The sequence below is a fragment of the Suncus etruscus genome, chromosome 7 (assembly GCF_024139225.1).
Source record: "Suncus etruscus isolate mSunEtr1 chromosome 7, mSunEtr1.pri.cur, whole genome shotgun sequence".
In the NCBI taxonomy this organism is placed as follows: Eukaryota; Metazoa; Chordata; class Mammalia; order Eulipotyphla; family Soricidae; genus Suncus; species Suncus etruscus.
Genome location: NC_064854.1, coordinates 47,062,733 through 47,184,628, shown reverse-complemented (window position 1 = coordinate 47,184,628; position 121,896 = coordinate 47,062,733). Strand labels below are relative to the sequence as shown.

Sequence of the window (121,896 nt, the reverse complement as noted above, 5' to 3'; positions counted from 1 at the left end):
TGTTGTTGGTGTCCAGTTTCTATAGTTAAAGATTCTGGTTTCTATGCATTTCTTTCATTGAAGTCAGGATGATGTGGCGCGTCCTCTAGTTTCACCTCACCATTAGATGTGGAGCGTCCTGCCCTGCAAGCAAGTTGTTGCTGTTGCTGAGTCATCTGGGTGTTAAGGGAACACTCCTTGGAGTAAGTCAATGACAAGGTAGCAGTAGGGTCTTCCCTAGTAGATGGTTGCTTCCTTATGATGGTGTAGACAATTGTGGTTGTTTCCATAGATGGTCAATGGTTCAGGGGTGTATGGGCAATGCCCATTCTTCTGAGGCCTGAGCCAAGTCATTATGCCAGTGTTCAGAAAGGTATAAGGCCTAAATACATCACAAAATTTGTATTCCTATCTCTATTAGATAAGAACTTGTTTTCCCATTTTAATGTGCCTATGCAAAAGAGAAACAATGCCACAAAATATTATTGGTACCTCTGGGGAGCTGAAGGAACAAATCCAACATCCCCTTAACTTGGTTCTAATGTGAATTCTAAAGTGAAAGACTTTTCTACCAGAATTCCTTATTGAACAGATCACAAAGAAAGAAAAAAGAATAAACAAACAAAAAACAGTGAGCGCAATTGTCACTGTATAAGGGAATATTCAATAAGAGTTATAGTGGTTAGAGAATACATCTAAGATATTCAAATGAGATGTGCATGCCCCTTTTATGTCTTTAGAAATAGTCGGGAGGAGGGTGCTAAATCGTGGATGCCACTTTGTGATTTGGCCTCTGGAGTTTGCAAAATGACTCCCAACAGTTCCATATCAGGAAATGCCTTTGAGTGGGAACTAATCAGAAACCTATTATAGTAACAACCACAGTTACACAGTGAAGAAAGGTGGAGGAGAGGATGCTGCTGAGTGTAGATAAGTAGGAACAGAGTACTGGTTTCTTCTCAGCCTGAGAGTCTATTAATTTCACTTTGGTACGATAATCTATATTTTTTCTGGAGGGTGTAGGAGCCATATTTGGCAGTGCTCAAAGTTTAGGGTGATTATTGTGCTAGGGTGTCACATCCTGATGAGAAATTTTAAATTTCTCAAGGAATATTTCACCAGAAGACCCGCCAGAATTTCTCCCCCACTGCGTGGATCACTGTCTTGAATATTCCCAAGGAATATTTTACCAGCAGTTCTGCTGGGGTGTTTTCTCCCCGCATGGATTACTGGAAATATTTTTGAAATTTGTTGTAATGGTACTGGCACTATATCTTCTTCATATCTAATTGGCCTATAATTAATTCTCCCTTCCGCTGTGTGTATTACAAGCAAATATAGCCTTGATTAAGTTCCCTTTACCTGGATAATTTCAGCACCAAATTAAAGACAATTAGAAACAATATTTTTTTCTCTCTCTCTCTGTCTTCAAATTACCCTTGCAGTTTCAGCCTCTGGGAGTCAAAAGGGTTTGGACAGGATGCAGATTTGGGCTGTTAAACTTTTCCCAGAAATAAGAATTGCATCTTTTTAGCCATAGCTCTCTCCTTCACTTTGACCTTTATACAATAGAACCTCTCTCCTTAAAATTTGACACAGAATTCCCGCTTCTCACTAATCCCTTATTTTACATCTGAGGCTAGCTTGCCAGAAACTACTTTGAGATATTGAAATTAAACTTCTCTTTAAGACCTTTATTTAATATTAGGTCTATGTACCAACCTAGCCAGATGTATTGTTTTATTGTTAATCTTTGTTTTGTAATAGTAAGCACCCTTTTTCATATCAGTGACTGGCAAAAACACCTTTAGGCCCCTGGTCCCTCATATTAAATTTTAGAACACTGTTTCTCCACACACACATTGTGTGCTCTCATTTTTCTTCACATTTTGCCACCCATGCATCTACACTCCTCGAGTGAACTCAAAAAGTTCTCTAACTCGATTGGACCCCAAGAACTAGTTCGGTAAGGAATCACTCTTGAGGGGAATCAGAGAAGCATAAAGGGTACATACCTAGGATTGAACCAGAGTTGGCCATATGCAACACATGTGCCCTACCCACAGTACTATCTCTCTAGGCTTGCTTGTTATCTTTATTTATTCTTTTAACAAAAGCAACCAGAAATTAACACATCCTGTAGAGAAGTTCAAGAGGCTGAATACTGACACAGTGTTCAAAAAAAGGGCTTAAAGATGAAGGCATAAGACTACTCAGCATTAGGTGATCATTATACAAAATACATTGGTTCAGAAAGGACAAAGGATTATGTGAATGGAACCAGCAATTGAATTAAATCAGGTATTAATTACTAGTGCTCTTCCCTCACCCCTGTAGTTTGTGCATTTTGGTTAAGTGAATAAAAATGCTACAGTGGGAAGTGAAAGAGAGCAGGTGCACATGCCAAAAATGAACTTTGGAACTTTGCCCACAATCTGTGTGAGGAAAGTCAAGTAACAATTCACAGATTCCTACTTTATTCAGCACTTTGGCAATTCAACCTTTTATCCACTGTATTTCTTTTCCATTACATATACTTTATTCCAAAATGTCTAAGCCCCTCTACTTGCCCCTTCATACTTGCCAGTGATCATTATTATACCTCATAATTCAATGAAAAAAGGCAAATCAGAAAAGAATTCTTTCATTTATTCCCCCTCAAAATTCATAATCTGCTTTGATGTGTCTTCAAAATCCATTGTCCTTATGTGTTGTTACCTGCATTTACCTTACATTCTATTACTGTAGATAAAGAATCCTTTCCACTAAAGGCCAATCTCTCCTCTTGTGCTCTGGACCGCTTCCCTTTCTTGTTTCGGCCTTACAAATCTTCCCCTCTTCTACATCAACCACTTCTCTTTAAAGAAGTATTTCTTAATACTTCTCATCTTTAAAATATCTTCCATTTGCCACTCAGTCGTATTCCAGTGTTGCCACCAGCTGCCTAGTGCTGTCTCCATTTCCTTACTTTTACCACAGGAATTCCAGGTGTTCTTTCCAACTCCATTTTTTTTGAGACTACCATGCCAATCTTTTCATTAATCTCTATATTAATAAATCTATAAACCTTTGGCTGGGCCAGAGAGATAACACAGCAGTAGGGCATATGCCTTGCACGCAGCTGATTTAGGACGAATGGTGGTTTGAATCCCAGCATCCCATATGGTCCCCGTGCCTGCCAGGAGTGATTTCTGAGTGCAGAGCCAGGAGTAACCCCTAAGAGCCACCGGGTGTGACCCCCTCCCCCCAAAATAATCGGTGGTTATGTTCTCCCATATATCAGTGGTTTTCTTTCTTCCTCTATTTGACCTCTACAATGATGAACAATCTCATTGTTTTTGTCTTTATGCCTTTCTCTTTAACTACATATTTTAAGTGATCCTTTCTCTTTCAAAGCTTTAGAGCTTATACAAGTGTCAACATATGATGGACCTTTAAAACTCAAATCCAACTTAACCCAATTATTACCTCTCGGCCTGAATCCCATTTTTTTTTTAATAAATAGAACCATCAAGCACATTTTCTCAAGTTAAAAAAAAAAACTAAAAATATCATCCTTTAATGTCCTCTCCCAAAAAAATTAAATATCTAAACCACTAGCAAGTCCTATAGGTCTTACCTCCAATTACCCAACATTCATTAAATTTTCCATTTTCCTCTAATCCATATCTCCAAGCTACATTTTGTCATGCATTTGTGGATCAGTTGTCTAAATTTAAGCTGAATCAATTAGCTCTGCCTTTCTTTATCATAGGATACTTGACCCTTGTTATTTGCTAGGCTGGATTTCTCTGCCTTTCAGAGATTAGCTTCAAATTGCATGTTGTGGGAGTGGGGAGTACAGCAGGTAAGGCACTTGCCTTACATGTGGCCAATCCATTTTGGTTCCTAGCACCTGTAAGGCGCCCCAAGCCCTGCCAGAATCCATGAGCACAGAGCCAAGAATAATTCTAGAGCACCGAAGGGTGTGGCCTCCAAACAAAACAAAAACTGGCAGCAACAACAACGAGTTTCATGTTATCAGAGACAGTGTGTCAGTGGCATTATTCTCAAAGCATTTCATTCAATTTTATTTTGTGTAGGTATCGAGGCCAGCAGTGAAAACCAAGTGTGGTAGTGGTGGTGGTGGGGTTTACCCGGGCTCTGGCGTATAGTATGACATCTTGTGGCTCTAGGGATTATTCAATTAAGTGTCTTGCACATATATGTCATGTGCCCTACCTCACGAGCTGTCTCCTGGTCCTTTACATCTTAATTATCTGTAAAGCACACATCATGAATACTCCCTTATTTATCATCGTACTTCCCAAGGTAAACTATGGAAAAATGCAGTAAAACAATAAATATTTTTTAAATAAGTTAAAAAAAAAAAAACCTAACCTACTGTGTCCTGTGGTTGAGTACTAAAACCACTTCCAATTTCAGCAGGGTAGTTTCACTAAAAAGCAAAATCATACCAGATGCATGTAACAGAACCCACTCCCCTTACCAATAAGAAGCCTTCCTCGAATTTCCCACCTCTCCTCTGGGGTTTCAGGTCACACCCCGGCGTTTCTCAGGGGTAACTCAAGGGGCCATATAGGATGACGGGAATCGAACACGTGTCAGGCACGTGCAAAGCAAATATCTTACCCGCTGCTGTGTTATTACTCCTGCCTCTTCTATCCCTCTTGCCTAAAAGAAAAAAAAATGAAGATGGTTTAAGAAAATGCTCACCAGATGGTCTTCCACTACATTTATTTGACTTAATTGAGGTCAAGGCCACAAAAACTAACAGCTGCAATCCCTAGAAGCAGCCTAAAGAGGCGGGTTTGAGAGCTAAAGACACAGCTGTGAAGCAAAGCACTGCGAATGGGCGCTTAAGGCCTTGTCAGGTGGGCCCGGGACCCCCCCTCCCGTAGGATGCTGGGAGTTGTAGTCAACCACCGGCTTTAAAGACCACGGTCTCTGCGCGGGAAAGCGCGAATGAGAGGCGCTAGCTGCGTGGCATGCTGGGAAATGTAGTCTGTCGGGCCCGAGAGTGCGCCATTTCAGTTCCCGAGGTGCCGCAGGCTCCGCCCCCGGGGCTCGGGCGCCCGCCCCCACCCACCGAAGCCCCGCCTTCCCCCACGTGTCCGCCGCCTAGGGGAGGCGCCTGAGCCGGAGCGGGCAGCTACCGGGCCGGCCCGGTCGGTCGGTCGGCTGTGAGGGTCGTGTGGCCGGCGGCTCCCCGATGCACCCGCCTCGGCCGCCGCGGGCCGGGGTGTGCGCGTAGGGCCCCGCTCTGGCCCTTTAAAGCGCGGCGGGGCAGGGAGGGAGCGGCCTGGAGGACGAGGCGGCCGCCGCGGGCAGGAGGATGGGGGCGAATCAGTTGGTGGTGCTCAACGTGTACGACATGGTGAGTGAGGGCCCGGCCCGGCCTCCCGGGGCGCCTCCGGGCTCGCAGCTTTGCATCCTTCCCTCCTTGCTTCCTTCCTTCCTTCCTTCCCTCCCCACGGCGGGTCTTCGCCCGCACCCGATTCTCGGGCGTTGCAGGCGGAGACCGGCTCTCCTTGGGAATCTGCTTAGCCCTTGCTCTCACCGAGCTGCTGCCTGTTCTGGCTGCTCCGTCGGGCTGAGAGCTTTGGCTCAGGCTCGGGATCACGGCAGAAGCGCCCTCTGGGTCCCCCCAGCTCGGCCCGAAGCCTGGCTGTGGGCCCGACCCCGTGGCCCAGAGCTGCTACTGTAGAGGCTCTGCCCGGGCTGCCCTACTTTGCCCGGCCCCATCTCTTGCACCTCCTCCTCCTCCTCCTCCTCCCGGTTGCCGTCGCCCCTCAGGCTTCGTTCCTAAGTCTCAAAAAAAAAAAAAAAAAAAACCCAAAAACCAACTCCCAAGCCCCTTGTGAAGTCCAGGAAAGTCACACAGCTGTCATGCCTACTACGCCAGAATGTCTCAAAGAAGGCGAGCGGAGCCGGAGCCGGAGCGAGCGCGCCCTTGGCCTCCGAAGCTGCATTATTAAAATGTATGAGCTTCGCATTTGTCCAGAAAAAAAGAGCACCGCTGAATTATTTAAATAAATAGCTCACGGGCGGGCCCCTTTCCTCCATTCTGAAGCCCGCTTTCCGGGCCATGCAACAGGTCTGTGACATGCCCAGAGGAGACGGGGACAGAATTTGTTTGTTGTGTCATAACTTTGGAGTAGTGCAAGTTGACAGCAGAGATGGCTTTGGGCCTTTGATATTGCTACTGAATTGCCCCGGCAGAGAATTGTTGCTGTTAGAAGTATGCTTGAGGTTGTGTTGTTTTTTTTTTCCTGTCCATGTTGTTTATTTAACATTTCTTGTAAGTGGAATTGATAAGTGGGCTGGTATTCCATCTTTGTCTGGTTTTTTTTGGGGGGGGGGTTAGGGATGCAGAAGAGTAGAGCTAGTGGAGATCTGGAGTCTTGGTTCTCACTTGTCTAAACTTTTAATTCCCTTGTTTTTAAGTGTCTGAATGTACAGTGGAACATCTTGGAGGGAAGGACTGCTTGGAGTTGCGTGGAATGGGAGTTTGTAAGCTGGGAAAATAGGTTCAAATATTGAAAAAGAAAGTGAAATGGAAAAGAAAAAGGGTTTTGGAAAAGCAGCTGGACTAGAGTAGAGATTCTCAAGCGTTCTCCCTATTCGAAACTCCTGGCGACCTTTTACTATATGTAATATCTTATATTCCAAACAGTAAGGTGGGAAGACTGGTCCACAATCATGACAGGAAGCCATCATCATCTTTGGGGATGGATCCCAGGCTCCATTATTATCTAAAGTGTATTCAGGTGTAGTGTCATTTGAAAGCCACTGACATGGAAGTCCAAGGGGCAAAAATGACACTTTGTAAGGTCTTTGGTCTTAAGAAATATTTTTTTAGATTTAATTTTTGTGTCTCCAACTGGGTACCATAATTTTGAGAGTTTATTGCATTCTTTTTTTTGGGGGGGGGGCCACACCTAGTGACCCTCAGGGGTTACTCCTGGCTATGCACTCAGAAATTGTTCCTGGCTCAGGGGACCATATGGGATGCCCAGGGATGGAACCATGGTTTGTCCTAGGTTAGCGCATTCAAGACAGTCGCCCTGCCGCTTGCACCAACACTCCAGCCCCTTTATTGCACATTCTTTTTTGTTTGTTTTTTTATTTTGTTTTTTTGTTTTTGCGTCACACCGGCAGTGCTCAGGGGTTACTCCTGCTTTTTTTTTTTTTTTATGCTCAAAAATCACCCCCGCAGGTTCAGTGGACCATATGGGATGCCGGGATTTGAACCACCATCCTTCTGCATATAAGGCAAACGCCTTACAGCTGTGCTATCTCTCCAGCCCTTATTGCACATTCTTATGGGGTTCAAGACCCCATAAGAATTTGACTTCTTGTTCATGAGAACTCTTGCCAGCTATTCTACTTTTTCTTTAAATCCCTTTCCAAATTAAGATTATGCGATGGCAGAAGAGCTAGCTGTAGCTTCATAGCCTGAAAGTTATCTGTGAGTTATATTTTAAAAATAAAACAAAACACCTTTTGCATATGAGTTCAACACATTAAGTATTCTGTGACTCATAAAAAACATTCTAGTGTGCCAATTGTGAGGAAAACTAGCAATGAAATTCATACCAGTGCATTTTAAAGCACAGGCTATTTTGAAGGATATTATAGATGCTAGATAATTGACAAAGACCTTAAATTATTAGGCTTCTAATAAACTTATGCTGGTCCTTTGGGAATTCCTGTCTGACTTTAAAACACTTATTCAACACCCTACAATTACTTTATTTTGACTCTGTAGGTGCCACAAAAATGAATGTAAAAAAAACTGAAGAGCTTGGTTTTTTTCTAAAAACAGGAAAAGGTGTAGAGGAAACTGTGGCTATAGAATACGGATTTTGAATTGAATGAAGGACTGAGAAGTGTGAACTTGGAAGAATTATTTTCAAGTTTTCTTGTTGGCTAGGAACAATAGTGTCTGCTGAGATAAGCCCCACATTTATGTCTTGTACTCTTTTTGTATTTTGGGGGGGTGGCCATACCTGGCAGTTCTCAGGGGTTTACTGGCTCCGCGCTCAAAAATTAATCCTGGCAGGCTCGGAGGACCATATGGGATGCGGTGGATCCATCCTGGGTTGGCTGCACACATGGCAAACACCCTACCCTCTGTGTTATCGATCCGGCCCCTACTCATTTTTCTCAAGATCATTTTGGGTTTTGAAATATTTTTTGTTTAATGTCATGAGTAAATTCCTTGCGGGGGAGGGAAAAACATTGATGTTACTTCCTATTCATCATAGATTCCTTTGATAAGGACTGCTGGTCTGTAAAGACCTAATACTTCAGCTCTTGTCCAAATTTTGTAAACATGAAAATTAATCTCTGATTTATGATTAATCTCTTTATGACTTCTTGATTGTTTAATCTGTGTCACCTGGTCTAGTAAAGATAGTAGTTTTCATTTTTATAGATCATTTCTTTGGTCATAACTACCATCTATAGGAAATTAATTGTATCAGTGTCATTTACATTAACTTCCTTAGCATGGAAGAATAGTATAATCCTCAAAAGCAAAAAATAAAAATGTGCTCATCATGTGTTTTGTAAGTTTTAAATATTATCTATACATCTTGATTCTAAAAGTAGGGGGAAAATCTTGAAATAAGGACACTTTCAGTGCTTGGAGAACCATATGTAGACCTGGGATAAACCAGGGCTGGCTATGTCATATATATATATATATATATATATATATATATATATATATATATATATATAGCCCCTTGATTCCTCCTAGAGAGAAGTCACACAGGTGAGATTTAATCTGAGTTGACGTACATTTTTAGATGTAATACATACTTTTTGAACAAGTTTATACTCAAAATCTAAATGATTCTATAGCAACTCTAAATCAAAATGTCTAGAAACTGACTTCCCCAAACCTCTTCTCACATCAGATCCTAATCTGCTTGATATCTTCCCCCTCTCAACAATAAATCTTGAGTTATATTTTTGTCTTCATGATTAGCAGTTTTTTTTAATTCAACTTTACATGCCAGAATCTAGGGCAGAAAACTAAATTCCTCTCTTTAATGAGGGTTGGGGATTTTGGACCACACCAGCCAATGCCCAGAGGTTAGACCTGGCTCTGCACTGAAGAATTATTTCTGAAGGTGCTCAGGGAGGTTTGGGTTTGAAGTCGGTGGACTGAACCCAGGTTAGCCAAATCAAAGCAAACACCTACCCCACTTTATTATTCATCTGATTCTTAAGTTGCTCCTTTTAGTGGTCCTTTCATAATCAAATCACCAGGCCTTGCCTCCTTGTTTTACTTTGGTTGATTCTAACTGAAAGTAATAGAGCTTTTTTTTTTTTTTTTTTTTTTTTTATCAGTGGCTTGAATTTGAAGAATGCTTAAATCTAGAGATAATGTCCCTGGATTAATTCACAGCTCAGCCAAGTCATTTAAATCAAGATTTACCAGCTAGTCCCTTAAAACAGATTGTCTTTCATTCTTGCTTATTGCCTCAGAGTTGTAAAAATAACTGTCATGGCACAGAACGGGAAGTATCCTCATACAGTAGGAAGTGAAGGTAGATAAAGACGATCGGGACTTTCTCTGCAAACTCCCGTTTCACAGAAAGGAAATGTTTTGCCAAAGTTTCCTTCCTTTCCCAGAATTGGCTCCATGTGACTGTTGAAGCTGAGGTAAGGTTTATCTGGTTTTGTCCTAGTGTTCAGGGTGAGAGGGAGGCAAGACATTTTAAATTACAGCTAGGAACCTATGATGTACATCATATATTCTGCTTTCTGGATATTCTTTAAATTGTCTTATCCCCATTCTCACCGTTGTTCCCTTCTTCAGTCTCCAGATACTCAATTTAATCCATCTTGTTTTCACACAAATTGTTCTGAAATATGTATGATTGTGGGTGTGTCATTCCTGATTAAAATTCCTTAAGGTAAAGTGTTATGCCTTTTATGATGTCTAAGGCCCATTTTCTGTCAGTTCTCCACTACTTCCCACCTTACTCCAAAATATACTTTATGCTGACACATTGAAATTGCTTAAGTTCTTTGAATAGAATATTCTAGTTCACACTTCAGTAACTTCTGTGTATGCTCTCCTCTGCCTGAAATTGCCTATTTCACCATTGATCAGCTGTTCCTACTGGCTGTAGTTTAGTCTTTAATTCATCAGGCTTGAATGACCACCTGTGCCCTAGTGGTACAACTGACCTTGCACAATACAGACTAGAATAATGAGCTGATAATCCCCCCCCATGTTGAAAATTTGAATATCTTTTGGATAACAGTTGAATAACCATTGTATACCTCACATGTTTACAATGTATAACTATGTACTATATAGTTAAAATAGTGTAGAGGAAAGCATGTCAAGACAATCAGAAAGGGCCAGATAAATGATTGAGCATTTAGTCCAATTACTTCGTTGCTGATCTGGGTTCTATCTCCAGCATCATATGGTCTCCCAAGTACTGCTAGGAATTATTTGAGTGCAGTCAGGAGTAACCCTGAACACATCCTGCAAGGTGTGGCTCAAAACACAATCAAAAAAAGAAGGAAATATATTGTAGTATTTTTTCTATGCTGCACTATATATGTAGGAAAAAATAAGTAAAAAAGTGGACCCTTTTAGTTCAAGCCCGAACTAATTCTATATGTCTCAGTCACTGCAGGTATTTACTATGGTTCTTTGTGGCCCACTAGACTGTGAAGTTCTTGATAACATCATGTGATATTTAGAATTGGATCTCTAGTTGAAAGGTATTCTATAGATAAATGTTTGCCTAATGATTGGTGTTTTAACTAGACATTTTATTAGGAGTGAGGCTAATACAATAAGTGGTATCTAATCTCCTTTTTATAAATTTTTTTCACATCTTTTTTTTTTTGTCTTTTACCTAATACGTTGCTGGATTTTGAATGTAGAAAGAGGATGACCAGGTAAAGCTGGGTGGAGAATTATAGAAATGAAATAGAAAAGTATTATTCTCTTTGACCTTCCAAGAATGCGCCTGGAGATCACTCTTTACAATGCTCGGCCACCACAATGTGGGTATGACAGAGCTTTAGGTAAGAACCACCACAGCTGCACTCCTCCTCTATCCCCTCCCTCCTTCCACTATCACCATTGCCTCCTTTTTGCCTCCTCTTTCCCTCCTCTTATTTTTTATTTCATGTTTATGAAAGAAGAATTCAGTCTGTGTTCATTTTCTATTGCAGTTAGAAGAAAGAAAAATAAAAGTTTAGAAACAATGAAGATTAGGCCAGAGGATTTAAGATTATGCCAGAAGGTTTACGGTGCTTGCCTTGCTCTGTTCAAATCATGAGCATATAAGGTCCCTGAACCTTATAAGCAAGCCCTGTATACCACTGTGTTCCAAAAGTCTGAAGAAAAATATAAAACAAAACAATGAAGGTGAAGTAGCTCACTTCCCTGTCCATCAGTAGTCCAGGTGAACTAAGTTGGTTCCTCTGATTTAGGTTTCACATGGCTGAAATTGAGGTGTCTGCTAATTTAGCCTGTGGGTGAATTACCTATTGTTTGTTTTGGGGGCCACTTTAGAGTTTGCTCAGAGCTTTCTTGTTCTGTGCTCAGGGATCACATCTGGCAGTGCTTTGGAAACCATATGTAGTGTTTGGTATCCAACTGCTCAACGATTTATGAAGCAAACACTATTCTGCTGTACTATCTCTCTGGCCTCGAGTTAATTACATTTTTGTCAGAATTTATTTGCTAGCCATAATAGGACTGAGATCCCATTCCTTACTGTGTATCATCTTGGAGCCTTTCTCACCTGTTTTAAAGCTTTGTAGTGTATTCCTCATTTACATTCTTCATCTTCAAATAAGCTAAAAAAGCAGTGAATCTTTTCCACTTCAAATATCTCTGACTTCTGTACCACAGAGACTGACATGCATCACACAAAAAAACAAAAAACAACAAGAACAATCAGTGCTGGCAGGGATGTGGGGAGAAAGGAACTCTGGTTCACTGCTTATTGGAATGCCCTCTAGTCCAGCCTTTCTGGAAAACTATATGGAGATTCCTCAAAAAACTGGAATTAAGAAAAATAAGACACTATTGTACTAATAATACCCAGAGACAATAGAGATGAGAGATGGATGGACCATTCCACAAAGCTTACCACAAAGAGTAGTAAGTACAGTTAGAGAAATAACTATACTAACAATTACCATGACCATGGTAGTGAGTGAGAGAAATAGAATGCCTGTCTAAAATACAGGCAAGGGATGGGGGCATTGGTGGTGGGATGGTTCCACTGGTAAAAGGTGGGGAGGTGTTTTTTTATACCTGAAACCCAACTACAAACATGTTTGTAATCATGGTGCATGGTGCTTAAATAAAGGTATTATAAAAAATATAATAAAAATGGGAGCCAGGGTGATAGCACAGTGGGTAGGACACTTGCCTTGCATGCAGGTGACCCACCTTCAATCCCTGCCATCCTGTATATCCCCTAAGAACACACACACACACATACACCACAAAGATCTCTGACTTCATCTTCTCCCATTTTATTCTATCTCTAGAGAAAGTTCTCATCTTTTCAAAACTCATTTGATAGTCTGATCATTTCATCATAATCTTAGAGACTCATGTGATAATGATTTGATAGAACCCCCAAGAATTTCAAATATATAACATAAGATGGGGGTCAGAACTATAGGATGGCAGGTAGGGCACTTGTCTTATACAAGGTAGAGGTTCATTATGAGGTTCATATGAGGTTCAATCTTGGAACCTCATATAGTCACTTGATCCTGCTACAGTGATCTGAGTGCAGAGCCAGGAGTAAGCCCTAAGCATAGGCCTCCCCCGCCACCTCCACCACAAGCTCATATATATACTTTAACTGGATCTATAAAGCTCCTTTGCTGCATAATAACATGTTTACAGGTTCTGAAGACTATGGTGTAGACATCTGAGGGAATCATTCTACCTCTCTGACCATCTAAAGAAGTAATTTGGAAACTCGAGAATGTTCATTGTCCCCTTTTCAGCAGTTCTACATCTTAGCATTGAGTAATATTAACCTAATATGATGTTTTTAAGATGAAAAATTTAGATACTAAGAGCTGGCTAAATGAAAGGAGGCCCAAGTTTATTGTCTAGCACTACATGGTCCCCCTGAGATGGCAGGTAGGACACTTGCCTTGCACGTGGCAGAGGCAGAGTTGGGTTCAATCTGTGGGACCTTATGTGGTCCTCTGATCCCACCAGAGTGATCTCTGAATGTAGAGACAGGAATAAGCCTGAGCATCACTATGGGAGACTAAACACTAGTCTTCAGAACTAAATTGGAACACTCCCAGGTATGACACACCCATATACACACCAATTTCTTAGGTGGTTATTAATTTTTTTTGTTTTTGTTTTTGGATCACGCCTGGTGATGCTCAGGGGTTACTCCTGCCTATGCGCTCAGAAATCACTCCTGGCTTTGGGGACCATATGGGACACCGGGGGGATTGAACTGCGGTCCGTCCTAGGCTAGTGTGGTAAGGCAGATAGATGCCTTACCACTTGCGCCACTGCTCCGGCCCCAGGTTATTAAAATCTTCATAAAATAAGATATAGATACTTTTTATGATTGGCATTATTCAGGCATGACACGGTGTTAACTATAGAACCTTGAAATTGTGGAATTACAAGAAATCCTTGTAAACATCATCAATGGATTCTTGGGAGAAGTGACATTAGTGAAATGTCATAAAGAAAATGATCATAGGTTAATTGATAGAAACTAGAGTTAACTTTCTGTAGTGTGTTTCTGGTTACAAAAACATTAAGCTTCTAAATAATGACCTCAAACATTTCTGTTAGTAATCAGTTGCATTTGTTCATTCGCTTTCCAACCCACTTACTCCACTTCAGAGTCTTGGTGACTATATCATATCCCAGGAGCTCAAGGAGAAGGACTGGACTCCCTTTCATCACAGGATCCATGTGCTTCCCCATTTTCACTCACTCAATCTGGGACAGGGTAGTAGACACTTCAGGGACTCCAATAGGTGTTTCATTGGGATACAGGAGAAGAAAATTGCACAGACATGGTGAAAACAGGCACACTACACAAATAGTGGCCCTGGCTGGAAATTTTTTGTTTTTCCTCATCAACATTGTAATGAAACCTTGACAAAAGAGACTGTAATTTGAGGACCTGCTCTCTTGTGTGTCTCATCTCAGTATTTTTATTATCTCTAAAATTAAAAAAGTTAATGAATGTTACAAATGAAATAAGATAGATTGTACTTCCCATTTATTGACAGTCATATTTTTCACAAGAGTATTTAAAGTCCAAAACTGTTATTGTTCAAGTGCCACTACTTGAATAGAATAATAGAATGTAAGAGAAAGACTGCTAAAATAATCTTAAAATAATTTTGAGGGGCCAGAGTGATAGCATAATGATAGGGTGCTTACCTTGCACACAGCTTATCCAGGATGGACCCAGGATCAATTCCAGGCATCCCATTTGTCCCCTGGGCTTGCCAGGAGTAATATCTGAGCGAGAGCCAAGAGTAGCCCCTGAGTACTGCCAGATGTGGCCCCAAAACCAAAAAATAAAATTAAAATAAAGATTTTAAAATAATAAAGGAAACTGAAATACAGAGAAATTATTTTAAGTTTAATTTTTTTGATATAGATTTTGATATATGGCTGTATTGACCCTTAACCACAAGACAATAATTAAAAAATCAGCTAATTGCCCCCACATTATTTTTTGGGGAAAAAGAGACTTTCTTAATCATATATTAAATTATTATTTGTACAAAACTGTTGATTGTAGTTTCATTACTACACTGAGTGTGGTCTTTTAACTAGCTTAATTCTATAGTATATCTGAGTGTGATTGAGCTAAGCCAGTTGTTTTTTTGTTTTGTTTTGTTTTGTTTTGTTTTTGAGGTGGAGGAGGGTTTAGGAGGCTCATACCTAGTGGTACTTATGACTGATTCCTGACTCTGCTCAGAGAAACTCCTGGCAGGACTCAGATGATCATATGGAATGTAGGAGATTAAACCAGGCCAACTGTACAAGACACTACACACTCTTCTATTGCTCCAGGCCCAGTTTTTTATTTTTCCAAAAATGTTTGGCCATTTAAAATTTTCTTTTTGCCTTAGGCTCTCTGAAGAAAAAAATTATTTTTTAATTGTGTTAAGATAAGGGCAAGAAAGATGGCTAAAGGACTAAAGCATATGCTTTGTATTCAGTAATCTTTACTCCAATCCCTGAGAACTCTAGCGCTGTCTCAAGTAATGGATGACCAAGCACCATCAGTGGCCTCAAAACAGGTGTGTAAAAATACACATAAGGTTTATTGTCTTAACTTTAGCTGTAGAATGCATTAATAGAAATTCTTATTCTGTTGAAACTAATTTTTTAGCAGTAACTTTTTCATCTTGTAAAACTGGAACTGCTAATTTAATAAAAAGTAAACCACTTTTTATTTCCTTCTCCTAGTTATCATTCTTTCAGTGCCTATGAATTTGACTGAATAGCCCATATATGTGAAATTATGGAATTATGTTAATCCATGCTATCTTAGAAATTTCTTTCTTTTTAAAAGTCAGTAACATTCCATTGTATATCACATTTTGTTCATTTATCTGCCAATGGACACTAAGTTCTCTCAACTTTTGATTTATGAACAATGCCACTGTGAACGTGAGTATTCAAATATCTGTATGTGTAAAGAGAAATATTGGTGCATTTTTTTTACAGAGGGATATATTTTCCTTTTATTTTTAATATTTTTTTAATTTATTAAAGCACCATGATTTACAAAGTTATTCATAGTTGACTCTTAGACATACTATGTTCCAGCACAATCCCACCATCTGTGTCTTCTCCCCTCCACCAGGGTTTTCAGGTTCCTTCCAACCCACCCCACTCCTCCATCCCCCCATCCCAGTCTTCCATCTTATCTTAATAGGTGCATTTTTAAGTTTAGTTGTTAAAGTTTGGATCTCTAATTTTTCAGTGTTGTTGACTCTGCAGTTTGGAAAGTTAGCTGTAATCCATCATTTACACCACTGATGTACTTGGATTCCCCTGGACTCTTGCTCCCTGTTGCTTCCCATCACTTCTTTGCCCCTCGATTTCTTTTCTTTCTCTGCCTCTCCTCTCTACTCTGGGGCCAAGGATGATCAAGTCATCCCTCCTTTCAAACATTTCATTCTCTTGTTCAGTCATTCTATATACCACATACGAATGAGACCACCATTTGGTTTATTTCATTAAATAATATCTTTTCATCCCATCCATGTTGCATAAATTTGCATGATTTCAACATTCCTTACTGTATATTATTCCTTGTTGACTACATACCACATCTTCATGAAACATTGTAAAGGCTCCACTTGCTGTAATAGAAATCAGGGTGAACGGGTCTGAAGCAGGGGTGCTGTGCTGATTAAAAAAAAACAAAACAGGGACCAGAGTGGTGGCTTTAGTGGTAAAGCATCTGCCTTGCAAGCACTAACCTAGGACAGACTGCGATTCGATCCCCCAGTGTCCCATGTGGTCCCCCAAGCCAGGAGCAATTTCTGATTGCATTGCTAGGAGTAACCCCTGAGCATCACCGGGTGGCCCAAAAAACCACAAAAAGAAAAGAACAGGAAAGAAAAGGAAAGAAAAAAAAACAGCCATGAAGGAGAAAAGCATGGGACTGAGGGCTTCCAGCCTCCTTAATGAGAGCCATAATCTCCCTGATATCTTTTTTTAATATACATTTTTATTTTGACCATATTGGCTTACATACCTTTTACAATAGTATTTTAGGTACATATTAACATTGAATCAGGGGAATTCCCATCACCAAGTTTGTCCTCCCTCCACCCACCCACCCCCCATTCCCATCCTGCATCCCATATCCCCCACCCTCACCCCCTGGGCTGCCAGGATAAGTGGTCCTTTCTCTGTCTAGCTTAGTACTAGTGATCATATATCTGTTTGGTCCTGGTACCCTCCCTTATTTCCCCCTCTATTTCAGAGGCGGGACTAGATAGTTCAAGTTATGTGGTTTTGTTTGAAGAAAAGAAAAGCATAAAAGTGGGGTAAAAATCAAATAAGCTGAAAATGGGCGTAGTCCATCTAGAGGCTCTCAACCTCAGTTTGAAAGAGGACAGGGAAAAAGGAATTCAAATACCACAGCAATACGAAAAATATCAAATAAAATATCCAATGAGTACTACAGCACTAAAGGCATTAAACTGTTTCAGTCCTCGTAGGGGTGGGGGAAGGCGGAGTAGTAAACAGAAAAAATATCTATCTCATACTAATCAAGCCTCTGTGTGTGTTTTACATCTGAAAGGGGATTAATGAAGGGAAAAGGAAACTAGTGGAAGTCTCTGTTTTGAGTAAAGCTGGGTGTGAGCTCTGTGTATGGCTACAACCCAAATATCTATCATTGGACACCTAGGATAATGCTATATCTGTTAATTGTATTAAGTGTTGCAATTAATAATTGTGTACTTTTGAATGAATGTTTTTGTGACTTGGTGATAGATACCCAAAGTGGGTTTTTTTTGTTTTCTTTTAATTGGAATTAGAATAGGATTAAATTGATGTTTTAATTATTCAATGAAAATGAATTATCATGTAAGTTGGGATCAGAAATATCATGTAGAAAAATGTAAGCAAAAAAATCCAAAAGGTTTGGAATTTTTTATGAATAGCCATTGTGACTGTTGAATTGTAAGTAAATGGGGAGAAGGAGCATGATGCAATATGGGAGATGAGTAGAAGTCAGATTCTATTAGTCTTTATGCATTGTTTAAGGAATCTGCTCTTTAATTGAGTATGCCATGTCTATAGTGAACACCTTATGATTTTACTAATTATACATATATCAGCAGATATAAAAATACTATATTCCATGCCATTGGAATATGCAGAAGTATAGACAAATTTTGGAAGAATGTCAAGATTTGAAAGAAAAAATGGGCTTAGAACCTTTGACAGGATAGGCTTTCCATGGCATAGTTTCTGATCTCAGGGCAAGCAAGACCCAGTTATAATGATAAAAAATAATATTTGGAGGTCTTTTTAATTTATCTTCTGGAGGGTCTTGTGTGTATATGTGTATAAATACATGCATTATATATGTACAATGCATACAAATAACACATGTTGCTCCCTTCTTGGATAATCTAATAGTTTTAAAGAAGTTATCTTAGTCTTTGCCTTTCTTCTGTTACTTTTAGGATTCTCTCACTGTTTTTTTCTTTTTTGCCATTTTATTTTATTCATTTCAGTGTCGGAGATCCAACCAGAACCTCACACAATGCAAGTCATGCACTTTACTACTAGCTTGTACTATTTTAATTATATCATATCTTATCCTATTGAGTTGGAGAAAATGCTTACATATTAGTTATCTAACAAAGGGCTAATATATATAGATAAACAACTTACAGAATTTAACAAAATAACAACCTCATCAAAAAAATGGAGAGAAGAGCTGAATATAGTTCTTCAAAGAAGGCATACAGATATCATCAGGAACATGAAAAGTGCCTAGCATCACTGATTCAACAAGGAAATGTAAAACAAACAATGAAATCTTCCCTCATATTAGTGAGAATGTTCTAAATCAAAAAAAACCAGAAACAAGTGCTCTCAAGGATATGGAGAACAACCCTTATTTCTCTGCTGGTAGGAATGTAAACTAGTTTTATCTCTGAAGTCTCCAATGTGGAGATTTTACCAAAAAATGAAAATAGGTTTATATGATACAACAGTTTCACTGAAAAGTGTCTCTCCCAAGAACTGCAAAACACTTCTTCAGACAACTACATGCACACCAATACTATTTATAGTAACCAAGATCTAGAAACATCTACCCAAAAGCAGATGAGTAGATAAAGAAGATATACACATTAGATTACTTATTAATCAACTGTAAGAAAAAGTAAAGTCATCTTTTTGTTCTCATATGGATGGAACTAGAGGTTGTGTTGTTAGGGTCCTAAGTCAAAGGACAAGACCACACAATTGGGGTAAAGCTGAACATATTTTAATCCGTCTACCAACAGCTCCAAACTGACCAGATCATGGTTATCTCTTCCAGGAAACAAACCCGCCCAAGGTTATGAATCGTGGATTATATGGGGAAGGATATAGGGAGGTTCTAGCTTTTTGATGATATTTAAAATGATTGGCGTTGGTGCCGGAGCGATCGCACAGTGGTAGAGTACTTGCCTTGTACATGGTCGATCCAGGACAGACTTTTGTTCGATCCCCAGTGTCCCATATGGTCCCCCAAGCCAGGAGCAACCCCTAAGTGTCACAGAGTGTGACCCAAAGAGCAAAAAAAAAAAAATTGGCATTTACCTTTCTACTGCTCCTTTGTGTCCTTTCCAGGTAAGGCTACCTAGTATGGCCAGGTAGTTTGGGGCAGTGTTAATGAAAATAGACTTGAGAAAGCCATTGGCTTACAACATATGGTCCTTACAAAATGGCATCCCTTCTTGTTCAGAACCCAGGGCCCCACATTCCTTCCTCTTACGGACCTGAGTCAAATCCTTGACTCTATTTGAAGTTCCTCATCCCCATCCCTGCTTATGGGCACATACTGGGACCTTAGCACAAGCATCTTAATTGCACCTATGCATGTCTGAATAAAGTAGGTGAGGAAATTACACAGAGACTGAACTAGAGTGGTAGCACAGTGGTAGGGCGTTTGCCTTGCATGTGATTGATTCATAACAGATGCGGGTTCAATCCCCTGCGTCCCATATGGTTCCTCAAGCCAGGAGCTATTTCTGAGCACAGAGCCAGGAGTAACCCCTGAGCACCACTGGGTGTGACCCAGAAAGCCAAAAAAAAATAAAAAAAATTATGGAGGGACCTATTAAAAGAATAGGTCCTGCTATTGCAAATATTGCTAATATTCCTGCTCCTGCAAACAAGCCTTTACCTGCTGTAGTGTCTCACAGATGACCCCTGACTTGTTAGCATAGAAACATTGTTCCCCCAGTGTCATATACCAGCCTTTCTTCTTCAGGAAGAGTAGGTCCAGTCCCCACCTGTTCTGGAGAACAACTTCAGCTACAGGTGCAACTTATTCTTCTAACATCCCGATAGGAAAATGGAATCATCTCGAATCAGTGTCCACTTGTTGGGAGAATTCCCACTTCCACTTCCACCCTAGTGGAGCCAACAATACCAGCTGTTATAAGGGCTGAAATAAGAAGAGGTACAGCTCTCTTTCATTGGGGATGATAACTTTGCTTAACTTGTTCCCACTAACCTTCTGCCAGCTATAACACCTGAGGTACGAGAATGACTATGATGCAAAACTCATCTGGGTTTGCAAAATCAGTGGCAAACACACAGGAGTCAGTCCCTTGGTACATGCAAGCCATGTCCCATTTGATTCCCAATGGGGATTACTTCTCCATGCATCTTTTTGACCTCTATGGTCTCATTACAATAGTTCAGATTAGGGGAGGGGATCTTGGTGGCCCTTCTAGGGGTGGGTAAGAGGCAGGTGCCTGTCCTTTGTATTCCTTGCAAGGTGATCCTCCCCTCAGTCCAGGGGCTGCCAGAGTCTGTTGTCTTGGCCACTGCCCCCATTACTCCCACTTCCATGAAATATGAGGGTCTAGAGTCCAAACATAACCTGCAGTCTTTAGCCAGCCCCAGCCAGGTGTCATTGAGAAAACAGTAGGTTGCTTCTATGGTCCTGAGTGCCATCAGTATTGGGTCAGGAAGAAGTACAGGGTTGTGGGGCTCATTTGTCATTCCTGGGGAAGATAATACTCCTGAGTTTGGTGGGGGTGTGAGTGGAAGCCATTGGGGTGACCAGGGTATTTGGTAAGTGAAGACACTTTTTCCAGGCCCTAATGCTGGCTCCATTCTAGGTCTGACCACCTTTTAGATGGAAAATTCCATTCCAAAGTCATATCTCCCTTGATAGTCCTGGAGATCCCAGGTGTTTTCCCCTTTCCCAGCCAGTATTCTTCCTCATTTCCCACTGCTGGGGGCTCAAAGTAATGCTGTTACACCTCCTCACATGCAACTTTGGCCTCTTCCCCAGAACCCTGTCACTTCAATTTCCTTCCCCATCACGTTTCTATAACCACCATTAGGATCCACCCACTTGAAAATAAAAAGGGGATGGGAGCACTTCGCCAGTGGGATGTAGAAAAATGCATCCTTTAAGTTAGGGCCATAGACTGTCCTTCTCATCCCCAACAGGGATATCCCCAACAGGGATAGCAAGGGATAGGGGTTAGGGACCACTAGAAGGATGTCCTTGGTCCTCTTATTGACCTTCCATCATACCAGTACCTGTATTGGTAGTACCTGTACGTAGTTCCAGTTCTGGTACTTCCTGTACCACTCTATACTGTCCCATTTTCACCTTCTTGACAGGTAGTAGGGGGGTGTTCCAGAGTGATTGGCACGGGACCAAGACCCAGTACTGGAAGCAATTGACATGTTCTCTTATCCCTTTCTTTGCCTTCAGTGGGATGGAGTACTGGCATTCCCGGATGGGGGGTGTAGAAGGCTTGAGACACACCACTGAGGGCCAGTTCACTAGTCCCAGAGGTTGTCCTTCAGCCCAGACCTCAGGACACTCCCTCTGTAGAATGGCAAGGAGGAGGCAAAGATCTCTTTGGATGGTAGATCAAACATTAAGTGTTCATCTGCTGTTGCCATGAGCATTTTGGCTGCTGGCATTTCTCCAAAGATTACTTTTACATCAGTTTCTGAGAACTGGATCCTGGCCTGCAGTTTGTGTAGGAGGGCTCTCCCTAGTAAATTGTAAGGGGCCATTGGGAGCTGGTGAGTTACCTGATTAATTTCAGATCCAGGGTCTTGTGGATGGTCCACTCATGTAACTCAGTTTCATTAGTTCCTTGGACCAATATGTTTTCTCCCGACTTATTGTCTCCATCTTTCTGTAGGGATGAAAACTGGGCACCTATGTCAACCAGAAATTCTACTGGCTGCCCTTCCACAGGGATGAGTACCTTATATTAGGGGAGGGGTTCCAAACCCTGACTCCATCATTTATGGGTAGTGAGGGTTGCGTCCCTTCTTCCTATAGTAGGTGCACTGATCCATAGCTAGTGTCTCAGCCCAGCCTCCTGTCTCGCATTCACTGTGGTCCCTGACCTCTGCAGCCTCCCATCCTGCTCTCAAGTAATACTTGAATCTTGGTCATCTTTTTAGCTTGCCTATCATGTTCCTTTTGATCCCTATTACTAAAAACTCTTTTCTGCTATCCCTACCAACTCACTTAAATTTTTTCCTTCAAACCCCTTTATCTTCTGAAGTTTCCTCCGAATGTTAGAGGCAGCTTGACCTGCAAATGTTTGCCACCCACTGATTTCTCTGAGGCAGTGGGATCTATGGGGCTATACATCCTATAGGCCTCTAGGAGTCTCCAGAAATGCCACCAGAGAGTCTTCCTTTGCCTGTATAGCCACTGTAATTTTAGACAGATTAATGGGCCTTTGAGTGCAGCTTGGAGGCCTCCCAAGAAACACTGGTGGTAGAGGCATAGACACACCTACTTTCATCAGTTTTTGGTCCCCAGTCTGGTGGTTTCAAGAGGAAAATGTCACCCAGGTCTTGCTTGGTCACTTTACGACCAACTCTTTGCACACCTTCCTCTGGACTTCCCACTGGATGAGATTTCTCTCCTTAGTGAAGAGGGCCATGAATAACTGCAGAATGTCAATCCAGGTGGGTTGATGAATCATGAAAACTAACTCAAGAAGCCTAATCAGGTCAGATAGATTTTCTGAAAAAGCTTATGCTACTGCTTTCAGTTATAGATGTCTGAGGAGGAAGAGGGAGTATACTCTGCCCGTGGGAACTTCCCACCGTGGCAGCAAGATAGTAGATTTACCTTTCTCAGACTTGTTTTTCTTTTCACGTTTGCACTTCTTGATATGCTTCTCCTCCCTCTCCCATTCACTCTTTTCTATGCTCTCCTCCCTCTACTGTTGGCACTTTCCCCTCTAGGGCCCTTCTTGATGGCCTATATGTGCAGCCTGCCCTGGTGCTAGCTAGAGGTACTCTCCAGCGATCAAGTGTCAGGAGGAGAGGGAACAATTGGGGAAGGAGGTGGGAGCAGGAGAGGATCTAGGTAGGGAGGCAGTGGGAACCTGGGTTCTTCCAGAGGTGGGAGGAAGGGATGGGGATGGGTCCATTTTGGGAGGAGTCCTCAGCACCTGTGGGGAGATAGACCTTGTCTCTCCTGTCTTGTATTCCAGGTCTTTCTGGTCTGCTGTATAGTGAGATATATATATATATGTATATACACACACATATATGTATATACACACATATATATGTATATATATGTATACATATATATATGTATATATATATAGTTCAGATAGCAGGAGGAAGGTGGAGTTTGAGCCATCGTGACAGCTCTTCTACTAAGTATCTCCAGGCCACAATGTAAGGTCAAGATAGACACTGAACACTGCCTCCTGTGTGGGATAAATCTGGGCATTAGAGAACATTTCCTTAGGGGGCCACTCAGTCTGGAACATTGGCCACTATAGTTGGCAGAAGGTCCGCAACTTTCCCCAATAGACTGTTTCCCTGAACATAGCAGCTTTGGTCTTAAAAATCCTTGAAATAGTGCTCCAGTAGCCCCAGTGGGATAGCATTTTTCTTGGAAATTTTCTGACCCATGTTATTACCAAACAGGACACTAGCACAGTGAAGAAGATGCAATGTGACAGACACAAAGACAGGGGAAAGAACTCAGAAAACCAGCTGAAGTTGATTAAGAAAGACAGGACTCCCGGTGTTCCATATGGTTCCCCCAAGCCAGGGGTGATTTCTGAGCGCATAGCCAGGAGTAACCCCTGAGCATCAAACGGGTGTGGCCCAAAAACCAAAAAAGAAAAAAGAAAGACAGGACACCTCTAGGAGGACAAAGTAAGTCCTTGTCAGCCAAGTGAGACTATTCAATGTTTCCCGACCTTCCCTTGCTGTTATAGATAAAGACAGACGTAAGACTCAACCACAACCACATAACGCAGCACACAAATCTTTGCTTGGTCTATATTCTGACCAGACAAGACATTGACACAGAGAAGAGAACACAGCATAATAGAGTGAGTGGAATTCCTAGAGGGACTCAAACCCATGTAACACCCCCGATGGTGATGCTAGCATACTCCTGAATGAGATTTGAACCCTTGTCAGTGTCATCACCAGTAGTGATGGCAGTCAAACCCACATTTCCTGATGGAAGGAGTGAGGCATCCCCGCACAGCCTCTGGTGCTAGGGAGCAATACCATATCCAGTCTCTCCCCCTTAGCTCTCCCCCTCAGCTCTGTTCCCGTTAGGCTTTCACCTACCTTAATGGAGTCCCATGGGACCTAGGCAGCTTTGTTGGCAACTGAGCCACCATCATTTGATCCCAGATGAGCCCCCAAAATGTTAGTGTCCAGAGACAAAGGACAAGATCACACAATTGGAGTAAAGTTGAACAAAACTTTAATCCGTATACCAATAGCTCCAAACTGACCTGTCAGGGTTGTCTCTCCCTGGGAGACAAACTCTACCTGAGGTCATGAATAGGAAGGTTTAGCATTTTGATGATCTTTAAAATGATTAGCTATTGTCTAGGGTACCTTCATTGCTCCCTGGTTCCTTTCCAGATAGGCTACCTAGTATGGCTAGGTAGCTTAGGGCGAAGAAGTTTAGGCTTGGGGAAGAGAAGCCTAAGAGGTTTACAATATGTGGTCCTTACAAAATGGTGTCCCTCCTTGATCAGAACCTAGGGCACTACAGTGTCGTTCTAAGTGAAATAAGGAAAAAGAAATGACATAGATTTTACTTATAGGTAGTGAAAACCAGTCTTTAGTTACCTGACAACAGAATAGAGGTTACCAGAACAGTGAGGTGTGGTGGGAGTGTGAGGGTAGGTGAATGGAAAGGGAAAGGCCCTCAGGACTAGAATGGAAGGATATTGGCACTTCGGTGGTAGACTTAGTGTGATAACATTGTGACCCCTAAAATATATAAATATTCACATTCTTAGAAACTAAGGATTTGTCTCAATACATTTATATATATATTAGTTATATGTATAGTTTATATATTAGTTTATATGTATATAAACTAATCATTCTAATTCTAGGTCTGTATCTGACTTTATTTTGTTTAAGACTCTGAATCTGGGTATCTAACTCCTTTCTCAGTTTGGGGAAGGTCTTAACTATTCTCTCTTTAAAATTTTCTGCTTCTCAGGGCTGGAGAGGTAATACAGCGGATAAAGCACTTACACAACCAACCCTAGTTCAACTTGATCCCTGGCATTCTAATCTAAATGGTGCCCTGTGTACCATCAGAGTGATTCCTGAGCACAGTTCTGTATGACTTCAAAACAAAAACACAAACAAGCAAAACTTTTCCCCTCACCAGGATTTTGCTCATCTGAAACAAATCTGAAAAGAAATTAGACCCTCAAATTCTTCCCCTTCTCCTCTTCTAGTGGTAGTACCTATGGTGTGAATGTTATTCCTCTTGATGCTCCCCCACATAGTTCATGTGTTCTATTGTTTTAGGTTGTTTTTACTGATCTCTTTTAATGGTTTCCAGTACTTTATGTTAAAGTATATTGCTTTGATTTTTTTCACTTCCGTTCTGCTGATTCAATCTGTTGATTCCCTTTATTACACTTTTCAGTTCAGCAACTGTTCTTTAGACTCATGGTTATGCTTGGACTTTTCCCAAACTTTGTCTCATACTTTCTATGCTAGTTACTTCTTTGATCTTTTTATTTCAAGTCAGGACTAGTGCTAAAGTTATCTTCAGGTATTATGTTTAGTTAGCATTATTGCATTTGGAGCCCTTTCCAGGCTGTTGTCTTGATCCATTAATGCCTGTTCCTCCATCTTCCTATTAACATCTGATGATGGTTCACCAGCTTGTCTTTGAGCAGGCACTATGGCCAGGAATTTGAAATCTTATGCCTGTTCCTGCCTGTGGCTCTGAATTCAAGTAGACCTGCAGGGCCACTGGGAGTTTGCTAGCATTAGTGCTTGACCTCAGCTGTGGCATTGAGTACACAGGGACACCTGTGTATTGCAGACTTAAATGGGCCTGGGCAATAGTGAATGGTGGTTGTCATGAGTGCCCAGGAACACTGTGGGCCAAGTTTGAGAGGACTTGACAGCAATCATTGGGTCATTGTCATGATGACCTTGTAGTTTCCATGGTCACAGAGACCTAGTCATTGAATGACCTGTGCTGAGGCAAGTTAAAGAGGAGGCTGGAACCTCAATCTCAGCTGCTCTTTAAAGGAGTAAGCACTTTGGGGTTGGCAGGAAACAGAGTTTAGCTGGCTCTGGACAAGCAAAGGAGCTTACCAAGCCACAGAGTTCCCTTGCTCACTGGCTAGGCTTTGTGGAAGTTCACAAGGTGATTCTTTTCTGTTGTGGGGACAGCTTGCTAGCAATCAGATGTGGACTGGCAGGGATCTGGTCTGTTTGTCAGGAATAAACACTTGTTAATCGCTTCTGAGCCTCCAGCTGCTCTCCCATTTGCTAGGGGCCTGGTAAAGCTCTGCAGAGTGATTACCCTCTTTATGGAGTGTGAGATCCCTGTGGCTTCACTGGAGCTGCTGTGCAATTCACCAAGGTGCCACCTTGACCCCCTCATCCCCTCCAGAAAGGTAAAAAGTTTTATAGTTTCTTCCTTTTCCAGAGTTATATTATAGGATTGGTAGGATCAGAGTTTCAGGCATTTACTGCATCCTCGAACCCCCCCCCCACACACACACTTCTCCTCATTCTGTACCTCATGAATTTCTAACTTTAATTACTGTCCCACAAAGGTTCCACCACCACCCCCCCTTAGAGGGTGTATCTAGCTCCAACCCATCTGTTTTTTTCTGTCTCTTACTGTGGAAGTTTTGTTCCTCGGAGCTTCAGGCCAGTTTTTGTGAATATTAATCCAAGTGTCTGATTATAGGAGAAATTTATGTAGATAAAACTCTTCTTTTATGGTTTTTCAGTTCATATCATCCCAGTTTTTCAGATGACCGCCACAGCTGTGTTTTAGTCTAGCTATATGCTCTGGGATCTCTCCTGGCAGTATTCAAGGCATCAGTTGCAATGTCAGGGATCAAACCAGGGTTGTCTTTTCCACCTTCTCTGTTGTACTGTCTCTCCAGCCTCCATGGAAGACTTCCCTCATTGTTCTTCCCAAATGCAAAACCACTTATGCCAGTACTATCTATTGAATGATCTATAATTATATGTATTAGTTGGAGGTATATGCTACATTTATGCTATTTATTAATTTAGTTGCCTTTTCCTGCATCATTATCAGATGATTAATCACAATATTCTAGCATGTTTTGATATCCAATGATGCAAGATTTTCTTATCTTGATAATCTTTTTCTTATACGTTCTTCTTTCAGATAAAATTCAAATTTTATCAGAACTGAACATTTCAATATGATGACGTTAAATTTAAGATTTATTTGGGAGGAGACTTTTACAGTACATTTTCCCCAGTGAGTCTCTTGTAAGAAGAGCTAGAAACATGTTAAAGTTTCTTTGCCAGCCATTGAGTTAAGCCATTCCATTTTTAATTGGTGAAACTGAATGTGGAACTTGTTTGGAGTCATCCCATAAGTGTGCCTGAACCAAATCCGTTTTTCTTCCTCTATTCCTATAAAGTACCACTTAATTCTTGTTCATTTTTATCTCCCAGTCTTCACCTCTTCCTGAACTCTGCTCTGGAACTCATGAATAGATAATCCCACAATTTGCAATATTAGTTCCTCCCTACTCTCTCTGCCTGGCTGATACCACATTTCACAATTGATATCTTGCTCAAATACATGACCCAGTTCTTTAAAATACTCTTACTCCCTGCCCTTCTTAATCCTTTATCAACTCATCTGTTTGATTCTGTGGCCTACCATTATATTTACTCCCTCTATCATACTTATCTATCAATTTATTGATCTCTATATCTACCTTGCACCTTAGAAACTGGATATAGCTAAAAGCAAAACAAAATTGTAAGATTGTTACCAAAACTTTAAAATTGTTACCATGGGGGTCAGGAAGATGGTTCAAAGGTCTGGAGTGCATCCTTTTCATGGAGGAGACATGAGTGGACCCTGAACACCTCCAGGTATGACCCCCACCCCAAATTAAAAAGTTACACAAAGCCTTATGATCTGACTTTCCCTCTCTTCAAGACAAATACATTGTTTTATACTTTCTACCATTTTTTATTCTCGGGTAATGACCTATCTCACTTTACCTAAAAAAAATACTTTGTATTGTTATTTTTGTTATTGTTCATAATACAGTTTTTATTTTCCACAGATAAAGTTCATGATTGAGTTTCAGTCTTACAATGTACAACAACCTTGTCCCCAGTTTCTCTCTCTCCCCAAGGGCTTCGCCCCTTCCTGTCTCTAGGGAATTCTCTCTCTCTCTCTCTCTCTCTCTCTCTCTCTCTCTCTCTCTCTCTCTCTCTCTCTCTCTCTCTCTCACTTTTCTATTTTTCTCTTTTAGACACTTTGATTTGCAATACAATGCACTTTTCCCATCCCAATGTCCCCAGTTTCCCTCCCACCAACCCTCCCCAGAATTTTCCGTCTCTGTCTCTCTATTTCTGTCAGTCTCTGCCTGCCTCTCTCTATCTCGCTCTCTCTTCTCTTTTTTTTTTTTGATCCTGTGGTTTGCGCTATTGTTAATGAAGGGGTACCAAGCATGTCACTTTATCCCCTTTCTTGTTCTTGTCCAGAGTGATCATTGTCCAACTATCATTGTCATATTGGACCCTTCTCTGCTGCATTTACCCCTCTTTTTAGCAAATTTCCTTTCCTAAACTGGACCTGCTCTGGATATTATTACCATATTATTTATTTCTGGGGGGGGAATTTTTTTCTTTTTCAATATATTTATTTAAGCACCATAATATAAACATGTTTGTGGTTGGGTTTTAGTTATAAAAAAGAACACCCACTTCATCAGTGCAACATTTCCACCACCAATGTCCCCCAACTACCTCCTCCCCCACCACTTGCCCATACTATTTCTTGCTTTTCTTCTATCCCACAAATTTATGATTCATTTCACTCAGCATAATAATCTCCATGTCTATCAGTGAACACAAAGTATGAAATAGGTTCATTATATATATTATATCAAATAATAAATGATTGCTATTTCTTTTTTTCTTGTGGCATGAGGAGTCATCGTAATTAAGGAAAAATGATAAATGACCAGTAATGATGTCATTTTTACCTGATGTTGTTCAAAATAAGAACTTAAAAGGAAATTTAGGGGCCAGAGAGATAGCATGGAGGTAAGGCATTTGCCTTGCATGCAGAACAGAGGTTCAAATCTCGGCATCCCATATGGTCTCCTGAGCCTGCCAGGTGCGATTTCTGAGCGTAGAACCAGGAGTAACCCCTGAGCGCTGCCAGGTGTGACCAAAACAAAAACAAAAACAAAAACAAAAAAAAAAGGAAATTTAAACATGCAACTTAAGAAAATGTAAAGATCAGGGGTTACTCCTGGCTCTGGTCAAAAATTGCCCCGGCTTAGGGGACCATTTGGGATGCTGGGACTCGAACCACCATCTGTCCTGGTTAGGCTGTGTGCAAGGTAAATGTCCTACTGCTGTGCTATCTCTCCAGCTCTAAACGTAACAGTTTTATAAGAGAACACTTTTTTTCTTTACACAAATTGTTTACAGTTATATTTAATGACATAGTGACAGTGAATTAGGGCTAAAAAAATGTAAAGAAAACCAAGGGAAACATGAGGGAGCTATTAGAAAGTAGAATCAATCATGATAGGTAAAGTAGTGGAAACAAGAAGCCTAAGCTTTCTAACTATAGTCCTCATCATCTGTGACCTTGGGCAGATTATTTGCTTGAACATCCCCAGGACAATTTATGTGTATTTCTTAGACTTGGATTATGAAAGATAGTTAGTGAAAGCAAATTTTAGAGTGACATCTAAAAATGAGTCACTAATATATGCTATATGAACATATTTCTGATTTAACACTTACAAATTGTGATTGTTTACACTCTTAATGAGTTCCTGATGGACTAGAATGTGAATTAATTATCCTGTAACACCACTGTCTAGCAAAGTCTGGCACATAAGCTATGTGCATATATTTTATTGAATAGGAGTTGTCTTTAGTGTTTTATATATAACTTTGCTGGTAAGTAAACAGTCAAACTACAATTTAAACTGAGAAGCAGTTTAAAAGAGGCCCTTTTAAGTATTATGTTTAAGTAATAAAGATATTTTGTATCTTTTTTTTTTTTTTTGTGGTTTTTGGGTCACACCCGGCAGTGCTCAGGGGTTATTCCTGGCTCCAGGCTCAGAAATTGCTCCTGGCAGGCACGGGGGACCATATGGGATGCCGGGATTCGAACCGATGGCCTCCTGCATGAAAGGCAAACGCCTTACCTCCATGCTATCTCTCCGGCCCGATATTTTGTATCTTACTTGGGGCCGGCGAGGTGGTGCTAGAGGTAAGGTGTCTGCCTTGCAAGCGCTAGCCAAGAAAAGATGGCGACCACGGTTCAATTCCCTCCCCCTCCCCCCGTGTCCCATATGGTCCCCCCCCAAGCCAGGGGCAATTTCTGAGCGCTTAGCCAGGAGTAACCCCTGAGCATCAAATGGGTGTGGTCCGAAAAAACAAACAAACAAAAAAAAAGATATTTTGTATCTTACTCACTATTATATACACAAACCTTAAACCAGTATATAGAAAATATGCCTTATTATGTTTGATACCTATTTTTGTTTGATATCTTCTAAGTCGTACTTTATTATATTTCTTTCATTTAAGATAATGCAGGGCTGGAGAGATAGCACAAAGGTTGAGATCATGACTTGCATGTGGGAGGCCCAGGTTTGAGCCTAGTCCTTTGTCTCCTGAGCCCTGCTGGCAGTTAGCAACCCATAACACATTGATTATAGCCAAAAAAGAAGAAGAATTAAGAACAAGAGGAGAGGGCCCGGAGAGATAGCACAGTGGCATTTGCCTTGCAAGCAGCCGATCCAGGACCTAAGGTGGTTGGTTCAAATCCTGGTGTCCCATACGGTCCCCGTGCCTGCCAGGAACTATTTCTGAGCAGACAGCCAGGAGTACCCCTGAGCACTGCCGGGTGTGGCCCAAAAATCCAAAAAAAAAAAAAAAAGAACAAGAGGAGAATAATGCTGGTGTACCCACCTAATTTAAGAACTGTCTTACGAGTTGCAGCAAGTTTTCAGCCACCAGTGGACTAATGACAATTTATAGGTCTAAACACATTGAAACTTTAGTGAGAATATTGACTGTCACAGTCTTTTGGGAAGACAATATGGACTTTTCTAAAAGCTAGGAATTGTCCTCCCATATGACCCAACAGTCCCACTCCAGGTAATATACTACCAATGGTCCAAACACAATGCAGAAAAGATCTCTGCACTCCTGTGCTTATTGCAGCACTCTTCACAATAGTAAAACTAACCCACTTGTCAGAGAACAGGGAACAGGATAAAGAAGCTATGGTTCATGTTCACAGAGGAATTTTACTCAACTGTAAGTGAAGATGAAGTCATGAAGTCTTTGTTGAGATATAGATGGATCTGAAGAGTATCATGCTGAGTGAAATGAGTCAGAGGATTGAACAGATAATATCATTCATATGCAGGACATAAAGAAACAGTAAAGAAATAACTGATTCCCAAAGGTTATAGATATGAAGAGTAGGAGAATTGGTCCTTAGTGGAAGTTTGCCATTGGGTGTGAAGGGACGACCTCTGTGATGGTGATAGAGGGAAGTATTGGGTCCCATTTACTCCTTTATTGGTTATTTATGTATCCTCAAGGACTCCCAGAATGAGAAAATGATTCCCATTCCCTTATCCCCTTGTCGGGGAGAGATCTTGGTAATATTTATCCACAGCAAATAATCCACACAGACAGGATGGTAAAGGGGTAAAAAGGTTGGGTGCAGAGAGTCCTTTATCAGCCTATTACCAGCTCCAAAAAACACCTGCAGCCAGCCAGTAAACTCTGCCAAAAGACCCTGAACACTCTCCTAAACTAGTATTTATTCGGCTCTCAACAGCGCCCCCACTGGAAGGTCAAGGTGGGACAACAGGCAAAGAATAATCTTATGGAAATCTTTTCATATACAACAGGAAGTGGTTACTGGACGAGGACTGTGTGCTGAAAGGAGGTAAAGTGATATGCATGATATCCTATTAGTAACAGTAATACAAACCACAGTGTCTAAAAGGGCAAAAAAAGAGAGAGAGAGAGAGAGAGAAAGAGAGAGAGAGAGAGAGAGAGAGAGAGAGAGAGAGAGAGAGAGAGAGAGAGAGAGAGAGAGAGAGAGAAGTGCCTGACATAGAGGAAAGCTGGGGGAGTGGCAGGGAAACAGGACATTGGTAGAAGGAAGTGGCTACTAATGAAGGGATTGGTGTTGGGACATTGTATGCCTGAAACTCATCATGAATAACTTTGTAATTTTGAATTTACTGTGAATCAAAAAAATTATGTTTAAGTTGAAAACTACTGGTTTAAGGGTTAAGGAGATAGCTCAGAGTAGGAACACATGCCTTCACTCATAAGACCCCAGTTCAATCCCTGACACCATATAGTTCCCTAGCCAAAGCTGAACATAGCCCCCAAACACTGCTGCAAATGATCTAACACCATCACCACCCACAAATAGAATAAAGCTCAATAAAGTTTCCTAAGAATAACGCCTATCTTCAGTGAGATGGCTTAATAGCCTGTCCACTTATATACACCAAGTACTTGACATAGGATTTGTTCTAGAAATATGTTTTGAATATGTGTGAAAGAACAGAGATGTTCTTTACCATGCATTGCATTTAAGAATAGGGCAAAAAGAGAATGCATCACACCTTTCTTGCTATGTTAGAACTCATCAAGTACTTGAATAGTCTTCTAGGAATAATATATACTTAAGGTACAAAGAAAAAGCAATATCAAGGTACCATCTCTAAACTCATGCAGTATATAGCATTAGGGGATAGTCTCTACTAAGAGACCACCAGAGAATTTTCAAGAATTTGCCGCTAGTTAGCCACCAGCCACTCAAGGTTTGCCAGGAATGTGATTGTCTGGTAGAGATAATGGTGTCAGGACTAAGAATTGTCAATAACCTTTATTGCTCACTTTCTTATCACCAGTAATGTGTAATAAAAAATAAGCTTAAAAGTATTCCAGGGGCATGCTGGAGGCCTTCTCCCTAGCCTGGGGAGTGCTGGGATGCTTGGCAGGCCCCCATTCGTCCCTCTCTTTTTCCCCTGGACTCCAGGCCTTTCCTGGGCGCTGGTCCAGGTGGGCTCTATCGGGGTCATCAGGCTTTCCCCCTACCTCTCCCTACAGTAATGGGAATGCGCTTTGGGAGGAGGGCAGGTCGTTCTAGCACTGGTTTATGTTGGGACAGTCACTGGAAATTTTTTCTCCTTGGTCTCCTATTGATAGTACTGTATGCCTATAGTTTATATATGCATAATATCCATCTTGTATTGTGACCTTGATACTGCCCTACAAAGCTCATTTCTAATCTTTTACTGCCTCAGTCCCAACCCTTATTTCCCCCCATCTTCCCATGTAGGTACAGCTCATGACATGAAGCTCACCACATAGAGTGATGAGTGCAGTTAGAGAAATAACTACACTGAAAACTATCATAACAATGTGAATGAATGAGGGAACTAGAAAGCTGTCTTGAGTACAGGTGTGGGTGGGGTGGGGAGGAGGGAGGTCTGGGAAATTGATGGTGGGAATCTTGCACTGGTGAAGGGGGGTGTTCTTTACATGACTGTTATCATACAACTACAATCATATTTGTAATCACAGTGTTTAAATAAAGATAATTAAAAAAAAAAAGTATTCAAGGGGCATTTGGTCCACTTTTGATTTTACCTTGAAATCTTTTCTTCTTTAAACAGTTAACGTCCCACATTGATCCTTTGTCTCATTTGTGGGTCATCGAAATAAGTCCTTTTACAAGCATATGACTTGATTTCAAATTAGTTTGGCCTATGCATAGAGAAGGGAGCTTTAACTTTATACATATTGCATAGTCCCACAATTTCTTTAACATAGGCTGTCAAGTCTCAATGCACACAGTATACCTAAGTTCAGACTGTACCTAGGGTTAGCCCTAAGTTCTGTTGTCAAAACTGGAACTTGAAGGAGAGTGTAGTTGAATACTTCTGAAAATACTCTGAAATATATAAATTAGGCCCGTTCCACAAAACCTCCTTTAGTGTAGTGTTTCTATGTTGTTTCAAAAAAAAAAAAAATTACTTCTTGTTTTTGCTTTTAAGTCACTCCTAGTAGTACCTAGGGGCTTTTTCCATTCTGTACTCAGAAATCACAGAAAATTTACAGAACTTGAACATTTTTCATTTAATAAATAATAAATTCTTTGTATTTAGGAGACAGTACCTTCAAAAATTGAGGCTTTTTAATATTTAGTATTACCAAAAATTTAAAAAAATGTTATGATGAGAATGCTTTTATTATTCAAATATTTCCTTTCTAGAACCTAGAAAATAATGTACTTTGTTTTTCACTAGAGGTGGAGATTAAATGACAGAGGGACTATTCTTGGCTCTATGTTTAGAGGTCACTCTTGGCAGCGCCCAGAGGATCAAACTAGATATTGGTACCAGGGATCAAAGTAGGATTGGCTGAATATATTGGCACCAGGATTGACACCTTAACCTCTGTACTGTATATCTGGCTATATATAATAAATTATGCTTACTTAAATAAGCATATTTTCAATAGTCTCCTCTGGTAATTAAAAGATTGAACATTAAAAAAATAAAAATAATAGAATAGAATTTGTGTGTTAGCATAACTTTTTACAGTATAAAGGAGATTTATAGACATAGCCCTACATGAACATGATTTCTGCTAAATACGTTAGAATGTCATAGTTCATGTGTGTTGTGTTAAAACGATGGAGCTGGATGGAGAAGGATGGAGGCCTTTATTATTAGGCTATGGCCACGTGGCTTCATCCCCCATCAACCGGTCTGGGGTCCAGGAAAGCGACGGGTATTGACTCACTCACAGGCAGGCTTCAGGAAACATCAACTTTATTCATGCCCTATCCACCACATGTGTGGCCTATATCATAACCTTTTAAGCATTCAATCATTCTTAGCTAGCCCTGCATCTTAACTCCTGTCAGCCATCTTCCCTTTGACCTCCATGCTGGCAAAAGACCAAAAAGAGCCTAATCCCCTCTGGTCCATACCTTATCTACTTTTTCCAAGACCCCTCCCAGGAAATGGGCTGGGTTTTGCAGGTAAGGTCAAGTTACCTAGGAAGAATGGAGGGATGAGGCTTCACATGTGGGTTTTTATTGATTCTAAGAAGTTCTGTGGTAAAATATCACAGACACCATATGACTATGATTGCTGTGATGATCAATCCAGTGTACCAGAAAAGACCCTTTTTTTGGGGGGGGGGGGTTTACAACCCTGCTCTGCTTAAGAGTTATTCCTGGAGGTTCTTAGGGATACAGTGGGATGTTATGAATTAAACTTCGGTTTGGCCACTTGCAAGGCAAACACCCATCTCCTGTACTGTCTCTCCAAGTCTCCATCCTCCCAAAAAAAACTTTTTATTTACCCTACCTTGCTGCAAAAAAAAGACTTCTTAATGGCACTTTAACACTGAACATAAGGACAATTTTCTTGGAGACAGCACAATCTTCTATTCTCTACTCTCTTATTCTCTATTCTCTTCTATCTTCTATTTCTCTGGACTTTTTAACTTAGTAGTTGAAGTACCTTCTCTAGTCACTAAGTATCTTTTTATGAGAAGTAAAGAAAACACTTAAACCTTGTGAACACTGGTTCTATGTCATTAGGAGGAATGGATAGTCATATTTTGTACTTAGATCATTGGTTATTATCTATTAAGGAAGCCAGGCTCATGTACTGAGTTGTTACATTAAGTGTTTTTTTACAATCCATCTAGGACAGCATTTAAATCCTAGCATTTATTTTGTTGGTACAGTATTTTCAAAGAAGAAATATAAAATTAGGGGCCGGGCGGTGGCGCTAAAGGTAAGGTGCCTGCCTTGCCTGCGCTAGCCTCGGACGGACCACGGTTCGATCCCCCGGCGTCCCATATGGTCCCCCAAGCCAGGAGCGACTTCTGAGCGCATAGCCAGGAGTAACCCCTGAGCGTCACCGGGTGTGGCCCAAAAACAAAAACAAAAAAAAACAAAAAAAAGAAATATAAAATTAATTACATTGACAAGGCTAATCACTGACTAAAATTTAATGAAAGTTCTCTATCAAGAATAATTTCACATTTTAATATGTAACTCTAATACAGCATAGTCAGTTCATTTCTGTAATTTGAAATATTTAGGCTCCAATTTGGCACCAAGGCAAGAGTGAGCTAAAAATATATTCATATATTTTTATTTATTTTATTTAAATATATTGTATATATATTTATATATATTTACTGTATATTTAAGATATTGAATTGTTTCCTCTTTATGGATTTGATACTTAGAAATGCTGTGACAAGCATTCTAAGCTTCATTGTACTTGTTGATATTAGAAGAGATAAAGCATAACAAAGGTCATTCCTTGCTCCTTTCTGTAAGCATGGATTTGGGAAGAATAAGACTTTTAAGGTCCTAGCACCAAAATAAGATGTGATTCTAGAGCCCTTTGCCTACACCCTCCACAAGTAATCAGTTTTTAAAACTGTCTTTTAAATATATAATGTTTTACTCAAATCTTACCTCTCAACTATATAAATAATTACTTGTGCAGTCTAAAGTTGAATCAGATTAACTCTGCCATTGTTTGCTACTCCATTTATTAAGTCACTGCTTAAGTCTCGAAATTCTGAGAATCAACTGATCTGCTTTATTTACACATTGCATACTCTATTTTCCAGTACGTAAAAACAAAAGAAAATTGAGGAAGGAGCACACTACCCATAAATGTGTTTGCTACATTATGTTTACTATGGGTCAAGTGAGTACTTTTCTAAGAATCATGAAATTCTCACAGCAATCCTCTGCGGTAAACTAAGGCCAGAATTTGAACCAAGGTGTTCTGACTCCATTATCTCTCTCTAAGATATCTTTGATAGATGAATTACCAAATTGGGTTTTAGGGCGTTAGGCTCCAGGCTCTGCTCAGTGCTTTTTCTAAAAATGTTCAAATGTTTCATCTTGTGTTCTTTGTAATATTTGAATCTTTTTTTTAAATTCAAACAATCTCTGACATTCAAATACAATAGAAGAGATGGCCTTGTGATCTGAACTAGAATGAAGGAAACTCTTTTTTTAATATCTTTATTTATGCAATTTGATTACAAACATGATTGTAGTTGGGTTTCAGTCATATAAAGAATACCCCCCTTCACCAGTACGACATTCCCATCACCAATGCCCCAAATCTCCCACCTACCTACCCCACCCCCCACCTGTATTCGAGACAGGCTTTCTACTTCCCTCATTCATTCACATTGTTATGTTAGTTGTCAATGTAGCTATTTCTCTAACTGCACTCACCACTCTGTGGTGAGCTTCCTATTGTGAGCTGGATCTTCCAGCCCTCATCTCTATTGTCTCTGAGAATTATTACAAAAATGTCTTATTTTTTTTAAAACCCATAGATGAGTAAGACTATTCTGTGTCTATCTCTCTCCCTCTGACTTAATTCACTCAGCATAATAGTTTCCATTTACATTCATGTATAGGAAAATTTCATGACTTCATCTCTCCTGACAACTGTATAATATTCCATTGTGTATATATAATACAGTTTCTTTAGCCATTCATCTGTTGAAGGGCATCTTGGTTGTTTCCAAAGTCGGGCTATTGTAAATAGCACTGCAATGAATATAGGTGCGAGGAAGGAATTTTTGAATTGTATTTTTGTGTTCTTAGGGTATGTCCCTAGGAGTGGTATAGCTGTATCATATGGGAGTTCAATTTCCAATTATTTTAAGGAATCTCCATATTGTTTTCCATAAGGCTGGACTAGACGGTATTCCCACCAGCAGTGAATGAGAGTTCCTTTCTCTCCACATCCCCTCCAACACCAATTGTTCTTGTTCTTTGTGATGTGTGCCAATCTCTGTGGTGTGAGATGATACCTCATTGTTGTTTTGATTTGCATCTCCCTGATGATTAGTGATGTGGAGCGTTTTTTTCGTGTGCCTTTTGGCCATTTGTATTTCTTCTTTGAGTTGTTCATTTCTTCTCTCCTATTTTTGATGGGGTTAGATATTTTTTCTTGTTCAGTTTGTCAGTATCTTGTATATCTTAGATATTAGCCCCTTATCTGATGGGTATTGGGTAAATAATTTCTCCCATTCAGTGGGTGGCTCTTGTATCCTAGGCATTATTTCCTTTGAAATGCTGAAGCTTCTCAGCTTAATATATTCCCATCTGCTTCCACTTGTTTGGAGAGTGCTGTTGAGGAAACTCTTGACCCTCAGGAAAATACAGCTGACCAAATCATATCTCCAGTATATGTTTAGATAGTATAAATTTAGATAGGTGGTTGTTGGCAAGGAGATGCTTAGGACTCTCCTGTTGTTTTATGGTCTGAGAAAAAAAATCCTTTGTGGTAGCATCTGACTGATTTAAAAGTTTTCCTTTGAGGTGTTAGCGCTTGAGCTAAGTCCAACTATAAACTAAAATCCAAATAAAAATATTTTCATTCTTCTGGATCAGAAGGAGCAAAGGACTGGAACACATGCTTGCAGTGGGAGCCCTGAGTACCATCAGGTATGCCTCCATTTTCCCAATAAAAAAAAAGATTTCTCATATAGCTCCTGAGTTCTTACAAAATTGTCAGCACTAGGTAAACTTGAATAGCCTCTTTTAATAGATTTGCCCCTTGTGTTCTTTGTTATTTCTCTCTCCTCACACAGTATGGCTTGCTTTGTGCAGTTAAACTTTTTCTTCGAGGTGTTTGGCTCCGGTATATATTACACGTCGCCTTATGTCTGCAATTGTCTTGAGGCAGTTACTCTTAAATCAGTCTCTTGAATATTTCTGCCTTTTTTTTTTTTTTTTTTTTTTTTTTGGTTTTTGGGTCACACCGGCAGTGCTCAGGGGTTAGTCCTGGCTCTGCGCTCAGAAATCGCTCCTGGCAGCTCAGTTACCATATGTGATGCCAGGATTCAAACCACGTCTTCTGCATGCAAGGCAAATGCCCTACCTCCATGCTATCTCTCCGGCCCCCAGTATTTCTGCTTTTTAAACTTGTACCAAACTCCAGGAATAAAGGTAACTTTATCCCAATTTTAATACAGAGTAAAACTTTTGAATGAAATTATACAGGATCATCCTTTTTACCCAAATATATAACTTGTTTTGTTTTTTGAACCATATCCAGAGGTACTAAAGGACTACTTAGTACAGCCTCATGCTCAGGATTCATGTGGTTCTCCCAGATGCAAAGCATAGCCTCCAGCTCTTTCTCCCATCTTCCAGCTCCTCAAGAAAATAATTGAAAATTTTGGCATCCACTATTTTTTTTTTATTTAGACACCTTGATTACATACATGATTGTGTTTGGGTTTCAGTCATGTAAAGATCACCACCCATCACCATGCATCCACTATTTAGATAGCAAAATTGGTGAAGACATACCAGCAAAAATTAACAGACATCTTTTTAACATCTCGTCAAACTTTATTTAGCAGCCTGTTTTATTTATTTTTCCTGAGTGCATATTCTTGGCTGTAATTTCATATTTGCATGTTTATGTTAGATTTTCTGTTAGACAATATCAGTGTTTTGTCATGTTTTATAAAAAGATTTATTCCACAGAATAAATTTGAGATGAAATTCAACTGAGTTTTTTTGGGATATTTTTACTCCACATAAAATAACATTACACATGAAGTTTTGCTTTGTTTAGGGTGTTTTGGTTTGGGGGGGCATGTCCTCACATGCTCATGGCTTCTGGCTCTGTACTCAGAGATCACTCTTAACATGCTCAGGGGACCATATGGGGATCCCTGGATCAAATCCGAAGGCTGCGTGCAAGACAAACACTCTACCTACTATATTTTTATAGTTCCTCACCTAGAATAATTTCAACTTCATGTTGCCGTTTGGATCAATACCTCATTCCTTTTTTATTAAAAAATAATATTGAGGTGGAGCTATATATACAGTCACCCAAGCTCTGCCAGGATAGATCCCTGAGAGCAGGAGTACAGGAGTACCACTGGTTATGATCCCAAAACCAACAATAGTAATAATAATGATGTCAGAATAGCATTATATATAGTGAAATGTAATATTATATAATAATACATCAGTTGACTATGAAAGTTGTTCTCTCTTTGCAACTATTATACCATTTGGACAGTAATCATATAACTTCCTGTGACTATATGGCTATTTAAAAATGTTTTTATTTTGACAACATGGTTTGCAGAGTTGTTGATAGGAGATTCCAGGTATACAGTGTAATTGTCTGTAATCATATCACCCTGTAACCCCATCCCTCAACCAGTGGCCCCATGTTCACTCTCTCCACCCACTCTGATCATTAAAGATGGGCAAAAACACTGGCTCTAAATTATAGAAACGAGTGCCAAAGAAGATAAATATAGAAGGACACAAGCAGAGGAGGCCAGGATATAACCTTTAAGGATAAAGTTGGGTTGTGTTTTTTTTTTTAGTTTTTGGTTTTTGGGTCACACCAGTAGTGCTGAGGGGTTACTACTGACTCTATGCTCAGAAATTGCTCCTGGCAGGCTCAGGGGACCATATGGGATGCCAGGATTCGACCACCAACATTTTGCATGCAAGGCAAATGCCTTACCTCCATGCTATCTCTCCGGAACCTGTTTCGTTTTGTTTTGTTTAATTTAAATTTTTATGGGAGCTACTGGCAGTGGTGCACAAGGTGAGATATGGTGGTCATGTGGTGGAAGGGATTGAACTTACGGCTTCACTCAAACATGTGCACCACAATTTGAACTATTTCCCTGGTCCTGTAGTTTTGATTCTCTTGAAAATGTACTTACAAGTAAAAATTGTTGAGTTTTGTAGTAACTCTGGATTTCATATTTGGAAAATGACCAACTTTTCTAAAACTGCCATTGTTTCCCCCTCCCCCCTCGATTTCATTCCAGTTCCTGTCAGCAATGTTAATAGGATATTGATTTATCTGATCCTTATCTGTCTGTCATTTATCATCTGTCATTTTTAGTATAATCATCATTTTTAGTATAATCATCTATATAATCATCATAGAATAGGTTTGGAATGGTATCAGGCAGCCATTTTAATTTAGAATCTAAGTGCCTATGTAGACAGACCCTTTGCCCCTTTTTTTAGTTAGAATTTTTGTTCTAAGAATTCTCTGTATACTCTCTATTATCTCTTCTCTCTCATTTTCTCTCTCTCCTCTCACTGTGTGTTTTTATTTGCATTATCTTTAAATTTCTTTCGATAATGTTTTGTAGTTTTCAGGTAAAATATGTCATAGTACTTTTGTCAAATTTAATCCTAAATATTTTGGGTGCAGTAGAATTACTTTTACTGTACTAGAATTTTCTTTAATAGAATTTATTATAGTTACTGTAAGTATAATTACTTTTTAATTTTTATTTATATTGTTGACTTACAGAAATACAATTATTTTTATATATTAAATATCTTGTACCTTGAAACCTTTCTGCTTTTATTTCTTTTTGGAGTGTTTTAGTCACTTCTTATGGCTTTCTAGAAAAAAGATCTTGACATTTTGCAGATACAGTTATTTTTTCATCTTTTCTGATCTGACTGCATTTTTTTCCCCTGTGCTATTTAGAATCTTTAAAATTTCTAGTATAAAGCTTCATAGAGCACCTTTCTTGTTTCTGATCTCTGAGGAAAAGCATTAAATCTCCCACTTTTAAATATACTAGTAACTGGGCCGGAGTGATAGCACAGTGGTAGGGCATTTTTTGCCTTGCACGCAGCCAACCCAGGACAGACCCAGGTTTGATTCCCATATCCCATTTGATCCCCGAGCCTGCCAGGATCGATTTCTAAGCACAGAGCCAGGAGTAACCCCAGAGTGCCACTGGGTGTGACCCGAAAATTAAAAATAAATGAATGAATAAATAAATATAATAGTAACTGTATATTTCATAGATGGCAATTAAGGAGAAAGTTTTCTTCTATTCTTATCTTGTTCAGAACTTTTATTATGAAAGAGTATTGAATTTTCTGGGGAGGAGGATTTAATTTAGGGACTATACCTGGTAGTATTCAGGGTTTATTCCTTGCTCTGTCTCAGAAGTCACTTCTAGCTATATTTGGGAACCATATATAATGCCAGGGATCAAATCAGGGGCAGTAACATGAAAGTCAAGTTCTTACCATCTCTACTCTTTTTTTTTTTTCTAATCTCAGAGTATTGGATTTTGTTAAGGTTTTCTGTGTCTAAAGATGGACAGAGTTGTGGGGTGGGGTGGGGTGGGGTGGGATTGATGGTTTCAGTGCTCAGGCCCATTGACATTAGGGAGTTGAGAAACAGACCTCTGAAACCTGGAATCAAATGTAGGGTCTTATTTGGCAAAGATAAAGCTCCATTCCTTTGTGCTATGTCTTTGGACTAATGTGTTTCTTTTATTCTTCTTATAAATGGTCTACTAATTGACTTTTTCATATATTAAATCTATCTTTCATTCCTGGAATAAATCTCACTTGGTCTTTTCAGGTTTGCTTGTTTGTTTGTTTGGTCAGGGGCTATACCCAGCAGTGTTCAGGGATTAGTCCTGGCTCTGCACTTAGGGAGCATTCATGTCTGTGCTTGTGGAACCATATGGGATTTTAAGGATTCAACTGGGGTCATTCATGCGCAAGGTAAGAATCTTAACTACTGTACTATAGGTTCAGCTGCAGACTTGGTACTTTTTACTTTTTTTTGGTCATTCATGTGCAAGGTAAGAATCTTAACTACTGTACTATAGGTTCAGCTGCAGACTTGGTACTTTTTATATGTTGCTGGATTTAGTTTTCTTGTATTTAGTTAAGACATGTTGACTGTATTCAAGAGATTGTGACATCTTTGTCTCCCAAATCAAGTTAATTATGGTCTTAAATTGAAAAGTATTCTTCTTTAATATTTTGGAGTGTTTGTGAAATAGCAATATAAATTCTGCAACAAATATTTGGTAGAATTCAACAAAATTACTTTGTAAGCTTTTCTTTATGCTTCATGTTTAAACTGCTGATTGCATTCTCATTCATTAGTTCCATTCAGATTTCTTACTACTTCTTGAGTCAGTTCTGGTAGTTTGTGTCTTTCTAGTAGCCTCTCTTTCCAGGAATTTTTCCATTTCCTATTAGTTAATTAATTGGTTGATCACTACTTTTTGTTTAATTAGATTGTTATTTCAAGTGTATTGGGCACAAGTTTCTTCTGTGATAGCTTACTAATCTGGAAGTTCTAAGGAAGGGGTTTATTTTGTTTTGTTTCATTTTTTTCAAGTTTTCTCTATAAGCAGGACCCCAAGTCATAGGAATGGATGATCAGAATTACCTCCATTCATAGCACCAAGAATTGAAGCTCATTACTTTGTGCTAAGCCACTAAACCATTTTGGTCTGTTCTTGCTTAGAATTCTTGAGAGCTGGGCTATCAGGATCACCTAAGTGCTTGCAGGCAGCACCAGCGTTTGAACTTGTGGCCTTTATTTAGCCAAGTACACTAAGCTAGTGAGTCATCTACCAGAACCTGTTCTAATGAAACTTTTATATATAATATGCAGGGTCCCCAAACTTACTTGACCTATCACTCTTTTTTCAGAAAAATATCATTTAGTTTTAGAAATCTTTTTAAGCAAACAGAAAGTACCCCAAAGTTGCACTACTGCCATTTTCCTGGATTGCCTTAGTAGTCCCAGGTATCCCCTACATTGGCTAACACTGACCGAAACTTTTGCTCCAGAAGCTCTGAAATTAAATAGATTTGAGTAAATGTTTTGAGGAATGCCTTGCTGAATGCGCCATCAATCCTTCCAGTATCTGATGGCCTCAAATAAAAAGCAGCCTTCCCCTTTCCTTTACTTACGTCCACATTCTGGCTGTCCAAAGTTGGATCCAAATAGAGTATGATAGAAAGGATATGTTTTCATGCTAAATTTTGTTATGTGCTTTACTAATTTTTACTCACTGTGCTTAATTATTTTTATCTCGTTTACATACTTTTCCACAATAAAAACTTACTGCTTTTATGTTGAGTACCTGTTTGTTTCCCTCTGTAAATTTGAGCTTTCACTTTTCTTAAGTTGGCTTTATTAAATGTAGTTTGTTTTTTGTTTGTTTGTTTGGGGCTCACTCCTGGCTCTGCTCAGAAATTGCCCCTGGCAGGCTCGGGGGACCATATGTGGGATGACAGGATTCAAACCACTGTCCTTCTGCGTTTTTTTTTTTTGTTTTTTTTTTTTTTTGGTTTTTGGGCCACACCCGGCGGTGCTCACGGGATACTCCTGGCTGTCTGCTCAGAAATAGCTCCTGGCAGGCACGGGGGACCATATGGGACACCGGGATTCGAACCAACCACCTTTGGTCCTGAATCGGCTTATTGCAAAGCAAACACCGCTGTGCTATCTCTCCGGGCCCCCTTCTGCGTCTTAAGGCAAACGCCCTACCACTGTGCTATCTCTCCAACCCCTATTAAATGTATTTTTATGCATAAACAATTAAATTTTTTGTAATTCTTTATCTTTTATTTATTTAAAACCAATGTTTGGTACAGGACCATACCTGGCAGTTATCAAGGGCTCCATGCTTAGGGGTTCTGGGCAGTGACCAAAGGACCATATAATACTTGGGCACATACCTAGGTGTGGGGGTCTCTACCTCCAGTGCTCATGGGATTGAACCAGAATTAGCTATGTCTTAATCCCTATACTATATCTCCAACCCTATAATTAATTTTAAATACCACCTTATATGAGATTTTTTTAAAACTATATAAAGACCTTGCTACAGCACCATATTCTTCTAATATCTATTTTGATATCTAGATGAGAAAGTCTCATCCTTTTCCATAAATTTTATGTGCTACTTAATTTTTCTTCCAGATGCATTTTTAGGAGGAAAAAACTCAAGTTACCCCTATGCTTCCTCTAGCAATTTATGAGGGTGTGCATTTTCTCAGATATGGAAGAAACTGGCTAGGGGTCTGGAACAAGGTTAAGAATTGAATAAACCTAAAAAATTAAAGACAATACAAGAGGTAAGGTGCTTACCTTGCATGTGACTGGCCTGGGTTCAAATCTCCAGCACCGCATACAGTCCTCCAAGCAATGCCAGTAGTCATTCCCCAGCACAGAACAGAAAAAGTTGAGTACCACTGGGTGTGACCAAACCCTGTTCCCATCACTACCACCACAACAAAAAAGTTTTAAGACAAATTATGTTTTAATCCAGGAGAAATCTGGTAGTTTGTAACACTGTTAAAGGTTTACCGGTACCATGGAATTACTCTCCCCATCTATACTTTTTCTGTTTTTGATTTAAGGGCACACCCAGCCACAGTTGAAAACCATTCTTCCCTGTGTGCGCAGGACTGACCCCTGGTGGTACTTGGGGCACCCTGTGTGGTGCCTGAGTTTCCAACCAGGGTTGACAAAATGCAAGTCAAGTGCCCTAATCCCTATACTATCTCTGGTCCTATTCTACACTTGTCACTGCTTTTCTTGTCATTTGTTCAAAAATTTTATACCATACTATCTAGATACATCACCTCTGATATTTTTTTCCCATTTCTCTCTATTCCAACCCACCTCCAAATTTTCTATCTGTACAAATCTCATTTGTTTCTAAAAACCAGTTTAGATAATACCTTTTTTCTTTGTGCAGGTAATAAAATAGTTTTAACTTGATTATTTTCTATCATTATCAAAATTTGAGCTAAGTCAAGATATATACCATAGGGGCCAGGGCAATTGCGTCACGGTAGGACATTTGCCTTGCATGCAGCTGACCCAGGATGGATCGTGGTTCAATTTTCTGGCATCCCATATGGTCCCCAAAACCAGAAGTGATTTCTGAGACCATAGCCAGCAGTAACCCTTGAGCGTCACTGGGTGTGGCCAAAAATAAAAAAAAAATGGACATATACCATAAATGTCTTATCTTGAAAAATAGTAAAATATTTTTATTCACAGAGCTTGCAGAATACTCATTAGAAAATTAAATGAAATATATAAGTTAAGGAAAAATAAATCTAAAAGGGATATTGCTTTGAAGTTACTAACAGGAGACCTCTTTTTTTAATTTATTTAAAGAAAATACATCACATAGTTGACACAATTGATCATAATACATTTGTTCAGGAAGAACAAAGGCAAATTTATTTAGAAAATAGAAAAAAAGAAAAACTATAGAGATGAAAGAGAATGGAAAGAAGAAAAAGTTCAGTAGCAAGTATATTTTTGAAAATTATTGAATCACTGATGAACTCATTAAAGCCCTAGCTTCTTTTTTTTGTTTTGTTTTAAGGATAAGAGTTCGAAAATTACAGTAAAAATGGTGTTAGAGTGGCAATTGTTGTTTGCATAGGCCCAGCAAAATATGGGGGAAGTGGAAAGGAAATGCCTTGGCCTAAATACGAGACCTTACCCCCGAAGTTTTCTGGCATACAACCAGCTCTGGGCTCCAGGCATACTAGGTTGTCCAGCCCCTGAGTCATTTCTCTGTGGTCCCAGTAAAAAAATTTTTCGCACATTAGCTATTGTTGGTGTCAGATTTCTGTAGTTAAAGATCGTGGACTCTGTGCATATCCTACATTGAGGTCAGGATGATGTGTGCGTCCTCTAGTTTCACCTCACGATTAGAAGGCAATGCAGAGAGTCCTGCCCTGAAAGCAGGCTGTTAACAGATCATCTCTTAATTAAATTATTTTCTAACTAGACCAGGTTAATATTTGTAGCTTATGCTCTAAACTTTAAATAATATTCTGGCACAGAAGCTTAAGGCATTCATTTTGATCCTTGAAGCCTTTTTCATGTTGGTTGATACAAGAAAAGATAGGACCAAATGAGTCATTGTCGTTGGAGTTTTAAAATTATGGGGAAAATACCAGGAAATGGATTAGAGAGACCTAAATTTTCCATGAAAGATTTGGAGAGTTATATCTTCTTACCAGATTGTAAATCAATATATATTTTGAATTCTTTTCTATTTTCTTAGTACTGGATGAACGAATACACCTCATCCATCGGAATTGGAGTTTTCCATTCAGGAATTGAAGTTTATGGCAGAGGTGAGTGTTTACACTAGGTAAACTTTCCGAAGAATTTTCTCTAAATGAGTTTTAAGTTTATGACAGTAATTCTTTTTAAACCATTTTTATACATATTATAGATTCCACACTGGCCAGTATTAGAAACCATGTACTTTCTTAAATCGTTTGATTAAAAACAGTCATTGAGGTTGGAAAAAGAATGTGCTAGAGAACATGGAACTTGAAAAAACTTATTCCCTGAAGCAATTTTAATATTTTTTTCTTTGTAAGCTTGCAGGTACATAATTATCAGTTCTGAAAGTATTAGTGTACAAATAATGTTTTTGTTTACTCAGACCTTTTTATTACTGATTACCTTCCATTAAAATGAGAATGACAGGAAGCACTGAAACCGAACCATCTCTGTTTTTGATATGTATTTTATTTGTTGTAATTTCCATTCTTGTTGCAAGGTAATCAATCAGTATCTGACCAGACTCTAAGCTATGATGGGCTGGCTGCTTTAGGCTGATCACATTATCACAGTTGAAGTGATCTATGCTTTTAAATCATAAACTCACCCTATAGTAAATATGCCTTCATTCCTAAGCTGTTCAAGAACCTTTAACTAATACAAAAGAAAAAAGTTTTAATATTTGATATTAGTGTGATGTTTCTACTTTTCCATTTTGTATATCATGTTAGTTGCTTCTAAGTATAGTATGGCATAGTAAATGTGTGCTGTATAGCTGTGCCACTTAAACTTTATTTTAATTTAAAGGCAACAGCTACCCAATAATTCCAAAACTGAGTAAGAGGCTCTAGCTAAAAGTTTCAGTGGTTAGAAAATTGCTTTAACTTTGCTGCTTGGTTGATTTACTCTGTCCAGTGATTGTATGTATGTTCCTTTTTAACTCAAGTTTGTATGGTGTGTTTAAAAACTTTTCAAACACATAGGCATGAAATTGTCCCAAAAGAAATTAAGAGCTAATTCAACATAAAACTAGCAAGTTCATCTGAGTAGGTAAAATTGTTCTTATCTTGTCCTTCCCCCAAAAGCCTATGCTTAAGGACAAGTTAGCCCTTCACTTAGAAACCTTTGATTTAGGTTGTGGATCAGGTAATGTCTGCCTCAGGGGACCAGCCCACTGTAGGGCCTTATTGATCACTTAGTGCCCACAATTCTGCAACCCACCTTTTCTTTAAAAAAAAAAATGCTCTATGCTTCCCTGTTCTCTTTTTTGCTAAGAACCACTTCTTTTTTTTTTTTTAATATTTTTTATTGTGACTGGATTTACAAGTCTTTTACAGTGATATTTAAGGTACATAGTGACAGTGAATTAGGGCCACTCCCACCACCACTGTTGGCCTGCCTCCACCCCTGTTTCCAGCATGCATCACATACCACTTCTCCTGCCCCCTGGACTGCCAGTGTAACAGGTCCCCTCTGTAATAACTTGTTTTAAATTGGGTTATTGATTCTATTGTTGTTGACCTTGGGTTTGGTGTTTAGGTCTGCTCAATTTTTATTTCCACTCAATGTTTATGCAATTGTTTGCTCCTGATACCATATACCAGGGGTCTCAAACTCGCAGCCCACGGGCCGTTTCTGGCCCTCCATACAACATTTTGTGGCCCGCAGCCGGCCTTCAAATATCGCAGTATTCTCGCAATTATTTGCTTACCAAATAATCGCAATAAAAATCGCATTAGTAAGAAAAAATCGCATTAAACATTTGCATACCCCGAGCAGTTCGATATGCAAATGTTTAATGCAATTTTTTGCGATTTTTTTTCTTACTAATACAATTTTTTTATTGCAAATGTTCCGTAAGTAAATAATCGTGAATACTTTGCGCCTAGCACAGACGTCATTTCCACTGCTCCTGCCCGCTGTCCCTTGCATTATTGGAGGCCTAAGGGAGAGAAGGGAGAGAGGGAGAGAAGTTTATTACAGAATTAGATTTTGTCATACCTTCATCATGACTTCATCAAAGCCTGCAGTGAAAAGAAAGATTGATGACGAGCACAGAAAATTTCAGGAAAAGTGGGAGATGCAGTATTTCTTTGTTGAGCACAGGGACATCCCCACATGTCTTATTTGCTCAGAGAAAGTTGCAGTGCACAAGGAATACAACTTGAAACGCCATTATCAACTAAACATGCTGAGGAATGTGCAAAATATCAAGGAAATGAGAGAGCCAAGCGGGTTGCCAGTCTTAAAGCATGTCTAATGAGGCTACAAGATTTCTTCAAGAAAGCAACCAAAGAGAATGTTGCATCAGTCGAAGCTAGTTACATGATCAATGAGATGATTGCTAAGGCAGGGAAACCATTCACAGAAGGAGAGTTTGCTTAAAAAAAAATGCATGTTACAGGCTGCAAGTATTATCTGTCCGGAAAAGAAAGGTCAGTTTAGCAAAATCAGCCTTTCTGCCAACACTGTGGCAGAGCGCATTTCTGACATGTCAAGTGACATTTATCATCAACTGTGTGAGAAAGCCAAATGTTTTGATGCATACTCAGTTGCTCTTGACGAGGGCACAGATATAACAGACACTGCGCAGTTCACAATTTATGTCCGTGGTGTTGGTTGCAATTTTGAATTGACAGAAGAGCTGCTCACAATAATTCCAATGCATGGCCAGACCACCGCTAATGAGATATTTTGGCATCTGTGTGATGCCATTGAGAATGCAGGTTTGCCATGGAAGAGGTTTGTTGGAATAATAACCGATGGAGTGCCATCGATGACAGGGAGGAAAAATGGACTGGTGGCACTTGTTCAAAAAAAACTTGAAGAGGAGGGTGTAGAAAAGGCTATTGCTCTTCACTGCATTATCCATCAGCAGGCCCTTTGCAGTAAATGCCTGCCGTGTGACAATGTGATGTCTGTTGTTGTGAAATGCATCAACCAAATCAGATCCAGGGACTTAAAGCACAGGAGTTTCCGTGCTTTTTTAAAGGAAATGGAGTCAGAACATGGAGATGTGCTCTATTTCACCAAGGTACGTTGGCTCAGCAGGGGAAATGTCCTGAAAAGATTTTTTGAGTTGAGAGAAGTGAAGCCTTCATGGAGAAGGATAGGAATGCTGTTTCTGAGTTGAGTGATCACAAATGGCTCATGGACTTAGTTTTTCTTGTTGACATCACACATAAGCTGAATGTACTAAACAAGATGTTGCAAGGCCCGGGGCAGCTTATCAGTGCTGCCTATAACAACATGAGAGAGAGCATTCTCCACAAAACTTGTGTCATGGAAATCCCAGCTCTCTCAGACAAACCTTTGCCATTTCCCAGCATGTGAATGCAGGCATACCATTCAGTAGTGAGAAATATGTTGATGCTATTTTTAAGCTAGAGAAGGAATTTGATCACAGATTTGCAGACTTCAAAAAGCACACAGCCACTTTCCAAATTTTTGTGGACCCCTTTTCCTTTGATGTGCAAGGTGCCCCTCTTGTGCTTCAAATGGAGCTCATTGACCTGCAATGCAACTCTGATCTCAAAGCCAAGTTCAGGGAGATTAGTGGAAAAGCAGACATGCATGGGCAATTTTTGAGAGAATTTCCCCCAGCTTCCCTGAGATTTCCCAAATGTTCAAGCGCACCATGTGCCTTTTTTGGGAGCACATATTTGTGTGAAAAGTTATTATTCTCCACATTGAACTTCAATAAGTCGAAGTACAGGTCTAGACTTAATGATGATCATCTTCAAGCCACACTGAGGGTCTCAATTGCTTCCTCTCTAAAGCCAAATGTGGTTCAGATTTGTGAGAAGTAGCACTGTCAAGTCTCTGGCAGCAAGGAATAGGCAAAAGATGCCATGTTCAGAAGAACTGTTCATGATCTTCACTCAGTGTTCTATTCATGTTCAGAAGAAATAATTAAAACTGTTAATAATGACGTTTGAGGACTTTTTTTTTTTGTGAAATCCCTTATGCGGCCCTACCTCACCCCGACTTTGCCTCCTACAGCCCCTAGGTAAATTGAGTTTGAGACCCCTGCTATATACTTTTTTCCCTCAATTTTTGAGGCAGTACAAGTTAATTCAACTTCTGTGGTTCTGTTGGAGAAAAAAAAAAGCTGAAAGGAGCCCGTCTGGAAGCTATAAATATAAATTTAAAAGAAGAAAAAAAAAAAGCAATGACAAAAACACAACTAAAAAAAAACCGAACATCAATAAAGCAACAACATCAAGAGGAAGAAAAGAAAAGGAAGGGGGTGGGGGCTGGTATGGCAAGGTTTCTTTTTTGCATAGGCACAATAAATGTTGGGGAAATTAGAAAGGGAATTCCCTTGGCTTAAGAGATACAGGATTTATTCACCCTTGAAGCATACTGTCATGGAAACAACTATAGGCTCCGGTCATGCTCATTGTCAAACCCCAAGGTCTTTTTATGGTGCCAAGAAACGTTCTGCTCAGTGTAGTTGTCAAAATCAGTCCCTGTAATTAGAAATTCTGGTATTTGCACAGGTCATAGGACGAAGTCTAGGATGACTCTTTCTTTATGGTTCCAGAAGTTCTGCTTAGTCACAGTTTGCAGTCATTCTTCTGTAATTAGTGATCATGGTTTTTGCGCAGATCCTAGGATGGAGAGTAGGATAAAGTCTTTCCTTATGGAAGAACCACTTCTTTTAACTATGTAATCAAGATGGTTACTAAGGAGACAGTCGGCCATCTCTCAACCTGTCGTCTTGCTGCCAATAAAGCTTTTTCTTAACCTGTCTCAGTTGATTGGCCTTTAAACATTAATGGATCTGCTTTTTTTTTTTTTTTTTTTTTTTTTTTTCCCCAGTTAAAACCATGCTGCTGAGAGTTAGAATATGGTGTTTTCTCCAGTTTAGGACTAACACCTAACAGTACTTGGGATTCCTTACTTTGCTCAGTAGTGACACCTGACAATGTATAGAAAACAATGGAGAGTTCTGGGATTTAAACCTGATTTGGATGCATGAAAGGCAAATGTCTTACCTCTTACATTATGACTCTGCCCCATTTTCTTCATTTTTAGATAAAACGAAAGCTAAAAGCAGATTTAAATCATACCTCTAATAATTAATATAACTAGGACTTGAGTCTGCTTCATCATTGCTCTTATTCTTAAAATGGTTTTGTAATTATCTGGAGATATATAAATGTATGTGTAAAAAATTTGGATGATTGCTTCTTTGAGAAAATAAATGAGCTTATGACTTTCCTTGTGCTGTAGTGAAGGTTAAAAATCCAAATTATTTGCATATATAGCCTGATCTGGTATTATATAAATCCTATCATAATGTACATCTCAAAATTAGAGTCAGGAGCCAGAGACATATACAGGGTTTAACAAACATGACTTATACATGGCTGGCCCCATCCAGGCATCACTGGGTAGAGTTCTAAAGGCTCCAAACATTGTCAGTTGTAGCCCTCCTGGGTAACACCTGACACTGCTGGGCCCTTACAGCACCAAACACCCCAGTCTCCAGGAGCATTGCACACCCAATTGGACCAATGCCAATACTTGCTTCCAAACATTCCAAACACCCCCCAAAAAATGTGAATGCTGAATGATGTTTCTTAGCATTGGTTTTTTTTCTGGAAAGACCTGAATCAAAATAAACTTTTCTTGTTCTTTCCTATGCTTTGTCCTAAGGCCTTTGAAGTTTTTATTAACGAATGTAATAATGATTTTAATGTAAACATTTGTTAAGAATTCTTTTAAGGGCCGGAACAGTGGCTGACCCAGGATGAACCTGAATTCGATCCCTGGTGTCCCACATGGTTCCCGAGCCAGGAGAGATTTCTGAGTGCATAGCCAGGAGTAATCCCTGAGCGTCATCATGTGTGATCCAAAAACAAAAACATCAAAAAGGAAATAATTCTCTTTAAGATTTGTCATTTAAAGTATCATATCAGATTTATAGTCAGAGTCACTGCTCATATTGATATAAAATCTCCATTTTTGGGGCCGGGCGGTGGCGCTGGAGGTAAGGTGCCTGCCTTACCTGCGCTAGCCTAGGAGACGGACCGCGGTTTGATCCCCCGGCGTCCCATATGGTCCCCCAAGCCAGGAGCGACTTCTGAGCGCATAGCTAGGAGTAACCCCTGAGCGTCACCGGGTGTGGCCCAAAAACCAAAAAAAAAAAAAAAAAAATCTCCATTTTTGATCTCAATGAGAGTTTAAACATACATTTGCCGTAATACAAGTGGTTCTTCCTTGCTGAAAGTTTTACTGTGGAGAACATATATATGTATAAATATATGTGATTATATATATGTACATATATATGTTTACGGTGAGTGGTATCCTATATTGAGGGAAATTGAATTCAATTTTTTAGCTTGCTAACCTAATGTTCTACCAAACACTTATTGTTATTAGACAGGGTTTTTTTTTTGTTTTGGTTTGGTTTGTTTTGGTTTTTGGGTCACACCTGGCAATGCTCAGGGGTTCTTATTTGCTCTATGCTTAGAAATCACCCCCGACAGGCTCAGGGAACCATATGCGATGCCGGGATTTGAACCACTGACCTTCTGCATGAAAGGCAAACGCCTTACCTCCATGCTATCTCTCCGACCCCCAGACAGCTTTTTTTTTTTTAAGTAAAGCACAAGTTTGAAATTTGATCCCCTTAATTAAGAAAGTAATAAGACATTTACTAAATTGATCATCTATTTCATCTGGCAAGGTAAGATAGGCAGAGTTCATATCCATTGTTTGTCATATCCTTCATAAGCTAGTGATTTTTATTATAAAATTTCAGATCTTTTAAATCAACAGTTGATGTAAAAGGATAGGTTTGACAGTATGAATAAACAAAAAATTTGATATTACTATTTTTATCTTTTATTGAAGCTGACAGTCTGGTTAATTAAATATTATTTGACAACTACTAAAAAGTTTTCTCTTTTCAGAATTTGCATATGGTGGACATCCTTACCCCTTTTCTGGAATATTCGAAATTTCCCCAGGAAATGCTTCTGAGCTTGGAGAAACATTTAAATTTAAGTAAGTAGGAAGGATAATTTTTATTGCTCTATCTTAGATTCTAAGCTTGCTTTCAAGCTTAAATAATTCCAACGGTAAAATTTATATAGCAAGTTAAATTTTATTTTAAAATAGTAAACAACTAAAATAATGTTAAACATTTTAAATCTTGTATAAAGATGGGAATCAGCCGCTTTAGGTGCCTAAACAGCCTACTCTATTATTTTTATTCAGGATCCATATAGGAGAACTTTCTCGCTCTCTACTTTTAAATGTTGTTACCATGGGGCCAGGGATGTGAGCCAGCATTGAACCTAACTTAGATTCCTGACTTTGTGCTTAGCCCACACTGTCATATGTGGCCCCAAAACAATAACAAACCAATAAATAAAAAAAATATATTTTATGATGGCTTTCCCTCACTTTTTGCTTAGAAAAGATGAAAGTTTGTGATCTATCTAACACAATCTATTTTCCCAGAGAAAGATACTTCATAAATATGAAATAAATATTCAGCAGAAGATTAACCATAAACTATTACTATGATACATGTAATATTTATATTGGTGTGCTTAAAGGTATGGATAGAAGTATACTTGTACCCTTGATGCCTTATAAATAGTTAATAGCATTATAAATCTGAATGCGGGGCCGGCGAGTTGGCGCTAGAGGTAAGGTGTCTGCCTTGCAAGCACTAGCCAAGGAAGGACCGCGGTTCGATTCCCCGGCGTCCCATATGGTCCCCCCCAAGCCAGGCGCAATTTCTGAGCGTTTAGCCAGGAGTAACCCCTGAGCATCAAATGGGTGTGGCCCAAAAAACAAACAAAAAAAAAATATGAATGCTGGGGCCAGAGCCATAGTATAGAAGATGCTGTATTTGGTTGTGTGCAGCCAACCCAGGTTTGATCCCGGCATTCCATGTGGTTCCCTGAGCTCTCCAGGACTGATTCCTAAGTGCAATGCAAGGAGTAACCCCTGAGCACTGCCAAGTATAGTCCCAAACCTAAAAATATATAATAAATTCTGAATGCTATATAGTCAAATTTATTGCATAATTAAGGTTTGTTCATGATACTTAGATTCTTAGTTTTAGAGAGTTTTTTAAAAAAATTTAGGAAACTATAAAATGTATTATCTTTCTTGTATAACTAATATCTGACTATAGTTCTACTTTATATTTAGTAATATCCATTCTATTTCAGGGTAATAGTTTAAGGAATGCTTTTTGTTTGGGGGAATTGGTTTTGTCATAGGTTCTTAAATATTTGGTTGTTTGACAATTCATCTCACTAAAATATAGTGGGCAGATAACTTAAAGGATTGTCAATGAGGTTATGGCTATTCCTTTGTTTGCAAGTTAATTATACAAGAGAATTTGTATACTAGATTTCTTTCTAATTAATAGTGTAACTACTAAAAACAGTAATTTTAATAAAATTTTAGCATTATTTTAAAGTAAAATACCTATTTTGCAATTTTATTCAGAGGTAGTGTACTTGTTTATTATAGATTAGTCAAAGCTCAAATAGTTTGAATATTTTAAGTATTTCATTGTCCTTTTGGCCCATTTAACACTGTTAAATCATAATATTTAATGTTTTGTTAAATCATAATATTTTATCATAATATATTAAATAATATTCTTGGAACTAAATCATTAAATATGCTTTTATAGATACTTAGAACACATCGCTATATTTGATTTTTACTTTCTTTTCTTCTTATTCTTTAAGAGAAGCTGTTGTTTTAGGGAGTACTGATTTCCTTGAAGATGATGTAGAAAAAATTATAGAAGAATTGGGAAAAGAATACAAAGGCAATGCCTATCATTTGATGCATAAAAACTGCAATCACTTTTCTTCAGCTTTCTCAGAGGTAAGCATTTATCTTTTCAGTTATTTTCATTGAAGTAATGTGGTTTACATAAGTTTGTATCAGCAGTAAATTAAGCTTTATCCTAGATTTTTCCTGATTTTGCAGAGTGTGAGCTTGTATGAATGACCTTCCCAAAGGTGGTAGCTTTAAAGTCTGGATAATTTTTTAATATATTTTTTATTTAAGTAACATGATCATAGTTGGGTTATAGTCATAACAAGAACACCCCCTTCACCAGTGTAAAATTACCCCCTCCCCCCTTCCCATCCTCTGCCTGTATTCGAGACAGGCATTCTACTACAGTTATTTGTTTTTAAGTTCAGTAAGTTGTATTTTTTCCTTAAAGGATAAGAGTAAAAAATTATAGTAAAGCTGTGATAGTGGCAATCACCGTTGTTTGCATAGGTCCAGAAAAATGGGGAAAATGGAAAACAATCCTTGACCTGATTACAAAAAGGCTTCACCCCAGAAGTTTATTGACATAAGACCGACTCTGGGTTCCAGGCATACCAGTCCATCCAACCCGAGTCATTCTCCGTGGTCCCGGTGAAACTTTTTCACACTTTAGCTATTGTTGGTATCAGATTCTTATATTTAAAGACTCTGGATTCTGTGCATTTCTTTCATCGATGTCAGGCTGATGTGGAGCATCCTCTAGTTTCAGCATACCATTAAATGCGGAGTGATCTGCCCTACATGCAGACTGTTGCTGAGTCGTCTGGGTGTTTTTTTTTTTTTAATATTTATTTATTTTAGGTTTGGGGCCACACCCGCCAGTGATCAGGGGTTATTCCTGGCTCTGTGCTCAGAAATTGCTCCTGGCAGGCTTGAGGGACCATATGGGATGCCAGGAATGGAACCAGGGTCTGTCCTGGGTCGGCCATGTGCAAGGCAAATGCCCTACCACTGTACTGTCATGTCAGCCCCAAAGTCTGGACAATTTTAAATTGTAATTTTATTTGTAACTTTGCATTGGGTAGAGAGTGAATAATAATGATTTCTTCTTACTCTAATTCCGTTTATTACAATCTGAAATTTTTACCTAATGAAAAGTATGCCCAAGCAACTTCTGCTTATTAACCAGTAAAATTTCTCCTTTCTTGAATACCAAGAAGAAACCCAAAACTTGATTCAAACTGAAGAGATTTTTAAAAAGAAGATGAAAAAAAGAAATCAAAGATATAAAATGAGGTCTAGAGCAGCGTTTCTCAATGAGGAAAATTAAATAACATTAGAAATAGTTTCCAGCTTGATGGCTGAGCACACAGTTGCACGGCAACTGTGATAGACGTGAAGGAGACATGATTACCTCTGCAGCATGCTTAGCTTCCTTCCTGGCACTTTTTATTTCCCTCATTGTTGCCATAACAGCTTTCAAAGAGGACTGTAACAGACTATAAATGTGCTTCTCAAAAATCTGTTTTGAGGGGCCGGGTAGGTGGCGCTGGAGGTAAGGTGTCTGCCTTGCAAGCGCTAGCCAAGGAAGGACCGCGGTTCGATCCCCCGGCGTCCCATATGGTCCCCCCAAGCCAGGGGCGATTTCTGAGCACATAGCCAGGAGTAACCCCTGAGCGTCAAACGGGTGTGGCCCAAAATTAAGTTTTAAAGAAAGAAAAAAAAAATCTGTTTTGAGAATTGGAATCATAAGTTTTCTATGGAACTTACGAGCCATATATTATTCTCCCTTCCCATTTACTGAATCCAAATATTCATTCTCACCTGATTCTCAGATGATTCAAATGAACTTTTAAGAGTTAGAGAATCACCCTCAGTCTGTGAATGCATGGATACCTTAGACATGACCTCATCAAGTCTTTGTTGACTATAGTTATTTGTGAGTTGCATTCAAAGAGCCATAGATTGTTAACATTGGCCAGAGGTATTAGACAGCTTCCTTATTTTACTGACAATGAAACAAGCCTATTAAAGATAATTGTGGAGAACTCAAAACCTGACTTGCTTTTTTTCTTTCTTTGGGGAACAGATTATAACGTCATAACATTCAGATGCTTCCTCTAAAAATTTTCTATTTGGCCTTTTGATAAGAGTATGCCAGCCTATTTTATAAGTTAGATCCATTTGCATCTGATTCAGATTGACAATCACATGCTGTACAGGTTACGGCCCACAGGTATAAAATGGTTTAAGAAAACTGGCTTAAACAATAAGGAAATGTATCTCACAAAGCAGTAAGTTCATTGTAAGACAGGTTTCATGTGAATATGACCAGTGACTCAATAATATGTCATGAAGTATATATGGTCTTCTAGTGTAATTGAGCTGCTGTTATTAGTATGTTCTGCCCTCGGTCTAGCTTCTTTTATGATTTTCAAGTAATACAACCACATTGAGTGCCATATTTAAAGGAAGAAGAAAACTTTCTTCTGGAGTGAGAGATGAGGAAGTGGGGAGGACACACTAAAAAGGCAAAGAATTAGGTCCGATGCCCATTTCTAAATTAGTCACTAGCAAGACAAACGGTATTACTCTTACCTTTTAAAATACCAGAGAGATAGCACAGTGGTGTTTGCCTTGCAAGCAGCCAATCCAGGACCTAATGTGATTGGTTTGAATCCCGGTGTCCCATATGGTCCCCCGTGCCTGCCAGGAGCTATTTCTGAGCAGATAGCCAGGAGTAACCCCTGAGCACCACCGGATGTGGCCCCAAAACAAAAATAAATAAATAAATAAATAAAATACATTTTAACTTAATTTTTAATTCATTTTAATCAATATTTTAAAATATAAAACAGTATAAAAGTAGTGAAATAGTGTAAAGATTCTTTACCTATCACTTAGCCTCAGAAATAATGAAATCCTTGCTAATCATATATCCTCTATAATAAAACCATTTCAAGATTTCACTCTTAGATTGCTCTGAAGCAAATTCCAAATATCATTTCATATCAGTTGCAAATATTTTATTTTGTTACTCTAAAAATTAGGATTCATTTTTAATATAGCCACAAAATATCATCACACATAAAAAAGTTAACATTTGTGTCTTACTATTATCCAAATATTTAATATTTAACCTTACTAATAGTCAAATCGTAATAGTCAGATAGTAAATCAGGATATAGTAGAGGTTTTATACATGACCATAGATATCTCATAGTTTAATCCACATAGGAAAGTATTGAGCTTAACAATCTTCAAAAACTGAATTGGCTCTTGTCTATAAAAGAAAAAATTTAACAAAATTCTATCCTTAGAAAGCATGCTTGCAAGTCTATTCTTGTCCAGTATCTAAGAACCTGGATTTTACATTTGCCACAAGTGACTCACCATGGCTGATATTTGTTAAAATGATTAGATTTATACTAAACAGCTGGTTTCCTTCTGGGACTCTAAAAATTTGGCACACTCTAGACTAAGTCTGCTTCAGGACCAGTCCTCAACAAAATCTTTAGGCACTTAATACAATTAACTTTTTCTTATAGACATTTCACACTGTTAAAAATTTAGCTGAGATTATTTCTAAGCAGTGTTGAAAATATAGCCTGGTTTCCTATAATACAGAGTGAAAAATAAGAAGCAAGATAAATTGAGGAAATGGCTAATAAATAGAAAGGGAATCAATACTTATTTTGGATAATTTTGGAATTTCTCAACTGGTCTAGATGCAGAAGATCCCCAAATTTGGGGATTTACTATCAAGAAGTCATACTGTAGAAAAAAAGCCAATTGTTTTGACTTGGGCAATTTGGCTAATGCTGAAGAGATTAAACATGTAACTAATGGATCCTCACAACCAAAAGCCAGGAATAGAGATGGGATCACTCAGGAAAAATCTGTGAAGAAATACTTGTTTTAGTGAATTCTATGAATATATACAAGGGAGGAAAACAATATTTTTGAAAATGTTAGGCTAACAGAAGAATTGACTACTTTAATAAAAGGCACAGAGGACAGAATGAAAGATGGTTCCTAGATTCTCAAGACTCAGGCAAGAAGAGGCTTCAGAAAAAGAACAATTTCAAGGGCCAGAGAGTGGACCTGAGATTTATTTTCAGATCTTAAAAAATAGACCCACTCAGACTTCAAAACTGCTTTATACTAGCAATTTCTCCCTTCCTTTCATGTTTTTTCCTTTTAGTATGAGAATGTCTATAACTTATTCTCTACCTACCTACCATTATATTTGGTGAGTGTGCTCTACACACTTTTATTCTTATTGTTTCTTTTTTACTGTAGCTCTGTATTAGAGAAGTCCCATACATATTTTCACTCTTTTTCATGTGTACCACATTTTGGGTATATCAAAACTCATCCAGTTTTCAATGAAACATTTGGGTTATATTTGAGTCTCTGGATGTTATTAAAAGTGCTCTAATAACCTAATAAAATCTCTTTTCACAAGTTTGCCAATATGTCTTTGGGATAGTGTCTCAGAAGAAGGATGGCTAATGATTTGCAGTTTAAATGTATAGTACTTTGCTATGTAAACCAAATTTGTTTTGTTTGGGGGCCATACCCAGCTGTGTTCAGGAATTACTCTCAGTTCAATGCTCAGGGATCACTCTGGCAGTGCTCAGTGTGTGTGGTGCCAGCGATCAAACCTAGACTGTCCATTTGGCTAAATGTTTTACACATTATATTATCCCTTTGTCCCCTAAGCCAAATATTTTTGGTTAGGTTGGGGTGAGGGGAGTGGCGAATGGGGAAAGAGAAGCAGAACCTCCCCAACAGTACTTAGGGGGCCGCTTCTGAAGATATTTGGTCTAGATATACAGACCTGATTGCTTCTCAGTTTAAAGAAGCAGTGTTACTAAGGGATCAAGCAGGGTTAGGGATGAAGCTGGAGGCCTCTACATGCAAGGCATAATTTGTAGCCCTTCAAGCCAACCCATTGTCCCAAATATATTTTTAAGATCACCTCTGATCTGAAGTACATTTGAGTCAGACTTAGCTATATACACATGACATATAAACAAGTGTTACAATTATGCTGCTTTCTGAAAATGCCTTGACAGAGGCACATTTTCTGATAGGACCTTATAGTAAATATTTCAGGTTTTTGGATTATTCATTATTCTCAACTCTGGCTCTGTCATTGTAGAACAAGAACTGTAGCTAGTAAATAAAAAATGAGTATGATACAATTTCATGTACAAAAATAGGAAGCTATTGTTTGCATCTCTCAGTTTTAAGTTAATCAGGCCACAGTCCCATGGGTTGGGACAAAGTCAACTTCTATGAAATATATGAGTGTATATTAAGTTACTAAATAATCAGAACTCAGGAAAGAAGATGGATACTAGCTATTGAATAGTCCATTGTGGCAATTAAACTGAATAGTCAAAGTCATCATTTCTGGTTCACTGTCAGGCAAGTATCCATTCATATGTTTGTTAAGAAGATACTGTATTTTCCGGCATATAAGATGACTTTTGAAACAGAAAAAAAGTCAACCGAAAATTGGGGGTCATCTTATATGCCGAGTATATCCCGAAAAATGTTTCAATATTCCACTAAATGATGGATCACTCTAAACAATGTTCATGAGTCATTCATGCGTCTGCTGGGGTAGGAGATACTATATACAAAGCCAGGAATCAAACTAGATTTGCCCCATGAACTATTTCTTGATCTAAGTTTTAGCTAATTTTTTGGGCTATAGATTTCTTTTGTTTGTTTGTTTTAGAGCCACACCAGGATTGGTTTTTTATTTATTTATTTATATTTTGGTTTTTGAGCCACACCCGTGATGCTCAGGGGTTATTCCTGGCTATGCGCTCAGAAATCGCTCCTGGCTTGGAGGACCATATGGGATGCCGGGGATCAGTCGAGGTTCGTCCTGAATCAGCTGTGTGAAAGACAAACGCCCTACCACTGTGTTATTGCTCTGGCCCCAGGGTCATAAATTTCTAAAGCTCTCTCCAAAATCATCACCTAAAATAGATGGCATTTCCAGATCATGCGCTAATAGTTTTAGCATGATTGGAAGCAAAAACAATGGTGGAGCATTGTAACATACACTCATGTCATCTGGCAAAAGGGATAAAGCTAGTATTAGAAATGATCCAGTTCTGGGGCTAGAGCAATAGCACTGAGGTAGAGCATTTGCCTTGCATGAAGTCAACCTGGGACGGACCCAGGCTCAATCCCGGGTATCCCATGTGGTCCCACGAGCCTGCCAATAGCGATTTCTGAGTGCAGAGCCAGAAGTAACTTCGGAACACTGCCAGATTTGGCCCAAAAATCCAAGAAATAAAGAAATGACCCAGTTCTCAGGAGGGCCAGTCCAGAGTAAGAAGCTTGCCACAAAGCAGTGAATGTAGAGTAGTGGGGGGGGGGGAGGGGGGGCGCGGGTATGGAAGAGAGGGAAAGAGTGGGAAAATGACTGCCCCAGCAGGGGTATGAGGGGGGAACGACTGGGGAATTGGTGGAGGGAAATGTGCACTGGTGAAAGCTAGTATACATGCTATGACTGAAATTCAGCCATAAACAATAAAAAGTATATGTGTGTACATATACATATATAAGAAATTGTCCAGTTCTTATCATTTGCCATAGGAAACAGTGAGTAGGTACAGAGATCTAAAAGTTAAATAGGAAGAGGTCAAATAGCTGCATTAAATCATCAGCTTGGAGAGGTTCTTCTGATGCCTTTATCTACTTCTGCTGCTTGTCCAATGCTCACCCGAACATCTCTGCCTTGTTCTGGCTGCAACCCCGCTTCTCCACAGAGCTGTGAAGCTAGGTCTTTATCTGGGGAGTTATATCTTCTAGACCAATATGAGCATCTTGGGAAAAAAATGGATTCAGGACAGGAATAATAGGGTTAAATGCAAGCCAAGAAAAATGGGGAAGTAGAAAATTATCCTTGGAAAAAGAATTCACAAAGAGGAAAACAGCCAAGATAGTTCCATCTACCTGAAGCTTCTTATTAAATCTTTTATTAATAAGTCTTTATGGTTCAAAGTATTTGTACAAGGATTAGAGAAAGAAAGGAGCTATGTGGCATTGAGAAATAAACAAGTTGATGTAGTTCTACAGAACAGAAGAAATGAAGCTGCTTGTTACCAAAGGTCTGAAGAATCCACACCCAAGGCCAGTGTGGATTTGCAGGGCATCCACTGCCTCCACCTGCCCAGCACCTCTTGGCTGTGAATCATATAACCTTAACCCCACTTACCTAATGCACAACTCTTTCTCCCTGTAGATTCTTTGTGGAAAGGAGATTCCTCGCTGGATCAATCGACTTGCCTACTTCAGCTCCTGTATACCCTTTCTACAGAGTTGCCTCCCAAAGGAGTGGCTCACTCCTGCAGCCCTGCAGTCTAGTGTCAGCCAAGAGCTCCAGGATGAACTGGAGGAAGCAGAGGATGCTGCTGCATCCGCTTCCATGGCAAGCTCTGCAGCAGGCTCCAGACCCGGACGCCACACTAAACTATAAATGTCTCCAAAGTCTCACATTCCGAACTGTCTCTTGACAGTTGACTATCACTAGAGAAAAGTAAGAGTGAAAATGTCCTTTAGATATTTTGTATGCAAAGATGGCTCTCCCCCAAATCCCAGTTTATCAGCTCAGGATTATATTTGTAATCAAAAAAAAAAAAAATCACTTGGCGCAGGAGGGAGAACTTTGTATGAAGCTGCCCTCTGTTTTTTTTATCCACTTGTAAATTTGGATTTACTTCTCTGATTTATACAAACTCCATTTAAGTTATGTTTACAGTATTTTGTATCGCTGTTTACAAATCTTGCATGGACTCCTGCCTCAGTGAATGAAGAAAATCTTCATGTCTTCAGAAAATAGGCAGGTTATATCTTTATACACTTCTGACAATTGCCAGAGCTATGGCATAAATAATAGGCACACAAAAAAGGTACTTAACACCATTATAGTCACCACCACCTGCTAAAGAGTTGTCTTTTAGGTCTGTTTATTTTCGTAAATATTTTGGCACCAGGATGTAGAGAGGAAGGCATGTACATCTCACCCTGAGGGCTTAGAACCTGGGTTAGCGTGAGAGGTGATCAATGCCTGAGCCTAGTTCCTCTTTTAGCACTTCCATTCTGAGTAGCACATCCCCCAAGGTTCTGAGGAAATGATTGCTTTCCTACATCTGCCCAGTTAAACGGGGTAGTGTATTCCTCTGTCCGTCTGGCTTTGATGCCTCTTGAGTCCGTAATTAACATTTTTTGTTGTTGTTTAAGAGATTCTTGCTAGTAACTGACAAGAGTTTTGCACATTATTGGGGACTTTGTTTTTAGTTTAATACCTGTTGATATCCTCTCTGCACTGCATTTTGTTTGTGTGAAAGGAATATTCTATGTAGTAACCACATCGCAGTCTGGGTTGACATTCAACTGCTTTTGACTATGCTACCTTTTTACTAGATCAGGAAAACCAGTCTCCAATATAACATACTCCAAAAAGGTAATTCTTTGATATTTGAAACATTTTATGTACCATGTCAGAAAGAGTATGTTGAAATTTGGTGATTTGTTATGGAAGGCTAAAAGATTTGCCTCATAAAAAAAATAATAATAAGCCTGATTTTAATGATCTCTTGTTAGAAAATTGTATTTCTATGTCCAAAATACATCTTTTTTCTGTTAAGTGTCACTTACATAATAAACTCAAAGAACAAAATTGTCACCACAGGTTACCACACCTCATTAGAAAGGAATCTGTCAGCTCAAGTCTACTCCCATTTTGACCCTTGGATGGAAAAGCCAAGTCATTACATGTCAATTCAATTTTTCTGCCTTAAGAATGAATGTCCTACGTAAAATATTGGATGCAGTGTATAAATTATAAAAGGCAGTGACTTCAGCTTTATATATATATATATATATATATATTGTTAGTTTTAAAGTCATCTACTTTATTTAAACTAGATTGGATTGTTTGCTATTGCTCTTTGTAAAGATACATATCTTTCAGTAAACTACATTTTTAACTTTTTCATAAGCTGATTTTTGTTATTTATATCAACTTAAGCACACCCTGTTCAATGGGAAAATAAACGTTGGGCTATAAGCATTGACCTGAGATAAATGAAGCCACTTAACCTAATTTATGCTTTTGACTATTTTGTTTATGGAGAGGAAAGCCTTTATAAAATTATTCTGTTTCCAGGGTTAGAAGGTTGCAGAACTTGTTTTAAGATATATAACAGAAATGAATTTATGACCATGAAAAGTAAACCTTGGCTTGGGCCAAAAAAATGAGATTTAGACTAAAACACTAATATTATAGCCATGAATTTATTCACTAAGAGTCTTATCCCCAAAACCCAGGTTAGTGAAAAGTGAAGGATTTTTTGGTATTTTATTTTAATGTGAAGTACTATTTTTTCTAATCCATGCAGATAATCTATGATTAAATCTGAGTGGCTGACATGTTAACTAATAATCAGCCAATCATTAGAAACTTAATAGCGAATATTTAGAAATATCCCCTCTGTGCTTATTCAGTGCCCACTTCAACACATTTGATTTTCTTCTTGTTGTTATTTTATTGTATTTACTGTCATATTTGACATTTGGAGCTTAAAAATAGTGTCAAGGGCATTAGTAGAAATAGCATCCTGAGGGTTATATCTAACTGACAGCAAGTAAAATTCTAAACATGAGATAGCTTATAATCTTTGTATCTGAGGTTGAGAATATCTTTATCTCATTTAAGATAGTTTCTTCTCTAAGTTTAAAATTGAATTAGCATTTAGCCAGCATTCCCTTGCCTTGGAGGAAATGAATTTTGTTCTCAACCTGTTCTCTATTTAAAGAAAATCCTATGTCAAAACTCCAATTATTTAGATGTGATGTGATAGAATCAGATATTTTCCTTTTGTCATGGTAACCAACTGAAATCTATTTCTCGTGGTGGGTTAGGCAGTAATGAATATAGTGTTAGAGGTTCAGAAATCGAGGCCGGGAAGGTGGCGCTAGAGGTAAGGTGTCTGCCTTGCAAGCTCTAGCGTAGGACAAACCGCGGTTCGATCTCCCGGCGTCCCATATGGTCCCCCCAAGCCAGGAGCGATTTCTGAGTGCATAGCCAGGAGTAACCCCTGAGCGTCAAACGGGTGTGGCCCAAAAACCAAAAAAAAAAAAAAAAGATAGAAATCGCTAGTATCTACTATTTTAATGTTCTAAGGGTTTTCATCTTTGGAAAGTATCTGCCTGTGAAATGACACCACTTTTGCTTGATGCCCAAAATCCAGCCAACTATTGCTCTGACCCATAGCAATAGCGCAAGTTACCTTCACCAGCATTTGTACAAAGCAGGGAATTTTGGTTTTAACCAGTTGATAGTGTTGTGTGTGTGAGGAAATTTAAAAGTAGAGACAGCTGCAGAACTCTATATCCATGACTTCTTTCCATCACAAAACAGGTAGAAACACATTCACTACATCAGGATTCTAATCTGTATCTTCTTATAGCTCCATTACTCTAAGATACTCTGTAATTTTTAAACATACTGTATGTTATTTTCTAAACTTAATTTAACAGACTTGGGTTTTATTCGGCAAGCCAGTCATACTGCCATTGAACCCCCTTCTTTGGGGCTGGAGAGATAGCATGGAGGTAAGGCGTTTGCCTTTCATGCAGGAGGTCATCGGTTTGAATCCCAGCGTCCCATATGGTCCCCCGTGCCTGCCAGGAGCAATTTCTGAGCCTGGAGCCAGGAATAACCCCTGAGCACTGCCGGGTGTGACCCAAAAACCACAAAAAAAAAAAAAAATAATGAACCCCCTTCTTTAGTAACGTTTTAGAGAACAGATTAGTTATTAAACTTTCATTGTCTACCTAATCACCTCACATTTTCACTGTTTGAAAGGTGTTATAGCTGTTAAAGAATCTTCATGAACCTGAAGATTATTTCTTGTGAATTTGAATATAAATGTACTATCATTCATAGTGTTTATATAAAAATACCAGGATCTTCACTTTTGCTACCTTGATATAGCTTTGGGTTATGTTAACAACATTGAAATCAATTTATTAAAAAGTACTTTTATAAGATACGTTTTATAGTGCTTTCTGGCTTCCAGGAAACTATAGCTGTTCCTTGTGTTGGGTGTGGGAGGCTATTTTTAAAACTCAAGAATCCCATTGCTCTGCAGAGACATAGCCAGCCCCTCTCCATCATACACATTTTCACAAGATCATTTATTCACATGTATTTCTCCTTGGAGATCAAATCTGTAGACCTATCCTTGAGCTGCCACAGAAAGCACAATCACTCCCTCAATGAATAATAAATGTCCGTGCCCTCCCTTCATCAGGAGTCAAGGAAAAGGCACTCAGAGCAAAGCTCTCTGCTGCATAGAAACATCCCATGCATACCTCCCCTGGAAGTTTCAGGTGCCTGGTTCCTCATTCCTTTTGAGCCTGCCATCCAGCTGAGTAGTAATTCCTTTTTACTAATTCAAATATTTCTTAAGTATGTACTTTCTGCTGTTTAAATGCTCTAACCTTAAGGAACCAAAGGTCCCCCTCCCCCATCCATCTAAATAGATTCCAATTTGACTTTAACAAACATCCAGGAAGGCAACAGATCTTTCTGTAGGAAAGAGGCTAACTATACTAGGAATACTGCACCCTCACCTTCATTGTTACTACTGCTGAAGTCCTTTCATCCAGATGTTGACCTTGTTCTAAGTTTACAGAAGTCTACACTAGATGAATAACTCCATGCAATACTTTTGAATGGTCTCTTAGAGGCAAGAAGCTAATTTATTGTGGATTCTGAAGCCAGATACCTGTTCAGACTTCTCAAATCCTCCTAAAGGTTCAAGGGTCCTCTGTTAGAGTATGAATAGTTTTCCTTCTTGATCAGAAAGAAAGAAAAGAGTTTCCATCACAAAATAAACTTGTTTGTTTGCTTGTTTAAAAAAAAAAAAAGACTTGTTCTCAACTTAACCAGAGTATATTCACATCTAAAGGCTAGACTGGGCAACAACTCTGTTGACCAACTACCCTCAATGCTCAATCCATAGTCCCAATCAAGAATACATCAACACCTGCCTACTCTTCAAGAGGCCATCTATCTTGAACTTCTCCCTGACCAAGACTCCTTCACTCAACAGTTGTTGCCCAGTTCTAACAAATAGTCCCAACAACTTAGCTAAATTAAGGAAGATTTGTAGCTGCAAGACATTTGGCTTCACTTATAGTGACTTATAGCAGCATTCTTTAGCTTTTCACACCTCCAGTTTCAACTTTTTTATACCTGCAGATTGACATCAACCCATGGACTGGTGATTGAAGACACTTGATCTGTGGAGCTTAATGTCTAGGCCAGTCGTCGGCAAGCCGTGGCTCACGAGCCACGTGCAGCTCTTTACACTTTTTAATGCAGCTCTTCTGTGTGCCAGGCAGCCTCTCCAGGAGTCAGGACTCTGCTCCTAGCCTCTGTTGGTGCACGCCCTGTGTGGCTCTCAAAATAAATTTCAATCGTGGTTTTGATGAAATTTGGCTCAGTTGAAAAAATGGTTGCCCACCACTGGTCTAGGCAACCTTCAAGTGGTTCAGAAATTGGCCAAACAGAAAGGGTGACATGCCTCAATAGATGTCCTTATAACCTTGTAGATTTTGGACTCAGGAATAAAGTCACCAAGGTCACTAAGCCAGAGGAAGGGTAGAACATCTACTCAACACTAGAGAAGGAACATGTTTTTTGGATGGGATGGTCAAAAACAAAAAGGAAGAACAATTATATTCATTTGGAACACAGACTTAAATGGCCAATATTATCCAACAAGGGACCTGCACTTTCAGATCACAAAACTGGGAGATTATGTAAATGGGAATGCTTTTAATCTTCCTCTTCCTATAATCAAAGAAAATTCTGCCTGCCTTTTTCTCCCACAGGGATCAGTGAGTGGACACCACTCAGGTTCTCATGATGGCCTTTGGCAGGCAGTAAATAATCCATAGATGAGTGTCCTCAAAAAAAAAAAAAGGTCACTCTAAGTCTGGAAGGTCAGAGGGTTTTGTGAAAAAAGGGCAGAAAGGAAAATTTTCTGTGCTCCTGATAATGAAGCTGTCCTGAGTATTTTTCTTGAGTCACTCCTCCCTGTAGCCTTGATATTTTTACTTCTTTGCACAGGCAATTGAGTGGTATTAACTCAAGACTAACACACATGGAATAAGAAACATGTACATCTAGTCAGTTGTAGAGCTTTTCTTGCCATTCAGGCATTCTCTTTTTGAAATAAGAGAATCCCTGACCCAATCCAAAGCCTCCTAAGGGAGGCACTTGTAATTGAACTGTGAAAAGCACAGTTGTATTCTACAGGACTCTTGTGTCATTCAAGTCTACTTGGCCCATTGAAGTAAAAATGTCCCTGGAAGAGATCACTTTGAGGAAGCTTGGAAACATGATTATCTAAAGGATCTGATAGCTGAATCTCTTCACTTCACACACTTCAGCAGAGGTGTGGTCTGAATTGCTAAAACTTTCCTGGATTTGGATCTATATAAATTGCTCAAAATTCTAATAGAAAAGAACATGATGAACTTGAGACCTCAGGAGCTGCTCTGGGGGAGTAACTACCCTAAAACTCTAAAATGTTAACGTATTGATAATAAGGCCTCATTTGAGAAATTCCTATGGGCTGCCTCCATCAAGCGACCTGTTTATTTTTCAAGTTTCCCTAGAGTCCATCTCAAATCCTCATCCCACGACTCTGAGATTGCTTTGACTCGAAGCTTATTGGCCTTGCTAATCATCCTTACTTCCCTTCTGGTGTGCCCTCTAGATCTCCCAGTCTTGGTAGGCAAAAGCCCCAGAGTGCTCCTTTACCTCTTATCTGAAATTCTGCTTTCCCCTGGTTATGCAGGTATGTGCATCGAGAGGGGTATGTGCCCTCTCTCTTTCCCAATAATGCTTCCAAATTCTTTTTCCTCTCTCCTTCCAAATCTCCAGCTCCACAGAGCCTGGACTCCAGTTCTAGCAGCTGCTCCCTAGTTGCTGTCAGCTCTCTTTATTCCCACTCTGTCTTCTTTATCCTTTACTGTCATTCTCTGTGAAGAGTCCACACTGATGACCTATTTAATTTCCTAGCCTAGCACTTTTCTCTGGAGCTTTACAGCCTTGTGACAAGGGATGATGCCTTGTGGTAGACAGCCCTGCCATCACAAGACATGTGGCATCGCTACACTTAATTACTAGTCTTTTGCCCCTGTATGGTCATTGCCACATCAGTTGTCTCCACACATTTTATTGCCAGGGAGCAGGCAGTTCTGCCCTTGGTTTTGAACTACTGTCAGTGTGTCTTTATCTCAATCCACCGAGTCCTCAGAGTTTAGGCTTTTCAGCTCTAGTAACTGAACCACTGCTAAAATCTTCAAATATCTCTGCTGACTTCTCAGGTCACAAATGAAATATCTTGGCCTTGTTCAAGTTTAGTAAATTCAAAACTTTTTCATTAATATTACCTCCCTATTTCCATTTTTCTTATCACCCAGTTCAAGTTCTGTGTTATATAACTATATCATCTCCATATGCCACGTTTCTTCCATCCTCATCTGGCAAAATCAACCCCTGTTCAGACTCAGACATTATTTGGGCCTGAGCACCTGAATGTTGCTAGAACAATCTGACTGATTTAACACTTTTTTAATTGAAAAAAAAAAAAGGTTTATTATTCTTACAGCACTATGGTTTACAAAGTTCTTTGTAATCAAGTTCAGTCTTCCACCCGTGTCAAGTTCCTTCCAGCAAAGCTTTTGGATTCCCTCTCACCACTACCCCAGTCTGTCTCCTAAGCTGGAGTTGTTGACTAGTTGTATCTTAGCTTTTTTTCTTCCCTCTATAAACATCAAATGGATGTTTATATAAACAACACATTTTACCACAATTACGTTATAAGTTTGCACTCTCCTAAATGACACTTAACTACCATCTATCTCTTCAGGTCTCCCATACAATTCATTTGAGTTTTACTGTACGCTTCTGGAAAATAAACAATTTAGGCAGTGAGCCTCTTTATTAGCAGAAATCCCCGATTTTCCCAGTTCTATTTTGTTTTCCCCCTTTACCTCCTCATAGAACATTATACTTCTAAAATTTCTGATCACTAAATGAAGATTTATGTTTCCCACACCAAGCACTTCTCTCTAACAGTGGCTCAGTGACCTTCAGTAGAACTCAATTCTGAGGTGATACCCTCAGATGCCATGCTTAAAAGCTGCCTACTTCAGATGCCATCCACAAGTAGCAGATCTTCAAATTAAGTTACCATTTCAGTCTGATATGACAAATCAGAGGACTACATGACCCTTTCCTTCAGGTTCAACTAATTAGAGCAGCTCACTGAACTGAAGGAAATATTTTCATTTATCAGTTTATTAAGAAATATGGCAAAGGAACATCCAGGTTAAGAAATACATAAAGTCAAGTCTGAGAGAGTCTCAAGTGCAGAAACTTCTGTCCCGAGTTCACCCTGGTCTCCCTTCAAGTGTGTGGACGTGTCTGCCAACGTAGAATGTCTCCAACCCCCCCCCCCATTATTGAGGGGTTTTGGAGGTTCCCTCACATAGGCATGACCAGTAGTGAACTTCTCTTTATGTCCTCCCCACTTTGAAATGGGGCTGAAAATGTCAAACTTCTTGTCTAAGCATAGTCTTTCTTATGTCCAGCACCTATCTAGAAGCCAATCAGGACCCTATCCAGAGTCACCTCAGCAGGAAAAAAAAAAAAAAGATGCTTCTAGGATCCTTATCACTTACTACTTAAGTTTCAGGAGTACTGTGCAGGAACTTGGCCAGAATTTTTAAATAGATGATACAAGTCTAAGTAGGGGACTGAATCACCAAGAAAGCATACCCCACCCCAGTCTCTGTCTTCTGCCACTAATAAAGTGTTTCTCCACCCCTAATTAATCAAAACACGTAGTACAGTGCCAACTCTAATCTTCCATTATAAAACACAGAGCTGCCCTTCTCCAGAACAGGTATATATTAGCTCCAGGCCTACCCCAGGAGGAACCTACCACCAGCTAGCTAGCCCCGTTAACCTAACATTTGAGTGCTCCCCTTTTCTAACTGGCTCAGGAAAAGAACTTCTGCCTTCAATCTGCCTTTGAAGCAGATGTGATTTTCTAATAAGAGTTCCTTATACAGCAGTAAACAATGTTGAGAAACCCCTTCCTCCCCAACAGTCCTAAATAGTCGCTTTATTGAGCCCGTTTCCTGGTTATATTTTAAGTCAAAATACAGTGAGGGAAGAGGAGGCTCCTGTACCTACACCCCACCAGGGACAACCCAGCCCCAGTTTCTACCTTGATTGCTTTGCCTTGGTTAGTCCCAATAAGTCTAATATATTTATATGCTTAGTATAAATATATAGTACCATACATAGTATCACAATTGCCAATTTTCCACTCAACAAACAGATTTGTTCCAAAGTCATTCGTGTAACAAACAAATTACTAAAGGCCAGTTCTTCCTTGATCACTAAATTTTAGTATTAACTCTCAGGAACTTGACACCAACAGATTAACCCCTACCCATGTTTTATTGGTTTATTTTCCTTCTCTAAATTATTCCTGTAAGCATCAAATGTGCTGCACCGTTTCTGAACTAAAATAAAATACCAAACATTCTCCCTACTCTTCTAGTCCACAGCAACAGCGTGAGGTCCTGCTTATCCCAATTCCCACTTCTAAACAACATATCTTGTCAAAAACACATATACACAACATGGACTAGTAAAACCATGAAACCATCACCAACTTAAGAGATAGCAGGAGGTGGGATCGGAGAGAAAGCCCAGTGGTAGGGCGTTTGCCTTGCACCCAGCTGATCCAGGACAGATGGTGGTTTGAATCCTTGCATCCCATATGGTTCCCCAGCCTGTGAGGGATGATTTCTTAGTGCAGAAGCCAGGAGTGACCCCCTGAGTGCCACTGGATGTGGCCCAGAAACCAACCAATCAATAAAGTTTAAAAAAAAATAGCAGGAGGGGCTGGAGAAATGCAGCCTCCCTTGGTTTGACCCCTGGCACCGCATCTAGTCAGTGAGCACTGGCAAGGATCACTTGTGAGCACAAAGCCAGAAATAGCCCCTGTGCACCACTGTCAGATTTGCCCCCAAACACCTCCCAAAAGCAACAAAAACCCCACTCCCAAAAGCAACAAAAATAATATGAACAGGACCTCTGAGTCTCATTTACCTCTCCAAACTCTTCTACTTAAAAAACTATTATCTGGGACTCTTATTCCTATGATTTTCTTTATGGTTATTGACTCCCTTATACATTCTTAGCCAATGCATTATTCAGTTTTGAAAGTTTCAAAGTTCATACAAATAGAATTATATCATGTGGGTTCTGTATTTTTATTTGTTTTAAATTCATGTGCATTAGTGTCCGTAGTTATAATCCTTTCATCTTTGCTATATTATAGCATTTACTGTGTACCACAATTTTATCTTTTCTACTTTTAATAGACATTTGGACTGTTTCCCACTTACTACTATTATGAACAGTATTTCTAATATATATGTAAAAGTTTCTCTAGGAATAGATTTGGTAGATTATAGAAAATATGCATGTTGAAATTCATTAGTGTAAAAAAATCTATATATATTTTTATTAAACAATTCTATTTAGTCTTCATTTGATAATAAAAATCAGCTTCACAGCCTAGTTATTTCCTTGTAATATATAATGATATTTCAGAGTCTATCCTTGCAAACTATTATTCATTATTAATTTAAAAAGTCAAAGAGATGAAGACTGTGTCCTACTCCCGCATATGCCCTGGGAAGGACTCAGCATAGCAAAGAACTGGTTTTTTGGTTAAGAATTTTTGAAAGGAAGAGCCAGAACAATAATACAGCAGAGGGAGGGGCATTGCTTTGCACATAGCCAACCTGGGTTCAATCTCTGGCACCCCATATGGTTTATTGCAAGGAGTAATTCTGAGTGCAGATGCAGGAGTAAGCTCTGAGCACCACCATTGTACCCCTCCCCCAAAAGCACTTGTTTAAACAGAATTTCTTGTTCTTCCATGTAAAGTGAACATTCACTATTCATTATTCTTTACTATTTACAGTTTTTCCTCAGCAATAAGGTGCTTCTTAGACTCCTACGAATTTTTAAATTATTGCTACATCCTGAGAAAATAACTACCTTGTGAAAATAGCCTCCCAAAGAAATCTATATTTGACTGCTAGTCTTACTTTCATAATTCACCAGTGTTACTATATTGAAAAAAACATCTCAGTATTCCTAAGGTGACAGACACTTGAAAGACTCTTCTTATAGATCAAAGGAGAGTTGAAGGACTTTTCTCCCATTCTCATAATGGAGAAACCAAAGTAAGAACTGCACCCCCTTGCCTTGATATTGATACTTGATATTGACTGACTCCTTAGTGTTGGCCCATCTGGTAAGCATTTTGCATGGTTTTGACTTTCTGGTTTTAATAAAATTAGGAATTTTTTCCTGTTTCTGGACCATTTATGTTTCTAATCTATGAAATATCTATCATGTTTTATTGCCAGCTTTTCCTACTACCTGTAGGAAATACTTATAATTAAAGTTATATGTATGACAAATATTGTTCAAAAGGCTTGTCTCTTCTCTGTCTTTAAGATATATATTTTGAGGGGTCAGAACAATAGTGCAAGAGGTAAGGTGTTTGCCTTGTACATCAAACCCGGGTTTGATACTTAGCACCCCATAAAATCCCTCAAGACCCCTGGGAGAGATCACTGGGCACAGAGCCAGGAATAACTGAGCATTGCCTGTTGTGGCTTAAAAAAAAGAAAAAAGAAAAGAAAAGAAAAGAAAAGAAAAATGTATTTTGAAGGGCCAGAGAAATAATACAGAGGTTAAAAGTGTTGCTTTGCATGCATAGCATATGGTCCACAGAGCACCTAGGAGTCAGTCCCAATCACAGAGCCAGATATAATCCCTGGGCACCACTGAGTATGTCCCAAACTATCCCCTTTCAATATGAAATGTACTTTGGAGGGGCCAAGGAAATGGTACAGTGGTTAGGTGCATTAAGTCAACCTGAGTTTGATCCCTAGCACTACATGGTACCCTATGCTTTGCCAAGTGTAGCTCTGGCACCCCCAACCCCAACCCCCAAGCACTGCAGGGCCTCCTGCTCCCAGATGGCCTGTGCATCAGTTGGTAGACCCCCAAAATTTTTTGAGGGATGTGTTTTAATAAGTAGAAATTAGTTTTGATTTGTTCTAATTTTTTTTTTCTGCACCAGATATCAACCCCAGTCTCATGCGTGCAAAGGTATTTGCTTTACTACTGAAAACATTCTCAGCCCCAGCCAGTTATTTTTTGTTTTACTTGGTGGTAGGGGAAGGATTCAGGTTACACCCAATGGTGCTCAGGTCTTTTATGGGGTGCTGGGGATTGAACTGGGATCAGCTTCATGCAAAACAAATAATTATTTAACTCCTCTCTGTACATCATTCTAACCCCTACAAGTTACTTTTAAAGTAATTTAAAAACCCAGTATTTTTTCTGTGATAAATATTTTTGTATCATATGGAATCCATATCTTGCACTAAATCAAAGATAATTGCCCTATATTTTCATCTAAATATTTTCATATTTTCTTTTTACATTTAAACCTTCAATTCATGTGTATCCATGAAATGCTTTTGTGTATATGTGAATTTATAGGTCTTTGGGAAATATACAGACCTAATCTATTTGTTCTTATATTGATAAATGTTTTTCTAGTATAATATATTAAATAATCTGTCCTTTATACATTTATCTGCAGTTACTGTTTTCCATTAGTCAAGTCTCCCTATAAATGGGTATAGGTTTCTTAGACTCTCTCTGGTTGTGTTAGTCTGTTAACTATCTCCAGACCAATGGCACACTATTTTGATTATCCAGGCTTTGTAATAAAGTCACTACATATTAAAAAAAAGTCTCCCAGCTTCTTCAGGTGTTCTTTGGTTATTCTTGGTTCTTTTCTCTCCCATAGAAACTTGTAATTTCTCAAGTTATATGTATTCTATTAAAACTGCATTGACTTTATATTTCAATTTGTATAAAATCAGTGTCATTATATTGAGTCTTTATCAAAGCCTTTATGATATATCACACCATATATACTGATTTTTAAATGTTCTTCAATAAAGTTTTATACTTTTTTCCATAGCTTTCATGTATTTTGTCAAATTTATTATAAGTTCCAAGTTTTATGTTCCTTGTGTAAAAGATATATTTTATTTTCTAAGTACATTTTCTGGCCCACTGTCCTTTATGTGTAAAATGTTGTAACTCTGTTTAATATTTATGATTATCTTTGAGTTTTGTGCTTTTTAAGATTTAGCTTTGGGGCTGGAGCAATAGCACAGTGGTAGGGCATTTGCCTTTCACTCGCCCAACCCAGGACTAACGTGGGTTTGATTCCCAGCCTCCCATTTGCTCCCCTGAGTCTCCCAGGAGCGATTTGTGAGTGCAGAGCTAGGAGTAACTCTGAGTGCCACCGGGTGTAGCCCAAAAACCAACAACAATAAAAAAAGATCTAGCTTTGTACAAAATTTGAGCAACCAGTACAGAGTTTTCACATTGACATACTTTCTGATGTTAATATCATCTTTCAATACTCTGCATTTGTAAATTGGTGAACCAATTAAATTGTTGTTGTACATTGTTTATGTCAGTGCTAACATTTATGTTTTGGTGTACAAAGTTACTGTACTTTCACTACCACTAAAGTTTCAAAGACCCTCCAACTCTTTTCTTATGTCATTTCTAGTCCACAGCTTTTTCTCCACCCCTCATTTTCCCTTTTCAATCTCCTGCTCTGCCCATTTGATTACTTACATTCAGATTGTATGGCCAGAATATAGTAGCTATTATGAGCTATTAATCAACTATCTTCCAAAGTGGTTCTAACATTTTTTTTCTCAGCAAATTTTTCTTTCAGCAATGAAAGTTTATTCTTGTTGCTTCATATCCTTGCTAACAATTAATATTGTCAGTACTTTGGATTTTCATATACAAGTAGATACAAATGAGTTATATCTCCTTGCTGTTTTAATTGAATACTCCTTAATTAGGGCCAGAACAATAGCGCAATAGCTAAATAGCACAGTAGGTAGGCCTTTGCCTTGCACATCCCACATCCCATGTGATCCTCCACACTGCCAAGTCCATCTTGGTCAGCCATTTGCAAGACAAACACCCTACTGCTGTGCTATTGCTCTGGCCCCTAAGTATGGTAATTTTGAGGCCTCAAAATCTGTGCAGACTCCTCTCTCAAATGACTGGGAAGATCTCAATTTTAATTTCTTCCACAGTCATTCTTCACATTTTTTCCCTCTCCATCTAGTACTCCTATCATTCAGCAACTACTTCACTTGTATCTATGATGAACCAAGTTATAATGATATGAATATTTCTCTAAAATCTTTGATACAAATATTTAAAAATTAGTGAAAATAAATATTGTTTATTATTGAAGAATTCATTCAACTTTCATGGCATTCTTCTGTTTTTTGTGTACAGTTATATTTTAATGATTCTACTATTAACTCTTTCAGGCTATTTTGGAAAATAGACTTTATAAAGTTAAATTCTAAAAATAAAAACAAACAGGAGAATAAAAATCCATAAAATATAAACATTGAATTTTCCTAAAGTCATGTCATAATGTATCAGTGTAATGCCATGTCTATTATATCATATTTTATCTTTATTTGTGCACTTCTCAGCACATGAAAAATACCTATTTGTTTGTTTGGGGCCATAGTTGCTAGTGTTCACAACCTTCATCTAACTCTATGCTTCAGGCATCTATGTGGTGCTGTGATCAACACAGAGTTGAACCTATGCTGAAGGTTAGTCGAGATTTTTCAAATGCTGGATGGCTCTATTATTCCAGAAGGCAGAGGCACTCCAGAATGAACTGCAGGTAGAGGGCAGTACCCTGAAATAGAGGTGGTGGACTCAGACCACATGATGAAGACCCAGAAAATCTCCTCTTGCGATCTGTACTTTTGGATGAGAAGAAATCAGGGGCATCAGTCTGGTCAAGGAGCTAAGCATCTGGGTATGAGAGAGGTTGTAGCATACTACTCTATATTGGTTTTGTCTTTCCTGCCTTTAAGGGGAAATGTGGGCAGAAAACAGCAATATAAAGGATCGATCTGATTTTTAGTCTTGGCATTGTTATGCTGGAGACAGAATACTGGGCTCTTCCATGCAAAGCATATGCTGGAGCCCTTTGAACCGGTTACTGCCTGTTCTCTTAGGAACAAGTATTCAGATAGTCTTTCTAGAAAAGTGACTTCAAGTGCCCCCTAGAAAATGTCACCCATTGTTGAGATCCTGAGCAATGCCTTGCTATAGATCCCTGAGGAGAGTATATATTAGTGTCTTCAAATCAAAAACACATTTTCATGCGACTCCCTGAAAGGACTCCAAAGCACAGAGTCTAGTGAAGTGTGCTACTCCAGTAAATCGTTCAGCAGATTTTGAGCCTGAGGTGTTTCAGATGGTAAATTAGCCAGAGACTCAATAAGGTCCATGACCTGGGCCTGGCACCAGTCTGCTGCCAGGCCTGGGCAGTGCTGAGAATGCCCACCAGCTGGACCTGGCCTCTGGGGCCCTGTGGTAACAAGCACAGCCCTGACTTCTGGGGCAAGCCTGAAGTACCCTGCGGGATCTCAACACAGTTGTCCCTATTGTGAAAAGGACATTTGGGGACTAGAGGAAATGGGGAGGAGGGGTAAGGGAGTGGGTCAGGCGGAGGCAGAGGAAGTGGGGTCCTTTCCCAGGGGAAGGGCCAAGACGATGGGTGACCCCAGAAGACATGATGGCTAGGTCCGAGAAAGGAGGGTGGCAGCCCGGTGATGGGGGCGCCCTTTAGGGTGCCCTTGCGTAGGTGGTGACGGGCATACTGAGAACAAGTAGAATGGTTCACGGTATTGCGCTTCTATAGTGTTCTCTCTGCAGAGGACACAGAGCACAAGGATGTAGCAAGAAAGAGAAGAAAGGACCCCAGGGCCTGGCAGCACACGTTGCTGGATTCCCCTGCCCCTCCCTCAGCCTAGAGTTCATGACGTCACAGTACCCCCCAACTGACCCATGACGTCACAGTACCAACTGCCCCAGGGCTACCGCACTATCCCAAGGCTTCCAGCCTTATCCGGGGCCGGCAACACCCCTCCCTGAATTGACGGAGGAGGGGGAGGAGGAAGAAGACAAGAGTCACCTGACGATGATGGATATCAGCAAGGGCACCTCTCCTCCTCCAAAGAACAGGTACCTGGTTGCTAAAGAAGAGGGGTGCTCGTCAGGGATGGCAGCAGCGCTGCTGGTCAGGGGTCCAGGGTGACCCCGGCCTGCTCTTCCTTGAGCCCCCTGGCTCTGCCCAACCTACACAATCACTCACATTGGCGCCTACTTCTGGGCAAAGACCTGTCAGACCATCTCAGAGTCTCAGATGGGACCTGGGAGCCCCAAAAGGACCCGTCATCCAAGCACTCGGAATGGGATCAAGTCCGAAGACACAAGTGCCCTGCACCTCTCACCCCATGCCACTGCCCTTCAGGAATGCCCAAGGATGGGTCATTGGGACTCCCCAAATCCCTCAGGTCCTGCCCGACTTCCCATTGGCTGCTCCTCCCTGGGCCTCGGGCTCTCTGAAGGACAGGGTCTACAATGACTGCCCTTCGGGAATGGCCAAGGATGGGTCACTGGGACTCCCCAAATCCCCTCAATTCCTACCTGACTTCCCATCAGCTGCTCCTCCGTGGGCCTTGGGCTCTCTGTAGGACAGTGTCTACAATGACATCCTCAGAGCTCGTGGCCTGGGACTTGAGGACAGGGAGAGCTGGTAAAGTTGGCTCCTTACTTCTAAGGGGGCCTTCCTCCTCACAGCCCTTCATTGCTGAGAAGAAAAGAAAGCGAGTGAGATGGGGGCTCTGGGAAGCTCAGAGAAGCCCCTTCTGAGCAGCACAGAAGACTTGAGTGAGCACAGGGTAAGCTGGACACAGATGCTACAACAGGCCCACCCTCATGGTACCAACTAGTCCTGCCAAGGACTGCCTCAGGGAGAACCCCAGTCCCTCCTACTGAGAGGCTCTCAGAAGTTTGTCTCTACTGTCCTGAGCAACCTCACAAGGGGACCCCTGTGTGAGTGGCCCCACCATATGGGTCTGTGACTTGTGTTCTGCAGAGCTGAGACTCCAGTTCTCCAACAGCCCTGCATGCAGTACCTGATCTCAGGTACAGAACCCAAATAGTCTCTGAACTTTAGGTAACAGACTTCCCTGAACCTCTACTCTTGGCTCTCTTGTTTACTAAAGGATTATTTTATCTGGATTCAGACTCCCCAAACTCAGTGTGTCTCTAAATTGTCTCCTTCGTAAACACTATCCTGCCATGAATTTCCCAGGAATTCATCCTGCCTCCTTACCTGGTACCAGACATGGATTTTTCCTATGCCGTTCATTAGGATATAAAGGAACAAGGCAGGGCACCAAAAAAGGGAGTATTCCATGCCAAAATAGAGACCCTAATTTTGGGATGTTTAGAGGGGTCATGGGGATAAGAGGAATAGACATATTTGAAATCCATATGCAAATTTTCCAGCTATGCTTGTCACTTGACTACGGCAAATGAGACTGGAGCACACAGGCCCTGTTTTAGAGAGACATCAGTGGCATCACTGGGAGCAAGGATTCCTTGGTTATGGAGGATTTATAACCAAGGGATTCCTTGGTTATGGAGGGTTTATGATTTTAAACTTTTCTTCCTCTCATTTCAGTCTAATTTACACATTTTAAGTAGAAGTCTTAAGTTAAGTCTGTTAGAAATTATTGATTCTATTCTTTTGTTTTGGAGGTTTTTTTAGTCATTAAAATTATTATTTTATTTAAATACCATGGTTTCAAGGCTATTTATGATACAGTTGTAAAGGTTTTCAAATTTTCAAAGTGTTCATGATTGTGTTTCAATCATACAATGTACAGCACCCTTCACCAGTATATCACCAGTGTCACCAGTTTTCCTGATGCCTTTCCCCTGCCTCTGCCTTGCCTGCTGTTCTGCCAGACATTTTTATTTCTTCTCTTCTTTCCTTTTAGATACTGTGGTTTGCAATACTAAACTGGTATCATCATTTTTTGCTCCTTTCATCACCCAGTTCTTTCCACAGTAATCATTCCCAGCTATCATTGTCATAAAGGTCCCTTCTCTGCCCTAATTAAACCCCCAACTATTGTGCTAAGCTTCCTAATATGGAATAGTCCTCCTGACCCTCATTTCTATTGTCTTTGTATATTTTTACCAAACTATCTTTTTATAACCCATGAATGAGTGCAATCATTCTATGTCTATCCTTTTTCCCCTACTCATTAGGAAAATTTATGACTTCATTCTTCCTGACAGCTGTGTTGTATTCCATTGTGTAGATGCACCACATATGGTCCCCCAGCCTTGGGGCAATTTCTGAGTGCAGAGCCAGGTGTAACCCCTGAGCAATGCCAGGTGTGGCCCAAAAACCAATCAATCAATCAATAAAGTTCAATTCATCTTAAAAATTATCTCTATTTGCAGACCACATGATGATATACATCAAAGACCCCAAAGAGTCCACAAAAAAGCTCCTAGAAACAATTAACCAATACAGTAAAGCGGCTGGCTACAAAGTCAATACACAGAAGATAATTGTTTCTCTTTATACAAATAACAAATCAGAGGACAAAGAGATCAAAGAGTCCATCCCATTTAAAGTAGGGCCAAAAACTTTCAAGTACCTAGGAATCAACCTAACAAAAAAGATGAGAGATCTTATCAAGAAAACTTTAAAACACTTCAGAAAGAATTTGAATAAGACCTAAGGAAATGGAAAAACATTCCATGCTCATGGATTGGAAGAATCAATATCATCAAAATGACCATTTACCTAAACTACTATATAGATTCAATGAACTCTCTATTCAAATTCAGACAAACTTCTTCAAAGACTTGGAACAATCAATTATAAAGTTTCTGTGGAACTATAAAAGACCTAGGATAGCCAAATCAATACCGAAAAACAAGAAACTGGGAGGCATCTCATTACCCAATTTGAAGCTCTACTTCAAAGCCATACTGATCAAAACATCATGGTATTGGAACAAAGACAGATTTTCAGACCAATGGATTAGAATAGAATATCCAGTTACAAACCCCCAAGCATATGGTCAACTAATATTCAACAAAGGAGCCAAGAATATGAAATGGAACAAAGACAGTCTCTTCAATATATGGTGTTGGAACAATGGGATAACTATGTGTAAGGATTTAAAGATTAATATCCATATCTCACCCCTTACACAAGAGTCAATTCGAAGTGCATTAATGATCTTGAGATTAGACACAAATCCATAAAGTTCACTGAGAAAAACATAGGCAGAACACTCCAAGTCTTGGACCTCAAAGAAGCCTTTGATGATAGAATACCAATGGCAAGAGTTATAGCATCAAACTTAAATAAATGGGACTGCATCAAACTAAAAAAGTTTCTGGATGGCAAAAGAAACATAAACTAAAATTAGAAGGCAGCTAACTGATTGGGAGAGAATTTTTTTATTCAACACATCAGATAAAGGGTTGATTTCTAAGATATACAAAGTACTCACAAAGGTTAACTCCACAAAACTCAAAAACCCCATCAAAAACATGAAAAAATGTTCAGTATCACTTATCCTTCAGGAAATCCAAATCAAGACAACAATGAGATATCATCTTACATCAGTAAGGATGGCACATATTAAAAATACTGAGAACGGGGCCGGAGAGATAGCATGGAGGTAAGGCATTTGCCTTTCATGCAGGAGGTCATCGGTTCGAATCCCGGCGTCCCATATGGTCCCCCGTGCTGCCAGGAGCAATTTCTGAGCCTGGAGCCAGGAATAACCCCTGATCACTGCTGGGTGTGACCCCCCCCCAAAAAAAAAATACTGGGAACAATCTCTGTTGGTGAGGTGAGAAAGGAACTCTTCATTACTGGTAAGAATGACACGTGATCTAACCCCTATAGAAAACAGTATGAAGGGTTCTCACTAAACTCAAAATTGAGCTGCCATATGACCCAGAAACCCCCCTTTTGGATATCTATCCCAAGGACAGAAAAACATTCATCCAAAAGAATATATGCACACTACTATTCATAGTAGCATTTGTGCTCACTTTGGCAGCACAAAGTACTTAGTACAATAGCTAAAACTTGGAATCAACTTAGATGCCCAACAACAGATGAATGGATCATTGTACATATATAAAATGGTATATACTACATAGCTGTAAAGAATGATGGCATCATGCAATTGCAGCAACATGGATGGAGCTGTAAGATATTATGCTAAATGAAGTAAGCCAGAAAAAAGAAGGATAAATAAAGAATGATATAACTTATGTGGTATTTAGAACAACTGCACAGTGGTCTAATTGGTAGTTATACTGAATGCCATTAGCCCCAGAGTATAGTGTTGAGAAAAGAAACAATTGAGTGGAAGAGGAGAAACACAAAAACGTGTATTCTCCTTTATACTTCAGAGACCTTCAGCAACAGGTACAACTGTTTAGATTGAGCATGTGGCATTGTTCCTTTTTGCATAGGCACATTAAAATGAGGAAATCTTATATGTGAAAAGATAAGAATACAAATTTTATATTGCATCACTGCAATGTTTTATATTGCAGTGATACAATATAAAATTACACTCTGAACACTTGTTATAGTGAGTTGGCTTAGGCTTCAGAAGATCAGACATTAAGCATTTACCCCTGAATCTTGGATCCCATTTATGGAACTAGCACCAGGAATCGGACTTCTACCAGGGTCCTAATGCTGCCCTGACATCGACTTGCTCCAGAGTAGGTTCATATGATGTCATACTCTGACGATTTGGTAACAGCAACACCTACTTTCAGGGCAGAGTTCTCTGTATTGCCACCTAATAGTGAGATGAAACCAGAAAACACTCCTTGTCCCCTGACTTTGGCATGGGATTTGTACAAAAACCAGGATTTCTAACTACAGAAACCTAACTGCACAACTGTTATTGTGAAGAGCTTTTAATGGGTCTACAGAGTCCAGGAGACTATAGTTGGTGTTATGGCAGGATGTGTGAAGGGTAAGGTCTCCCTGTTTTTAGACCAAAGGTTTTTTCTTTCTATTTTCCCCATATTTTGCTGTGCCTATGGGGGAGGGAGGGAGGGTAACAGGACCAACCAGATATATGATCACTAAGTAGTAAGCTAGACACAGGGGGGACCACTTATTCTAGCAGCCCCGGGGGGTGAGGGTGGGGGATATGGGATGCAGGATGCGAAGGGGGGTGGAGGGAGGGCAAGTTTGGTGATGGGAATTCTCCTGATTCAATGTTAATATATACCTAAAATACTACTGTGAAAGATATATAAGCCAATATGGTCAAAATAAAAATTATAAAAAAATAAAACTATTTGGAAGTATTCATGTTTCTTCAGTTTTATGAAAGAGACTGAGAGGGATTGGTAATAGGTCCTCTAGAAAAGTTTGAAAAAATTCATTAGTGAATCCATCTGGGCCTGGGCTTTTGTTTTTGGGAAGATTTCTGATTGCCATTTTAATTTCCTCAATAGTCGTGTGGTTATTTGGATATGCTACATTGTTACCCCTCCCCAAGGCTAAATGCTAATTTTGCCTGATGGTAAGACCAGCCCTTTTCTGGGAGAGGTCTTTGGGAGCTAACAAAGACTCAATAATTTGGGTCACACCAGCAGTGCTCAAGGGTTACTCCTGGCTCCATGCTCAGAAATCACTCCTGTCAGGCTCGGAGGACCATAAGGGATGCTGGGATTCGAACCACCTTCCCTCTGCGTGCAAGATAAATGCCTTGCCTCCATGCTGTCTCTCCGGCCCCAATAATTAATATTTTTTCAACACTACATCATCCTTATTCAACCGTGGAATATTGTAAGAGTCCAAGAATTTATCCATTTCTTCCAGGTACTCATGTTTCATGGCATTTAGTTTCTCAAAGTTGTCTCTGATTACCCTTTGAATTTCTGCAATATCTGTAGTGATCTTCCCCTTTTCATTTCTAATATGGTTTATTAGTTTCTCTCCATTTCCTTGTGAGTCTTGCCAGTGTTTTATCAATCTTGTTTATTTTTTTCAAAGAACCAACTTTGTACTACATTGTATTTTTCTTTCTGTTTTGCTCAAATTGCATCAAGTGAGTTCATAACATATATTTTGCTATGTTAAAGTCTTTGATGATGTATATCTTCATTAACAAAATTGGGAAGATAAATAGCACATTTTTTAAATTAACTATAAAAGAAAAATTATAAATGTACCTTGGAAGAATAAAGGCTTCTAACCAGGACCTAGAAAAGGAAAAAGAAACATTAAAGTAGTATTTGGAGATGTATCTTCCAGGAATCAGACTCATATTCTCAGAACCTTCCCAGTCCTCCTGAAATCACAAATGTCCACTACATACCCGAACTCTTAATTGTCAAGGGCCCAATGGGTTTATTATAGAACAGCTCCGTTAATGAGCTCACAGACAGATCCAAAGTTTGGTTAGCATCTGGCCACCTGTAATGAATGCCTGAAAATAACCAAGGGACCCATAGAGTTCCAGCTCAGGTACCCTTAACGAGAGAATCTGAAGTAAACATGTTTACAACAAAAAATGATGTTTTCGACAGGAGTGACATTTTTATATTTGTGCTAAAGATCTGAGTGATGCTTTTCAAAAGTCATGCTTTCTTGCCAAACTAGATGAAAATATTTTGCTCACAGCAGACTGGGCCCTTCCCAAGCATGGGCAATGTGAAGAAAGATTTGCTAATTAGGTAAGCTCTGGCCTTCAGGGAAGTGTGGGTCAGTAATAATGCTAATGAGCGAAGCCACTGGCCAACCCAACCAGGCATCTGTATTTTGCAGAAAACACCCCAAGGTGCTGGGTGCCACCAAGAAGAACTTTTAGTAATTGCGTCATTGTCATGCGAAAGAATAAGATAAAAGTGAGGAAGGGCCGTTCACAAAGCTGGCAGAGTACCGCAAAGGAAAAGGGGGTGCAGATTTGACTTCATGATGAATGTCAGAGGACTGATACCCTCCTCATCCAACCGACTGCAATTCTTGCCCCCTGCCCCTTTGTTTCCACTATGGAAATACAACAGAACCAGTCCACCAGTTTATCAGAACCTACCATGAACTTCAGCTTCCTTGCAGAATCCCAGCAGTGAAGGATCCTTCCAGAGACATCACATCTCAGCAGGATCATTGGTGAGCAGACCCGTGTAATAATGTATTAGATTTAGGTTTAGAAAGTGTAAGGTTGAGAACCAAACAGTAAAGTGTGATTTTCATGATATGGATTGCCTGGGCACCGTGTCAGCACTTGACACTCAATTCCCGCTCCTGCCACCCACCTCTGGGGCTCAGGCTTCTACCAATATTCACTAGTTCCTAAAGACACTGCAGCCTTTTTCTTGGCATTTGATGATTTCCAGTCGTATTTGTGAAGCTTATTATGCGAGGATCCTAGCTTCATAGAATTTTGACGTTTTGGACCTCTTCCTAGGAAATATTGGCAGAGTCTGTACATGAAGAACTTATCCCAAGGAAAGACAGAAGCAGGAGAACAAGACATTAGTGCCTCTCAAACATGTCCTTGGCCTATCCCGTCATGGGCAAATGTCTAAACAGAGTGTGGAGGAGCCGGAAAGATAATACAGAGGATAAGGCACTCATCTTGCTTGTGGCCGACCCGTCTTGCATTTGATTCACAGCATACCCTATGCTCAAGTACTACCAGGAATAAAACATTAAAAAAACAAACAAAAAAAAAAACCACCAAAGTCTGAAAAGACCATAATAAAATCTAAAAGAATCTTTTAATCCAAAATTCTGCAATCGTAAACCAGACCAGAAAGATAGCAGGTAAGTTATATCCTTTGCACACAACAGAGCACTGTCAGGAATGATATATGAGTGCGATCAGGTATGGTGCTCCTCACCCCCCAAAATGTCATCAAACATGGCGCCAGAGAGGTGGCGCAGGGAGTAAGGCATCTGCCTTGTGCGTGCTAGCCTAGGATGGACCACGTGTCGATTTCCCAACGTCCCATATGGTCCCCCAAGCCAGGAGTGATTTCTTAGTGCATAGCCAGGAGTAACCCCTGAGCGTCACCAGGTGTGGCTGAAAAAAGCAAAAAACAACAACAACCACAACAAATGTCATCAAACAATCCCCAGTAAATGTTTACCTTCCTTAAAATTTAGATATTAGACTTAACATTTTCCTCTCCTAGTTAAGTAGATAGGTGCCTCCTTAATGATCCAGATACTTTCTCCTTCTCAGAATTTTTTTTTATTTTGGGGTTCCATCCATTCATCATCATTCCAAAGCAGTAAGAGTACAGCTGGCGTGTAAGCTCAGGTCCATGTTACATAGCTCTGACCCTACATGTTTGCTCTCTCAGCATTTGTTTGTAGCTTTATTTATGCTTCAATTCTTCCTCAAGGTGACATAGAGCCTCCAGGCCAAAAGAAACTACCTACTCTTCTACAGCAGCTACAGTGTGCTTCCTAGGTAGAAAGTGGCCAGGAAATTCCCCCATCATCAAGGATTCAGCTGCTTCATGAGTTAGAGTCCAGCTAATAAGTAACCAGTTGCTAACAGAACTTCAAAAGGTATACTAAGATACCAGCTGGAATCAAAATCCCAGTTGTGTCATGCTAATTTCCATGTGTTTGTCATACTGAGAATTGAACCCAGATTCTCATACATTCAAGTCAAGTGTTCCTCATCAAACCACTTCTATGGCCCTTCATCTAACTTCATGCAACATTTGTTATGTATTACTGGACATATTCTCAAACCCTTCATCAGGCAATCTACAAAACTGTTTGGCTTGAATGGAAATAAGTCCAATATTTACTTATTCATCCATCATCCATCTTTTCTTCTCAACTTTTTGTAAAATTGTGACCTTCCAAAACCCCAATTTTATTTTGTCTGAAAAACTGACTTTATTCTCCAGGCCAAGAATATATTCTAATAGTTTGGGTTATTTATGGTAATCATGTTTCTTTTCTGGCCTTTGAGACATGAGAGTTCCTTGGAGGGATTTTGAGAAAGAGTTCCTCCATACCAAAGACCCAGATCACAAAAATGTGAAATCTGGGTAAGAGAGAGAATACAGGAAGTAAAGGTGTTTGCCATTGACATAGCCAAAGCCAGTTCAGTCAATAGCACTGCGTAGTCGTCTGAGAACCTCCAGAAGTTACACCCTGAAAACAGAGCCAGGGGTGTGCCCCCATCTCCAAAAGAAAAAACTTAGATCTTTACTGATTTGATGGTGCTTATAATTTAAACCTAGAACTAGCCTCCCAATGGACTTTTGCAATGCAAAAAAAGTCATTTTGAGTTGGGTTTCTATTAGTACAACCAAAAGTAAAACTACTTGGGATCAGAGAGCTTATACAGTGGGTAAGGTGTTTGACTTACATGTAGCCAGCTCTATTTTGATCCCCAACTCTGTGTATGATCCCCTGAACTCCAAAAGGAGTGATCCCTGACACAGAGCTATAAGTAAGCCAAGAGTCAACAAAATAAAACAAAACTACTAAAAATAAAATAAAAATACTATTGTATTTTCGTGGTGAGTACATGTCACTCTACATTTATGCAAACCTATAAAATGTACAGCAGCACCAAGAGTGAACCTAAAATAAACTATGAATATTATTTGATAATGATTTGCCAATGCACAGACCTATTTTAAGCTAAGGTACCTGGTGGGTTGATAAAGGTGGATTCTGTTATATATGTGGAAGTAGGGGAGACATAAAAATTATTGGTATTCTGCACTCTATTTTGCTGTGAAGCTAAAACTGTTCTAAAACTAAATCCTATTTTAAAATGCTGGCTGGAGAAAGGACTAGAGTCCTTTGTGTGTGCTTTGCTTGATTCCAGTACTGCATAGTCCCTCTTAATATGCTGGTAGCAAGTATTGAGCCAGGGTAGCTCTTGAGAGCATGTGGGTATGGCTAAATATAAGAATTCTGTGTTATACACCCTATATCAATTGAGGCAGAATTTCCAACGATGCATTTCAGTGTTTTTTAACTCCTCTGGTGACCCTTGAGCAGCCAAGATTGAAAAACAAAGGTCAAGTCAATTAGACCCAACCCTAGACTAGAAACTAGGGGAGTGATGCAGACAGTGTTAAAAACTAGATGAAAGATTCAGACCCCTGGTCACTACATTATTAGCAACCTCAATTTCTTGGGTGGGAAGCTAGAGTTAAACTTGGGAATTGATCCATTGGACAGGTCCCAGGGTGTTGATGGAAACTAGGCATTACCCAGGGAGAGAAATGAATGGTGGTCTGATCTTTGTTTGCCCCAGATCTTTTGTATGCTTCTTTGTTCTTCCTTTGCTCTAAAATGGTATATGATCCCCTCCTGAAAAAACAATGCATTTATTGCACCCAGACCAATCTATACCCCTATTAGATGGATTGAAATTTCTATGGACACAGATCTCCAACAACAACAAAACCTTTGGGAAGTACAAAGAAATCCTAGCAGCCTCAACAGTAGGTTAAACAGTAAACCTGCTTTAGGCCATTTGCCTTGCACAAATTGAAGCACTTGTAGTAGACAGCTTTGGGCTTACCCCTACTTTGCTCAAAACTGGCAACTAAAGAGCCTGAATGATAGTACAATGGGTAGGGCATTTGATTTGTGTGTGGCCAACCCAGGTTCAGTCCCCAGCATCCCATATAGTTGATCTCCTGAGCCAGAAGTAACCCTGAGCACAACTGGTGTGGCAAAAAAAAAAAATGGCAACTAACAAACAATTAACATTGCAAATGCTATCAGTAGGCTGCAGAAATATAGATCAGGATGCTCATTTCTCAAAATAAATAATGTTCTGTTACCCAGGAAATTAGAAAAGACGGGTGATCAATTGGAGGACCTTGTGTGATGCTTTGTAAGGTAAAGGGAGGGAACTACCAATGCTTCCTTGTTAGGGTGGTAATCACCAGACTGGGCTGAGATTCCAGTAAATGGAAGTCTATTAAGGACCCTACATCCTCAGTGGGGAAGAATGACATAGAGAATAGAGAACTGGGGTAGAGAGGAAGGAAGTTTGACCTTTTATTATGCAGTAAGTGCATTTGGAACGATCTGAAGGGATGGAACCCAGTTTGCTGGCACCTCTGCTTAAATTCATGCATAGTAATGTGTGCCTGTATATCACTGCAAAATTAAACTCTTAACATGGTTCAGCCAGGAAACAAGGAAAGGCAATCAAAGAAACATTTGACTTTCAAATTAAATTCAAAATTTTCATCTCTTTTCACTGAATGATGGGCAATTCCCAGGGAGATAATTGAATCTATATTCTTGCTGTTTGTCTTGTAACTGTACCAAATGAAACCTCACTGACCTTGGGTGTGAAGATTTGACTGACCATGAAAGGCCCATTAGAATGTGAATTAAAAATTGAGACTAAAGCATTTTAAAATACAAACTGCCAGAAATACCTCTTGTCTTTTGTGTCTGTTGGAAATTTAGAATTTCAAAGAATGAAATAAAATACAGGTATGTAGAAAAGGAGAGGAAAAAAGAAAGAAAAAAATGAATGTCTTTTCCGGACAAAGGACAATAGTTGTAAATAAAGATTTAAATAAAATAACTTTCCAAAATATAGAACAGAGCTGAAGGAATCTTGTAAGTAGAAGCTATATGTTATGTGGAAGGAGGGTTATGAGAAGGGAATCTTTAAAAGGAAACTATATAGGCAAGCTAAATTGATCAAATGTATTGTTATAATTTTTTTCAGTTAAAACATACTATAGTAATATACATATGAAAATCAGTTTTTATTTCTCTTGTCTGCTGAAATAACAAAAATCATTCTTAAACAGTTTATACTCAGTTTAGGTAATATGCCTGATGAAGTTAGGTATTTTTTTAATTTCATGAATTTAAATTTAAATTTTATGAATTTAAGTCAATGTAGTCTCTTTTATTTTGCTTTGTCTTGTTTTGGAGCCAACCAGTAATGCTCAGGTCTTATTTCTGACTCTGTACTCAGGGATCATTCCTGACAGAGTTTGAGGGACCATACACGCTGCTGGGGATCAAACCCAGTTCTGCAATATGTAAGGCAAGTTGCATGTACTTCCCACTGTTCTATCTCTTGAGCCCCAAATCAATGTGGAGCTAAATTTAAAAACATATTTGAAATAAATTTAGTTTTATTTACCAACATAAAGGTTTATATTGCTTTTGAAATCTGTTACTGATTAATTGGATAATTAAATATTTTTAAAATAAACTGAATAGCATTTTGTGGTTTTGTTTTTATTTTGTCTTGAGTTTTGGAGTCACACCCTGTGGTCCTCAGAGCATATTCCTAATTCTGTACTCAGGAATCACTTCGGACAGTGTGGGGATGGGAACCATATGTGATGCAGGAGATTTGAACTAGGGTTGACCATATACAAGGCAAGTTCTTTAATTCCTGTATTATGACTCATACCCTGTGTAGTAGTTTTAATTCTTTCACTACCTAAGACAGAACTTACCAGAAACTAAACTGCTACAGTGTTGTGTATGTAAATATTTTAGGTGATTATTATGTTACTGAGCCTACCCTGATCCGGTGATTGTGCCCTATCCTAGGGTGTGATCTGGCATTCTGCCCCCACCCTAGGGTAGTACCTGATTCTGCTTCCACCATTGGGTGGTACCTGATTCTGGGGGATAAAAACAAGGGTCTGTGGAAGGCGAGAGGCTTTTTGTTGGACCTGAGGCTGAGTCTTTGGACTTCAGTCTTGTCCACCGAATAAAGCTAATATTTCCACAAGCCTGACTGTCTACGAGCTGTTTACCCACCGTTTCACCTCAGAACAATCGGCTAGACAGGGTGGCAGACGCGTGCTTCGAGCTGAAGGGGAAAGACCTCATTCTCCATCCCTCCATCAGTCAACCTCTTCAGGGGCTGACTTGCAACACTACAGAGAGGAAAAAGTCTTAAAATGAATACAAAAGATTTTAGGAAGGAATAGCTTCTAAGGAGTCCCATAATAATAGTTTTCCCTTTGTGGAATAATAATAATAATACATATGAATTAGCCCTAATAGTGATGTTAAGTCTTTTTGTTTGGTTGGTTGGTTGGTTTTAGGGTCACACTTGGTGGTGCTTTGGGGTTACTCCTGGCTCTCTGCTCAGAAATTGCTCCTGGTAGGCACAGGAAATCATATGGTATGTTGGAATTTGAACCACCATCAGTCCTGGGTTGACTGAGTGCATGGCAAACGTCCTACCTCTGTGCTATCTCTCCAGCTCTGATGTTAAGTCTTAATGGAAAGTTTTGTCACAAACATTTATATGGACAGAATAAGATCATGTGAACTACCTCAAAAATTCTAATATTATATGATCAATTCCAGGTATTATTTTGGAATTTTATGTGTCATAGGTTGAACAAATTCTCTTAATGGGAAATTAATTATGGTCATTTTTAGTTGCCATTTGAAACATATTTATTCTAATGCTTTTTTTCAGGATTCACCAGAAAGGACTAGGCAAATATTCTAGAATAAAGATAACATTATAAAAACAAGAAACTTTAGAACTAATGGAAAAACGAAACTTTTAAAAATTACTGCCAGTGTGGTACAGTGGACAGTCACTGGATTTCTATAGTATATGGAATAAATTACTAATAGATAATTGAAATTTCTACATAGGAATGAGATATTAATAATGAATATCATAGCACACATCAGGAAGGAAGAAGGGGCATACCTGAATAACTTAATGACGCAGCTGACAAATTTAGAAAATGACCGACAAAAGGAATCAAAAATAGGGAGATAGAAGGAAATAACAAAGCTGAAAGCAGAAATCAATGAAGTGATCTGAAAGATCAATGAAAGCAGAAGTTGCTTCTTTGAAAAAATAAACAAGATTGATAGATCATTGGCAAAATTTACAAAGAAAGAGAGAGAAAACTGATAACCCATATTAGAAATGAAAAGGGGGAGATTACGACAGATATTGCAGAGATCCAAAGGGTAATCAGAGACTACTTTGAGAAACTTTATGCTACTAAACATGAGAACCTAGAAGAAATGGATAAATTCCTGGACACTTATAACTTTCCATGGTTAAGTAAGGAAGATGTAGCATATCTAAACACCCCCATTACTATGGAGGGAATTGAAACTGTAGTCAAACAGCTGCCTAAAAAGAAAAGCCCAGGCCCAGATGGATTTACTAATGAATTCTTTCAAACCTTTCAAGAGGAGCTACTACCAATCCTAGCCAGGCTCTTTCATGAAATTGAAAAAACGGGAACACTCCCAAACAGCTTTTCTGAAGACAACATCACCTTGATACCAAAACCAGACAGAGATGCTGCCAAAAAAAGAAAATTACAGACCAATATCCCTGATGAATACAGATGCAAAGATCTTCAACAAACTCCTGGCAAATAGGAAGAATCCAATGCATCATCAAGAAGATCATACACTATGACAAAGTAGGTTTCATCCCAGGAATGCAAGGATTGTTTAACATCCGTAAATCTATCAACATAATACACATCAACAAGAAAAATAAAAATCACATGATCATATCAATAGATGCAGAGAAAGCATTTGATAAGGTCCAACACCCATTCTTGATCAAAACTCTCAGCAAGATGGGAATGAAAGGAACCTTTCTCAATCTAGTTGAAGCCATCTACCACAAGCCAATGGCAAATATTATCCTCAATGGAGAAAAACTAAAAGCCTTTCCTCTAAATTCTAGTACAAGACAAGGCTATCCGCTCTCACCACTCCTCTTCAAATTAGTTCTAGAAGTACTTGCTATAGCGATCAGGCAAGAAAAAGATATCAAGGGCAACCAGATAGGAAAGGAAGAAGTCAAACTCTCACTGTTTGCAGATGACATGATACTCTACTTAGAAAACCCTAAAGACTCTACCAAAAAGCTTCTAGAAACAATAGATGCATATAGCAAGGTGTTAACACACAGAAATCAATGGCCTTTTTATACACTAATAATGATAGGGAAGAGATGGACGTCAAGAAGGCAATCCCATTCACATTAGTGCCACACAAACTCAAATACCTTGGAGTCAATTTGACCAAAGACGTGAAGGATCTATACAAAGAAAACTCCAAGAAATAAGAGAGGACACACGGAAATGGAAACACATACCCTGCTCATGGATTGGCAGGATTAACATCATTAAAATGGCAATACTTCCCAAAGCATTATACAGATTTAATGCAATCCCTCTGAAGACACCCATAACATTCTTCAAAGAAGTGTATCAAACACTTATAAAGTTTATCTGGAACAATAAACACCCTCGAATAGCTAACGCACTCCTAGGGAAAAGGAGTATGGGAGGCATTACTTTCCCCAACTTTAAACTGTACTACAAAGCAATAGTTATCAAAACAGCATAAACAACAATATCAAAACAGAATAAAGACAGACCCTCAGATCAGTGGAATAGGCTTCAGTTCTCAGAAAATGTTCCCCAAACATACAAACACCTAATAATTTTTGACAAAGGAGCAAGAAATCTTAAGTGGAGCAGGGAAACCTCTTCAACAAGTGGTGCTGGCAGAACTGGTTAGCCACTTGCAAAAAAGTGAACATAGACCCCCAGTTAACACCATATACAAAGGTAAAATCCAAATAGATTAAAGACCTTGATATTAGACCTGATATCATAAGGTATATAGAACAACACATCGGTAAAATACTCCATGACATTGAGTCTAAAGGCATCTTCAAGGAGGAAACTGCACTTTCCAAACAAGTGGAAGCAGAGATAAACAGATGGGAATACATTAAACTGAGAAGCTTCTGCACCTCAAAAGAAATAGTACCCAGGATACAAGAGTCACCCACCAAGTGGGAGAAACTATTTACCCAACACCCTTCAGGTAAGGGGCTAATATCCAAAATATACAGGGCACTGACAGAACTTTACAAGAGAAAAACATCTAATCCCATAAAAAAAAATGGGGAGAAGAAATGAAGAGACACTTTGATAAAAAAGAAATACAAATGGCCGAAAGGCACATGAAAAAATGCTCCTCATCACTAATCATCAGGGAGATGCAAATTAAAACAACGATGAGATATCATCTCACACCATAGAGATTGGCACACATCACAAAAAAAAAAAATCAGTGCTGGCGGAGATGTGGAGAGAAAGGAACTCTTATCCACTGCTGGTGGGAATGCCTTCTAGTACAACTTCTATGGAAAGCAATATGAAGATTCCTCCAAAAACTGGAAATTAAGCTCCCATTCGACCCAGCTATTCCACTCCTAGGGATATACCCTAGGAACACAAGAATACAATACAAAAACCCCTTCCTCACACCTATATTTATTGCAGCACTATTCACAATAGCCAGACTCTGGAAACAACCAAGATGCCCTTCAACAGACAAATGGCTAAAGAAACTGTGATACATATACACAAAGGAATATTATGCAGCCATCAGGGAGATGAAGTCATGAAATTTTCCTATACATGGATGTACAAGGAATCTATCATGCTGAGTGAAATAAGTCAGAGAGAGAGAAAGAGAGAGAGAGAGAGAGAGAGAGAGAGAGAGAGAGAGAGATGCAGAATAGTCTCACTCATCTATGGGTTTTAAGAAAAATAAAAGTCATTTTTGCAACATTCCTGAGACAATGAGAGGAGGGCTGGAACTTCCAGCTCACTTCATGAAGCTCATCACAAAGAGTGGTGAGTGCAGTTATAGAAATAACTACACTGATAACTACCATAACCATGTGAATGAATGAGAGAACTGGAAAGCCTGTCTAGAGTACAGGTGGGGGTGGGGTGGGATGGAGGGAGATTTGGGACATTGGTGGTGGGAATGTTGCACTGGTGAAGGGGGGTGTTCTTTACATGACTGAAACCTAATCACAATCATATTTGTAATCAAGATGCTTAAATAAAGATATAAAAAAAGAATGAATATCATTTTAGGGGCTGAAGCGGTGGCGCAAGGAGTAAGGCTGGCCCCAAGAATGAATATTATTTTAAATAGCTTTGTTTGGAACAATGCATTTTACTTTTAGAAATTTTTTTTTTTTTTTTTTTTTTTTTGGTTTTTGGGCCACACCCGGTAACGCTCAGGGGTTACTCCTGGCTATGCGCTCAGAAGTCGCTCCTGGCTTGGGGGACCATATGGGACGCCGGGGGATCGAACCGCGGTCCGTCTCCTAGGCTAGCGCAGGTAAGGCAGGCACCTTACCTCCAGCGCCACCGCCCGGCCCCTACTTTTAGAAAATTTTAAAAACTGTTTTTCTTTGAGCAACTTTCGGCAAGCTAGTAGATTGCCTTATTGTAAGCATAATTAAGAAGTTTAGATCTTACTTTTCATGGAAGTATTTTTGAAAAAATAAATAAATAAAAGGAAGAATTCTAAATTATTTAAAATTTTGAATATTGGACCGGAGCGGTGGCACAGAGGTAGGGCATTTGCTTTGCATGTAGCTGACCTAGGATGGACCGTGGTTCGATGCCCCAGCATCCCATATAGTCCCCCGAGACAGGAGTGATTTCTGAAAGCATAGCCAGAACTAACCCTGGTGTCACCGGGTGTGACCCAAAAACAAGAACAAAGAAAATACTAAAAATTTGAATATTAGTTGTATTATCTACTCCTTGACTAGAATATCAAACACCATAACTCTTCAAAAATTGAAACATAGAAATTACAGATAAGAGGCCAGAATGGTGGCACAGCGCTAAGGCATCTGCCTTGCCCGCACTAGCCTAAGACTGACCGCAGTTCTATCCCCCGCATCCCATATGGTCCTCCCAAGCCAGGAGCGATTCTAGCTTAGCTAGGAGTAACTCTTGAGCATCACTGGGTGTGCCCCCCAAAAAAGAAATTACAGCTAAGTCATTATAGTAAACAAAATGCCTTCTTATAATAAACCCTGAGACCATAACTCCAACCTATGCTTTATTTACCCTAAGTTGGCTTTATAACTTAAATTTAGATAGAAGCCTCACTGAGTGCACAGCTGGACATGGAGCTATCTTGCTGTAGCACTTCAGCATTAGTGTCCTGTGGCCCAACTATAGTTAATCAAGAGCAGCATCCTAAAGAAAAGAGAGAAATATAATCAAATAGTCCTTTCCTCTAAAGTTGAGCAAAATTTTCTGGGGTTAAGAAAACAAAAAGGAATAGTCTTAGTTCAGCAACTTGGAAGGTGTGACAATCACTCCCTGGGAAAAGTCACCTTGTTCTGATTGGTTCATTAACTATTACTTTAGTATTATGAATTCCAGGAAAGCAAATTAAAAGAATTTGCATGGTTATCTCAGTTCTTACTCTCTATGCAAAATAACTTTCGAGAGATGATATAACAAAAAAGTACTTGTAGCAGAGCTGAACCAAGTTTGTTCCCCAACACTTATTTATGTATGGCCAGCAGTGCTCAGGGCTTACTCAGGTCTCCTAGCACTGCCAAGAGTAATTGCTGAATACAGAGCCCTGCATAAGCCCTGAGCACATCTGGAAGTATATATATACATATATATACACATATACATCATACATACATACATACATCATACATACATAGCCAAGTTTATAAAAGCTAAACCTAGATTATTTAAGGAAAAAATTTGGGGTGGTGGGTTTAATCTCCAGCATCCCATATAGTCCACTGAGCTTATCAGGAGTGATTTCTGAGTACTGCCAGGTGAGGTACAATAGAACAGACAAAACAAAAAACTTTGGGGGCCATAGTAATAATAGTTCAGCAGGTAATGTGTTTGCCTTAGACATGGCTGACCCAGGTTCAATCCCCAGTGCCCCATAGTCTTCAAGGCCACCTGGAGGTGATCTCTGAGTGCAGGGCCATAGCGTGCCCTGAGCACCAATTGGTGTAACCCAAAAATAAACAAAAAAATAACTTTATTTGGAAAAATTTGGATAAAGGTGGACAAAAACTATTTCAGTGACATATCTTTTTATTATTAACTTCAGGTTATAGCTGCTTAAGCATTGTTTTATAAGTTTACCCTTTTATTTATCAACTGAAATAAATCTAATACCTGGCTCTAATACCTGGTTATGACATTCCAGACTCATTTCTTGTTTCTTTTACTTGGATTACATTGATGAAGAACTATGTACTAGGAAGTCTCAGTGATAGTACAAGGATCAAAATGTTTGCCAGCCCCAGTTTGTTCTCCTGCACTATATTGGATTACTACCAAGAGTGATTTCTGAGCACAGAGCCAGGAATGAGTCTTGAGAACTGCTGGTGTGGCCCCAAAACAAATTATCAAAACTAAATATTGTCCTTTTCTAAAGAGCATGCAAAATGGAAATAGAGAGCTTTATATAGACTGTATAATATTACCATAATGATTTCATCTGACAAAACATATTACTTCTTTTCTGAGCATCAGAAGATACTGCTGTGTAAAGATGTTCCAACTAATAGTTATTACTCTCCACAAGCAGCTGGACTACACCTAAAAAATCTCACGGAATATAAATCCAGTAATAACACAGGAAATCTGATGGGAAAGTTACACAATAATCTACCAAGTTTAGTGAGCCTAACTGGTAACACCAACCACAGCCCAATAAATCCTTAACATTGACTTTAGTAATATCAAGAATTATGGGGCCCGGAGAGATAGCACAGCGGCGTTTGCCTTGCAACCAGCCGATTCAGGACCAAAGGTGGTTGGTTTGAATCCCTGTGTCCCATATGGTCCCCCGTGCCTGCCAGGAGCTATTTCTGAGCAGACAGCCAGGAGTAACCCCTGAGCACCGCCGGGTGTGGCCCAAAAACCAAAAAAAAGAAAAAAAAAAGAATTATGATTATTTCAAATTTACCCTTGTTGATCTCAGTTTTGATAATTCTATTTGCTTTTGTGTTGCAACAAAAAATATGAAGTAAATTTGTTTGTGCCTACAAGGGGTCAGGCTTGGGTGGGAAATTGGGGACACTGGTGAAAGAAAGGTCACACTGGTGATGGAATTGATGCCTGAAATTGCTGTATTATTAACAACTTGGTAAATCACATGTTAGAATAAAAAAATGTTTTAAGAGTAATTCCCCATTGGCAGTCATCTGAGCTCCTCCTCAGGGGACTTTTCCATTTACTTCAGTTGTAATCAAGGATTGAAGCACAATTCTGTACTATTACTATTGTTTTAAAATCATAAGTCTGGGGCCGGAGAGATAGCATGAAGGTAAGGTGTTTGCCTTTCATGCAGAAGGTCATTGGTTCAAATCCCAGGATCCCATATGGTCCCCCGTGCCTGCCAGGAGCGATTTATGAGAGTGGAGCCAGGAGTAACCCTTGAGCACTGCCGGGTGTGACCCAAAAACCAAAAATAAATAAATAAATTAAATAAATAAATAAATAAATAAATAAAACCAGAAGTCTATTTGTCCAACTGAAAGACTGAAAAACTAGACAAATAGACTTCTGAATTTAAAACAACAGTAATAGCAGTGTTAAAGGAAAAAATGAATATGCAAAATAAGGCATAACAAGAAACTGGAGAAATAGTACTGCTGGTAGCGCATTTCTTGTAGTTCTGTAGATGCCCAACCCAGGTGATCCCCAGAACTACTTATGGTCCCCAGAGCATCATAAGGAATGATCCCTAAACACAGAGCCAGAAGTTAGCCCAGAGCATTGCCAGAAAATAAAAATAAATAAGTACAATTAAAACCAGTTAGTACGGCACATGGGTGCTGTACTTAAATGCAGCCCACCTAGGTTCTATTCCTGGCATCCCATACGGTTGGTCCCTGAGCACCACCAGTAGTTATTCCCAAGTACAGAGCCAGAAGTTACCCCTGAGCATTGCTGTGTGTGTCCCAAAAAACAAACAACAGCCAAAAATTTATAACAAGTACACCAAAACTATTAAACTTTAATAGGAAGCAAAATATAAGAACAAAAAAGTAATAAATAAAAATAAAATAAAATAACAATAATAATAAATAACAACAAATACTTCTATTTTACTGTGTCTTTGGCCATCCCTTGCTGTGCCCAGGACTTGCTGATGGCTCTGCACTCAGGAATCTCTCCAGGTGGAGTTCAGGGCCTCATATAGGTTCTGGGATCAAACTCTGGTCAGATGAAGCAAGACAAGTGCTCTGTTCATTGTATGATCCCTCCAGCCTATAAATACTTATATTTTAATAAGTGACTTAAAAGTTAGTGCCATTAATTCATCAATTCAAAGGCAAAAAGTGGCAAAAGAAAAATTTTTGCTACCTATGAAATTATACAATGGCATCTGAGATAAAGTAAAAGGTTGAGAACAGTTCTACAAGTAAATAGTAATTTTTAAACTGCAGTGACAGCTATATTTATATCAAATAACATATATTTCCAACTTTAAAAGGTTCTAAGAGAGCAGGGTGAATATTGTATAATGAATAAGGTCTTAATAGATCAAGTATTATGTCACATTTATTAAAGTATATGAAATGGGGTGAAATGTTCTATAAATTTCTTTTAAGCCCATCTAGTTGATTATTTAAGACTTCTCATAGTTATTTCCTGAGATCTGTTCATATTTTTAATTGGGTGTTAAAATACCTATTTTAATATAGATATTCTATTAGTGATCACTTAATATATTTTGGTGCTACTTAATTTCATATACATTAATAAATGCTATGACAGGGATCTATCCAGTCCATCCCAGGTCGGCCACATGCAAGACAAATGATGGATCCCCATAATTGCATATGGTCCCCTGAGCCTGCCAAAAGCGATTTCTAAGTGCAGTCAGGAGTAACCCCTGAGCACAGCTGGGTGTGACCCAAAACAAAAATATTTTTTGAGTTTGACTTTTTTTTTATAATATCTTTAGTTTAGTAGTACCATGATTATAAACATGTTTGTAGTTTGGTCTCAGTTATAAAAAAAAAAAGCATACACCCCTTCACCAGTCCAACCTTTTCACCACCAAAGTCCCCTATCTACCTCTTCCCCCACCCTCTACCTGTATTCTTTTTTTTTGGGGGGGGGGGGTCCACACCCGGCAGTGCTCAGGGATTACTCCTGGCTCTATGCTCAGAAGTTGCCCTAGTAGGCTCAGGGGACCATATGGGATGCCGAGATTCGAACCACCAACCTTCTGCATGCAAGGCAAACACCTTACCTCCATGCTATCTCTCCGGCCCCTCTGTATTCTTTTAAAAAAAGAAATTTTACTCTAAAACAGCTGAATTTACTTTTCTTCAAGTGCATACTTTATGCTGAGAAACAAAATGAATATCAATAAACCCACTAAAATTTTAAAAATACCGAATATTTTTGTCTGATTGTAAAATTAGAAACCAGTCATAAGGGGCCGGTGAGGTGGCGCTAGAGGTAAGGGGTCTGCCTTGCAAGCGCTAGCCAGGGAAGGACTGCGGTTCAATCACCCTACGTCCCATATGGTCCCCTCAAGGGCGATTCACCCCTCAGGGGCGATTTCTGAGCTCTTAGCAGGAGTAACCCCTGAGCATCAAACGGGTGTGGCCCTGGCCAAGTGTAATACTAGTTCCTCGGCTCTTTGAGCATAGTAGCATTGGGCCCTCGTACCACAAGCATCTTCTTGAATTTCAGTGCCTGTATTTTCCAACTCTGGGAAGTTCTTATTTACAATTCATTGTTTATTCATCAAATTCTTCTTCCTGTGCTTCAGGTACTCCAATGATTTTTTTTACTGTACCTCTTTAAATCATCCCTCTTGATGTACACGGAATCTATTATGCTGAGTGAAATAAGTCAGAGAGAGAGAGAAAAACGCAGAATGGTCTCACTCATCTATGGGTTTTAAGAAAAATGAAAGACATTCTTGCAATAATAATTTTCAGACACAAAAGAGAAAAGAGCTGGAAGTTCCAGCTCACCACAGGAAGCTCACCAAAAAGAGTGATGAGTTTAGTTAGAGAAATAACTACATTTTGAACTTTCCTTATAATGAGAATGTATGAGGGAAATGGAGAGCCTGTTTAGAGTACAGGCGGGGGTCGGGTGGGGAGGAGGGAGACTTGGGACATTGGTGATGGGAATGTTGCACTGGTGATGGGTGGTGTTCTTTACATGACTGAAACCCAAAAACAATCATGTATGTAATCAAGGTGTTTAAATTAAAAAAAAATCATCCCTCTTGAAATTTTTCTGGCAAGCTGTTCATTTCTTTATAGACTTTTATTGTAAAGGTTTCCTGTATCTCATGTTGGAGCTCCTTGATCTTCTCCTCAGCTGCTGTTATTCAGCTACTCAGAGATTCTACTGTTTTTAACATTACTTACCTTGATCTTCCTATCAGTTTATAGTTTTCTCATTTTGAATTTCATGATTTCTTTTTTTTTTTTTTTTTTTTTTTGGTTTTTGGGTCACACCCGGCTGTGCTCAGGAGTTACTCCTGGCTGTCTGCTCAGAAATAGCTCCTGGCAGGCACGGGGGACCATATGGGACACCGGGATTCGAACCAACTACCTTTGGTCCTGGATGGGCTGCTTGCAAGGCAAACACCGCTGTGCTATCTCTCCGGGCCCGAATTTCATGATTTCTTATGCATTGCTGATTTACCTATGCCATCATTTCTTTGAGTTCATCAAACATCCTCACAATGGTGTCACTAAAGTCATCACTGGAGGATTTATTAAGTTGGCTAGTGCTAGTTGAATCATCTATGTTTCCGTTTTCACTTGGCTTCCTTATAGGGGTTACTGTGTTCTTGCTGTACTGAGGGTAGATCTTTATAGTTAGTCCCTCTAGAACTCTCTGAGGAATTAAGCTGGAAATTGCTCTTTTCCTTTCCTGCTTATCTTTACCCAGTGGTAGAAAGTATCTGTGAGTAGTGTAAACTTTGGTGAGGAGATTTGGAAGTGGTCCCATAGAAATGGTGGAGGTCAGGCAGGGAGGCTGCCAGGCCTAAATGGAAAGGATGTCTATCCAATAAAAGGCCTCAAACTGTCAGCCAGGAGGTCAGTCTATCTGGATGAAAGATGAAACAAACAAAGATTTCTGCACCATAATAAAAACTTCTAGATTTATTCAGCTGTTGTTGAACATTTGAGTTGATTCCATATCCTATTGTATTAATATTTGCCACATACAGGTGTGCTATTTGTCTTTATTAATGACTGCTTTTGTGTTTTGAGGATAGATCTAGAAGTGCACTCACTGAATAAAATAGGAATGCCATTCTTACGTTTTTTGGAGAAATTTTCATTTTTTTTTCATAGAGATGTTCTGGTGACATTTCTCACCAATAGTAAATGGGGGTTCCTTTTCATCATGCCTCAACCAATAATTGTAAAGAAAAATATTATTTTGAAAGGAAGAGGCAAGATGAAAAGAGCAATCCATCTTCCAGGACAAAAGCTGGTCTAAAAATCACATCTCGTGCACTGGTGAAGATTGCTGTTCACTGTATGACTATAACTCTATATGATCAACTTTATCTGTTGTATTATAACAACCTTGTAACCGCTGTGTTTAAATTTTAAAAAAACGAATAAAAACTAATAATGATGGCATAGTTAAGCAGAGATTAAAACAGTTTGCTATCATTGAACTGATAGTGGTACTTTGTTGACCTACTCATGTAAATAAAGTGTTATTGGAATCCAAAATATTAAAATCACATCTCACAAAATCTAGGTAGAGAATTTATGAAAACATGTTTTCCTTGCACCAGCTGACCTGGATTTGATCCACAGTATCTCATATGATCCCCTAAGCACAACCACTAGTGATCTTTGAATGCAGAACCAGAAATAAGCCTTAAGCATAGTCAAATATGACCTCCGCCAAAAAAGAATTAACAGAATTTATTAAAGCATTCTCCGAGTGCCCAACTGCAGTTTTCAAAAAGACAGCATGAATGATGTAGATCTTAATGTATGACTTAACTCAATAGTGCATTCCAACAAAAATCATAGTTCCAGCCCTCTTCCACTGCCTTTTAGGGAAGTGATTCTTTCTGTTAAGCAGGGGCTTGGACTAGCAGAAGGACTCCTGACTGAAAAACAGCTGTAAAATGTAGGGTAACTAACAGCCTAAGTCTGGCTTCACCCATTGAAATGAGGGTAAGGTAAGTCAGACCTGATTGAATTCAGAGAAATTGGCTATCAATGGTGAAAGAAGAGGAGGTAACGGTAGGAAATGGAGCTAAAATGGGGCTTTAAAGGCTCAGAACAGAGGAAGAAGCTGTTTCAGTGCCTTCACATTTAGATTCCAGTTTCAGTACAGGATATCTTTTTTGTTTGTTTTTTTGTCTTGTTTTGGGACCACATCCAGCAGCACTCATGGGTTACTCCTGACTCTGTGCTCATAAATTGTTCCTGCCAGGCATCCCACTATATGGGATGCCAGGGATTAAACCTGGATCTGCCATGTGCAAGGCAAATGCTCTAGCTGCTGTATTATCACTCTGGTCCCCATACAGGATAGCTTTACAGAAAACATTTTCCACTTAAAAGTGATTTCAGGAAATCTTTAAGGAATCTGAAGCTGGTAACCCTTCCCCTGAAGAAAAAAGAAGAAAAAAAAGAAAAGATTTTCACTAAAACCAAGATTCAGTCGATTTACCACAACTGGCACATAGGCATGATCTGGCATGAGAAAAGAGTCAAAAATGGCCAAATAATGAGCCACTCCACTCCATTTCTTTTTACTGGCTTTCCACTTGAAGGAAGATAGGTCTATGAGGAGGAAGTCACATTTTGGTCCAAAATAAAGTGAAAATTGTCACCATAAAACCTATAAAAATCTGTGCAGGGTTATTTGATAGGAGAGAATCCACCAGTTGATATCTGTCCTAATTTCCTCATTTAGTATCTGCACAAGTGCTATGTTTCTGCTGAGTTTGGGCTTTTGTGGGAAACACCTGCTGATTAACAGGGCAGCAAATTCTGTACAAGCTATCACTGTCTTGGCCTAACAGGAGACACCAATTATAGGTAGGCAGCATTGCCAAAAAGGCTTTGTGTGGATTCCTAAAAGTAAAGTTAGGAAGACAAGAGGATGTACATTAAGGCAATATCATAAACTGTTAAGTTGAACATTTTATCTATGCTAACACAGTGTATGAATGTGTGTGTGGGGGGGGGTGTATTTGTACATATACCCTCACAAGCCCAGATCTGTTTAATCTAGAGATTCCCAAATGTACTGGCCCAGAACCCCCTTTACAGGCTCAGAGGAAAGGAGAGAGCAATATAATACATTTTAGAAAACACTGGTCTAGCCTCATTTCTTTGTCTTCATGAAAAGGAAGTTTGTGGATGCCATGGATAGTTAAATAGGTATAGTAATCTTCAAATATTATTCACAGTTTTATTTTGGCTCTTTCCATTCTGAAAGAAATAAGCTCAGAAACATTAAATAGTTGAAATTTCTTACATATTTTCAGCTTGGTTTTCTTACTCTATTCCAGTTTTTAGAGTAAGAAATTTGGTATTCTTTTCATGATCTCCTTTTCCTGGCCTCTTAGCTGAAATAGTCCGAGTTCCCATGGAAAAATTCCAGATGTCTGCCTCAGTTTGTGTAGGAAAAGTCTCATGGAAACAATCAGTAATAATCTCCATCACACACTTACTCTACACTCATCACTTGGAATCCTGATTTGCTCTGTACTCTCCATTTGCCGTCACTCACTCCCTACTTTCCTACTGCACAAAGGGCCCATTTGGAGGGTACCTAACAAAGAAAAAAGGCTCCCTAAATCTGTGCTGAGCAGATGTCCTCTGATGTTTCTCATGTCACTCTGACCCATATAGTCAATAAGTTATTGCTTTATTCATTTGCCTAAATGTCTTGCCATTTTTGTAAACTGTTTTACAAGACCACCACTTAAGCCCCTCTTGACCTAAGTCCAAATAACCCCCTTCATTTGCTTTAGCTTTAACATCTTGAAGCAAGGAAAATTCCACTAAGCCTTTCCCTGCAGATCAGCTTTTACTTCAGACATCTTATAACCAGGAAATCAGAGTTAGTTTCCTTTTAAAGTGAAGGCATCCAGACAGTTGAATGTTCATTTGGTGGAAATAAAAACTGATCAGACATATATGCCAAATCTAAAGTCAACGACAACAGAATCAATACCCAATCTACAACAAGCTTTACAAGGGGGGAACAGTTGCACGAGCATTAAGGGAGTAAAGGAGGGAGATGTGGGATGCATGCTGGGAACAGGGGTGGAGGGAGGACAACACTGGTGGTGGAAATGCCCCTCACTTATTGTCACTATGTGCCTCAAATATTACTGTGAGAGAATTGTAATTCACTTCGACCATAATAAAATTTAAAAATGTTGAGGCATTGATTTCAGGCGGAGATGCTTTTCTATCTACATTAGAATAAAATTGGCTGGATCATATCATGTTAATGAAAATACAAAATACACCTTCCACCAATTGGAGAGAATTCTGAGCATTCAGGCTTTCCTTGTGTGCCCAGGTTTCTCACCTGTATCCTTTGTTTTTTGGATTCCTGAGTTCCCACCAGAAGACTCAGCACATCTCTGTGAGCTACGCTTGCCATGTTGATTCTAGTTCAAGAAAGAAAAATCCTGCCCTAAAGTTATCAGAAAAGCCTAAGCAAGTCACTACATCAACTCTAGCAGATAATTTCAACTCCTTTGTTTCTAGTGAAAATGGCAGCTTTTTCGGGCAGGCCATGAGGAATAAGGTAGGTGTCTACAGTGGTCTGAAAATATCCTAGGGAGAGAGCATTAGTAACATTTAATAAATGCCTTGGTCACCCTCCAGCATAATTTAAGCACCTCCACTTCTTTTTTTTTTTTTTTTTTTTTTTTTTTGTGGTTTTTGGGTCACACCTGGCAGTGCTCAGGGGTTTTTCCTGGCTCCAGACTCAGAAATTGCTCCTGGCAGGCAGAGGGACCATATGGGGCACCGGGATTCGAACCGATGACCTCTTGCATGAAAGGCAAACGCCTTACCTCCATGCTATCTCTCAGGCCCAGCACCTCCACTTCTAATGTTTAACTTTCATCCACACAACCTGTAGAGCCAGACTATCATTAGTGGGTTTTTATTGATGAAGAAATGGAAGAAGGTAAATATCCACTGTGGAGTCTCCTGGACTCTGCTCTTTTTATCTCTAGCATTCTTTATTTTTAGCTCCTGCATCACCCTCAAGCCTTGGTTGTAATGTTGGTATACACTGGTTTGTTTATAAATGCCTGTAAACACATGATTAAAAAGTGATGTTAGCTCATACCACATGGGTTGAAGAGCTTACCACCTGCCTTTCAAAAACATTTTGTGTTAATCTGGAGATACAGTACAGAAGGTAAGGACAGACCCAGGTCCTATCCCCAAACACCACATCTGGTCCCCCAAACGTCTCCAATAGTGATCCCTAAACACTGAGTCAGGAGTGAGCCCTGAGCACCTGCTGTATGTGGCTTAAAAACAAAATCCTCCAGGGCACTGTATGGATTAGAAACTGCTACCCCAAACATCCTGGAGTGTGTGAGGTGTTCAGGAATCTGTACCCCCATCTGCCTGTCTCCTCACTCCTATCTTGCACAACATCAACTCAACTGCTAGGGACCTGGCACCTAGATGGGCCTGGGGATCCATCCAGTCAATAGCCTTCCTAGCTTCTGCTCTGGCCCTGGTGCCCAAAAGGGGAAGAGCTCGTGGGCAGTTTCATGGCCAAAACCTCAACATTGAGACCCTTGGTTTCGCAGGAGACCTCCACATTCATAAAACGTGGGATTTATTTTCACCTCTTCCCTTCATTAGACAAAACCAACGCAACTTGAGCTCTGGGTTTTCAAGACCACCGGGGACTGGCCACAAGAGAGACAGATAGATGTGCGGGGCCGGCTGCGGCCTAGCGTGTGCGGGACAAGTGGTGCAGCACCAGCAGCGGGATCTCCTCAGCCCTCGCCTGCCGCTCCTCACGCCGAACGCAGGGCCGCCTCCATGCCGTCAGTCTCTGGATCAGCTTCTGCAGGCGCCACAGTCCCCGCAGGCCGTACTGCTGGCTGGAGCCGGAAGTCTTACTACTCCTCCGGGGCTCCCCGGTAGCGCCTAGCCGGAAGCGCCGGAAGCTCCGCCACCAGCACCAGCAGCCGGAGCGGAAGCCGCTGTTGCTGCCCTGATTGCTGCCCCGCGTCCACAGCTGCATCTTCTCCCGCATCTTCCGCTGCAGGCTGAAGCGCTGCCTTGGGCCGCTGGGCCACGAGTCCGCCATGCGGCCCAGCCACTCCTCCTCACTCAGCCAGCGCCCAGACCGGTTCAAGAGTGGCTGCGCCAGGCTACTGGGCCGCCTCCGCCACCAATGGCGCCTTTTCACGTCTTCCTTCGAAGGCACAGGTAGGCCGCAAGTAGGTTGCCAAGGAAACCCGGACCGTGGCCCCACGCACTGCCACAATGCCTAGAGCCGTCATCGCCTCCGCGAGGCCCCTTGATCCCTAGCAACGCAGGAATCCACAGAATTCAGAAGCCACGAAGATTTCCAGCCACAAAGAAATCAGCCCCCTTTGCTCCACTGGTTCGTTTTCAGTCAAGGCCTCCAACAGGCACAAAGGGATTGAAGGGGGTGTCAAGATCCAACTTCTTACATAGGATTGATTCAGCATTTCTACAGAAGTCTTCTGGAGAAGACTTCACTGGGTGAATGAAGTCTTGGAGTTCTGTCCCAGGCTTGGATTGCTGTAAGCGCTTGGAATATTTTACAGAATTGCTCCCAAGGGTGCTGTGTTTTTATGCCAAGGGAAATCAAGAGTTGCAAGAAAAGAAAAGAAAGAAAAAAAAACTCAAAATTCTTGCCCAGATCATACCCAATGGCCTCTTGCAGAATTTTTTTTGGTATGGTCTTCAGTTCAGATCAGTCCCAAAAGATGATTGCCATCACTTCAGAATAATTTTTTAATAATGTTTTAGTTGGGGCCAGAGAGATAAGATGAGTAGGGAGCTTGCTTTGTTTGTGGCCGACCCAAGTTCCATCCCCAGCACCCCACATGGTTTCCTGAGCACTGCCAGGTGGAATCCCTGAGTGCAGAACAAGGAGCAAGCCCAGAGCACTGCAGGTTGTGCCCTCCCCCCAAAAAAGGAGGATCTGAAGCTATTATGCATCTGTTGTCAGAAACCTGCATTGTTTCCATATTCTGGATATTGTAAATAACACTGCAAGTACATAGACATGCAGAGGACATTTTGTATTCTGTTTTTGTTTTCCTAGAGTGTGTCCCTAGGAGTGGTATTGTTGGATCATATGGGATCTCAATTTCCAGTTTTTTGAGGAACCTCCATATTGTTTTTCAAAAAGGCTGGACTTGACAGCATTCCCACCAGCAGTGAATGAGAGTTTCTTTCTCCTTACATCCAGTCTCTGCTCAATGAGGAAGGTTCTGCTCACCTGGGGCAATGTGTTTTCCCCGTGCCTCTGCTCTACTCTTCTTGCAGGGTCCACTCACTTGGGCAACGTGCATTCTGGGTGCTGCCATGGGAGGGGGAACAGGACCTGATCTTCAGTTCAAGAATCTGCTCACTTGGGAGCAACATATCTCTGTATATATGTATTTTTATATATTAGAGTGTGCATGCAGTAAAAAGGGATTTGTTTGTGATTTTATTTGTGAACAAAATTTCACAACACACATGACATGAAATAGCATTCCCATTGTATTTTGTTGTTTTTTTTTTGTTTTTGGGTTTTTGAGGGGGGGGATTTTTTTTAATTGTGCTGAGGAACAAAAACCTAGAGAGGTAAGATTATTTATCTCAGACAATATAGTAAATTAAATATGAACAACTGTGGGAGGCTTGGAAGTTAGTACAGCAGGTAGGGCATGTGCATTCCATATGAGCCCCTGGTTCCACTAGGATTTATCAGAGCCAGGAGTAAGCTCTAAGTAAAGTCAGGTATGGTTCAAACAAATGAAATAAGTTAAAAATAAATAAGCAAATAGTTGTGTACAGCTGTTGAACTGTCAGCTATCCTACGAGTAGAGTGTTGCTTCTCTAAATGTATCTAATTATCTTAGTATATCTATATCCACAGTAGTTAAGGGTCAGCTTATAATTTTTATATTATTTCTACAGACATAGGACAGGGATGTGAATGAAAGTGTGGAAGCAGGGCAGCACCTAGTTCCTATTCCTAGTATATTTTCAACAGACCATCCATCATGCCTTTTGTTTCCCTTCACCAATCAGCACACTGTTTATTCTTTGGCTTCCTCACCTTGGAGTGGCTGCTCAAAGCCAATACCCATGCCCTTTAAGAACATTCTCTTTAAGAACTACTTGGTGTTACTTTTGCTACTCCTGGATATCTCTACCTCTTATGCCATCTATCTGTGCTTCCTACCTCCTGTACGGAGGAGTCCAGCACAAGGTAAGGCCTAATTGACAAATTCTTCTGCTGAAGAAACAAACCTCTGCAAAGTTGATTATGCACTGAGAGTGAACAGAAGTGTCACCAAAAATACTAGCTCAGGTATCAGTGATCATGCAGGTCCCTGCATATGTAAAATTAAAAGGAACAGTGGGACAATTTGTTGCTGCAGTGTGAATGTGATGCTACAGCTAATTTACAACCTATGATGAGGCCCTTTGTGCCAGGAGGAAGATGCAGGAAGTTGCTGGCATGGTCAGGGCATTGAAAGGGAAAGAGAGGACACCTGGAAAACCATTCTGCATACCCTGAAAATCCTTTCCAGCCCTCATGTTCCAGGATTACAGAATGTTCTGCCAAGAGATAGATTCAGCTGCAATTCAAGGCTGGCTGCTGAGGATATGTGCAAAGTCCCCAGGCACCATAAGAGAGCCATTCTCCTACACAAAACAGTGTTCATGCTTCCTGGAATCTTTTTTATTCACCAGTTGTTATGAGAGCAATTGTGCTTCCCACCCACTTCATATGTTGTCAGTCCCAACCCCTAAAACTTTGAAGAAGCCAAATAAGTAACTAAATTAATATGGGATTGACCAGGACACAGATACAGAGAGATGAGCATCTGAAAATGAAGAAATTCTTCAACTTATATTTTGTTATAATACAATATTACTTCAATTTTTTTAATGTAAGAAAAGGGGTTGGAGCCATAGTACAGTGGGTAGAGTGCTCATATTATACATGGCTGACCCAGATTCCATCTGTAACACCTCATATGGTTCCCAGAGCCCTACCAGGAGTGATTCCTATACAATCAGCCATCTGTGCCCACCCCCCAAAAAAAATCCAAAAACTCTTTAAAAACATTAAAAAAAAAGGCAAAGAAATAAGTGTCTACAAGAATGCCAGACTCTACTAAGTGTTGAGGATTTAAAGATATCAGCTTAATGTTAGCTTCATAGAAGGTGTTAGGGAGTGTTCTGCTTTTCAATATTTTGAAAGAGTATAAGGAGCAATGTCAGTAAATTTTCTCTGAATGTTTGGTAAAACTTACCCATAAGCTCATCTGGGCCTGGATTTTTATTTTTGAGTAGATTATTAATTTCTGTTTTCATTTTCTTGTTGTAATTGCCTGTTCAGGCTATCTACTCTCTCCTTCAGTTTTGGAAGATTAATAATCTGTCCCTAAACTACCATATAGATTCAATGCAATCTCTATTAAAGTTCAGACAACATTATTCAAGTATTTAGAATAATTTTAAAGTTTGTGCAGAATCCTAAAAGGTTCCAGATAGCCAAATAATACTGAAAAATAAGACACTAGAAGACATCTCATTACCTAACTTGAAGCTTTGCTACAAAGCAATAATGAACAAAACAGTATAGTATTGGGGGAAAGAAAGTGAGACTTTCTGACCAATTGGTCAGAATAAAATACCTTAAAACAAACCCCCAAGTATATGGTGACAATTAATCTTTGACAAAGGAGCCAAAAATGTGATATGGAATAAAGACAGCCTCTTCAACTAATGGTGCTGGGACAATTGGATAAGCACATGTAAGAAATTTAAACTGGATCTATATCTCACACATCTTACACAAAAGTCAATTAAAAAATAAAAAATTTGGGACCAGAGAGATAGTATGGAGGTAGGGCATTTGCCTTGCATGCAGAAGGAAGGTGGTTCAAATCTTAGCATTCCATATGGTCCCGGAGCTTGCCAAGAGCGATTTCTGAGCATAGAGTCAGGAATAACTAACCCCTGAACACCACTGGGTGTGACCCAAAAACAACAACAACAAAAAATTTAGATTAGACCTGAATCTATAAATTACATTGAAGAAATCAGGAGAATGCTCTAAGACCTAGACCTTAAAGGAGTCTTTAGTGATATGAAGCCAATGGCAAAATCTTCTGAATCAAAACTAAACAAGTGAGACTTCATAAACTAAAGGTTCTATATGACAAAAGAAACACAAGCTAGGGGTAGGAGAGATCTCACAGAAATAGGGTATTTGTCTTGCACGTGGCTGACCCCAACAGTAATTTGATTTCTGGCATCCCATATGATCCCCGGAGCCTGCCAGGGATGATTTCTGAGCGCAGTGTCAAAAGACCCTTGAGCATCACTGGGTGTGACCCAAACAACCCCCCCTAAAAAGAAAGAAGAAATACAGGCTAAAACTAAAAGACAGCTAACAGAGTGAGAAATAGTATTGGCATTTAACACATCAGGTAAAGGATTGATATTCCGGATATACAAAATATTCACAAAGACTAATTCCACAAAATCTATAAACTCCATCAAAAACTAGGGAGAGGAAATGAACAGACAACTCTTTGAAGAATACCAACAATGGCCAATAGATACATAAAAAGTGGTATCATCACTTATCATTAGGGAAATAAACTCAAGATGACAATGACAATAGTATGTATCAAAAATATTGGGAACAATTTATTGGCAGAAATGTGGTGAAAAAGAAATTCTTATTCACTGCTGGGTGGAGAATGTTGTCTGGTTCATTCCCTATAGAAAATAGAATGAAGGTTCTCAATAAATTAAGAATTGAGCTGCCATATAGGAGCCACATAGCAATTCCATTTTTAGGTATCTCCAGGACAGAAAACATTTAAAAGGACATATATACATCATTATTCATTGTAGCACTCAGTACAATAGGTAAGAGTTGGAATCAACCTTATTCCAACAATAGAATAGTCAATGGAGTTGTATTTTATACATACAACAGAATACCATACAGCTCTAAGAAATGATACAATCATTCAATTCAATGCAACATAGATGGGGCTGGAAGACATGTTAAATGAAATAAGACAGAGAAGAAGAAAAGCTATAGGATGAGATCACATATATGTGGTGTTTAGACTCTGAGACCATTGATGGGGGGAATGTTAATACTGGTGGTGGCATTGATGCTAAAATGTTGTAGTCTAAAACTCAACTATGAATAACTTTTAAATCACAGTGCTTTAAATAAAAAAATTTTAATAAGCACCAAAATGGACAATAATGCAGGTATATAATGAAAAAAGAAGTCTCATTCACTACTAGTGAATGTCACCTAACCCAGCCTCTGTGGAAAGCTCTATGAAGGGTTCTCAAAAAAGTTAAAAAGAAATTTCTATTTACCCAGTGCTCCTACTTCAGATGATCCCACTTTTAGGTATCCCACTTCAACTCACCTCAAAAACTCAAAAGCAAAAAACCTTATTTGAAAAGTCACATCACATTTATGTTCATTGCAGTACTTAGCACAATAACCAAAATATAGAAACAACCCAAATGCCCAACAACATGTGAACTGGATAAAGAAAATGTACATATCATAACAGAATATTATTCAGCTACAAGAAAAATCAAAGTCATACAGTTTGCAGTAACTCAGGTGGAATTGTAAGGTGGTATGTTGAGAAAAATAAGCCAGAAGCAGGGGTGCGGAGAGATAGCATGGAGGTAAGGTGTTTGCCTTGCATACAGAAGGACAGTGGTTCAAATCTTGGCATCCCATATGGTCCCTTAAGCCTGCCTGGAGTGATTTCTGAGCATAGAGCCAGGAGGAATTCCTGAGTGCTGCCAGGTGTGACCCAAAAACAAAAACAAAAATAAATAAGCCAGAAGTAGAATAACAGTAGAATAATCTTACTTGTCTATAGTTTATTGAGAAACACCTCGAGGGTATGGATATTATCAATCAATGATAAATCATGGATACTGAAGTACAGACCTGGCACTTTCAGTTACATACACTTTCATGTGTTTGGGGGAGGAGAAGGAAATGAATAGGTTGATAAGAGAAACACAGGAACATAGGTGGAAGGTCTGAAGCATATTATGGTACTAAGGAGAAATAACAATGCACACCAAAGCCATAACTGCCAACCAGCAAAAAAAAAAATGCAAAGAATAGGATGAGTGAGAAAAAAGGTTAGACCAGAGTTGACATAGGGGCGGGGATGGAAGATGGAAGATCATGGGATCTCCAGTGGCACTGGCATGCAATATCTTTGTATATCAAACCCATAAACTGTGAAGTAGCCCTAATACCTAAACTACAGTTTAAATAAAAATATTTGACTGGACAGTAGTTACATGCCACACAACTACAAACATAACTACCTTTCTGTCCCCTTAATCCTTGGTGCAAGCCTTCACTTCCCAGATCAAGTTGAGGTTAGCTGGGGTTTGCTACATGATTCTGGGAGAAACTCCTGACATATCTTGGAAAACAAAACAAATAAATTCATTGCACTGGAGATGAACTCTATGTCACTAGGATAAGCAACTTCATTCCAATCTCTGCTTTGTTGAGAGCTGACCAAGAGCTGATTTATTTTTGGCAAAAGTTTTATTTAAGGAAATCCAAAACATTTGTTTCAGTCAACAAATTCTTATTTAACATGTGATAGACAACATAGCCTTTAAAGGAATGTTTGAAGAGTTATATCTTCTTCTGGGGAAAAAAGCACTGATAAAATGCATTTTTACAATAATTCCTAAAATGTTAGATTTGTCCAGATTTTTTATCATATAGAAAGTGATGTGAAGAAGATACGGAAAAATTACAGAAGAATGGCAAGGGGCATCTCTTCATTACTGACTCTTGCATGAGGAGCCCAGTTCTTCCAGCTGGGAGAAAAGCAGCCCCCATTATATTCCCTCCTGCATTTATTCATATGGGAGGAACAACTACATCCAGAAGTAGAGGTGATGCCTGTCATATCCCCAACAACTCCATTCCCCTTTCAAGAATTGCCTCAAACTCTCACCCACATATTAAATGACTCTGGCCTTTCTTCATCATAGACCAGAACCTAAAACATGTCTGATACATTGTCCGGCCCAGGATCTGGAAATTGTGACAGAGATTCTGGTTTAGAATATGTGGGTTCAGAATGCAGAAAGTGGTGTTGATTTAAGAATGAGGGCACCATCATTCCTGAGTTTTATGAAGATATAAATGTGGGGCTAGATATTCTTTCAGAGCTATCAAAACCTCTTCAAGAAAGAAATAGTCATTGAACAGGGCAAAGGTTACTCAACCGACACATGAAACATTTTGCCAAGGTTAAATGACAAACCATAAAATTAAGCTGAAATATGAATTCCTCAAACCCAGAGGCAGTGATGATGAGAACTGGAGCATCCTGGAAAGGCCACATACAGCATTTTGGTTCAACCAGATGATGTGGATTAAAATGTCTGACAGCACTAAGCCCTAAGCAGCATTGTAACCTGAAAAATCTAAGAAGATTATCAAAACCAGTAGCATTCAGCAGAAAATTGCCAGCCCCTGAAATCACTGTATCCAGCAAATTATGTACATTTTAGGTGATGGGTATTATCTTCAGCTCTATTTTTAGCTTTCCAATCCTACTAAAGCATTTGTAGAACGGAGAACAGCTCACTGACAGAATCTATTAAGTGTGAACTGCTCACCCAGTATCTCTGAGGCAGGATTACTATAATTTCTCAGGTTGAGCAATTTTTATTTTTGGAAAGCAACACAGATGAATTTTAAGTGTTTTATTTTTGTGTAGAAGAATACTTAACACTTTGTAACTGGAACATTCTTCAAGCCCTGTTTAAATTAAATTAAATTATTAGCATTTAGTCTTCTTTTTTAAAGAAATACTTTTTAAAAAATAAGGTGGCGCTAGAGGTAAGGTGTCTACCTTGCAAGCGCTAGCGTAGGACGGACCGAGGTTCGATCCCCCGGTGTCCCATATGGTCCCCCCAAGCCAGGGGCAATTTCTGAGCGCATAGCCAGGAGTAACCCCTGAGCGTCAAACGGGTGTGGCCCAAAAACCAAAAAAAAAAATAATAATAATAAATGGATAGGGAGAGTACACCAAAGAGATATACAGCAGGTAATGCACTTGCCTTGCATGCTACCAACCAAGATTTGACTTCTGGTACCATATATACCCCTGAGCAATGCTAGGAATGATTCCTGAGCACCACTAGTTCTGAGCCTAAAACCAAAACAAAACAAAACCAAAAAACCCACTGGGACTAGAAAGATGGCCAACAGGTTTGCATGGCATTGTATGGTCCCTCCAGGATTACCAAAGGTATCACTTCAGCCCCCTTCCTCCCAAATAAAATCAACTTAACATAACTCAGGCTGAATTTATCCCCTACCCTTCCAACAACTCCAACACATTTAGGGAACTAAAATCAGGAGAAGGTTAAGTGAAAAGAAAAAAGAAAAGAATAAAAGAGGAAGGAAGGAAGGAAGGAAGGAAGGAAGGAAGGAAGGAAGGAAGGAAGGAAGGAAGGAAGGAAGGAAGGAAGGAAGGAAGGGAGGGGGGGAGGGAGGAGGGAGGGAGGGAGGGAGGGAGGGAGGGAGGAGGGAGGGAGGGAGGGAGGGGAGGGAGGGAGGGAGGAGAAAGAACAAAAAGAATAGGGGTCAGAGCAATAGCACAGCAGATCATCTTGCCTTGCACATGGCCAACCTGAGTTTGATCCCTGACATCCCATATTATCTCCGCAAGTCTGCCAGGAATGATTTCTGAGCACAGAGCCAGGAGTAATGCTGAGCATGGCTGAGTGTGGTCCCAAAACAAAACAAAACAAAAAAGTAGAGGAAGTGACAGATTATATGGGCTATCTTTCTCTAGGATAGGACATGGTCTGAAGTGATTCCTCCACTCTAGGACACTTGTCTGCTGGAAGATTCCAATGGGTACTTGTCTAGAAGGAAATTAGTTTTTCAGAGGTTATGAAGGGAATCATCCTCAGGTGCACAAGAAGAAGATCCTATATTTTTTTTTCTTTTCTGTTAAAGGATAGAGTGTCACCATTCTTTCTACCATAAGGGCCCTGAGGAGACCATAAACCACCTTGACCTTCATTCCAGGCACTGGTCACAAGTGGCATCAGAGAAGCAGGTCCCCAGCCATGAGGCTGATCCTCACCAGATTTCCCTCAATGAAACAGCAGCTGAGGAAGTTACAAAGGTTGAGGTTTTCAGTCCTGGCTCTGCCACTTGCAGATGGATAACTCTTTCCTGAGTTTGTTCTTTCTTTGACAACCCGAGATTATTTTATCAAAAGTATGAGAATAAGGGTTTGGGGTAATGATAATATGATGGGTAGGGCATTTGCCATACACATACTTGACTTAGGTTTGATCTTTGGTATCTCATATGGTGCCCTGAGCACTGCCAGGAGTAATTCCTGAGTGCAGAGCCAGAAGTAAGTCCTGAGCACTGCTAGGTGTGCTCACCTCCAAATAAAAACAAAACAAAACAAAAATATGAGAATAAAGTAGTAAGTATAAATGTATTTAGTTAAAGACAATAATGTGATATATTCTTATGGATGCATGAGGAAATAAATGTACCTTGTAATATATTCTCATAGCATATGATCCTTAATTGCTTAGTAAGGGACTGGAAAGATAGTAAAGTGGTAGGATGCTTGTCTTGCATGCCACAAATAATTCCTCACATACTTCCAGGAGTGATCTTTGAGTGCAGAGCAAAGGATAAGCCCTGAGAAACTAGAAATATGGCTCTAAAAACAAATAAACAAAATTGAGAGTTAGGGTTATTTCTAAGTATGCTGACACCCACCTCCCCTTCCCTCCCAAAAATATATTACAAAATAAAAGAAAAGGCAAGTCATGAAGTATAGGGAGGAGGGAGAGTGCTCTCTGACTTCTGTTTTTGGGAGGTGACCTTTAAGATATATAGAAGAAACCAGAATGATGGTATAGCAGGCAGAGTGTTCATTCTCCTTGCATGGGGCCATCCATTCAATATCTGGCACCCATATATGTCCCCCCAAGCCCCTCAGGAGTGATATTTGAACACAGAGTCAGGAAGGAGTAAGTCCTGAACACCAGTGGGTGTGGCCCCAAAACAACAACAGAATAAAACCCAAGTGGCAGTCTTCTATAAGCATCTGAGTTCTCTTTCCTTTATTAAAAAAAATGTGACATCTAGTTGAGCTTTAGTTTCCAGGCAACCATGTTCCATTGAGTTCCATGGTTTGGCAGTTCTTTGATGCGTGAGTCATATTTACAATGGATTGCAACAATTCCATGCAGGAGAACACAGCTTAGAACAAAACTGAGGAAAACTAAACACTTTATCTTGTTTGATTCAAGGACTTGGATGACAAAGATTCCATGGTGAAGTCTATTGGAGTCTCTCCTTTCCTTTGGGAGTTGTTGGTTGGTTTGAGGCAACCTTTTTTTTCAACTGAGCCAAATCTCGCCAAAACCATGATTGAAATTTATTTCGAGAGCTACACAGGGTGCGCACTGACAGAGGCTAGGAGCAGAGTCCTGACTCCTGGAGCAGCCACCTGGCACACAGAAGATCCATATTAAAAGTGTCAAGAGCCACAGGTGTCAAGACTGTGTAGCCTGTCATTCTTACCACAATAGCACCAGCAATACAATATGACACCATACACTTTTGTATAGGCACAGTAAAAGAGGGGAAACCATATACACAGAAAAAAGATCTTCTAGGGATAAGAACTCATATTTTTTATACCATGGGGCACCTCCCACCCTGAACATGTGTCATGTGGACACAACTCAGTCTCTATGAGATTGGACAGTGTTTGTCCAACCTGAAACCCCGGATCCCAGACATAGAACTGCTATAGTTCCCTTCAACAACACCAGGAACCAAACTGCTGGGAAATTTCTAACACCGCTCTGGCACCAATTTGCGCCACTTCTGATATGACATCACGACAACAAGGAAACGACAACTTGATCTTAGAGCAGGTTGTCCTATCACATCACCTAACAGTAAGAGGAAATCAGAAGACATAGCCTCCTTTGATCTGTGCAAGAACCAAGAGCACTAACTACAGAAGACTGACTTTCACAACCATGACTGGGCAGAACTTATCCTAGGACCAATAAGAAAACCTTACTCTAGGCTGTAGCCTAGGACTTGTACAAAAATCAAGATCTCAAATTACAGAGGCTCGACTTTGACAATGGAGACTGAGCAGAACTTTTGGAACTATATGAAGACTTTATTCTAGGCTTTGGCCTAGGATCTGAGCAAAAACCAAGACCACTCATTATTGAAGACTGATTATAACAACAATGATTGAACAGAACTTCTAGAACCGTAAAGACTCTATCCTAGACCTTGTCCTATGACCTGTGCAAATACCTATGACCTGTGCAAGATCTCTAGCTACTGAGGCTTGATTTTATCATCCACAACTGAGTGGAAAGTTTCCTGGCACCACAAAAAAGACCTTGGGGTGTGGTAATGAGCATGTATGGAGCCAGTAGTTTTTTTCCATGACAGTATGCTTCAAGGATGGAGAAACCCTGAATCTCTTAGGCCAAGAAAATTCCCTTTCTTACTTCCTCAGTACTTACTGTGCCTATGCAAAAAAGGGGGGCACAAAACATTGCCACACCAGCACTCCTTTTTTTTTCTCTTCTTTTTCTTTTTTAATTCTCTTTTTTTCATTTTTTTCTTTTCTTTCTTTTTCACTCTTGTGGTTATTATTTGGTAATATTTTTGCTGCTGGGTGATTTTTACTTTTTTGGTAGCTGTTATCTTTTTTTTCTTTTGTCTTCTTCCAGCAGAACCACACAACATGAATCATCTTGTTCTGCCTAACGAATTGGGGGGGGGGGGAATAAAAATGAATGGTACCAGGACCAAACAGCCATATGAACATTGAGTGCAATTAAAAAATGACCCAACTTAAACATCAAACCTAAAGTCAACAACAGAATCGATACCCTATCTACAAGCTATACACAGAGGGAAAGAGTTTCACTAGCACTCTGGGGACAAAGAGGATATAATGGGACACATGCTGGGAAAAGGGGTGGAGAGAGGACAACCCTGGTGGTGAGAATGGCCCTGATTCATTGTCACTATGTACCTTAAAAACTACTGTGAGGGGGCCAGAGAGATAGCATGGAGGTAAGGCATTTGCCTTTCATGCAGAAGGATAGTGGTTCAAATCCTGGCATCCCATATGGTCCCCTGTGCCTGCCAGAGGCGATTTCTGAGCATAGAGCCAGGAGTAACCCCTGAGTGCTGCCGGGTGTGATCCCCCCCCCCCCAAAAAAAAATCTACTGTGAAAGATTTGTTATTCACTCTTTGGTCACAATAAAAATTATTATTTAAAAAAAAAAAAGAAATCACTCCTGGCTTATTGGACGCTGGGGGGATCAAAACAAGGTTCATCCTAAGTCAGTCACATGCAAGGCAAATGTCACGTCCTACTGCTGCACCACCACTCCAGCCCCACAAATGTATTTTTTTTAATTTTTTTATTTTTAATTATGAGAACAAGGATGCAAAGAAAGAGGACAAGGTAAAGTTACAGTGGAAGGACAATCACCCATAACATAATTCTCAGAAGTCCCCTTGCTGATATCTTAACTTTGAAATTTCAGCCAAAGACCATTAAGATAAATAAGACAGAATCCAGGTACAATTACTTTGTCCCTCAAGTCCCCAGATTGTAACACATTATAATATTTCTTAACAGCACACAAGGCAATCTAAAGCCATAAAACTTACATAACTCCTTAAACATTACAGGCATAGTATTTTTTTACATTTCCATATACAGGCATATTAGCTTAAGTTAACCTCAAATTTTAAGTGGGTTCTTTTTAAGGATTAAAGTCAAAGGAGCACAGTAAAAATGGTGTTAGAGTGGCAATTATTGTTTGCATAGGCCCACCAAAATATGAGGGACATGGAAAGAAATAACCTTGGCCTAAATACAAAGAGACCCGACCCCTGAAGTTTCCTGGAACAAGACCAACTCTAGGCTCCAGGCAGGTAGATCGTCCAATCCAAGACATTGTCTGTAGTGCCAACACACAAATGTATTTCTTTTTTTTTTTTTTTTTTGGTTTTTGGGTCACACCCAGCAGTGCTCAGGAGTTACTCCTGGCTCCACGCTCAGAAATCGCTCCTGGCAGGCTCAGGGGACCATATGGGACGCCGGGATTCGAACCAATGACCATCTTCATGAAAGGCAAACGCCTTACCTCCATGCTATCTCTCCGGCCCACAAATGTATTTCTTTTTTTTTTTTTTTTTTGGTTTTTGGGCCACACCCGGTGACGCTCAGGGGTTACTCCTGGCTATGTGCTCAGAAGTCACTCCTGGCTTGGGGGACCATATGGGACACCGGGGGATCGAACCGCGGTCCATCCTAGGCTAGCGCAGGCAAGGCAGGCACCTTACCTCTAGTGCCACCGCCCAGTCCCACAAATGTATTTCTTAATGACCTCGTTGGAGATACAATAATTTTCACATATTTGCTTGTCACTGTACTTCTTTTTTATTTTTAAATAATTTTAAATAATTTCCTTATTTAAGCACCATTGTTACAGAAATGTTC

At 39.6% G+C, this 121,896-nt stretch overlaps 1 protein-coding gene and 1 non-coding gene across 2 annotated transcripts; one reads left to right on the top strand and one right to left on the bottom strand.

Moving 5' to 3' along the window:
• The first annotated feature begins 5,151 nt into the window (after positions 1 to 5,151).
• On the top strand, positions 5,152 to 65,826 carry DESI2 (desumoylating isopeptidase 2). Its single transcript, XM_049776606.1, has 5 exons — positions 5,152 to 5,356; positions 47,228 to 47,300; positions 54,162 to 54,255; positions 55,968 to 56,109; positions 63,278 to 65,826. The coding sequence occupies exons 1-5, from the start codon at positions 5,315 to 5,317 to the stop codon at positions 63,509 to 63,511; spliced, it is 585 nt and encodes a 194-aa protein (XP_049632563.1). The 5' UTR covers positions 5,152 to 5,314; the 3' UTR covers positions 63,512 to 65,826.
• Positions 65,827 to 108,962: 43,136 nt separating this feature from the next.
• On the bottom strand, positions 108,963 to 109,031 carry LOC126014884 (small nucleolar RNA SNORD2). Its single transcript, XR_007497843.1, has one exon. It is a non-coding gene; the product is annotated as a small nucleolar RNA SNORD2 (small nucleolar RNA).
• Between the last annotated feature and the right edge of the window lie 12,865 nt (positions 109,032 to 121,896).

Coding starts and splice junctions, on each gene's coding strand:
- DESI2 (XM_049776606.1), top strand. CDS start 5,315: ATGGGGGCGAATCAGTTGGTGGTGCTCAACGTGTACGACATG. Junction 5,357..47,227: donor TGCTCAACGTGTACGACATG/GTGAGTGAGGGC, acceptor CTATTTTCTTAG/TACTGGATGAACGAATACAC. Junction 56,110..63,277: donor TTTCTTCAGCTTTCTCAGAG/GTAAGCATTTAT, acceptor TTCTCCCTGTAG/ATTCTTTGTGGAAAGGAGAT.